This window comes from Sipha flava, unplaced genomic scaffold (assembly GCF_003268045.1).
Source record: "Sipha flava isolate LNK unplaced genomic scaffold, YSA_version1 360_pilon_pilon, whole genome shotgun sequence".
Lineage (NCBI taxonomy): Eukaryota > Metazoa > Arthropoda > Insecta > Hemiptera > Aphididae > Sipha > Sipha flava.
The window spans coordinates 15,257-159,435 of record NW_020273059.1 but is presented as its reverse complement, the minus strand read 5'-3'; the positions used below and the strand labels follow the sequence as shown (position 1 = coordinate 159,435).

At 28.5% G+C, this 144,179-nt stretch overlaps 7 protein-coding genes across 9 annotated transcripts; 2 read left to right on the top strand and 5 right to left on the bottom strand.

Annotated features, from left to right (window-relative positions):
• Positions 1-3,001: 3,001 nt before the first annotated feature.
• LOC112687777 lies at positions 3,002-15,344 on the bottom strand. Of its 2 annotated transcripts, none has more exons than XM_025560698.1 (4): positions 15,109-15,344; positions 7,524-7,573; positions 4,643-4,965; positions 3,002-3,528 (listed from the first exon to the last, which is right to left on the bottom strand). In XM_025560698.1, the coding sequence occupies exons 1-4, from the start codon at positions 15,191-15,193 to the stop codon at positions 3,237-3,239; spliced, it is 750 nt and encodes a 249-aa protein (XP_025416483.1). In that variant the 5' UTR covers positions 15,194-15,344; the 3' UTR covers positions 3,002-3,236. The 2 variants fall into 2 exon arrangements, with proteins under 2 accessions (XP_025416483.1, XP_025416484.1); XM_025560699.1 differs by having other exon boundaries at positions 4,676-4,965; positions 15,109-15,343.
• Positions 15,345-28,378: 13,034 nt separating this feature from the next.
• LOC112687771 lies at positions 28,379-42,393 on the bottom strand. Its single transcript, XM_025560691.1, has 5 exons — positions 42,299-42,393; positions 34,733-34,809; positions 34,310-34,632; positions 31,897-32,153; positions 28,379-29,051 (listed from the first exon to the last, which is right to left on the bottom strand). The coding sequence occupies exons 2-5, from the start codon at positions 34,791-34,793 to the stop codon at positions 28,484-28,486; spliced, it is 1,209 nt and encodes a 402-aa protein (XP_025416476.1). The 5' UTR covers positions 34,794-34,809; positions 42,299-42,393; the 3' UTR covers positions 28,379-28,483.
• Positions 38,086-45,870, top strand: LOC112687770 (transcriptional regulator ATRX homolog). 2 transcript variants are annotated; one of them, XM_025560690.1, is made up of 4 exons: positions 38,086-39,444; positions 39,531-39,659; positions 43,362-44,044; positions 45,087-45,870. In XM_025560690.1, the coding sequence occupies exons 2-4, from the start codon at positions 39,557-39,559 to the stop codon at positions 45,825-45,827; spliced, it is 1,527 nt and encodes a 508-aa protein (XP_025416475.1). In that variant the 5' UTR covers positions 38,086-39,444; positions 39,531-39,556; the 3' UTR covers positions 45,828-45,870. The 2 variants fall into 2 exon arrangements, with proteins under 2 accessions (XP_025416475.1, XP_025416474.1); XM_025560689.1 differs by having other exon boundaries at positions 38,087-39,459; positions 45,087-45,869.
• A 48-nt stretch (positions 45,871-45,918) lies between these two features.
• Positions 45,919-46,503, bottom strand: LOC112687775 (DNL-type zinc finger protein-like). The gene has a single exon (XM_025560695.1). It carries the CDS (start codon positions 46,439-46,441, stop codon positions 45,983-45,985), a length of 459 nt encoding a protein of 152 aa, XP_025416480.1. The 5' UTR covers positions 46,442-46,503; the 3' UTR covers positions 45,919-45,982.
• A 110-nt stretch (positions 46,504-46,613) lies between these two features.
• On the top strand, positions 46,614-63,889 carry LOC112687774 (85/88 kDa calcium-independent phospholipase A2). The gene is made up of 14 exons (XM_025560694.1): positions 46,614-47,099; positions 47,157-47,247; positions 47,309-47,433; positions 47,504-47,681; positions 47,742-47,972; positions 50,306-50,431; positions 59,051-59,214; positions 59,279-59,480; positions 59,628-59,859; positions 59,935-60,085; positions 60,162-60,347; positions 63,030-63,201; positions 63,324-63,493; positions 63,559-63,889. The coding sequence occupies exons 1-14, from the start codon at positions 46,897-46,899 to the stop codon at positions 63,695-63,697; spliced, it is 2,370 nt and encodes a 789-aa protein (XP_025416479.1). The 5' UTR covers positions 46,614-46,896; the 3' UTR covers positions 63,698-63,889.
• Positions 63,890-64,137: 248 nt separating this feature from the next.
• LOC112687773 lies at positions 64,138-87,473 on the bottom strand. Its single transcript, XM_025560693.1, has 4 exons — positions 87,031-87,473; positions 83,526-83,822; positions 78,475-78,608; positions 64,138-67,562 (listed from the first exon to the last, which is right to left on the bottom strand). Exons 2-4 carry the CDS (start codon positions 83,716-83,718, stop codon positions 64,917-64,919), a joined length of 2,973 nt encoding a protein of 990 aa, XP_025416478.1. The 5' UTR covers positions 83,719-83,822; positions 87,031-87,473; the 3' UTR covers positions 64,138-64,916.
• A 14,952-nt stretch (positions 87,474-102,425) lies between these two features.
• LOC112687772 (transcription factor Sox-9-B-like) lies at positions 102,426-114,408 on the bottom strand. The gene is made up of 5 exons (XM_025560692.1): positions 114,050-114,408; positions 107,292-107,438; positions 103,916-104,134; positions 103,273-103,448; positions 102,426-103,177 (listed from the first exon to the last, which is right to left on the bottom strand). Exons 1-5 carry the CDS (start codon positions 114,280-114,282, stop codon positions 102,909-102,911), a joined length of 1,044 nt encoding a protein of 347 aa, XP_025416477.1. The 5' UTR covers positions 114,283-114,408; the 3' UTR covers positions 102,426-102,908.
• Positions 114,409-144,179: the final 29,771 nt, after the last annotated feature.

Sequence of the window (144,179 nt, the reverse complement as noted above, 5' to 3'; positions counted from 1 at the left end):
TCAGGAAAATGTATTTCAAGACGTGATACGTTAAGCGCTTGTAAACGTTTATTAAAAAAAAAATTATCAACAAAAGATGTTAATTAGTACAGAAATCATTTAAGATTGAATGAAGATCAATTTGGAGTACTTCTATATTGAGTTTTACTATAGTTTTATTAAGAACTGAAATTAAAATATATTCAAATATAATAATAATAATAATAATAATAATATAAGGTTTAAATCAGGGACCAGAACCGTAACCGAAAAGAAACGGTACTGGAACCGGTTAACCTTTAAAATTTAGGAACCGTAACTGAAACCGGAACCTTTATTTCCAAAAATGAAAAATCGTAACCGTAACCTTAAATAAAAAAGGGTTAATTTAGGTAATTTATTTAAACTAGTAAAACTATGGTAATGACTTTTGTTTGTTCATTTGTCGATTCAAAAAAATAAAAGTTAAATCTTTTTATGTTTTTATTATTTTGTGATGTAAACTGTAATAGTTTAACGCATATAATTAGTGAATTTGTAATATTAATATTATTATTATTTTTATATGTTTATTAATATATTACAATTTACAATGAGTATATCATCTATGTTATCTATTAAGTATTGAATATAATTCATGTTTATAAAAAGTTTATAGCTATAACAGTAGCCAGTATTAACTTTGATTTCTAATTAAAATTAAATTTTAAATTAAAGATATTCATTTCATCAAATCATAATGTTTCACAATATTACAAAATATTTTACAAATTCTTACTATGAGTTGGAATAAATTAACTCAAGGAAATATAATAGGCTTAGAGTAACCTGGGGTAAGATGACGCATGAGGTAAGATAAACTATTATCAATAAATTATTAAGATTTTTAATTATGGACATACTGTTTAGTGTTTATCAATGTACCAGCTATGTTTATCAGTAACACAAAAAAAAACGAGATTTACTTGAACAACAGCTCGAAATGAGATAAGTTTTAATTTTTTACTTTTTGATGTAATATTTAGATAGAATAAAATTAGTTATTCACACTGGAAAAGTTATTTATATAGGAATCTTTTTTTTTTCACCATTTCAATACTATATTGGCTATTATTTATCATGTATTATGTTCTGATAACACGAATGCTTATTTGTATACAATTTTTTCAACAATGAAAAGTATACTGGGGTAAGATGGCATATTCGATTTGGGGTAAAAGTGCGCATTTCAGCATATGATGTTGACACCTACATATTTATATGTTTGAAATTATAATTATATGTATTAGTACCTACATAGTTATTATAAAATTCATATTATTTACAATTTGAGCATCTAAATATTCTAAATACTTGTGTATATTTTTAGAAACTACGTAAGTTATTACCTATATTTATTTTATTTTATTTAGTTTTAAAATGCACGAACTGAAATATTAATAATTTTTGTTTGGTTAGATCTACTACTGTAGTACCTATCTACTTGTTAAATTTGTTTATTTTGTTGTTTTTGTTTTACTATGATTAAACAAAGTTCAATAAATTGTTCAATAGTTTTTATTTGTGTTGTTATGTTTTAACATGTTATAATTTTTAATATAAATATAACTATATAATATGTCTTAAAAAGTCTTTATTATTATTAATTTTATAAGCAAATATAATTAAAATAGACATTTATATTAAATTATAGTGATTACAATTGGTAAAATATATATTTAAGAATTTATTTTCCGTAACAAGATTAATTTAAAATAAAGACTTTTGCTTGCGCCCTTTTACCTCACCATGTGCGCAATCTTACCCCAGTGTTGGGGTGAGATTGCGCGTATGACTTATGTTAAGTTTTCTATGTTTTAAAACTAATCTATTCAAAATATTAAAGCTTTGATTGAAAAAATGAAATGAAATGAATATTTGCTATACAAAAATAACTTTTTTTTGTACCTAACCTTCTATATTCATGAAATGGAACAATTACAATTTAGACAAGAATAAATGAATAATTTCATATTATTTTTTAATAAATCTCTAATAATCAGAATTAACAGAAACTAACCGGTTCTAGAACCCATACTCTTTTAAAAAATCGAAACCTAAACCGGAATCCTTAAAAAATTAAATGAACAACCAAAATCGAAACCGGAACCGAAAAAAACCTATAGGTTCCTGTCCCTGGTTTAAATATATAAATTAATATTAAAAATAATCAATAATTATAATTTATATTATTTATTTATAATATTTAATATCAAGTTCAAACGTTTTAGTTGCCTTTCATGACGCGATACTGATAATAAGAAATCATGAAAAACAGAAATAGTTTCTAAATGACTGATAATCAATTTTATTGAATCAGTCATACTAAAAAAAGTGTTCACACGTTAATAACTTGTTCAATTTTAATGAATCAGTCATAATGATCATCTTAACTGACACGTATGAACCCACCTTAAAGTATTATATTCTATATTCAGTATTTAGTACAATTGTTTAATTTTTATTTTTTTTATTATTTTAACTATATGACAAATATTATACACAATGTAAATTATTATAAAACAAACAAATTTTGATTTCGTAAATCGCTCAGAATTTCGGAAACATTATTTTAAACCAATACCGCAAATGGAGCACTTAACATTTAAAAGGGCGAGAGATAATTATTCAACGGTCTTTATTTGACAATATACTTACTAATCTCAAAGTTTGTTCGTTTTATTAATTTTTAGTACATTATAATAACTTCAGATTTTTTTATTCTATCACAATAAGTTAAACATACATTTTCAAACAATATTAACATTTATTTAAAATAATATAAATATTTACAATTAATTATACACTAGTTTAAACAACATAAAATTAGGTTTGTAGTTCAATGCATTTGGTGTTTTTATACATATAATAAAATAATAGATATAATTAAAAAAGATAGAAAAAAAAATTGTTTAATGAAATGACTGAAAAGTGTACATCGTACAAAATAATACCGTTGATTATAAATAGTAATCAATGATAATATTTATTACTCAGAATCTAGTATATTTTGGGAAAACAAATATTTTAATGATAAAATATACCTTGTTAACATGCCAAAACTAAGTTTATAGTTAGAGAGAAAACTCACCAACTTTTCTGGTTAGAATGTTGATATATTTTTACCATAACATATATATAAGTATATATATATATATATATACAGTCAACAGAAAAGAGTTTCTCAAAATTTGTACATTGAAATAAATTGATCTTCATTATCGACTGAGTGCAATCATCGGTTCGTATAACTCTTTTTCGCCCATATGCATTTTTCTTTTAGCTTTTATTGTTTTATCCTTCTCGTTTTCTAAATGTTTATTCAACTTTCTCTTCGTTTTTGACTTGACCTTCTCTTCGCTGGCAGGTAAATCATCTATTGGAGCGTATACCATATGGTATTGTGAGAAAGACGACTTGGTTGGAGCTGTGATATCCGCAAAGTCTCGGAATCCAGCAAAAAAGTCATCCGGATCACGGAATGCCGATGGTCTTGGATTTCCAGAAAACCTATAGAATATACGTAGAAGTTTATTAAGATTTATAATAGTTGACGTCAAGGAAAATCAATCTAAACAACTGCGTGCGAAGGCATCATACATTTATAAAGAGTATTGTGAAACAATTAGTGTATATAATGATTTATAAATTATCATTAGATTCTTAATAATGTACCAAAATTAATTACAATAAATTTATATATAGGTACTTATTACATATGATATACGTATATGTACCTACTTACCTACCTACTTAGAATACATCATTATGGTTATCTGTAAACAATTATATGTAACTAACAATTATTCTGTATTCTTTAGTGCCTATCTTAAGTCTATAATAATTAGATAATCATTATAAGTTGTAAATTATAACAATGTTATAATTGTATGTAAATTGTATTTATATATGTATTTGCACTACAACTATATGTCATATAGTTGTAGTGCAAATACATAAGGTGCGTAACACATAAATTATTTAAATCAGATGTACTAAAAAACATAAGATAAGCATTTTCAAAAAAAATGTATGCTTGTTTTTAATTTTCTTCAGAATTATATAAGTTGTTGGTGCTTCTTCTTAATTGTTTAAGTAATAATTATAAACGGTGTTGTTTAATGTCGTCAGAATTCGTTTACGTAACAGAAAATAGTTATACACATACCGTGTTCAAATTTCATCTATTCCAAATGTCGTTGTATTAAAAAAAGGAGGGTTTACTGGTCCCTCTCCTCGATAATATTATGGTTACTCATCTATTCAATTTTATCATATTTTCTTACCGTGCATGTATGTGCACAAATCGTATATATCTTTCTTTCAGAAAAAAAAATTAAAAAAAAAGGAATAACACATTGTTAATTCCAACACGATTATTTTCAAATCAACCAGTAAAAGCTTACAAGTAGTATTTGATGCGTTGAAATTAGTTTAGTAAACCGATCAACCGGTTAAGTTTAGAAGTTATGATTGACGAGTTCTCGCACAGTATACGTATAAGGTACACATACAATATTGCGATCGAGTTCATAGTATTAAAATGTGTGCGTAAGAGCATTAGCATGTTCAAGCTATAACTCGTGTTCGATGCTGTAGGTATTTCGCAAAAAAGATAGGTTACCTATTAGCATTTATTCGCTGTCCCTGAACATACCGGTGCGGTCGGCCGTGGCTGTTGCCGTCGTACAGGAACGGGTCGGACACGGACGCGGCGGACTCGCCGGCCGAGTAGTACGTGCCGCCGGGTATGACGCCGAAGTTGCCGGAGCCCAACATGGCGCTTTCTTGGTTGGACGCGGCCATGGTCAGATACGGCGGCGTCAGCTCGGGCAGGTAATCTGACTCCTGGTACAGCCTGGGCGGACGAGAATGACCGATTTGGCTGAACAGCGGTCCGAACGCGGGCAAGAAATGTTGACTGTCCGCGGACGTGTCCCGTCGGTCCTGCGCGAACAAACAACGTGTGTTTACCATACGTCCGTAGAGCCAATGGGGAATATTGATTGACAATGCAATGGCGTAGCAAGTTTATAGCGAACTGTGCCTACGCTAGGGGCGCAAATTGCAAAGGGGCGCAAAATTGTGCAAAAGTCGTATTTTTATCCTACAATTAAATCGACATTTTTCCATTATACTTTTTGAAATACGTAGATGTTGTCTATTTGTACACACTACATGTGAATTTAATGATGAAATTATGAAAATAGGATATTTAAAAAAAAAATTTCATATGAAGAAATCGATGAATTTGCCATTCATAAAGCGAGAAAAGCAAATTTTCAAAGTTTAAAATTAACACTGTAATAATAACTTGTATATAATTTAATATATAAATTGTATATTTAAAAATATTAGTAAAATTAAAGGTTAAAAAAAATTTCATGACATCAAATTTTAATTGGTTAGAAAGGTAATGTTTTCCAAGTTTGCCAGGGGCGCTAGCCAGTCTTCTTACGCCACTGTGGCAATGTACTGGGAGTTGCCAAATTCGCATCACCGAAATAAGCGTGCATGTGTCATATTGGCCGTCACGCGGATAGTCGAAAACAATGTTTGCAATTTGCACCGAAATCTGTATGTATTATCTGTTATTCAATTATTTCATCAACCCCCTCGTTAATGGCTAATACACGGACTCAATAACTCGACGGATTCTAATAACATTATTATACAATTTTTCGGGATTTCAACCACCCATCCGCCTACTACTTTGTATTATTATTTAATGGACAAAAAAAAAACCCATAATCTTATCTGTCGATGCATTTATAATATTTCGTAATATTTTATAACTTCCAAGTCATTATGGAATATCACAAAATAGCGTGATTACAAATTAGAGAAATAACCAATCTAAAATGGAAAAATGTAATCAAAAATAAAAATAAAATTTAAAATTTGATCAAAAATGGAATATTCTGTATTATTAGTTTCTTGTATCTCAATATCTTATGCTGTGCAGTCCACTATCGAAACACACACGTACTATCAATATAACAATCGATTTTAACTTTTTACATATTATTATTTTATCATTATTGATGGTGCTAATTACAAATGCATTTCAGAATTTTGATGAAAATTTCACATGTTGTTTATATTTTGAATCAATTTTGGTGCAAATTAAATTGACTAGAATACACTTGTAAAACATATACCCAAGTAATATATATTCGACGCCCGCAATAAAAAATATTATATCGTTCATAAGGTATATTTCTCACAATAAAAGTACTTGAAAAATATATAAAACAATTTGTACCACTTATCACAAACACTCTTGGTATTATTGTTTTAAATATGAATACTAAAATAAGAATACAAGAGTATGAATTTCAATAACAGTTTTGACTATTCTGAAATGTTTGAAACGAGTACAATGACTTTCTTCGTTATGGTTATTAAGACAATATTTTATTTATATCATAACGCCTAGGTGGTGCTTATTGATTTTAGTGGTCATTTTTGTTTGTTTAGTGTACAGTATTTAAATTATAGATCTTATGTTTATATAATGTACATAGTTTTCAAATTAAATATTTAAAAAGTTCTATTAAATTCCATGTCACTAAGTTAAAATAAAAACAAAATTTGAAAATAAGAGGTTTTCTCATAACGATTACATCATTTAAAATTAACATAGTACTTTTAATACTTAGATTTAAATTGAGTTCACATAAGCAGTTATTATTTTATCGGAAACATACAATCTCTTCGTTAACTTTCGTTTTCGAACTATTAATTTTTATACAACATAACTGAGTTAACATACAACTTTTTTTTTTTTTAACTTATAATTTTTGTTTTTAAAATTTTAAATTAAAATTTTTTCAAACAGTAAAATGTACATACATTTAATTTAATTCGATGGGTTAAGAAAAATGATTCGATATCTAGGAATGGCGTTAATACTTTCGATATGTTGATGCATTACCGTCACTACAGTTCATCTTAATTTTAGATTATCATAAATATTCTGTATGGGAGAATCGAAATTCAAAATTTGACTCCTACTGTTAAAAAGAAATCTTAAAACCATAAAAATAAGAAATAATATTGCGTATTATTTTGAACACTATATAAACATATTAACATTATATAAATACATAGGTATTATAAAATGGAAGATCTCATTATATTTAAAATACTAATTAAATATAATTAACCTAGTCAAAAAGTGGTTCGCATACAACCATTATTATATGACTTCATATTATAGTATTTGTATGTAAGTATAATATAGTAATAATATGTTTAAAGACAATACACACAAAATTATGAGAACATTAAATTTAATTTTCAAGTATTGTTACATCAACAATTCAATTTTATAATAAGCATAATAGCTTATGGCAAATAAAATATTTTTTAAATGTAAACAATTTATATTTAAAGTAATTGTTTTATTTAATGTATTTTACACTAAAGTAACTGCAGACACGTTAGTAGGACGAGTAACCGATTGAAATTGTCTTAATAAATAAAATTGAAATTATACTTACAGCTGTATCTTCCGGGCTCACTCTCTTCTGACGGTTAATCATATGAGATTCTGTAATATAATTATATTATTTATTAGTATACACACACACACATACACATATACGTATATATATACTCGTATATACATTTGTAAATGTTACAGATATTTTTTTTCAGTTTTTAAAATAATGAAATTTTTGTTAGAATATATTTAATATTTTGTTTAAGAAATTTGTAAATCATTCACTTGTTAATAACTATTTGTGATGTACTCGTAATAATATTTCAAACAATTAATTTAACAAATTATTTGTACAAACATCTTCCTAAATTATTGAACAATTTTATAATGATTATAAAATAACAAGTTCCCTTCAATTTGGAGAAAAGTACTATCAAATATGAAATCAAAAAATTATATTTATTAAGTACTTTTCATTTAAACACAATTCGTTGTAGAAAAATGATACATTTTATTTTTTCTAATTCACATTCTGTTGTTAATTTGTAATTCATTATTAACTTATATTGTATCATAGTGTTATTACTTTTTATTATATTTTAATTCAAAGTCAACAAGTATGTAGTTAATTAACCAAATTAATTCAAATTAATTAATCACTTAAACGTAATATATATATGTATATGTATATGTTTTTTTAGAAACTGGGGCTAAGTTATTTTCGATGAAGAAAATGCATGTATTAGATAACAATTAAATGCTTCTTCTTTCTTTAGTATTCAATATAATCTCAGTAATCAATTAAATGCTAATATTATAAAAATAACATATCCATTTTAGCGACCAACACAAAATTCGAATTATTCTCATTTAAATGATCACTCTCACCAAAATTCTGTCCTAGGAGCAAAGCAAACATGAGTTCAATCATTCGGTTTCTTCGGTTTCTTAATAAATTTTTTTCTATTTAACAATTCATCTATATAATATAATACACTTCAACAAAAATGACACTCATTAAAAATTGATTATGATGACTCTGTCTTGTCCCAACAAAATGTCACAAAATCAAACATTTAAATCAAAATCTAATTAATAAATATTATAATTTATATACACAATATAATATGTAATATAATATTTAAAAACATTAGATTATATAATTAATGAACTAATTAACATACACACAAAAGTGTTCATATTTTGACATAATAAACGTGAAAGCAAGCAATTTTGATTTTCAGAACAATTTTTCACGCATTTTATACACCATTAACGTGTACAAATATGTTATAGTTTTCCTACTTTTTTTATTGTTTTTTCTTTCTTTACAATTACCTAACTGATGGTTTTATTATAATAAATAGTTTATGGATAGACTAAGCACAATTTACAAAAATAGCTCAAAGGCCACGGCTATAGTATAATAATATAGTACCTAGATGTCTTGTTTGTTGTGTTAACTATATCCTTGTCTATAATATAAGTCAATTTTTCGGTTTTGTGCTTCATCGGCAAAATTTATAAACAGTTGTATATCACTATTACATTCTCATCCTGGCTTATGGTTATGATATAGTTTAGATTAGTACAATGACATTTTAAACACTATCAGTATTATGAAAATGTGATCAAGTAGAGTACGTTGGTTTGGTTGCGATCTGCAGCAATAACCATGTATTTTTTAATAAATAATATTATTAAATAGTTATGCAATAAACATCGCACGCTTACAATAGGCGATGTGGTTTATGCAATTTGTTTATTTGGACGTGGGGTAATGTCGAAAATCATCAAGTCGTAAAAGGTTACTGTTCGGCGGCTGTGTTTGGAAATACACATAGTACAATATATTAGTGTATACGATTATACGCTAAGGATTCGCTGTATGAATTAACAATCCATAGTTCCTCAGTGTTCCTTGCCTGGAAGCGGTATATCGAAACAGAAGCGGAACACATTAACTTTCACTATTCCGATGATAAAAATATGGTCTACTAAAATATTGAAATCTTATTGCGATTGGATGATTTACATTTGCAAGGTCACTATCCGACTATATCCTCCACCACTATGGTATTATACGAAATATAATACTCATTATACATAGAACACCAAACGAAATAATTTATGGACAAGTACCTATTATCGTAGCAAAGAGCACACGTATGTAAGTACACGTTATTTCGGCAACAATAACAATGTTGTCATCGTCGTCAGAGCCGAACATTCCAATTTTCGAGTCCACATAACCGTATACTCACACATATTATAAAAATGATGACATTACATTGTTGTTGAAATGCGTGCATGTGTTTTTGGTTTGATATCATTTTTTATTTTAATGATGGAGCTATTCTCGCGTGAAATCAACTACGAGTTTCTTAATCACATATTATTATTAAACTTAACACACATTTGTGTATATATACATGTAATATACAATTCGAGAGCGAGTTACAAATCGAAAATGGGTATATAATTACAAGCATGTGATAGTACCAAACATTAAATAATAATACGAGTATATTCAGTAAACATTTAACGATTTTGTAGTCAACGGTACGACGTTTTTTATCGTTTCTGTTAACTAAAGACACTTTGGGAACAGCTTGGGGAGACGTTTCAATGACTAAAAATAATAAAAAATTACAAATATTTTGGGGAGTACAGATTTCTCTATTGCACACAAGCCAATGCTAATTGTTATATTTTCTGAAAGTCGTGGTGCACAAATGGTGTCTGATTTGAATAAGGTTATGTTGATGTTATTGATATGATAAGATTAAAATGTACTTATTTATTGATATAAAATAACAAAATCGGTCATCGAATAATAGTAGGTATAGTAGTCGAAAAATGTAACAAAAATGTGTACATATATTTACGAATAAAAACATACCATACATCGCAAAGCCGTCAATTATATAAGATATAGGTGATATAATTTTACTTGTATGTTTTAAGATAGTATTATAATAATAACAATAATAATAATAATATATGTGACCACATATACCGGTTGACCTAGACTCGTGTAATTTTTATGACAATCAAAACATTCACGTTCTGCAGGTATGTACCTATATATATAGCCAATGATGTAGTCAATATAAAGTATATATTGTATACTTATTTATATATTATGTTATCAAACACAATAATTTTCTATCACATTAAATATAGTATACCACAGCAGCAACGACTAATGTTAGGCAACTGTCGCGGGTTTTGATCCGGTGCGACTATAACAATAATAATGCAACCGAACCGATATCGGCTGTGTCGCAACGCTAAATTGAACACTGTACGGTTTAGAGCGTTTAAAAATTCTATACAAACGTTTTGAAATGTAAGCAGTTTCGTTTGAGTACCTATTGACGTTGGTAAAGGCGGATCGTATCGATTGTGCCTGTAGTTTAAAATAATATAAAGACGAAGGTCAACGGTCGGAAAAAGTCCAAAACACAAAAAAAAAAGTCAAAATAATTATATACGTAGTGTAGCCGAGAAATATTGTATTATCTCATGATATAAGTACAATAGGTGGTAAACTATAGGTATATTATTATTATTGTATTATGTTTGTTAACTTACCTACAGTCAGGATTTGTTACGCTATTTAAAATTTAACAAATCCTTAAATGATTTATTATTTATTTTTATCACAGTTTTTATTACCTATATATGGTGAAAAATAATACTATAAAAACAAGCATTCAATGATTACTTTTTGACCCCGTTTTTTAACTATTAATTTAAATAATATTAAATATTTTTATCATTATCTGGAATAAAATTTGAGTTTATTATTTTTATGATTATTAATATTATTAATCAGTTATAAATTAATTACTTAGAAATAATTCATATAACCCCATTTCATCAAACCTATTCGATCGTGATAACTATTATTCAATTTTACCAATGAAAAATACAGTCATACGAGTAGTTAGAAATTTATTAAAAAAAATAATGATTTTCTAATTTTTAAAGTCAAATGCAGAAGCCACTATAAAAAATGTCTACAGAAGTATCAACCTGAAGAAAAACAAAGTACTGAGAAAGTCTAAATTTCAAAAGCCGTTACTCATCAACCTCAATAAACAATCCGAAAAAACTCAAAGTATCCTTTTGAAAATTTAGCCATACTCTTTAATAGCCTGTCAAATTTCTTACGGCTTTCGGATGACAGGTTTCTTCGTTTACCGACTGTTATATTTTCCTATGTTACTAGCAGCTGTACTTTTATATCAGTTTTACAAAAATCTTATTTACGACATAACATGTATCTACTAAATCAATGTTTTTAATTATTTAATTTTTTTTTCTAGTGTTTATGTAAATCGTTTTAGATTCATTGTGTATATTCATTACATAATCATTTATAAAAACGATGGTTATTTAGACTTGTTAAAAAAAAAAAAAAATGAATGTACTGTTAACAAAGTGTGACAATTGGCCCAATAACCTAGGTTGTCGAATGAAAATGTGTCGGCCGATGTTTAATATCCATGAAATTTTGCACTGTAACAATACTGAATGTATTATATGTATAAATAAACACCTTAACTCCAACCACCATTATTTAGCAACTATTGAAAATTAAATACAATATTTTAAATTAAATTACATTATAGGAATAAAAAAGTATACCGAAGAAGGTACAAGTAATAGTAATAAACAATGCTTCTTTAGAGTAATTAAATTAAGTAAATGAAAGTTCGCGAACTGGTTTTTATTTGGAAACACAAGCAAATGAAATGCATTGATATACATGTTTAATTACTAATTAGTGAAATTATCCTAAATTTTTATAGAATATCAAACTTAATAAGTATGTTAAAAAAAAAAAAAATGTGTAGATTCTGTAGACACTGTAAAAATACATTGAATATATTAATTATGCAGTATAATGCAGTATCTTGGTCATTATTTTTTCAATTACATTCACAATTTTTTTTCTAGTGATTAATTCACAAAAACTATTAACACATGAATTATTTTAAACTAACAATATCCATCTAGGTACAGTTAAATTGGATAATTTTCGAAAACAAGGAGTTAGATTGTGATATTCGAATATCAACCTTTATTTAATTTCATTATTTATATGATATACCATTATTTAATTTATTAAAGGTAAGTTTTAATTTTTTTTTTTTGTTTTTTCAATACCACACAGAACGATTGTCAAAGAAAGTACCTGTGTGTTTATTAATAAAAAAAAAGTATTCATAAAATGAATGGACGATGAAGGACATTTTGATTGTTAAGACTCTTCAAAGAAAGAAGATTTAGTAGTCGTATGATTTTGAAAACAACTTAAATATAGAACAAGGCTAATTCAACGGTTACTTTATAAAGATAACATATATGTATTGTTAACATAAAATCTTCAAAATAGAGTTAAATGAATTAATTTTTTTTATTGTGTAGTTAAATATGAATAACATTAAATTGTAATAGATATCAATAAAAGCGAAATGTTTATATCATACCAATATGAATATTTATTAATATTTTTTACTTAACATTTATTTTCATACTTAATTTATCCACCAAATTAAAGTCAAAAATATAATAAAAGTAATAAAAAAAGTAATTTATTAAATTACACTTAATAGATTGTACAATTACAGTGAACTATAATAATATGTATTACGTTTTTGTTTTGCTCTAAAAATATTTTATACAATTTCAGTGCCGGATCTTTTATTCATACCGTTTTCATTTATTTTTGCATTTATTTCTAATACAATTTCAAATATGATCAGTATTTTCAAAAGTCACCTATACAAAACCTTTGACCGTAGAGATGCTAGAGTGGAATAATCGTAACCTTGATTTACGTATACTTTCACTATATATACCAAATATCGAGTGCTTATACCTACTATCTCAAAATTCTTAAGCTTTCTCTTCCAACACGTTTGGTATTTATAACTATTTTTTTTCACTTAGAAACAAACAGTTCGACAAGTTACATGAGTACAGGTCAAAGCAGATGTGCCCAGCTTTCACCGTCAACTGGTTGCTTGCGTAATGCACCCAATACCGGAAACGGCTCCATATCCCTTAGTCGTTTAGGCGTGCGTTCAATAACAATAGATCGTTGCCAAGTTCAATTATGTCGGAATATTCGGCAATTCCATCAGAGTAATATATTGTTTTAGCTTTGCTAATCATGACTTATGCTGAATGTTAGATCAATAAAATAGTTCCCATAACTATTGTACTATATTAGCTATTGAAGATAAAACAATAACATTATCATTATCTGCAATTTATGATCTCGATAAAACTATTACTAATTTAGAAAGTTTAAAAAAAAAAAAGAAAGATTAACTTATAATACTTATTATACTACTTACATACTTATTTTTTGCTATCTCAAACATAATACATCAATAATGTCAAGTATCAAGATTTATTACCCGCAAGTCCCTATGTCAAATATATTATTCGAATGTTATAAATTATTAACAATAATACGCTAAAATATATACAATACTCAGTTAAAAATATATAATACACTTATTCAAAAAAAAAAAAAAAAATTACATAAGGCAATGATTCAAGTAAATGGGTAATGAAAATGTTTTCATTAATGGTACATCAGTATTCAGAACCACGTATTTATGTATACCTATAAGATATTATTAATGAATATTTAGTGTTCGCGAAATAATATTGTAAACATAATTTTTCCACCTCGTTTTTTTTTATTTATTTGTGAAAAAATACAATATTTAAGAGATTTTTAATATCAATAATAAATTATGGTTACATTTTTTTTTTTGTGGAATACACGTAACTTTAAAAGTATTAAACGTTCCTTGCTTCGTTAAAAATCTAAAACTGTACCTATGTATTTAAAAACATGAATTATATTTTTCACCTAGAATGTTTTAAAATTTTTTAAAATTAAAATAGTTTTTTTAATATTACATATTTATTACCTACATAAATATATATATCATTACAAATTATACATATATTGCCTATATTGTACAATTATATCATACGTAGTATTCTAAGTGATTTGATTATTTGAATGTATCTATAAAATTTATAAAATCAATAATTTTAATATGATTACATTATAATCGATTACTTACAAAATTGTTTAAACAATAATTTAATTTCATGTTTTTACTGTGTAATAGTATTCAAATGATTATGTGACAATATAAAACATAAGTACGTATTATTATAATACTGTTAATTATTTTCTCTATTTTTGATCAACAATTTAAATAAGTGTATTGTACTGCATACATTTTATTACATACAACACATTTAATTCATATAGTTATTTAAAATTCTAAAAAATGTATGTTTTAAATTTATGCGAATTGTTATTTTTGAAAATATAATTAACCGTGCAAACTGTATTAAGGAACATTAAACGATAAAAATAGCTCATACTTAATTCATATGGTTTAAAAGTTTATAATTAATATTTTTTTTTGATTTTTAGCACACAATTAATGTCTAATGACTAAAATAACTAATAATGTAAAGTCTGTTTATCAATATATCATCCATGTATATATATATACTTATAAGTATATATAAGTATACATGCATATATATAAATATATTGTAATAAATATTCGTATATTAAATTAAAATCTTACCTTTTATCATTCTGGTGGCTGCCAACGACATACCATTTAAAGCAGAGCACGCGATTATAAGAGATAAAAGGTTTCGACAAATCATGGTAAATTTCTTTTATCAAATTCAATGCATTTCATCCGAAGTAACCGCTACGTGCGTGAATGCATCACAGTGCAATGGTTTGTATTGTACTAAATAACACGCTAGTATGCTCGTTGACGGTTCGTTTTTTACTGCGACTGATCGAGGAACCGGCTCATGCTACCTACACCACCAGAATCCATCTCCTGCTATTACTATATATTTATCTCAATCACTGTAATATCATACCCTTACAAATGTTTTAAAAAAATTTAACATCTCTATCAATATCACCTTCGTTGTTTTTTATTTTCACAAGTATTTATATATATATATGTATACAAAATATATGGTATTTGTTATCTTTATTGCTACTTGTATACACGGTATATATATCGTATCATTGTAAATCATCAACATAAGCAGTAGGTATAATATAATAGTTTATTATACTTTTTTTTACAATAACATACGCGTACCTATACTCAAGTATCTATACTAGGGATGATGAACCTTTTTAGGTTCAATGCTAAATTTTTTCAATCAAGGTTTTGAAAATCGTTCACATGCCCAAAAAAAAATGAATATTTCTATGAATAAAAATAAAATTACACATTTATTATATTATTTTTATTAAATTTTAGTCTTTCTTAGTGATATATAAGCAGTAATTGTTTCATCGGTCAAAACATTTATTTTCTTCGATTTAATTAAATTCGTTGTAGTGAATAAGCTTTCACAAACATAAATTGAGGAAAAATATAAAAATATAAGGAATATTTTAATTTTTAAATTATATACAATTTGTTTCTCTGAATCTCTCATAACTAACATTTTATAAAAGGTATACTTTTTTTATTACAATTTTTAATAATTTCAATGTTATTCGTGCGCTATTGAAATTTGGAAAAAGAAAGATATAAAAAATAAGTGTAAAATATATGTAATATATGTATTATATGGCTCTCTATGTAACAGAAAAACAACTTTTTGAAAGAATAATAATAACGAAGTACAAGAGCTCTACGGAAGACCCAATATTCTTTCATATACGAGAAGCGAAAGACTTGAATGGTCAAGTATGCATGGAAGACAGATGACTAAATTATTTAACTGGTGGTAGAAATGAGAGGTAAAAGACCTCTAGACAGACCCAGAACAAGATGGAGGGACTCTGTCATGAAGGACCTATAAATACTTCAAGAAAGGGCTCAGATAGACATGGTGTACAATAGACAACAATAAGTTTGTGATGGCAGCGTTGGGCCTTAATGGTCTCTAAAGCTTTATATGATAATGAATCTATAAATTAGTATAATAAACATACAGCTTTAGAAATAAGAAGTAGGTCTATCGATTCTACAGAAATAACAAGGATTTTCTGGGAACATATTATTATTTTGGTTATTCTATGATTTTAATAGCACTGAAGTTTAATTTTTATTAACTTTTTCATAAAATGATACAAATAGTATAGTAATAATAGAGTATAGTATAGTATTTATAATATTATAAATATTAATGGTGTGGCATATTGTAGTCATATTACAATATAGATATACTATATATTAAGCCTTGGGAAGTTAATAATAATTTTTAACTAAGTTAAGTTGATGAAAAATATTTTAAAAAGTTTAAAGTTAACAGTTAACTTAATTTTTTTTTAACTTAGTTAAGTTAAAAGTTATATGATCATTTTCAGTTAACTTATTAACTCAAGTTAAGTTATTTTTTATTTTTTAATATAAATATATAAATACCCAGTAATATAGTTTAAAATAATAAAAATCATATTATTGAACGCAAGAAATAGACAATAGCTTTTCTATACATATAATTAAATTATTAGATACTGATGAATATAATTATGTAGTAGGTACTAAAAAAATACAAAATTCCGAAATAAATACAATATTTTGATTCATTAATACAGATAGGTAGGTATTATACATTTTTTTTAAAATTATTAAATAAAAATAAAATGGTTAGAATGTGAATTATGAATTTTAAGAATGTACTTAATTATAAACTCTAAATAAATTTTTAAGGAACTAAAAGTGAACCCATGTGGGCTATGACTATTTTATCTACTGACATTATTAACTGTTTATAAATATAAATATATATAAGCGTAATCCAATTGGTTTTAATTTAAAAATAACTTATCTTTGGCGAAAATATTTTACAATATGTTTTTGAAAATTTTACATTTTTGATTTGTATCCATACAAATTGTATGTAATATGATATTATATTATTGTATGATACAATAATATAATATCATGTTACTTATTAGTAATTAGTATTTATTAATTATTATTACTGTTTTTATTATAATATACCCGTATGCCGCAGAATGGTATGGTATGGTATATATACAATACACCTATATATTATAATATATACCTATTGGCTTTATGGCTATTGCTAAATGTATTTAATTAAGTTATTTTTATTGAAGAATTCTGATTAATTTTAACTATATTTCTAATTTCCTATTCTAGTAAATGGTTATGCATCATCAACTATAATTTTATAATATTTAATTTAATAAACAGTAACTCGTTATTTATTACGTTTATATCAATTAAAATAAGTGAAGTTAAAAAGTTAAAATTAACATAACTTTTAACTTAACTTTAACTTTTTAATTCGTTTATACCTTGCTATATAAAACTATCTTCTTAAGATACTTAAAATTTTTTTAGATATTTATTTAAAATCTAGAAATCAGATTTTCGGAAAATTAGAACTATAGAAGTTAAGTTAATAAATTTGATTTAACTATTATTAATTATTTAATATTTATAATTAATTATAATATTAATAATTATTTATTGCATAGTATACTTTTTTACAGATAACATTAGAGCAAGGAAAACACTATAGGTGATGTAGCTATAGATATAATTAGAGAACGGATTTATATGTAATAAAAATACAAAAATATGTACATATATATGTAAGTATAATTTATAAAATATGTGCTAAAAACATCCAAATATGTGGGGGAAAAAAAATTTAAAAAAAAAGTGATTATTATTATTAAATTACCAAAAAGATTTGTTGCATTGAATTATTACAATATTTTGTAAATTACCAAATGTTAAATGTCGCCTATTAGGTATCAAAATATTTTTAAACGGCTAAATTATCGTTTCACATCAACCGATGTATTAAAACCATATTTCAAGTGCATACTATCAGAAGGCGATAATTCCAAATTTTTAAAAGGTTGTCTGCCATTCATTATGTCATTGATTGTTTTAAAATCAATATTGCCTGGAATTTTTTTCTGTAACAGCATGAATTTTCTTTTTTTCGACATCTATTGGTCCGCTTACGAGTTTTAATCGCTGATTCAACAATTTGCATACTATCATTTGGGGACATATTTTTTATTAATAATTTTGTTAAATTATTTTTAATTAAAATTAAATTATTTTCAATGTTTCATTTTGCATAATATTTTGAGCTTTTCCAATAGCAATAAAAGTTTCTGGATCTAATTTTGAAATAATTTCTTGTATTTTCGTACAAAGAAGACGTATGAATGATGAAATGATAAAAATATGTTTAAAAATATTTAAAAATTAGTGAAATATGTAAAAATATGTAAAATAAAAGTATCATCATTTTAATATGAATGATTTAAATCATAAACATTTCTTATCGAATCTTAAATATCTCGTTTTAATAAAAATATGCATTTACATATAAATCCGTTCCCTAGATATAATATACAATGTAAATTAAATTATATTAAATTATATCATTTTAAATATGTTCAATTAATATGTAATTAACATTATTTTTCAATAGTGACCAATTTAATGAAATTAATAAAATCGCTTCATAATCACATTTCCATTATTAATATAACCTCAAAATATTTTATCTAATACTCGATTTGATTTTGAAAAATCGTGTAAATAAAATGTAGCTCGATTAGAAGTCTTGTTTGCCTCTCGATTTATATTGAAGTATCGTTACATCTAAATGTACACAGCCGACCTCGGTTTAACAACTAAAAATTAAGTACGAAGACCATAACTTCCTTTTCATGTCTCCTAATCGGTCACACCTTGCTTCCATAATTCACATATCTCCTTTAAACTATCCTTGAATAATAATTCTTTACTTTGTACTTCTCGCAATAGTTTAATTATTGTCGTTAGACAATAGACGTCTATAGAATCAACAAAGATCCTGTCTGCAGTCCGCCTACTTAAATAACCTCCAATAAAGACTTTTATAACTCAATATAATCTATTCATTTAAATCCCAATTAATATCATTTGATTTTTCGATACTCTTTCTTCCGTTATTCTTAAATTTCCACTCTCGCATATAAATACTATTGAAGCAATTAAATTAAATTTTAATGAGGTAGCTAGACAAGTTTCTGCAAAAAAAAACGTGCTATTTACAAATGGATGTTACTAACAAAAAATATTTAAACATTTTTCTGGAACTTTAAGCTATGCAATTAAATGTTTTCCCCATCAATAAAATTATTATCATAATGGATTGTAAACTATATTAATCAAATATCAATAAAAAATCCAAATCTAAAAAAAGACATGCCCTGGTAAAAATATATTATATCGTACCTGAAAGATAACATAGTATATTTATTTTATTCGTTGGTTTGCACCTGGTAGTATTTCATAAATAATGATGCAGTTAATGTTTAATATTAATGAGTGATTGGCACTAGTCTGAAAAATGATAATGACCTAAGAAATGATAAGGCCCGAAATTTGAAAAAGCAGTACCAACTGACTAAATCGAAAATTATCAAATCCAATTATATAATTTCTATTGATAAAAGTTATACAATATCCCTCAATTTTCAAAGCGGGAAAAATATTAATAGGTTATACTGTTTTCAACAAAAATTTGAATTCTTTTCATTTTTTTGTTTGAATTTTTTCAACAAAACTTTTTATTCTTTTTTTACCTTTTTGTTAGCATATTTTCAATAAAAATAAATCAAATTTTAAACAACTATGATAACATATAATTATATAGGTATAATATTAAATCATAGATATGTTTTCGAGTTAAAACTATTAAAATATTATTTTAGTAACCAATGCAATTAGAGTAGGGTAATGCTTTTCTGTTCTTGTAATTCTTCTTAATATTCAACTAAAAAACATATCCATGTTATAAATCTATGTAATATATCATGTATGTTTATAAATGTCTAGCTTAATATTTAATTGTAAGTGAACCTTTTGAAAAATATATATGTTTTTCATCATTTTTTTTTTTTTTTAATATTTTATGTACTAGTATGTAAATAGTATAAAATATTACATGTTTTAGTTTTCAGTATGTAGTAAAAAATAAATATTCAAAAATGTATAATTATTTCATATAATTGATACCTATGTTTATTTTATAAGTAACTAATTATGTTATTATTATCAAAAAATATAATTATCATTCAAATGAAACAGTATAACATCTTAAATAAAAAAATAATTTTATAATATAATTTGTAGAAATTTTATGTTGGCAACACATTTTATGCCGCCGTGTTTTGATTCTGGTCCTTATCATTTTTCGGACAACTGCCCCCAACTCAATATTAATATATATATGTAGTAACGACTAAACCGGCGCATTATTATTGATAGCAGCCATTTTTATGATAATATTCGTCTATTAAGTAATAGGTCTTATCGCCTGTGATTTATTTACATGTTATTAGTCAAGTTTTCTGAAGTGTTTTCAGCCATCTAAATTTTAATTTCCATACTTTCTTGAGTATATTAATGAGAACATTAAACTTCCCTAATTTATGATTTGTTTAACTATGCTAAGGAGCTAATTTTTATTTTTTATTAAATTAGATTAATTTAATTACATTATGTTTATTGTCTTTTATACATATATATTTATTTTATTTATTATTTGTGAATAAATACAATTCAATATTGTACTCAAATATTGAATTGTAATTTTCATCTTTCTTTAAAAACATTTCCAGATGCTGGTATAATATTGTGCGTTTCACAATATTCACAATAAATTTTATTATTATGTGCTTATCTTTTAAACTCACTAGATATCGATATATTTTTTTGATGAGAAACTTCTGAAATAATGTGATAGCTGATGAGTAATGGGACAACTGGCAACTTATTTATAAATTAATCTATAATTTGTAAAATTTCTTCAGGTGTTTCAATGATTATTGGTCTTTTACCTCTTAAATCAATATTTATAAATTATAATAACTATAAGCTAATATGGTGTTAATTGTTAATTTATATAAATTAGTTTTTATTTCTATTCAGTACAATTAATAATACAAAATGTATTCAATAAAAAATAAAACATATAGCATTATAGTTTTACAAAATTTTTATTTTTCACTCGAATTATATATTTCATGACATTTTACAACCCTATTTATATATATATATAAATCTGAATAAAATTGTAACTTATTCATTAATACAGAAGTACTCTATGTAAGTTCATGAATTTAATGCATTTTAATAACTGAGCACTAATTTTTGCCAAAATGTATTGGTCAATAAATATAATTTAACTGTACCATTTCTAAACCTACTGAAATTTTATGATGGAGATAGGGACGTTAAAGTTTCCGACCATGGAGGTAAACAATTTCCAACAATATCCGGTACGCTGTTTTTATCGGCACCGTCAGTGAATAATGACCATTTCTTACCGCTATAGCGCGCTGATTCTCCTACATCGGTTTATTTAGACACTTAATCTTTTCACTGTCCTTCATTTATTTATGCAAGATAATAGCTTGCTTGTACATTCTACCATTATTTGTTACTTACGTAATGTATATTAATGTTAAAATACATATATTCAAATATAGTACATACATTATAAAAGTTTTCATCTCAAACTATTTTACAGTATAATTATTTTATAGAACAAAATAATACATAATATAATAATACATAATAAAATAATATATATATATATATATATATATATATATATATCATACATTTACGAACGCATAACTGGCATTATCTAACGTTTACAGTAAAAATAATTCAACAACACTCTACGTTTAATTCAGTGTTAAAATAAAACGTGATGTGACAGATTCAAATCGCTGCAGTGCGCTATAAAATGTCCACATATATATATATTTTTTTTTATAATATATAAAATATTAAAACAAACAAATAAATAAAATATGTAACTACTTCATACTAGATATTGTTAGAAAATAATTTATTAATTTAAATTACTAATCTTATAACAAAGAGAAATGTTGTTTATTTTTTTTATAAGGTAAATCGATCAAGTTTTGGCCTCATGCGTGTCACTGAAGACATGTAAATAGTGTTATCTAAATACTAATCGATGCGTAGTATTGCATAAAATAAAAACACATACATGTATTCGTAAATTTTTTTATGTACCAAAGATTGTGTAGGTGAAGAAACGGTTTTCACTTAATAATTTCCAATATTAGTACAAAAAACCATTTCAATTTTGTAACATAAAAATTCACAAAATGACAGTATAAATTGTAACAACCCAAAAATACAAAGAATAAAATAGGAGAAGTAAGGATGAGATGTAAGATGGGAGAGATGGTATGTATGTGAAGCGGTGAGGTATTAATGTATTAAAGGGTTGTTACCTTCCTCCTTGTTTAAGGGAAGGCTCTCAGGGTTGAGAAGGTTTGAGAGCCGATCAGCGCAATTGTACAATCTGCCAAGCTAAATAAAACAGCACATATTTATTTTGCCGTAGACCTTCAGATATCGATGCGAGGTTGAAAGAAAAAGGACAAATGCAGAATTTAATTGCACTGGATCCGGATACTCTTCAATACTCGTATGAAAAACACAAGTCGAACAGATTAAAATTATAAATCAAAATAAATCGCATATATAAACTCTTCGTTGATCTTACGATCGGTGCGCATGCACTGACGACCTAAGATCAAGAGCTCTGGGAAGGGTGGTGTGTGTCCCTGTTATATAGGAACACGCGGCGGCATGGATCTTGGGCGGTCCTTTGAATGTAGGGATGTCAATAGTATTTATTGTTCGACCTGTGTTGTTCGTGCGGGTATCAAAGATACCGTTATTTATTTATTTGAAATGGTTTTAAAAATCACGTACATATAAATAGTATACATAATAAAATATTTGTGCCGTCTTTTAAAATCGAATGATGCACATCATTACAAATTATTACCTATATTTGTATCATTAATTACTTTATAATATATATATATTTCAAATATAATATTTCATTTAATAAGTAAACATTTATTTCTCTTTACATAAAATTAATTAATCAACATAATTACATACATGTAAATGTAAATGCTAAATAAATAATATTTTTATAATATACTAGACATAGATCTTACCTACATAATAAGCACGTTAATCAATTATCCAATTAGTAAAAAATGTAGTGATTACCATGATAACTGTAGTACCATTAATGTCTACTTTTCGATTTATTTTTAAGAAAAAAGTGTGTAACATTATTTTAATATAATAATTACTTATGCTCGAAAAATAATTTTAATATTTATTTTTGATCATTACACCCAAGAGTGGATTTAGGGGAAGAATTTAGGTCAAATGATCCACAGTTAATATTTGTTGACAAAATTGACTTTTAGAAAACTTATTATTTTTTTTTTAACTGTGACTGAAGTTGAAGTTATTACTAAACTGGGAAAAATACTCCAATTGCCACCCTTCAAATGACTTGACTCGTTCAATTGTATAGTATAGTAAAACATATCTATGCCGAACCTTATGTAAGACCGAATTCTCCATAAAATAAAATAAATGTTAATGTTTTCAATAATAACTATAAAGTAACTTAAAAACACATGTTACATTATCATACGAGTACTGTGTTTTTTTTTGTTACAAGGTATATATTTATAATCCAGTTTCAACTATAATAAATGGTCTCTTGAAATAGACTGATCCAGAGTTAGAGAACTGTATATTTGACCATAAACCATTAAAATTATCTTCTTTTTAAGTGAAAATGTAAATAACCACAACAATAAATTTTAGACCTATATAATTATTCACGCATGTTCGCAAACAGAGTTCGTATGTAACAAATCGGCGAACTTGTAACATTCTAACGAATAGACTAGCGATCCGCTTGCTGCCGGTATTTCGACGTAATATCTTAGGATGTTACACGAACATGTGACGATCTACAAACATTTTCATGAACACACAAAAATAAAATATCAGTTTTTATTTTTATAGTTATTATTTAATGTTTTACGAAAAACACGCAAACATATATTTTTGTTGTAGGGTGAACAGTTTGTCAAACAGTTCGTCGAACATGTAGGTGAACAATTTGCCGTTTCGTTACGCTAGTATTGACCTGGCTTTACAAAGAATAAATTACATAGAAATGTGACATAAGCTAGTTGTTGCACATTTTTGAAGATAGATTGTGAAATGAAATGGTTAATTATAAAAAATACACATCAAAATATTATCTTCTGTAATTCATTACATAAACAAATTCTTGGCGTGAAAAAATTAGACAACTTTAGGATATGCATGGCGAATATTGTATGTTTCACTAACTCACAATGTCGGACCAAGAGTGATAAATATTGATACAATCAAGGTAACATACTGAAGTGTAAACAAATATCAATTTTATTATTTTGTTGAAAAATATATCAATCAAAAATTGTATTTTTCGTTTTCCAAATGTGTGTATAATTGTATAGTAATTTTTCTGCAAATTAATTGTTTTTAAATCATCGACTCTTTTGACTCCATGGCCGTATGATCAGTTAATTTATTCTTTAACTTCATTAAAATCAGTATAGGTACTATAATCTTACATCGTGTATTGATTTGAAAAATACTAGAAGTATAACTTCTTAATTAATTGTATATATATTGTAAGTATATCTAACCAGTACATTGTCTCGCATAGTATTTGATATCTCGAATAAGCGATGAAAAATACCTCTAGAAGTCATGTCACGAAATGCGTGTACCAAGTAACTATAATATAATTATAAGCTATTAAATTTACATTTGTAAATTATCATTACACTTACGTGCATTGAACACTGTACGGCTTATACTTTTTATATTTATTGCCAAATTGATTGATCACAGTTGTTTACAAACATTTTTGAATTCAAATGGTAGCTGAAGAATTGTTTTAGCTGCCGATATAGTGAACACGTTACATTTTCAATTTTTTCTAATAATAAAAAAGGTCAGAACTGTAAACTGTACAAGCGTCATGCTAGTGTGAACTGATTTCCTGTGCGAATTCGTGAACCAGAAACCGTCACTCAGTGGTCCGGCGCGAACAGCACTTATTTCTAAATAGGTAACTGGCAAATTCAAGATCACAATCTGGGTTACGCGATCAGCGTTACTCGCAGCTTATCGTATAAATCTAAGATAAAAACCCATTTCAATTGATTAAAATGCAAGCATAAAGTAAGCACGTTCAAAGCATTACTTCGGGAGAGGGCTGATAAAAAACATATACTATTAAATTCTCTATTACCTATAAACCTATATACTCGTATTATTATGAATAAATGTAATCAATCATTTAAAAACCCTATCGAATTCAATTTCTGAATAATTTATAATATACATAGTATAGAGATTAGAAAATTAATGTTAATAGCAAAAATGACCCGGGTCTCTTTAAATCAAAACGAGACTCAATCTCAGATAAAAAATAAAATATATTTTCAATGAAATTATAAAGTCCAATAAGTATAAATTATCGATTAAATTAAAAGGAGCAGTGGTAACTTTCGGTCTATCTGTAAACTAATTAACTAGTTCAATATACTTATGATATTTATTTTTTATTGATTACAATTTAAAAGTGTTAAAGGTTTGTGTATATTTTAGTCGATGTAGACCAAAAAACCTAACACAATCACATTTAGGTAAACATATAATTCGAACCGAAAGCAAAATTAGGTGATCTGCGGCTTTATCTAACGTCCTGGTTTAAATCAATACAATAATTAAATGAAATTCATAATTTACCATTCGTAGTATGAATATTTGTTCAGTGCTACAACAGTAATGTTACGACACTAATTTTTATGACTAAGCGTACTGCTTGTTAATTGTTGGATACGGACAAAAAAAAAAATTAACTCGAGTGATTAACTACTTAATTTAATAAAATTATATAATTTTTTTATTTACGAAAATGTAACCTGACGATGTTGACAATACAGTAGATTACTCTCATTAAAGTCTATACGGATGAATACAATAGTATACACAAAAAAAAAAAAAAAAAAAAATTTACTAAAAATTAATTTGTGACCACCGTGTGAAACCCATACGATTAGTGTTTTAACCTTTTCTGTAGCAACACACAAAGTGGCTCGTATGAAATGGATCTTTGGAGATAAAACTACAATGGAGAGATTGATGGTTGAATATGATTAAAAGATTCAGTATTATGTAGATAACATATATTAGCGTAGGCGTACGTTATGTGACGTATTATTGAAAATCCTTTGTCAAGTATAGGCTAACAAAAGTGGTACTACTGATAATAATAATTAATGACAAATATATAAAATATAATTTAATAAACAGCGAATATTGAATATATAAAAACAATAATACTGTTAATTTGCATATAATTTATTAATACCATAGTGAACCATCATAAGAAAAAAACTAAACGTTTTGACGACCACTTAAATTATAAAAAACATATCTTTAATTGTAATATTCTTAAAAAAGGATAAAATTCGTGTTATAACGATCCAAACATTCTAAATTCCGTTGTACAAAAACATATATGTGTAGTAATTATGCCAAACGTTTATCTGTTTTAAAGTTGAGGTATTTGGTATTGATTGTAATTATAATTTGAATATTATTAATTTCAACTGAGAATTAGAAAAAGTTAACTAAATGCATAAACTATAATTATTGGAATGCTATAGGTATAAATAGTATACATTATAATTATCATTTAAGTTTGATTTTATATTTTATATAGTTTGATATTCTTTTGATAAAAAATCGTATAACAAATAACTTTTATTAGTTGTTTTAACTATAGGTATATTACAAAAAATTCTAATTAGAAAATAATATTTTTAAATTAATTTATCTATATTCAATATTGGCTGCTATAGTAACAACATACCGAAACGAATAGAAACTTTGTCGTACTACATCATCAGATCAAAAAGCTTAATCTCACCAACCTTAATCGTACTTAGCATAGTTTCACTAGTAAATTTCAAACTTAGTCAAGTCACAACGTGATAAATTAATTTAAGCCTGAAATTAATGTAGAATAAAAATATTTAGTACCTACATTAATTAGTTTTCGAACATTTATTTAATTGTTTATAATGTTCTATTTTAATAAATTTTTCATTACGTTTCCAGTAATAGAAGTAGGTATATTGTGTTAATGTAAATAACTTTGATACAATTGATTATCTATGAATAAATAAATCATTAATTATTTTTAATGAACTTATTTACTATTTTTTTAGTACTTAACGATGTTAAGGACTCATGATGTACCTGACTAAAAATTAATTTATTCTCTCAAATCTAATGGTAAATATGGTCATATTTTATTGTATTAAAGTATTAAAACAAGAATTAGACGTAAAAAGTGTAATAATAATGAGCCTTAAATCATTATTAAGATAAATTTAATCTTCAGTCAGTCACATTAGTTGACTGATCGATCTTATATTGTTATGATTTTTAGCATTTTAGTTATTACGCAACAACTTATATACGTTCTCTGGTAGAATTTCAAATTTAATTTCTTTCCAAAACACTGCTTAATATTCACTTATCGAAATCACTGAATAACATCTTGAAAGTTTATAGTGTTTTGTGTGTCATAGTCAGTATAAACCCTTAACAACCAATACAAGTTACTTATATACGCATATATCATTTTTTAAAACCAAATTTACTATTCATAATCAAAAAAAGAAAAATATACATGTTTTTTTGCTAATTTCAATAATTAGCCTATAGTCTTACGTAACTTAAAAAAATAACGATCTTGTCAGTCAACTATTGTAAGACATGAATATATAACTGAAATTAATACCATAGGTTATAGATATAAGTAATATGAATTAAGATATATTCATCCAATTACAATTTCATTACAATTTAAAAAAATTTAACAATCCAATAAAATGAAAATTCTTGAAAGTAAAATATTTAATTTAATAAGACAAATATATAGTATATTTGTATAGTAGATACAGTGAATATAATACTTGGATATCTACTATGTTTATTTAGTAGTCTGGCCGAAAGTTTTGCAGATTTTAGTATTCAATTGAGCTGTAATATTGTCAAAAAATGCTTTGGTTAAAACCTTTTCATTGTCACCCGTAAGTTTTGCATCGTATTTCATATTTGACTGGTTGATTGTCACCTCAGACTTGCATTCGGTAGTTTTGAGCATGTTGAAAGATATGTTGGCATCGATTCGGCCGACAGTAAATGTTGCTTTTCCTATGGTAGGTTTACTCTCTTCAAGCTTAAAATCAGTTTTACCATTTAAACTATGGATCGTCACCCGTAAATCAGTGGTCAACGTGTTAACAGCAATTTTCGCAGTGATCTTCTTCAATTTAATTTCAGTATTACTAAGGCCACTAATAATCGTGTTACTGAAACTATATCCTGTGGTGCCGGTAGGTAGTTTTCCGTTGACACCCGGGAAATTAAAAACCGTATCGTTTTGGAAGATGACATACTTCGAGACGGACTGACGTATAGCCGAAGTGATGTTTTTGTGGGTGTCCTTGAGAATACGGTCGGCAACATTTTGGAATATTATGTCTTCCACAAAGTGCCTACGATAAAAATAAAATATTATTGTGTTAAATGTATTTGCTATAAACTTGTTTTTTCAATGCAGTTCAATAACTTCAATAGATATATAATTACAAAATTATATTGGATATAATATATGTATATATACATATGAAATATACATGTGAAATAATTAAATAATATTATTGATATAATAGAGAAATTCTAAAAGAAAAGTTTCATTTACTACGATCAGAAATACTGTTATGATAGTATTTACGTAAAAATTAGTATACCAAGATGGTGATGATTATATAAAAAAGATTCAGGCCCGCATGTTACATCAGTATACATACAATCATCAATATACATCGAATCACCTGTAAAATTTGAAGATTTTATTACTCTAGAGTCTATTAGGATGGACAAATTACATTGTATTCAGTAGTTTTTATAATTATTATGTAAATTTTTAGTAGAGAAAATATTTTACATTTTAAATGACGAAATATATAGCTATTTATAAATTGCATATTGTTATTTCAATGAAAAAATAAATCATGATATTATATAATAATATGGTATCACTAATATATATATATATACTTAATATTTTTATACTTTCGATTTTACTTATTTTAAAATAATGAAAACAAATTTATTCTAAAATTATTGCTATGTAATACCTTTTATTTACTAAACAATATATTTTACAAATCTTATATATATATAAAAATAAGTGTACATTTTGAATAAATTTTATAACTCAAGATCTACCAAACCGATTCAATAAACCAAATTCGATAAAAATTTCAAGGAATATTAAGATTGATATGTAAGTGGTTTCTGTGAAGTTTTTATGCTGTGCGATAAGTGGTTCCGGAGTTATGGGCTCTTAAGTGCACACCTGGCGACATGGCCAAAAACAACAACAAAATGTATGAAAAATGAAAAAACGTCTATATCTCGAAAACGGCTGCTCCAATTGCAAATTCCCCCCCACCCCCCCCCCCTACAACGCGTTTTTTTTTTAGAAAATCCTGCGTTATTTAAAATTTATTTGATAAAGGTAAATTTTTGGTCCATACTAATAGAAAAAATCGATCCAACCTAATGTACAAACTCATACATACGCAAACCATATCATATTATAAAAAAATGTGTATGATACCATCATGCAAGCTAAACAAAATGAAGCCGGCAAATTTTACTTTTTGGATGCGCCCGGTGGTACGGGTAAAACCTTGTAATATCACTATTTTGGCAATTATTCGACCGCAAGGGAAAATTGCATTAGCACTTGCTTTGTCTGGAATAGCTGCTACTCTGTTGGATAGCGAACGAACAGCACACTTTGCATTAAAATTGCCGTTAAATGTGTAAATTTGTTTGTATTTATTGATCGATTGGCTTGAAATACATTTGCATTAATTAAGATGTAATTATTTTTAATGTACTACAGGTGATTGAGAATCGTGCAGTATATTAAGAAATTCTGCGATGACGAAAGTTTTGCAGCAAACAGCAATTATTTTATTGGATGAATGTATGATGACGCATAAAAAATCACTTAAAATATTGCAATACACCGCACGATGCAAGATCTACGTGTCAATCAAAACACTTTTGGTGGTGCATTGATATTATTGTCAGGTGATTTTAGGCAAACACTGCCCGTAATTCCACGCTCAACACCGGCAGATGAGATCAATGAGTGCCTAAAGTCTTCTTTCCTGTGAAGATATGAGTGAAAAATGACGCTAAACATAAACATGTGTATTCAGTTGCACAATGATCAATCTGCAGATCGTTTTTCGAAGCAATTGATGTAAATCGGAAATGGCAAAGTTCAAATTGATAACACAAACGATTTAATTAGTTTGCCAAATAATTTTTGTACAATTCTCCAATCAAAAGAAGATTTGATTGAAAGAGTGTTTCCGAATATTGTCCAGAATCACAGGAATCACAATTGGTTGAATGAACGCGCAATTCTGGCACCCAAAAAATATGCATGTCAATACTATCAATTATCTCATCCAAAAAAAAAATTGCCTGGTGCAATGACATCATACAAATCTGTTGATAGCGCATTGAATAAAGATGATGCAGTCAACTATCCAGCTGAGTTTTTGAATTCGTTGGAACTGCCCGGTATGTAACCACATTGCTTGAATTTAAAGGTCAGCTTATCAATTATTTTACTACGGAATTTGAATGCACCAAAAATGTGCAACGGCACAAAATTAGCTGTAAAAAGATTGATGCCGAAGCCACAATATTAACTGGCTCAGCGAAAGGGGAAGTTGTACTCATCCCACGTATTCCTCTAATACCAACAGACATGCCATTTGAATTCAAACGATTGCAATTCCCCGTGCCCCTATCATTCGCCATGTCCATCAATAAGACAGCACAAGGATAAACGCTCCAAGTATGCGGTTTGAATTTTGAGGAACCGTGTTTTTCACACGGGCAACTATACGTGGCCTGTTCAAGAGTTGACACTCCAAATTGTTTTTGTGTATGTCCCAAATAGACAAACAAAGAATATTGTTTACTCAAATGTATTGGATTGATAATAAAGAATTTGAAAAAAAATAAATGATATTTTAGGAAAAACTATATGATTTTTATTGCATTTTTGTTTTGGTGCTGTTTTTATTATAAAACTAACTCAAACTGTACAACCTACGTGCTATAATTTTCGTTTGAAAATTCACTTCGTTTATTTAAGGAATGTTGCTAGGGGACGGAAAAAATAAAGAAGGTAAATAATAAATATCTAATTTAAGAATTTCAATTAGCGAAAGCAATAACTATACACGAGCGAAGCCGGATTATTTAGCTAGTATTGTTGGTCTAAATAATTGTTTATATTATTACTTGACATTTGTAGAATCACTTGTCTTGGATAATTGTGGTAAGCCACCAGTAAATGACACTAGTATGTTCTTGTATGAAATACTAGACTTTGGTACCGTCGACGGATATGCTCCGGAATTTTCTGAAAGTGTGGTGCTAGCAAGATACGTCATATCTTTTAGTTGGATATGATATCTTCCTTGATCCAAATAGGTAGAGTTTATAAAGGTGTATCTTCCTCTAACACTTAATTCCTTCCATCCTATTTCTGTAACCACCTACATGAAACGATAAAAACAATAAAGATTAAAATATTAGAGTGAACATAATATAAGTTATTTTCATTTCAAAGATACTTTTCATTACTTTTCTTAAATTTTAATGAAAATATTAAAAATTCATTAATATGACAGATTTTATAAATCAAAGTTAATATAAAATATTATTTTAGTAAAAACAAATTATTATTTCAAAATGCATTATAAGAAATTTTGTTTTATTCGTGTTTATTTTTTGTTAACTATTCATATACAAATATTTTAATGAAAACAATTTGATTTAAAATACTTTTTCTAAAATGTATTACAAGTATATGTATTGATTTTATTTATGATCAAAAAAATGTATTCCAAAAGGTATACAAGAACAAGCAATGGCATAGCCAGAAAAATATTTTCAATTTTCTATTCTCTGATACATAAGTACCAATGTTTTAATTTTAATAAGTCGATTAAACATAAGTTATAATATAAAATGTGTAATTGTTTAGTTTATTGAAACTGAGTTTACAATCTTTGAAAAAATACACATAAATACAAACATATGCATAAAAGCAACTTATATTTAAAAATTAATATTTAATCTTCTTAAATGATTAGGAAGTTCTTTTAACAGGTCATCAGTTTTGATAATAATATCACAATGGTTGTATTATAATGCCAAACTATATCTATGTCTTTAAGTGATTGTATATTTTACAAAATAAAAGAGACATTTCGTGGAGGAATTTATAACCCGTTAAACCCCTCTGACTATGCCATTGAGAACAAGATCATATTTACCATTAGCCAGGATAGGCAATTTCCTAACCCTTACTTTATTAGAGGACCTCGGATTTTATGAACATTTTTATATTTTGTATACAAATATTTAACATTGTAATATTTTTTGTAAAAATTTAGAAGTAAATTTTAGTTATTAATTTGTTTTAAACAACCCATATTTAGAGAAGTGCGCTACTGTTGACAAAGGGCCACATGATTTATTTTACCTGAGGCTTTAAAATGCATCAATCAGGTCCTATTTAAGAATTAAAAAAGCGACTAAAACCGAGATTTAAGTGTTTTTCTTTCGAAGATAAGTTAAAAAAAACATATAGGTAGAAAAACAAATTACATTAAAGTCCTGTTGTATATAGATATGTACACCAAACTATAACTGCTTAAAACATGGGAAAAATCATAAATTTCAAGTGCTAACAAATATATCAAATTTCATTAAACTATTCTAAAATAATGAAATTTCTTTATAATTCAAATTTAATTATTATAATAATTAATATAATAACTAAAAATATCGCAAATTTTCGTGATTTTTCACAAGTTTTAAGAAAATTTAATTTTCAAATGTTCATATCTTATATTTTTTTTATTAAGCTCAATATTTTTTTTTAAATTATTTTGCAGAAACTATACATGAGGAACTTTGAATCAAATTTTCAAGACTTTTTTTTTAAAAGAAAATTATCTAATCGATATCTTACAAAAAAAAAAAAAAAAAATAGCTAAAAAAAAGTTAAAATAATTGAAAATTTTGCTATTGGCGATAAAAGTATTTGGTGAAAATTTCTAGTCTCTACGGTTATTTTTTTTCAGTTTCAATGAAAACAAAATTTTGATTTTGAAGAATACCGGTATGCTATATATTTTGCAGTTTCTTGAAATTTTTGGTCAGTTTTTCATAATTATTGGAAAAACTATAAGAAATTTTTTAAGATGAACCTTTTTTAAGGAGCAAAAATACATCGAGGTCTATCTTTTTATTTTATGATTATGATAATTAGAGAACTACAACTTGACGATATCGAATACACAGATACAAAAGGAAAAAACCTAGATCACATGGTAAAACCAATCTTTTTTTGTTTCACTCAGAATCTAAAAAAAAATTGTTAGTGTAGTGATGTGTAAAATAAAACGAGGTTTAACAATTCGGTTTTGATTTCAAATTATATTACTGAAAAATTAAAATTTTAATTAACATTTTTTAAGTCTACTTTGCATAAGTTACAAAAGACTCGAAAGTTAGATAGGTATCTAAAAAATAATCAAGAAAAATAATACATTTATGGAGTATAAAGAATGAAAGAAATCAGTGAGGTACCTACCCTTTTTATATTTATACACAATTATATTGAAAACAAATCAATAGCTACCTGATCTGGAACCCATTTGATGATTATGATGTTCTTATTATATCCAATAAATCCTCTAATGGCATTGTTGTAAAATACAACATCAGATTGAGGATTAGAAGTTCTTGTATTAGGAATAGGCATTTCATCCTTAAAGTACGCATAAGGAGATTCTGAATCCAACAAATTTCCATTGTACTCAGAAATCACTTTAAGTTGATTTTCATATCCTTGAAACACAGCCTTTTGAATTTCATCATCAGTTTTACCCATTAATTTTTTTGGTAATTTTTCTGGCAATGTGTCATCATCAGACGACCAATTTGCTTGTATAGAAACATTATCTGTTAACGTTTAAGAATTTGTAAGGAAATACTTGCGATTGATTGGTTTAAACAAATTATATTATTAAATATTATACAATGTTCAATATAATAAATTTACCTGCAGTAAATGCAGATGAAATACTGAATACCAGAGCCAATATTGCAATAGTTCTTTTCATTTTGATATTTTTACTTCTACAAAATTCGTAATAAACACTTGTTTAGTCTTTTAAATTTTTATATTGTAATATACATAATTTATAGATAACATTTATTTCTCAAATAGATAAAACTCAACAATCAGCATTCATATACATATCATCATTAAACTAATGATGTGTTTTTAATTCAACGTTTCAATATATTTATAATTATACGTAACTAATTAAATAAAGAGTAACAATTTTAAATTAATTTCAAAATAATATACGAAAATTTTTCGATTAGGTTACACTTACGATAGCGACAAACTTTTATAATTAATTAAAAAATAACAAATTATGGTGAAATCGATAAATACCGAGCGTCTTATCGGAAATCAGAATAACATATAATTTTTAATTAAAATTACGTAATAAATGTTAAATACTATAAATCATTTTATCTAAAGAATATAATACTTTTTTCACAAGTCACGGTTTGATTTTAGACGGTTTTCTTTAATAATTAACTTCAATATTTAACATAAACTTTTGCCATTATAAAGTGTTTGTTATTTAATACTGAAATAATTTACCTATATAATTCTAATAGAAATTACAAATGGAAATATTTTAATTAAAAAATCTGCCTCATAAAACAGGTTAGGCTGCTCATTGCCACTGAAGTCTATTCATACATAAAAGTGATAATTTATATCAACAAATGTTTCATAAATAGTATTCACTCTTAGTAAATATTATAATTCATGTTTAGTAGATATTTAAATATATTTAGAATTATTGTGTGCTTGAATATATGACGTGTATATTTAAGAACAACAATTAATTTCATTCTTATTCGTAATTATTATAGAATTATAACATTTATTGACATTTTTAATTCAAATTAAATATTTATTGAATATAATAACAATTCTATAGGAGTGAAAAAGTAAATTAATAGATCATTTTGATGTATCTGATAATAAATAATAACTAAAACGATAATACATGCCATTAATATACATTGGAATGACTAATGACCTATCAAAATATACCTATGTAAATGATAATCTTAATTTAGTTAATCTTAAAACCACTAGTCATAATATGCATATTATAGTAATATTATTACATAAATGTAGTTTACCTTAAAAACAAATTGGGAAGGAAATCAAATTATATAGAAAGATAAACGTTTATATATAATATTATTCATTACTATATATATAATACATTTAATAATCAATCTTATAATTTAATTAAATACAAATGAATTGTAAGTAGTTGTAATAAAATATTCGTAGCACCCGACCTTCAAAGACGTACTGAACAAAATACAAGATATATATATATATATTTTTATTTTTTTTTTACAATAAGTAATATAACATATTTACGAGTCATGGTGCAATGAAAGAAGTGGGTACCCCGTGACACAACTCCAATTGGAAATACTTACTTTATATAATTTGAAATTATATAATTTTTGTAATTTTTTTTATGTATTTAATAGGTCTCGTGGACAGATTCGTTTTATACAACGGGGTGTGTTATTAGAAAGTATGAGTATTAAGAAATAACAACTGAATATTTTTTTTCAGTATTTCTTTTATATTAAAAAAAAATTAAAACAATTGAAAATGACCTGTCTAAAATACTACCTGTGTTTGAACTAAAGCTATGCAAAGAAAGATATTAATAACTATAAATGGAAAATTATGGACATTTTAGGTGTAGATTAACTACTTGAAAGTGTTAATAAAATGTATTAAAATTAAAAAATGTAATGTTTATGGTTTCTTTTTATGGATTGTTAATTTTTAATCTTTTATTTGTCGCATAAAATGCAATCTTTATTTAATTAATGCATGGATTGGAATTCGAAGGAAATAAAAATAAAAAATGTAGGATATATGTAACGTTCACAGTCATCAACTATAAAACGTATCTAAGCAGTGGTGATCAGTTGGTTTACTATTTTATTTTAATAACAATTTAAGAAATGTTTATTTAATATTTCAATTGAATACAGACTTACAATAAACTCTGATGTTAAATAATCTCGCAACTAAACTATGTTATACAATTGTAAATTTTTTATTGATATCCTGTTAAAATCAATTTTAAGAAAATCATTAGTATAATTAACAGTAGATAGGTCGATCATATGGTATTGCTTTCATTATATTTGAATTTTAAGTATTAAAAAGCTTTGTTTAAACGAGATATCTACCAACATACAGTATATGGTACGTGCCGAATATTATTGTAACAACTGGATATCCATTAGCAGTTTGATTTTCGAATGATGAATATGATTATATATAATCGAATATGATTATACATAAATTTCTACCAATTGTGTAGGTAACTACTTCAAGATATAAATGATGAAAATCCATGGGTTAGATATTGCTCATAATTGATCTAAACATCACATATTGAAAAAAGTACTTCGACGTTTAATTGATAATATATTAAGTAGGTAGGTACACTATTTCCCATAACATTATTTGGTTGAAAATAAGTTTTTACGACCAAAAACGAGAAAACTCTGGTAACATTTTTCAAAAGATTAAATCGAAGTCAGCCATTGATGATGTCGTTTAGATAATATTTTAAAAGAACTAAGTCACTAAGAGATAAAATATTTAATAATAGTTCGGGAAAAATGAGCAAACAAATTAATTAATAGATGTTCACCGCTATATTAATAATATAATGTATATTATATTATAATAATACCGATTTATGCGGACTATTTTCAATTTTTATTTATACAAAAGTAATATTTTATCAAACCACATTCTTACATACACGTTTTGGAAAATATCACTTAATCGGTGTACATACACGGGGAGTAGAACCGCAGATACGTACACAATATACTCGTACATTATTATTGTACGCGGACAACGAATATCATAATATAAAAACTAAATGTTAGCTAAACATAAATAACTACCTATACTAGCAAGACGAAATTATGTTCAAGAAGTATAAAAAAGGTCATTTTAGAACGACACTTTGGAATCCTATTTGGACACTATTGCGGCACCGTGCACATAGTTGTTAAACAGTAAGGAGTGGATTTGTAAAAAAAAAAAAATTAATAATATTTTTTTTTCGTTACGCCCACGATTTCGTTTAAACTCTAAAATTACCTATTTATTGACAAGGAATGACAACGAGTAATTTGTCCGTTTGACTGTGTGATGTGGGAAATCCGTACACGTTCTGTCTTAGTCTATAACAGGACTAAAGTCTAAAAAATGAGTTTAAATTGCAAAAAAAAAAATAAAATAATTTAAAAAAATTATTCTTCGGTGACTATGATCCCTATACCATTTTCAGGGTTTCATACATCTATCTATATCCTATTCATTCGATTACTAATTAGTAATATACGTACTTCTGTAATAATATATGATGTAAAAATAAGTCGTAAGTAATTTATAAGTAATAATAAGCAGTCTCAAAGTATTCCCTGACGAGTCACCCTTGCCCCCTCCTATAAATTTTAACCCTACATCCGAGATCAGAGTGAGTTCGCGGCAATCGGTATAATGACCACGTAAAGATGTGTCGTTTGCGAGCAAACAGATCTTATTGAACGGGTCACACTTTTGAACGAACCTTGTGATCGTAAAAATATAAAGTCGTTAATTCATTTAATTTCGTTTTGTTCGCATATAGACTGTTGTTACAGCGTAGTTATCATTTCAATAACATTTTACAAATCGCGTAATTCAGTTATGATTTTATCACGAAATAGATTGAATGCGTTTCATTTGCATTCCAAAATCAAAATAAAATTAATTCTGTTCGTTTAAGCGTACGAAATTTTACGGAACGAATGAAAACGATTGATCCAATAGATCTTTGTCCGGTTCTATGTAGTAGTTATTATGTTTTAGTTCCATGAAAATAACGATATGAACCAAACATGTTTTGAATGACCGTTCCGAACAAATCCAAACGAACGGAATCGATCAAATGACTCGTTTTGTCCCAACATACCGCGCTTAGCGAACGGCGTGCGTACGAGCAGACAAAAACGTCGACAAGCGGACAGAAGGGAACGAGGGGACGCTCGCGGCCATCGATGCGTTCTATTTATATCGGGGGAAACGGTTAACCGACGACTCGTCGGTCCAGTCGTGCCGGATGGCGCGCGATAATTATACCGGCGGAGGAAGAGATAGTAAATGCGTCCATCCCGAGAACCGGACGTACGCGAATCCGTGAACTCCCCCGGACGACGGGAACGCGTCTCTAACGTCTGGACGACCGACGGCAAGAAATAATACGAAATCCCGACAGTGACGGTACACGCGCGCGAGAGTGGCACCTCTGTAAGGTGTACGGATTTCCGCGGCGATTCGCTCCATTTTCGGCCGTCCACCCGCCTCCGGCCTACCGCGCTCGTTTCCGCTACGGGGGCCCACCAGTCATTTTGCGCCTCGTCGTTCCGACATCGCACCGTGTACCAAGTCGAATCCAAAATGGCTACTATTGCCCAATAGTGTGAAACGTTATTAACCGTTAAAAGTTATAATAATATATCGTCGCTTCTCCGAGAACTCGCAAACGTACAATTACACAAGCAAAAGCTCACACGCGTACGTAAGCTCACGAACTGCACTAAGAGACCGCGGCCCTGTGCCACCATTTCCCAGCCTTACAGGTTTATCGTCACTTGGTGAATATCATTTCTCTATCCGCGCGCCCACATCGCGTGTTCTAACACTGTTGCTCTTGTAACTGTTCTAGTTTCCTTTTATTTATCCGCCGTTGGAATGGCTCCGAAAAGAAAAGCAGCACCGAAGACCAAAGTTGCTGCCGAGCCCGAAACGCTACCGGACCTGTCCGGCATCACGATCAGGCGAACCTTGAAGAACGGTAAGAATCGTATCCGTCGCACCTTCGAATTTTTTCTACCATTTGTGCCGATTTCCCCCACTCCCCAGTTCTCCCGTTTCTCAACGTTATTCGCCCATATATGGCGCGACCGTCTTGAGCAGTTTTTTACCGATTGTTTGTCGCAATGAAAGTTGAGTTCACGGTCATATTAGAGTCCCTATATTATCATTGAGCACAGTTTGAGAATCGTGTTAATATATGTGTGTTTTCTTATTATTGGTCAAATCTTATTACTATTCTTAATATTAACTGCTGCACTTGTTGAGATGTACACATTGATGGTACAAATTTATGATATCTATTATGGGCCATAATATACCTAAATGCCAAAAAAATTTTCATTAAAATATTTTGGTACTATCATTGAAGTTTTACCCATTAATTTATATACATATCTTATATTAAAAGAAAAATATTCTATGTCCAATCTAGGTATACTTTTTATTTTTTGTGAGGTTTCAGCATTGATGCTATTATAATATCTCAACAAGGCTAGTAAGGCTCTATTACAATTTTTAAACACCCCTTTGTGTTTATCATGTGATAAGGTTTCTGTGATTTTTCTCTCGAGGTGGTCACTCCATTCAGAATGTAAAACCGTTCGTGGCCAGGATTTAACCGGCACCTATTCTTTAATAGACAATTACTATATACTTGTGCTTTGTTTCCCAACCATAATGCTAAGATGGCCTATAAATTTCCTTTGTTTGGGTGGACAACCTTAAAAAAAAAAATGTATGTTAAGTAAGTATTCTTTAATGTAATAACATTACAATTTTTTTATAATAATTTTGTTTTTAGAAATTTTATCATATACTTAAATGCAATACTGCAAAAACTGAATTCTGAGATACTCACATATATATATATATATATATATATATATTGATAACATTGATGACAATTTTCTTGTCATAAGTTTTTGAACAGTGATCCATCAAAAAAATTTTGCGACCTAATGTTGGGAAACACTGTACTAGTCGGCCATAACTTCCCCATGTACTTATATTACATTTTATGAGTTGAATTAATTTAATTTATCAACGTATTTATTAAATTCAGTATTGGTATTATTTAATGTGTTTTAAATTTACAAAAGATTAACATTTTCTCAAAATTGTAATCATCATCATAATAAAACCTTTAGTTTCTTAATATAATTATTAAAGTTAAATACTTGTATAAATTTATAATTAACAATTATAATTTTATAACTTAAATATTTGAAAAAAAAAATAAACATTTATCAAACTACTCCCGCAGTTTAGTTTTATCTAGTTTTGTAAATAAAATTTATCTTGGTCGATTACGTATTTCATGACACATTTAATCATAATATTTAATTAAATTATATTATTTAATTTAAATAAGTAAATTTAATGTTTTTTATATCTATAACAAAATTTAATTGTTATCGTAGTTTGGTAATCTAATTAATTGTGATGATGCACCGTTAAAACAAAATTGATGATTCAAGCCTTTATAAAATTCTTACATTTTGTATTCTATTAATGTCAATTCTTAGTAAATGTTATCATGACTTTAAATAGGAGTATTTTAACTTAAATTTTTATTTTTTATGTACATAATTAATATTATATATTATTTATGTAGCTATAAATCACAAAATAATGTATAAAGTAATTCTTCTTATTTCCTAAATAATAATTTATAATTGTGACATAAGTTCATAAATTTTGATCAATTTTAAGTTAATAAATTATCTTCTCTGTATCCAACAATCTAATTTGATTTTATTCTCATTTCTTTGAATACGATTTTTCCCAATATTCGCTAATTCTCATAACCAAAATTCACTGTTTATTTATTTCTAAATACATTTGTACATAAGAATTGTTTTAACTAAAAACTTAAATAAATTAAAATTAGATTAAATTTATTAATTTAAAATGCATTACTTTTTGGTTATTAAAGAACTGAATGCAATACATTGAATATTCTTAAAATTTCAACTTAAGCATTATAATCTATTGACTAAAACATGCACAATATGAATTAATTAAATATTATTACTGTAAATTATAAATATTTTAAGTATTTCTATTTTTTCTTGGCTGTATGTAGAAAGATTTTATTTCTGTATGTATTTTGCCTGTTTAGAATCTTTGGTAAATTTAATAAGTTTTTGGGCCTAATAACATATTTAATTTTTAAAAAATTAAACAATATTTGCATGAAAATTTGTTGGACTGAAATAATTACAAATAGGACATGTGTCAGAATTGATATTACAAAACTTGAAATTTCTGCCTTAAAAAGTTGTTAAATTAAAGTTATACCTTTAATTAATAACTTTTAGCTTAGCTATTTATTTTGTTTAATAGATATATATATTAAACTGTAATGTGATTTAATTTTATGAAATACAATTGATTTTAAAAATGATGTGTTTTATTAGCTATTATAAGTACATAAAGAAAATAAATTATGTTAAACTATTAATTTTCAGATTATGAGATGAATTGACAGTATAATTTTTATATTAAATTTTTTTAAATTTGATTTATTATCAAAATTAAAGTTCTTTGCTGTTTATTTATTTATTTTGCTATTATTTATTATTGTATTTTTAAAAAATTAAATTAATATTTACTTACCTGTTATTTGTGTCAAATTAAGTTTAAGAAAATATATTGAAATTGGTTGTTTATCAAAAAATAACTTGAATGAAGATAGATAGTTTTAATTTCATTTTTTAAATATCTGTAGCCTGGAGAATCTATTATAAATACCAGTTATCTACTTCATTTATTGTAATTATTGCTAATGCTTGTTTAATAATATGAAGTATATTGACTATAAAATATTTAAGAGGGGATTAAGACCTTGTTCTCATTTTGTTTATTTCAAGGAATACAATTTTGAATAATATATACTATATTCATTTTAATTTAAATGTAAAATAATTTATGAATATAAGTAAATAAAAAAATTTAAAAAAATAAGATTTTATGTAACAAAAATATTTAAAATAAAGTAGTTACTAGTAGCACAATTAGAAAATGACCAAAGTTATTTTGTATATATATCTGTTATATGTAATATTGAATTATAACTTCAAAATAATATAAAATTAAAAAAATTATATTATTTATATCTACAATATTCTTTAACAAAACTGTTTTGTATAATTGTGGTATAAATTATTAAATAATATTAAAATAAACAAAATGCAGTTTTATTAATATTCTGTTATTAAAGTAATAGTTACATTTTTGAAAAATTTGAATGAATTTTGAACTTGATTTATATTTAAAATGCCAAAAAAAGACATTAACATCGATCATTGCAATGTAAAAATATTGATATAAATAATTAACATTGATTAAATGTTTGATTCTTTATTTTTAAAATTTTTTATTTTTAGTCCTTAACTTATTATTCGAATAAGTATTTTAAAATATCTAAAAAGATTATTACTAAATTTCAATTTTCTTAGTTTCTAATAAATATATTTTATATTTCAATAAAGAAACATTGGTGTCAAAATAACTTTCCTTAATATTTATTTAAAATTTCTTTGTATTCATTTCTTAGTACTTAATTAGAGTAAAATATAAATAACAATTTTCATATAATCACTTGTTGAATCAAAAATATATAAGTAATATATCTAGTTATGATACAATAATTAATTAATAATTCTATTTATAATTTTAGATGATACAAAGAAAGATGAAGAATCAGAATTATCTATTGAAAATTTGAATTCTACTGTATTAATTGAAAAAATGAAAGATTTTTCAAATCCTGCTGAAATAATTGAATCAGATAATTCTGGTAATCAATTGATGGAAGAGGAGCCTAAAAAAATATCAGTAAAAAAGACAGCTATCAAAGGAAAATCCAAGCTCTCTAAAGATGTAAAGGAAGATGTGAGGATTTTAAGAGGCCGAACTAGAGCATCTAGTGTTGATAGACAACCTATTTTTACAGCTTTAGAAAAAAAAACTGTGGGTAAAAGTAGAAAAAGACGTGTTGATAAAGATATATCTCCGGATGCATCTGATATGTCAAAACCTATAGTATCCAATAAAGTAACTAAAAGAAACCGTAGAGCAGCTAGTGTTGACATATTGTCAACAGAAATTTCAAAAACATCTGAAGATACTATTGTAACTAAAGATAGACAACAGACAAACAAAAAAAATGTTGTTAAAGAAATTGAATCGAAATCGCCAGACACTTCAGAGCATAAAGAATTTGATAACAAATCTAAAAAAAAAATTAAAAAAAATGATGAAAAAAAACAGTTATTAACTCAAGAAAATAATGCTAATTCACACGATGCGTTACCACAGGAAACTAAACCCAAACGAAATGCTAAAAAAGATCAAATTGACGTAAGAAAATAATTAAATTGTAACATTTTTAATCCTAACTGATTAATATAGTGTTTAGAATACATAAATTTCTTAACTGAAACATTTTAAAGTATTACTGAATTCTGTATATGAAGTTGTGTTCATGCTAAAAAGTACCACTAAATATTTCAGTTTGATGACCTTGTATTTAAATGAGGTTTTCGTGGAATGAAAGGGAGTTACGATATACACACTTTAAGCCAAATTTCAAATTTTTGACCCGGATGGTATATCAATTTTAATTTTCATGTATTAAATTGAACAAAATTAAAATTTTATCTATACCATATATATTGTTCGTAAATATAAAACTTAACATACTACCATTTTGCCAATTTTATAATTTGAAAAATAATTTTTTTACGAAAATTGTTTTAAAAAAAATACACTACTTGAATATGTAGAAAAAATATGGTGTTCTTATCCCATTTCAATACAAGGTCATCAAACTGAAATATTTAGTGGTACCTCTTAGCATGAATACACTATATATATAAAATATATTTTGATAGCAAAATTTTTTTCATAAACTTAATTTATTATATATATTCATATTAATATTAGTATAGTTTGAAAGTAAATCTTAAACTTTATTCTTAAAGTTGAAATATACATTCAGGTTTCTTAATTTTTTTCTAATGTTAGTGAGAAACATTTTCCAGTTTTTCAATTTTATTTAAATATAGCTTTGAACCTATTTTTTTAAATTTTTGATTATTTAAAATAGATTTATATTTGGTTCTAAAGGAAACTCATATTAAGAGCAGTTTGCAATTATTTTTTCTCAAATAAAAATTCTATAAAAAATGTTTACTTTTAAATGTTATTATATTTTATATTCAAGTTACGCTTTTGTGTAAATACACAATATAATTTTTATTCAAATTCAATCAACTAATATACTAAATTATTTTATAAATTTTTTTTTATGAATTATTTTCTTTAAAACTATTATGTCATGAAAAAATATGTTTTGAGTAAGTAAAATTTGTTTTTTTTTAATATTAATTCCATTTTACAGAAACAAGAGCAAAATAATAAAGAACTGACTACAAAAAAAACTGGTAGAAACCGTAAAGCTCCGAAGGTCAAACAGATTGATGATTTAGAAAAAGAACTTATCTTACAAAAACAAAATTCACCAACTGAAGAAGCGATTAGAAATAATAATTCAGATGATAGTGAAATATTACTTGATTCTCCAGAACAAAATTGTTTAGAGCCAATTACCAAGAAATCAAGTAAAACCCAAAAAGCTTCAAAAGTAAAACAGATTGATGAAGTAAATAGAGAATTAATCATAAAAAAACAAAAGTCTCCACCTAAAGAGGAATTGATCTTAAAAAAACAAAAATCACCACCCAAGGAGGAATTAATCATAAAAAAACAAAAGTCACCACCCAAAGAGGAATTAATCTTAAAAAAACCAAACTCATCACCTAATGAGGAATCCATTAAAAATATTAATTCAGGTGATTCTGATGTTATACTTGAAACACCTGAAATCAAGCCGAAAAAAGGGGTAAAAAAAGTAAAAACTAATGGTGAACAAAAAGATGCTTTAGATAAACCGAAAATATCAAAACGGGGTCGAAAAAATAAAAATGAAATTTCGGAAGAACCACTTAATTGCACTCCACCTAATGACAATGATGTGGAAGATAAAACTGATATTATACTTCCCGACACTCCCGAGTCAGATAAAACTGACATCAAGCCTATGGTGAAGCGCAAAACTAAAGCTAAGCTTGCTAAAAAGTAAATATTAAATTAAAAAATAAGATCATTTTTTAAATGTTAATTAATTCAAGTTTATTATATTTATTTTTTTTTTTTTTTTTTTTGTTAATATTTAAGATTTTACATAAGGTATTTTACATTTGAATATAAAATTCATTAAACATGTTGATATATATTTTATTTCAATGGGATTTTTGATGCTATTTCCCAGCACCCATCTATCCGTTTAACCTTTTCACCTTTAGCAGCCAATATTTCTTCAATGTTTTTGCATCCTGTGTCTGGAAACCATCCCAAGTTATCAGCAATCAAATGGTTGTTCTTGCATCCATCGCATTCTACTATCACAATACCTTTTTCATATGAAACTTTAGAAAACCTTCGACTATTTCTAGTATTGCACACCTTGCAAGTAAATGTTATTTGCATTTTACCACTAGTTTCATTTTTTGGTTGTTTCTCGCCTTGAGTGGATGGTAAGCTACTATAATATCGGGTGATACTGCTACTGACCAATGAAGCCGATGTACTAGGGTTAATTCTTGATGGATAACGTAACGTAATGCATCTGTGAAGTCTAAAAGTATTTGTATTTTTAATCACATTAGTAAAACGAATTAATTTAAAACAAATCATGGTTACAACAATAAACTATAAAGTCCTATACGGAGACCGTTAACTGAAACTTATTGATAATGTATAATCACAGAATATTCCGTGATAAGAACATGATGTAGATAATACGGTGTAGACACTCCAATATAATCCATAGCTGTGATAGTGTGTCCAATTTTCCGGCACATTGTTCAGATTTTGTCCACCAGGTAAGGCTAAGAAGGGTGATTTTATATGCTGTTTATAGAATATATTTATGTTGGTGTAAAATCAATACATTATTTATGATAACAAAATACAAAGTTCATTTGGTATTGGTTAAAAATGTATATGCGAAGCTTTCAATCTATATACTTGTGCGTTTTCATTGTATACAATACCTATTGCTAACAGCAGGTAGTCAAGTTCCAAACACCATAAAAAACTGATTTATATTACATTGTAGACTATTTATTACATTAAACAATTTATTAAAAATGTCTTGGCTAAATTCAATTAGAGGGTTTTTTACTCCTGATAATAATCCTAGTAGAGTCATTGAAGTAAAATCAGAAAAGTATTCTGACCGCAATGTCCACTGTCGATATGATCCTATTATGTTGTACCAAGCAGATAATAATAATACCAGTGAAATTGTCTTGCATTTATCACGTGCTGAGAGTTTAACTACATCTTACAGGTACATTATTTTATTATTTATTTGAAATAATTTGCAAATTAACCATTGGTTGAACAGTTTGTTCAGGAGTCCTGATATTTATGAATGTGAAATAAGATTTTTCATTCTCAAAGAAAAATTACCAGAAATACTTCGTATATCTAAAGATGTAAGTAATCTTTCATAAAATGTCGTAAATATTAATTATAATAATTATATTGGCATTATAGGGTTATAGTGTAACTATGATACAACAGTTATGTGATACTCTTGTTGAAAATCCATCATGGAATGAAGCTCATGTAGTTGTACGATTGGTAATGATTGATATTTTGTCCCATCCAAGCATTTTGAAGTATGTTTGCTATGACGTATACGAGTTAACAGCTTTATTTAATAGTACATACTTTGTGTTCTATTTTCAGGTTCTTAAATGTACCTGATGAATGTTATGGTATATCACCATTGCAGTTAGCTATTTATGACAATTCTTTTAATGTAGTTAAAGCTTTAATTGGCTTGGATGTTTCTTTGGAGCATTTAGATAATGAAGCAAACTCAGTTTTTCACTATGCCGCTAAATCTAGTAGTGACATAATTTTGGTAAAATTATAAGATAATTTAACATTAATTTACTCGTTTAATAATGTGAATATATTATAGGTCTTGTCTAAAGTGAGCACCAAATGTTTGAATTATCGTAATATAAATGGATTTACACCACTTCATTTAGCATGCCAAGCAGATAAACCGGATTGTGTCAAAGAGTTGTTGGTTTGTGGAGCAGATGTAAATATACCAGCAGGAATTCCTGAAAAAAATGTATCTGAAAACAAATTGCCTGGAATTGTAAAAGATTATCTTCAAGATAACCATAAAAAACTCTTTGTAGAAGTAAGGATAAAGTATTACATGCAATTATTTTAAAAGTATAATTTGGTATTTATACTACACTGCGATTTATTGGTAAATTAATTAAAAGGTGTATGTAATATAAATATTTATTTAAATACATTTTTTTTAACTTAAGAGTCAATGCGTAAGCTTTGATATTTAAAGTTTAAATTTAACCATTGAAGTCACAGACTCATTCAAATTGAATATTATATACTTACTATATATTTACATCAGATAGGTACTAACTACTATAGCCTATAGATACCATCTGCTAAGTGCTATCCTACAGTTTACGAATTAGGTATTATATATAGTTGTTATATGTATATATATAATAAATATAATAATTTTGAATATAGACCAATAATCAACTGTTATTGTTACATATTTTATTAGAATTTTTTTTTTTTTTTTAATTTTTTAATAAATATACTACATTACTTCTATGAAGAACTAGACATGATATGTGATACAACATTTAATCATTGTGTTAAAATAGTTCTTGGGGACTTCAGTGCGAATGTAGGAAAAGAGGAGGTATATATACCAATAATTGCTAATTAAGTATTATATGACAAATGGTATGGTCCTAAGTAGTAAATATTTCCCTAGAAAGGATAAGTAAACATGGGTTGCTTCAAACCAAGTGGTAAAAAATCAAATAGATCATATAATAATAAAAAATAGACACAAAAGGTGTATACAAAACATTAGAACCTTTAGGGGTACTGATGCAAATTCTGATCATTACTTAGTCATTGCAAAATTTATAATAAGACTATTGGTGCATTGGAGAGAAAATAAAGGAAAATTGTTGGAAAAATGTTGTACTGAAAAGTTTGCGGAAGAATGTGTCTTGAAATACCAAGGTTAAATAATGATGAAAATGTAGAAAATATATGAAAAAAGATAAAGACCACAGTGAAAAATAGTGCAAAGAACTGTCTAGGAATGAGAAAAAATAGTAAAAATAAAAACTGAAAAAATAAACTTATAGAAATAGTGTTAAAAAGTCTGGCAGATGAAAATTTAGAACGATAGAAAGCTAGCAAAATAGAAACTAACAAAATACTCAGGAAAGAAAAAAGACAAGAAGAATAGAGGAAGATTGAAGAAATTGAAAATATCAGATTTAACTCCAAAAAAATCTTTAGCAATAGCAGAAATATCAAACAAGGATATAAACAACAAACTAGGATGGTTAGAAATCAGACAGGAGACTTATTAACAAATGAAAAGGAATTAGCTGAAGAGTTTAAAAATGACTATACAATGTTACTTAATAAAACAGCTTTTGTCTGATGCGATCTATTTGTAATATAGTATGGCTGAGTCATGTATTAGTTATCCTTCATGAATTAAAGTCAATAGGAGTATAAGTAAACTTAAGAATAAAAGGCTCCAAGAGAAAGCAAGAATTAGTAGCAAAATTATTGAAAAATAATAGAAAAGCATTGAAAAACGAAATGTGGAAAATGATCAATCTTATTTGGGAAAAAGAAATAATTCCAGAAGAGTGTACTTATGGATATTATTTCCGGTGTTTAAAAAAGGAGACATATTGGATACAAAAAAAAACTATAGAAGAATTTCTTTATTATATACTCGTACATGCTATAAAGTATTATCAACAATTCTCTTAGAGCAGTTAACTCTATACGCTGAAGAGATTATAAAACGGTACAAATGTGCTTTAGAATAGGAAGATCAACTACAGATCCGGTATTAATCCTGAGACAAGTGATGAAGAAACATTACGAATTAGACAAAGACCTGGTACTGGTCGACTATAAACAGGCGTATGATAGTATAAATAGGGAAGAATTATGGAACACCTTGATCTGCTTTGGGATATCAAAAAAATATGTTATTATGGTAAAACTCTGCAATAATAAAACAAAATGTAAAGTGAAATTTCTGGGAGAATTGTCATCAGCCTATGAAGTAAACTCAGATTTATGGCGGCGAGATGTTTTATCTCCAACCCTATTATTTTAGGGCTTTAAAAGGTAGTATGATAATTAAATCATAATCATCAAGTGGAGGTGGTAAATAAAGATATAATATTGGCATATACAGATGATATTGTCATTTTAGGAAATTCCAGATAATGTTTAACCATTTGTTAGCCAATAAAAGGATGGAACTTTGTATAAACAAAGATATAACGTAATTTCTATTTTAAAGTATTAAAAAATCTTTTCCGTTCAAAAAAAAATTTTTCCTTATCCGTTTTAATGGTTACCCATGTCTCACACGTGTACAATTCTATGAGTCTAATTAAAACTTATTGTAATATTTATAAAAATGTATGTTTTTGCTATTTTTAGGATATGAAATTTGGAGGTACTCCTTTACATTGGTCGAGTTCTCGTGAAGTTATTGATAGCTTGATTGCTAATAATTGTGATATTAATGCATTAAATTTTGACAAGCGCACAGCTCTTCACATAATGGTAATAATAATAGTATTAAAAACATTTACAGTACAATAGATTTTTGTTATATGAAAATCAGTATCCACAATGTTTTGATACTTTTTTTTTTTTAATATATTTGAAATTATTATGAAGGATTACGATCTATGCATTGAGTACAATAAGTAATATAAATATTTTAAAAATAATTTACAGGTTTTATTATACACATGAGGAGGAAATCACACATTTGTGACATCCCTGAATATTATTTAGTACTTAATATTTTAGTAAGTCGCGGCACTAGTTCCTTTTGAGACGTCAATTTGGGTTAACAGGTAGTGTAAACTAATTCGTTGATCAGTTGGTTAGGATTATTTCACAACTTGAAGTGGAAGCGCTTGTAGAAGATAGCAGCAGTTTCATTGATGGATGGTAATTTGCGGTCAGAATTTTGTGACTCATTTGAGATAAACCCGAGTGCACCAGTGTTTACGCGTTGAAAGATGTTTTGAAAAGCTTGAATAGTTCTTTTATTTGAGTTATTTGCAGAGCCCCAGATTGTGATGCCATACATCCAGATTGGTTGAAGGAGAGTTTTATATAAGATGATTTTGTTGGATATAGTTAAGTTAGAACGAAGGAGTGGCCTTAAAATATGGAGTCTGGAATTTAGCTTTTTACGCTTATCCTTTAGATCAGAGGTTCTCAAATTGTGGGGCGCGATCCTCCGGAGGACCGCGAAAGCTTTATTTGGGGGGTGGAAGGGGGGCACAAGAAAATTTAAAAAATCAACATTGCATTGGTTGGACAGAAAAAGATTTGTGAAATTTCTGTAATTATAATCGCGTCCTGTATTGTATACAATTTGGTATATTTATACATCACATTCAGGCAGCAATAACCAACAAGAGCTATTATCTATAAAAGGTTAGTTGTTTTATGGATAAACTACTATTGGTCGTTATTCTATTTTTAAACATACACAGTTCTACGCGTTTAACTATGTGACAAGGTTGTGGTGGTATAACGTTGACAGTTTGATATTGTGTATGCTACCTTGTACGTGTAAGTACATCTTTGTAAATAAGTTTTGTTTATTTCGATTATTCTGGTATTAAACCTACTTGTTATTCCTAGTACATTTAATAATGAAAATATTTTTGATAAGTGATCAAACTAGTGCTTCAACATCAAGCAGCAGTAATAAAATTAAAAGGGATAACGTCAGTAGTGTAAACAGCGAGTTAGCCACCGGTACTTTAAGCCCAGTGTCGAACTCAAAATCTACAAAATTAAGAAGGTATGACGAAAACTATTTGTCTCTTGGATTTACTAAAACTAATATAAATAGTGAAAAACGGCCTCAGTGTGTAGTAAGTTTAATTATATTATCATCTGATAGCATGAAACCTAATAAATTAAAGAGGCATTTAGAAACAACACATGCTGAACTAGTTAATAAACCTAAAGAATTTTTTGCTCGGAAGCTTATCAGCTTTCAATCTACTCAACAGACATTTAAAAAAATTACAACTGTGCCTTCCAAAGCTTTTTTAGCGTCCTATAAAGTTGCTCATAGAATTGCCAAATGAAAAAACCTCACACATTAGGTGAAACTTTTATATTACTAGCAGCTGTTGATATTGTTTCTATAATGTTTGAAGACAATTTGGCTTAACAACTTAAATCCATACCTCTTTTCAATGACACTGTGTCACGGGGAATATCAAATATTTCGAAAGATCTCGATAAACAATTATTTGAAAAAATAAAAAATAACGTTTTTGTCCTTCAAGTTGATGAAGCGACTGATAAACATAGGCAATCTTATTTATTGGCTTATGTTAGATTTATTGATGATAAGGATATAAGAGAAGAAATACTTTTTTTGAGAGTCTTTAACCACCAATGCTACATAATAGTGTATTTTTGATATTATTGACAATTTTTTTTTAACAACATGATGCAATGGAAGAATTGCGTTGGTTTGTGCACGGATGGAACTAGGGATATGGCAGGCCAGTACAATGGACTTAAGGTTTAGTTAAAGCTGTTACCCCAAACCTCAAATGGACTCATTGCATCATTCATAGAGAAGTTCTAGCCTCAAAAGATTTGAGCCCCAACCTAAATGAAATTCTTTAAACTGTCGTTAAACAGTGATTTTAATAAAAGCACAGCCACTACAATCAAGGTTGTTTGAAGTTTTATGTGAAGAAATGAGCTTGAAGCATATAGCAGTGCCATTTCACACCGAAGCATGGTGGCTATCTCGGGGAAATGTTTTAAATAGAATATTTGAACTCAGAAATTAAGTATTTATGTTTTTTGAGAGATTGCAAAAAACCTTCAGCAGAGTTGTTCTGCGATACACAGTTCCTTTTGAAGCTAGCTTACCTTACAGATATTTTTTTCGAAAATAAATGTGTTGAATAAATCTCTACAAAAAGAAAAAACAAATATTCTTATTTGGGAAGAAAAGATACAAGGCTTTTTAAAAATTTATCACTGTGGGAGGAATTTTGAAAACACCGGACTTCATCGTTTTTCCGACGTTATTGAACATGGTGCAAGAAGACTGTGAGGAGATTCCTCAAGAACTAACAACATGTTTTGTAAATCATTTGTCAACTTAAAAAGAAAAATTAAAAGAATACTTTTATGAAAACCTGTAACCCATTTCTTTAGGTAAAACAACCATTTCAAATGCTGAAGGAAAATTGTTCGTTGAATTTGGCAAAACAAGAACAAGCTATTGATCTTCAATATGACGAGTTTTTGAAAGCTACATTTGAACAAGACAACTCATTTTCAAGATTCTGGGTAAGTGTAAAAGAAGAGTGCCCGATATTGTTTGAAAAAAGCCATGAGAATACTAGTCCCATTTGCAACTACGTATTTATGTGAAACAGGATTTTCTGCCCTAGCATCAACGAAGTCTAAATACCGTGGAAGACTAGATGTCAACAAAGAATTGATAATTGTTTTATCAAATATCTCTCCTCGTTTCACCAAACATTGTGATAAAAAATAAGCCCACCCATCACATTAAATTTGACCGATTGAGTAAAACCTTTTATAGAAAATACATAATATATAATAAATTTGTAATATGAATATCAATATTAGCCTATATTTGTTGTTAGTTTTAACTTTTTGTTAGTTTAAACATGACTATTAAAATTATTTTTATGAGAAGGGCTCACATCTGGGGTTGACCAAAAAGGGGGGCCTGGCCTGAAAAGTTTGAGAACCTCTGCTTTAGATGAATAGACCAAATCAAGCGCCTGTCAAGTATAAGACCAAGGTATTTAACTTCGGTTCAATTTGAGAATGTTAATATTGTTTATTGATACAGCTGGGAAGCTATGAGGTCGAAGTGCAAAAGTAACAAAGGAAAATTTGGATTCGTTAATTTATGTCTTCCAATTATTGAACCATTGTGAAAGAGTATTTAGGTGAGTTAGTAGTTGTTGAGATCCAACGATATGGTCTGAAGAAACTGATAATAAGGCGGTGTTATCAGCATATGTTCCAATTATAGTATCTTCATATATGAGCAGATCCTTCGTGTAAATGGTATGTAAGAATGGAGCGATATCACTGCTCTGAGGGACACCAGCAGGAATAGGAAATTGATTAAAATGTTTTAAGTTGTGACGTTCATTAAATGAGCGGTTTTCTAGATGATTTAAGTATTAGGTATAAAGGGGGGAGGAAATATTTTTTTAGTTAAAAAAGAAGACCGTCATACCAGACGGTATCAAATGCTTTGGCAAAATCTAAAAAGACTCCAGCACAGTATTTTTTGGTTTTGAGTGCTGATGAGTTGGTGTCCACAGGCGTGGATCTAGAACTAAAAATTGGGGGGGGGGGGGTCGTTTTTTTGAAAGGACAAAAAGATAATACGCAATTAAAACATAAAAATAAAAAGTAAATTATTAAGTAAAATTATATCTTTATTATTTATGGTTAATTTTTAAAATTAAATGACAAAGTTTAACCTTCTTTGTTTTTCTTTTCCAAATTTTGATATAATTTCATCAACATTCCCATGTTTGAGCGAAGCCACGTCTTAAGGCGCCTGAGAGTAGAGAAAGATCGCTCCGCTGTAGCTGCACTTAGAGGAAGTGTAGCGAGTATTTATAATAGAACATGAATATTTGGCTATAAATCTGTGTCATATTGTCTATTACCTGAGGTAGGGACTCAGGTAATTTATTACCATTTTGTAACCCAAAGCTGAAATTCCGACAATACCATGGATATATGAGGACCATGAAGAAGTTCATTGCATATTTTAACTGCTTCCCGTACGGCTACCAAATCAACTTCTAAGTACTCAGTTTTTGGTAAAAACACACCCAATTGAAATAATGACAGCACCTCTAGAGAAAGTCGTTATTTTTAATCTGTTATTATTGAATCTATGAGAAAAAGATATATATACTTCTGTGGAAAAATTTTTATGCAGATTGACCTGGCTGATTATTTTCTCTGTGTCTTCGTCTATGAACAATTCTTGGTACTCTTATCTCCACGTCTAACAGCTCGGAAATTTCTTCCGATTCCAAAAATAATTGCTAGAAAACAGAATCACTGTTCACTTTTGGTTCAGAACAAAAATAGTGTCTTTCATTGCATCGGTTGCCCTTTTTGAATCAATAGGCAAGGTCTGAAGAAAACGGCTAAGTGATACAGTTGTACCTAAAATGTACAATATTTAAATATTTGTAAATTAAATGAAGAAGTCATCACATTATTTACACAAATCTATAAATCATCACTTACCTAAGATATCGTTCAAGCATACAGAAGCAATAATGAATTCAGAACTACATAGAGCATGTAAGAGATATTGAGCAGCACTCGCAGTTTTGCTATCCTCCCAAGTTTTAATTCTGTGTAGGGCATTACACATTTTGACCAAGGTATCGCTTTAAAATTGTAAGTTTCCATCGTGCCTTTCAACCCAATGAGTTTCGCATATTCCTTGTACATTTATCCCTTGAAGCTCCTCTTCAAAGACTTTGTGTCCACTACACGGTGAAATTGATGAATTGTGGCATGAAGAAAACGGAAACTAAACGAAGCTTGGAATACTGTTATTCAATTGTGCAATAGTAGTAATGCGCTTGAGGATAACTTTTTCTAGAATTTTACCAAGAACCGGTAGAAGGCTAATGGGTCGGTACGAGGAGGGCTTTTCTGGAGGCTTACTAGGTTTGAGTGCAGTGACAATGGCTGATGATATCCAAGTAATTGAGAAGTAAGATAGGTGGAGGGCTGCATTATAAATATGTGATAGATGAACAATCATTCTCGTAGTGATATTTTTAACAACTTTGTTGGAAATCAGATCGTGACCCTGAGATTTGTTATTTGAAAGTTTTTTTTTTTTTATAATGCCTTCTATCTCCGCTGGGGAGGTTGGTTTTGCAGTAAGGGCCATTAGTAAAGTTGATTAATAAAGAGAATTCATAACTTTCGACATACGTAGTATTGGTATGAAAATAAGATGTTGTTTGAATACTCCTGATAATTCTTCGGCGAGAATATCAGCTTTTTCTTTATCTGAGAAAGCAAGCGAGTTATCTGGCCGGTGAATAGGAGGAGGGGAGACCTCAATCCGCAGTATTGACTTTGTTTTACGCCAGGGAGATCCGTTAAAAAATGAATAGTTTTGTATATGAATTTTGTTCAAGTTGGTTTTATGAGTTTTAAGTAGTGACTTTAGTTTATTGGAAAGAGAGTTGTACTTTATCTTATCTGTCGGGTAGTGAGTATGTTTCCATTTAGATCTGGCTCTGCTTTTTTCAATAATAAGTTGTCTTAATTCTGGTAATAGATTGAGTGTTTGAGAATAGGGTAGATTCTGGGTCAATGAGTCTATGGCTGCTTTTTGAATGTCATCAGAAAGTTGGAGAATTGCTTAGTCTACATCAGAAGTTGATTTTAATTTTATATTAAGGGTAGTTTAGTTTGAGATGATATCTTTGAATTTTTTCCAGTTTGTAGTGCCCGGAGTAATGGTTGGTCTATTTTTCTTCAAAGAGGGATAAGCTCCGATTAGTAGCAAGACAGGTGTATGATCAGAAACTGGGTCATTTAGCCTTATAACTTCAGTGGAAAAGCGATTTGGAAGATAGGTGATAAAGAAGTCAAGAGTGTCGAGATGACGGTTGCTATGTGATGGCCAATAGGTTGAAAAAAGGGACGCTATTACCTTAAGATGATAAAGCGAGATGAAATTTTGAAGGCGAGGCCTCTGGTGTTTGTTGACCGGCTCCAAGTTTGATATTTAGCATTAAAGTCAGCGCCAATAGTATGGATAAAGCTTAGAGATTGAGAAAGATTACTGAGTTTTGCTGGAGGGAAAGATTTTCCTGGGAGAAAATAGCACGAAGAGACGGAAATAGTTACGGAGTTTATTGTTATTGAAGTGCATGATCAATTTTATTGGAGACGAGGAGAGCAGCGCATTAGTATACAGTACCATTTGGAATATCAGTTCTGATAATATCAAATGCAAATATCTTGAATAAAGAGTTAGATGAGTTTCTGAAATAAGAGTTATTGCAACTTTTTTTTTTTTCGTTAAGAACTACTTGTAGTTTATTTAAATGTTGTAGGTTGCCGTTAGCATTCCATAAAAATATGGAGAGTGGTTTCAAGTTATTTGTTGGCATTATTTATGAGTTTAACGACGAATGTTGTGAGAAGTGATATAAGGGGGTTTATTAAAGCTTTGAATTAATTAATAAATAAGGAAAGTTGTGCAGTGATATTTTGGTTTTGGCTTGTGTCTTGAGTGTGAGAAGATGAGTCTTGATTTAATTAAGGGAAATGTTGTGTGTAAGCTCGATGCAAGGGTTCCTACGAACCTAAACATTCACTCCAAATGGTTAACGAGGAGGGAAACTTTTATTCAAGATATTTTTTGAAGAGTTCGGTAGTAATCTTTTTTTAAGATCCAGTTGAGATTTATAACTCCTAAAGTTATCCGGGTGATTTCCACCATATAGAGCGCATTTAGTCGGGGAGCTGTGATCCTTGGTACCTGTTGTTAACATAACAAGTACTTTTTTTTTTGAATATAATACATTGATTTATTTAAAAAAAAATGTAATATATAAATAATTAAGAATAAAAAATTACTAGTCTATCATTATAATATGTTATCATTATAACAGAAACATGAGCTGTAAATTATTTTTAAGTTTGTATTGAAGAAAAATTAGTTCCCCCCTCTCATGGTATCAACACAAATACGTCCTCGTGTTGGAGATAATAAGCGGTGGTGGAATAGTTTTAATAGTTGTGTTACGGGCAAAAGTCGAAATCGGGCAAACCTCAGAAATGCCCGGACAAAACGCGAACTGCCCACAATCCTTGGGCAAAATATCATATTTCGGCTTTTGATCGGGCAAACCTAGTTAACTAACTTCATTTGAGCAAAACCGCCAAAACCGTTTATTGACTTTTATCGTAAGGACAAAACCATAGAGTCTTAAATATGTATAAGGGAATTTTGTCATCACTTTATGCCAGAAACCAAATATTTCAATGCAAGGAACAATTTATTAGCAGCAATGATGAACCGAATATCGAAATACCACTGAGGACTGCTAGTATTCAAAATTCATTAACTGGAGGATAAGGGTTTACTTTTTATTCTTGCAAAACTAAGTGCACTACGAGACGATGTAAATGTAAAAAAAACAAAATATTTTGTGTGGTTCTAAATGCCATGGTTCTAATATGTGTAGCTACAAATAAACAAAAATATTATTTTTTTATTATTATTGAAGTGTATTCAATTACCTATATCTCTACAATATTTTATGATTATTATTTTTTTGTATTTAATATTAGTGAAGTTATTTAAAACGCTACAGTTTGGCTCATTTGAGGTTTAAATATATTAATTAAGTTTATTCAATTATATTTCTACAATAATATTTATTTTATAATTATTTGTACTTAATATTAGCGAACGTATTTAAGGCTCTACGGTTTTGCCCTAAACGATAAAAGTCAGTATACGGTTTTGACGATTTTGCTCAAATGAGATTGGTCATAACTAATTGTGCCCGGTCAAAGGCCGAAATATGACATTTTGCCCAAGGATTGTGGGCAGTTCGCGTTTTGCCCAGGCATTTCTGAGGTTCGCCCGATTTCGGCTTTTGCCCGTAACAGTTGCATTTTTTATATATTGGTGATTTGAAAATTTTGGTAATAGGCGTTGGTAGGCAATCAGAGTTCATAATTATTTAGATAAGCTAATTTATAGGTTTGCCTTGTGGAATGTTAAAATAATTTATTCATTACCGACCATACGAGTACCGCGACGAGCGCTGGACACGATATCGATACACACGCTATCGATAGCTGATTAAAGCGGAGCGTGTGACAACGTGTGAACCTTACGACGTCTAAACACGAACTAGTTTTGATACTTAGCTATAAATTATAATCTTCTTGAAATTATCCAAAAAAAATATCATTTGTACATCATTATGTCTTAAGCATATTTTATAAAATTTGAATTATTCAATTTTTTAAACAATAATTTGTTTTTCTTAAGATTCAACTATACTACCGTCGTCTGTATTTATGGTCTGTTCACTATCCTATAACCATGTTTTCTTTTAGGTTATAAGAAATAGATTTGATTGTGTAATGGGACTATTATGTAATGGAGCTAATGTAAACATAGCTGATGTAGATGGTAACACTCCAATGCATTTTGCAGTCAAAAATAATTTGATACCAATAATTCATGCTCTTATTGCATTTGAAGCCGACATTGATTATGTGTATGTACATTTTAGATTAAGAAATTAGCATGTTTTATGTTATATAATTTTTATTAATTTTTAGTAACAATAAAGGCATATCTCCAAGACATATTGCTGCTACAAATAATGGACCTGATAAAATTTCTGAAAAAATTATTTATATTTTGCATGCAGTTGGTGCCAAACGATGTCAAAATGTTTTATTGGAAACAGAATGTACTAATGGATGTGCTTGGAACAAAGAGTACAATGGTTTACCTCCTCAAAAACCTATATCAATGCCAGTATGTATCATACTGATCAAGTCATGTTTGTTTTTAAATAATTTTATCTTACTTTTGAAAAAGTTCACCATTAAAATATATTATACGAGTATATATAGTTCATTATATATAAATAATTCAAATTTTAAATCAAATTTATATCTATAGGTTAGATGTATTGTGACAGCTATGGAAGAACTTATGGAAGAGAGAATAGATGTCAATAAAAATTATCGAGGAGGCAGAGTCTTATCTCTTGATGGTGGTGGAATCAGAGGACTAGTGTTGATATCTGTCTTACTTCATATAGAAAATGCCACTAAAGTACCTATTATTCATTGTTTTGATTGGATATCAGGAACAAGTACCGGAGGGATTTTAGCTTTGGGACTTGCATGTGGTAATGCTTTTTTCTTTATAGGCATTGCAAAATATATTATAAGTTAAATGGTCTAATTTTTAAACAACATTTTAGGTAAATCATTGCACGAATGTTTGTGTTTATACTTCAGACTTAAACAGCTCGTATTTCAAGGAAGTAAACCTTATGCTAGTGAAGTATTGGAAAATATGTTGCAAGAAACATTGGGTGCAAATACTTATATGAGTGATATAAAGCATCCAAAGTAAGTTCTTTTGTTAAATAATTAATTGTAATCATTAATTTATTGAGTTGAGGAAAAAAAATCATAATTTTTATAGACTTTTAGTTACGGGTTTGTTAGCTGACAGAAAACCTGTAGATTTACATTTTTTTCGTAACTATACATCACCGAGTGACATGCTTAACTTAGATCATCCATGTGACTACCCACCTCCGCCACCTCCTAATGAGCAATTGGCATGGAAAGCAGCAAGAGCAAGTGGTGCTGCACCTTCATACTTCAGGTAATACTTGTTTTAACCATTTTACCAATTATTTTGTAATATTTATAATTACTTAATTTGTTCAGTTATTTCACTAATATAATTAATATTTAAAATATAGACTACGTCCAAATATACTTTTTTTCCTGATTTTTTTTTAAAAAATCGGTTTTATGTTTTTAAATAAAATATTAATCTTTGGTTTAGATTTAATTATTAAGTCAACTACGTACGATGTAATGAAAATTTAAATGTATTTTTATTTCCTCGGTATGACAATTTTTTTTGGCTGAAGCTAACAAATTTTTACAATTTCGGAATTTGATATTACCATTTGGAGTCCTTTGTAACCTTGAAGATAGCAAAATCACGTTTTCGCAGCTTTTTTAATTATCTACAGACATAAAATCGTCAACAGTGTGTTTTGTAATATTTTAAATTTGGACAACATTATTGATTGGGTAAGCGCAAGTGGCTATACACAAAATAAAATTACTGATTTTTTAAAATAATAAATATGTATACATAATTAAATAATGACTCATGTATGTATATATTAATTTTTACTAAATACATATATCTAACATATATGTTTGTAGGATAGTGTGAAATATAATAATAATTAAGAACACGGATCCGAGTAATATATTTTCCCTTTATTAATATTAACACGAACAACACAGCACAACACAACTCACGGCACGATCAAACACTGTGGCCATGGTTTTGATGAACAAAACAAATTATATTTATACTAATAATAAAACAAGAGGGTGGGGAAATCTTGCAGTCTTGGGAGAAACCCCACATGTATATAAATTCAGATGCATATGTAGTGTGTTGATTTACATTTTGAATTTTATTTTAAATCTTAATAAATTTTGTTTATTTAAATTTGTATTCACATTGGTTGGTTTTATGCTCTTGTTATAATTAAATTTCGATGTAACGAACTTTTGATGAACCAAAATTTTTCCTCGGTCCTTTGAAATTAATTATATCACGAATTGACTGTACATTGATATTTTCTCTTAATAATAAATACTTACTACAAAAGAAAATATGTAAATTAATATTATTATATTAAAGAAATTCAATTTTGACACCTTTCACTTTATATAATAGAAAACATAATCTTTGTTCTAAGTACTGAAATGTAATTAATATTATTTAAATAATTTATTTTGAATTGTTTGAAACGGTTTTATCTTTGAATATTGTTTAATTTTAATTACTTTTACTTTTTTTAATTTAATTTTAATTTTTTTTGTTTAGTTTGTTATGAGAAATTATTTTCAGAAACCAGATTATTGAAATGAAAACAAAGATATTTAGTTAATTTGTTAAATTATAACTTTTATGGTCTTTTTAAATTTGAATAAATGGTTTTATTTTTTTAAAATCAGTATTTAAATATTTTCAATATGTTTCTTTATAGGCATGTAACATAGAAAGAAAGAGATAGAATAGAATGAGAGAAAAATTATAATGTATCATTTCATGTTTTATTCTATTTTATTTTTTTTGTCTTACTTTAATTTTATAATATTAAGTCAATACTATTATATTATTTACACAAGATTTTTATACTGGTTTAAATTTTATATTCATCATATTTTATCATGATTTGAAGTAATTATTATTATTAGAGGTCTGGGTTTTATGATTTTACATATTTATTTCTAGTCTATGCAGTCAAATGGGAATGAGATATTTTTATGATTTGTGAAACACAGAATTAACAGAAAAAAATGTATTTTGCATAAAGAAGCATATTTTAGGGGTCAGGTAATATTCAATAGGTTGGAGAATATTTGAGAATATTTTATAAACATTTTGATTTTTGTAAATATTTTTTTTTTTAAGAAAATAATTTATCATTATATTATCTATTATTTTTCTGCGAATCCATGTACTTCTTGCATACACCAGAATTGTAATAATATTGATTAACAAATACATTATTTTATATCCTTCTAGGTTTTTATAAAAATGAATCGTTAGATATTTAGAGTAATCCACATACAGTTAAAATTGGCTTTACAATCAATTTTTTTTCAAAAAAATGTTATTGTAAATCAAATTAATAATATTTAGTAATTGATGAATTTAATCCAAGTAATTACGAGTATAATAATTATTTTTTTTTACAGAATATTGAAAAAAACATTTATATTTTTAAAGACATGAAACATCATGTATTTGTTATTTTTAAAGAATATTTAGAAAATTTAATGCCTTTTTTAAACAACACAAAAACATCATATTTTAAGGATTTTAAGAGACTATAAATCTGACCTCTAATTATTATTAATTTTATAACTTGTTATATATTGTAAAGTCAATAGGTATAGTAAAATAAATATTAACAGACTACCATAAATAATAAAATTGTAAATATATTTACTGCTATATTTGATTATATCAATGTGAAGTTGTTATGATTGTTATAAGCATACTTGTTATGTGTCTCACTAAACCATATTTACTTTAAGTGTTAAAAAAATCTTTACAACCTATGTTGTAACTTTGGTACAGTTTTTTACTAAATATATTGATTTATGCTTTTGATTTAAATTAACAAATGAATCTTACCACTTTTTCTCGAAAGTCTTATATTTTGAGATGTGTAGAATATTATAAATTGTTACTGTTGAATATTTTATTATTATTACTATAGCTATAGCATTTTTTATGTCTTAGAATGTTTGGTCGTTTTTTGGATGGAGGATTGATCTCAAATAATCCTACTTTGGATACATTAACTGAAATTGAAGAATACAATTTGGCATTATATAAGACAAACAGAACTCATGAAATGATTGATCCAACTGTTGTAGTATCTGTTGGAACTGGATGTATTCCTGTGACTGAAGTAAAAGTTGTATTATAGCATACAGAGAATATAAACTATTTTACCTATAAAATAAAAGGCTATATAATTATCTTCTCAATTTTTCATTGCATAATAATAATTGGTTATGATCTTTATTTTAGATGAAAAACTTGGACATTTTTAAACCAAGTAGCGTGAGCGATGGTTTTCGCTTAGTATTTGGGTTTTCAGCTTTAGGCTTATTGCTTATTGACCAAGCAACTCAGTCAGATGGCCGTGTTGTAGATAGAGCGAGATCATGGTGTTACAAAACAAAAACAGCATTTTTTAGGTAATTTTTTTTATTAGCTTTTTATTCCAAAAGTATTGGTCGTAAATCTATTATTGCCATTTTAGGTTTTGCCCACAAATGTCAGAAGATGTAGCTATGGACGAAAAAGATGATGTCAAACTAGTCAAAATTCTATGGGAAACTAAAGTCGATATGGTGAGAAATAATGGGAAAGTGAGCAAGCTGGCACAACTACTGAAATGATCTGTAGAAAAAAATGCATAACTTTAGTTGATCATGAATGTAATAATATCATATTGTTTATTATTACATATTTTTTAAATTTCTGTTAGTTACATTATGTAGTACACTATTATACCCATCTTCTTCTTCAGCTTATTGGTCTTTAAAAGACATTATACACATACAAATAAATATAATATATATTGCTTTATATTCATAGAAATATAATTATACATCTATCTATAACTAAAATTTGTTATACATTATAATTTATACCAGTGCAAATTATTATTTACTAAAGGATTACATTATTACACTTGTGCTTTGTCTTAAAATCTATGGTAACACTAATATACATTGTTTAATGACAGTATAATATATATATATGCTTATAAATATATATATATATATGTATAAGATTTAGGATTGTTTTTAAAATAAATATTGACACTTGATACAAATTCAGTAGAAACTATTATATATTGTTAATAATGATAACAGTAAAATATTATGTAATAATAAAATCGTTAAGGCAGTATCGCATCAATTTTTGGCGCAAAATGTAATAATAATTCTTTGTTTATTCACTAAATGGTGTGCTGAAATTCCTATTGGATATTATAATATAATATTTTATAACATAAACTTTGGTCTAAATTCAATAGGACGATTCGCTGAAAATCACCTAAAAATATTATACTATATACGTGTAAATATATTGTTTTGGACTTGAATTACATTATATAGAAATCCAAAAAAACCAATCGGTTAGTTAAGTAGATTAAGTGATTCGAGAAAAGAGTTTTTAATCCGATCAGCCTGTGCACACCACATATACCTACATGCATCATTCGGATTCATTCCTTTGTCGCTGTAACACCGTAATCGTCTCAACATGATGTTAGTTAACACATGCCTTGAAAAACGACGACATGTGCGCGTTTGATCCCAAGACGAAAATGAATGTGGTTCAATGCACAACGCGAAAAACGGCTACTCGGACGCGTTCAATAACGACCGATCAATGGTAAGTATATCATAATAACACGGAATGTTTACGATTTGTATAAGGCACCTACGTTTGGACAGAATGTCGTGTAACGGACGTGTACACGTTTAAAAATAGAAAATGAACTAAAACTGTGTAATACAAGAGAACTTGAGCAAGAGAGGGCTTCTCATCGTTTCAAACGCACGTCTCTCGGTCGACCACGTCAACAGTGTCGACCGAGGATTGTTGTCAGGACGAGGCGATGGTGGAACACGACCGGGTGTTCTCGGCGGCCGGCTCGGTCTCAGGGTCGTACTGTTTGTAGTCGGGATCTCTGCGGCAGTAGATGCACGCGAGCACCGCGAACACGACGCCGGCCAGCCCGAGGCCGACCACCGGCAGCCCGTACGACCTGAGCACCTTGAACGACGGCCACTTGGCGTGGCAGTTGAGGTCGGCCTCGTCAACGCCGGACGGGCAGTTGCGGTGGCCGTCGCACCACAGCGTGGCGCTAATGCACGCGTTCAGCTCCGGGCAGCCGTATGCGCACCCGAACCGGCTGGACTGGTTGTGAAACGATTGCGACGGTGGCGCGGGTGACGCATAATGTGCCTTGGTCGACGGTTTGGACACTTCCAGCCATTTGAAGGCCATCGAGCCGGGCTCCTGGGCCACGAACTCCACCAGAAAACTGGGGTTCTGGCGGTCCGCGGGCACGTAACTGGCCCACTCGTCCGAGAACATGTGTATGTTGCGCCGATTGTCGCGCGTGCCCGTCGGACAGATGTGCCGGATCAGCCGGACGGCCCGCGGCCGTAGCGCGTATAGCAGTATGCGGTTCCGCGTCTTGCACGAGGCCACGGACGTGTTGAGCGGCAGGAAGTGGCCCCACGTCTGCACGAACATGCTGTGGTCCGGTTGCGCCTCGAGCAGCCACGGGTGTCCGTGGCAGTACAGGTCGTCGCGGGCCTGCGGCGGGTACGCGAGTTCGATCTCGCCGCCGGACCCGCGGACCCACTGTTTGCGCGGGCACGGCGGCGACCGGAGCACGCGCACGTGCGCGTTAAAGTACGCGTTGGTGAAGTCCTCGGCGATGCCGAGCGCTGGCACACGGAACCGAATCTCCACGCGGTCGGACGACGGGTCGAACGTCACATGGTGCGAGCCGAGCGCGGCCTCCGTGAAGTTCTGGCAGAAGCAGCCGCGCTCCATGCGCACGCCGCGCCAGTACACCTCGGTCACCGTCAACCTGGGACCGTCGCCAGCATCATCACCGCCGCTGCCGCCGCCGTCGTCCACGTTACTGTCGTCCGGCGGGCACGCGTACCTGCCCGTCACCGTCTTGGCCATCATAGGCGTGCACTCCCGCGACCCGAACGAAGCGTTCCGCATGACGATCTGCATCCGGTACCCGGGCTCGGCTTGCAGCCGGTACACGCAGTCCAGGTTCTTGGCACCGCCCCGGCCGTACAGGAACACGTTCCGTGGCTCCGTGATGTCCATCGACTGGCGCACCGTGTACTCGATCACGCACGACCCGTCGTCATTTTCGTGGTCGTACACGCCGCTGTCCACAAACTCGTAATGAAGCCTGAAGCTGTACGGTTCCAGTACGGTGCCAAGCACCGAGTGCACCTGCAGTATAACGCTGGCCGACTTGGACAAATAGCTTTCGTCCAACGTGCACGGTCGTTTGGGTGCTGCCACTGTCGTGGTGGTGTTGGACGTAGCCGCAGCGACGGCCGTCGACGATGCGCCCGTCGCGATGTGCTCGCACAGCCTGGGCGTGTCGCAGTGGTCGCCGAGCAGCGTGCCCGCCCCGTCCCATATGCGCAACCGGGTCGGGCACGGTTTGAACGTCAGGAAGTGGCCGGTACTGCGGTGCCCGTAGCTCTCGAAGTACATCCACACCCGGTCGTCCGGCTGCCCCTGGAACTTGTACGTGCACGTGCTGTTCGGCGGCACAGTGTGTTGCGGGTTCACCAGCACGCCGCGCCTAGACTTTGCCACGGCGACCGCGGGCGAGCCAATGATGAACTCGCACGCGGCCGTCCTCTTGACGTAGTCCAGCGAGTCCGAGTCGACGAACGCTATCTGCAGGTCGAGCTCGAAGCTGCGCAGCCGCGACACGGGCGTGGGCGACGAAAACGTGGCCGGCGAGTTGTGCTCCCACGACTTGAACACCACCAGCATGGACGGTCCGCTGGCCACGACGCGCGGCAGAGCGGGTCCGCCGCAGAACCGCAACAGTACCGGATCGCTCTCGTCCGGCCCGTCGTGGAACACCAGCCGGTCCTCGTTCTCGCTGCACATGTCGTTCACGCGTATGATGGCCGTGCCGTTGGACCTGCTACCCGCCGTCTTGCCGCCCGGGCCGCCCGCCTTGGCCGACGACGGCCGCACGCCGTTGCCCGGTCGCTGGCTCAGCGCCACCATCGCGTGCTTGCACTTGGGCACCACCTTCTGCCGCACCGTGTATCGACACGTCACGTTCCTCGGGTATATTCCCGGGTAGTTGGGCGACTGCAGCGAGCACCGTTTCCGGTAGCACTCGTAGAAGTTCCGGCTGCAGTGCGTGCCCGGCACCAGTTCACCGCGATCCTTGGGCTCCGCCGCCGTGCCCAGCCGCACGGACGCGTGCCGGTTGTCCATGAACCGGAACCGCAGGTCGAATGTGAACGGCAACGTGGTGTACAGCCCGCTGTACGGTATCCGCAGCGTCAGCGTCACCGTGCCCGTCTCGCTGTAGTACACGGCGGGCGCGCTGCCGTCCACCGGTCCCGCGCCGCACCACGAGCCGCCCACGTACGGTCGACCAAGTTCGAGTATTTGCATTTCACCGCCGATGCACTCGCCCAAGTACAGTGTGCCCACACGGAACTCCTCAAAAATGAGCTGAAAAAAAAAAACAAAAATAATTTTTAAATTCAATTCGTCGGGCGGTCCGCGTACTATTATCCTGGTACGTGCACGTGATCGGTCTACCTGTAACGTCTAAGGTTGGAAACATTTTGTGATTTGAGACAAATTATCGGTCCCGTCGCATCTTAGTACGACTCACGGGTCGTTCAAACGCAACACATGTTGGCAAAAACCCTTGCTATAGACCCAACAAAATGGTTTACTACGATCAATACTTTTTAATGATATTTTATCAAAAGGAAAGGGGCTGAAGCTCCTCGAAATTTCAGGAAAAGTTGATATATATCTTAATTTGGAAAATATTAATTGCGTAGGCACTCAATATGCTGTAGATAATACGTTTTGTGATAAAGTTTGGTTATAATTCATAATCAAATCTTACAAAAAAACGTAATCTATTATTTTATTACTTTTTTTTCATTTTAATAATTTTACCATTTCATCGTGTTTTTCGTAATGTGATATTATGTAATCAATCAGCCCTCTTCTACCAAAAAAAAAAAAAAATAAATAAATAAATAAAAAATTCCTAGGTACACTACTATTGTGCTACGATGCTAGTACAGCTGGAGTTATGATATTTTATAACATGTGCAATACGATAAAAACGACAAGCTGCGATTACATTTTACGAGATTTTTATTCAAATTTACCCGTACAGACAGAAACCTATACGCGGACTGAGCCTCGAGATAGACTGTCCGCAATAAACATTTATTCTCGGTAACGATTACGTATTTTAATGGTTAACCTTTTTTCCCCTACGTTGTAAAATCCATCTCCCATTGGATCATTCCGTGCAGCGGTATAAGCCGTATGTCATAACGATCTAAAATCTTGCAAGAATATAATTATTTGTTTAAAATAACAAAAAAGAGAAATCATTAAAAGTGTGCGTTTATTTTTTATTTTTTCATAAATAATTGTTTACAAAGTCTCGGAATTTGAGTCGTATTATATTACTCGTATATAACTACTGCTATACAAAATTCGAACCGAGGCGGTAATAAAAGCCGTTTAGATTAATTATTTACGACGTTTATTTGAGTAAATAAGGACCAAAATAATAACGGGACCTGATAAATAATAAATTCAGGAATATTATACTGTAGGACCGTTTGCTCCCGACTTGGCTAGAACATTAAATCGTTAAAATTTAAAACGACATAAAGTTGGTCAGAGTCAAGTATATAGGTTAAATATTTCAGTCTTTTTCAAGTTGTTCAGTCATCCGATGCCGTAGAATAACAATTCAGATCATAAAAAAATCGGATCAATAAATTATTTCTCTCCGTCTTAAGTAATAATTATGCGTATCGATGATACGCAGTTTTGTGAAATATGAATTTTGGAACTATCTGGTGCATGTGTTTTATGAACTTTTTGACTATGACGGACAATATTTTATCTTTGGAAAATGCCGAACGGTCAATTATTGCGAACATAACATCTCTAGGAAGTTGGAAAATGAAAACCTATTGTTGAGTGTAGAGTGTATAACTATTAAACTGCTACTGTTATCGTGTTACGTTTTGAAACGATAATTTTATTGTTGCATTCAAAAGACCACTTGGAACGGAGCTCGGCTTACACGACATTAATTTCGTTTTCCAAACCAATAAATAAAATGCGCGCATTAATGTAAAATGAACTCCGAGTTCAATTTTAATAACAAAACGTTCAAATGAGGTAGGTTGGTGTTTATTTTATTTTATTTTTTCACTGGCTGCTTTTGTTTTATTAATTTTTTTTCATTCGATTTAATCGCCGCACGTTTTGGTGAACTCGTTGATTGAGAATGTGTTCGAAACGAAAAATTCATTCCAAAAATCCGTAAAAGTTTGCACGCGCGTAATCCGCACAAGTGAGACGATCATGAGCGTGGAATATTTTCATCCGTACAATGTACCTACGTAACTTATGTCACATTTTAAACTTTATGATGAACGTCGGCGGACTACGGTGTTCAAGAGTATTGTTTGAAAAATATCTCTTATCCGATCTCAACCGCCCATAGTGTATAGAAAGCGTAATTACAACGCGAAACTTTTGCCGGACTGCTGAGAAGTGAAAAATAAACGCCCAGATTGAGGCGGTACGGGCGAGCGTGACTACTCGGTTTACGGTATCCATTCGGCGAAAATTCAGATTGCGACTGAAATTATACATGTTTAATACAATACTCGTTTGTGTAACTGAAGCACCCGTTGTTATAATTCACGTGTTGTACACACAAAACAGATTCGTTTGGTTAATGAAAAATGCTTTATCGAATGTGAATTTATTTTCGGTATTAACAATCATGCGAATTGCAACGTAATCGTTTTTACTGTAAATATTTGGTGTGTAAACTTCCGTTCGTACCTAATTATTAAAGTGTTCTTGGCACTTATTGAGAATTAAAAACAAAAAAAATTTCTTAATTTAAAAAAAAAAATGCAGATGTGTAGTACTTTTATATAAAATGTTCCAAACTCCAAAATGTTTCTCAAATAATAAATTAAATGTTTACAAGAAATATGTAAAACTTTTTCCTAACATCTAATAGCATTGATTAAATATGTATATTTAATCGATGCTAATAGGTACCGTGCGCTCTACCGCTTATTATACGCTATTTTACCGTTAATTAAAACGAACAGTAATTTTAATTCTAATTACGGTTGTAATATATAATTTTGCTTTTCATTAAATACGGTTTTAATAAAGCAAAAATTTTTGTTAGATTAAAGTAACTAAATATTTATGACATTTTCAATTAGTTTTATCTAACGTGACCGTTTTCCAATGTAAATAAAAAGTTAGAAAATAAACTTTACCGAAACATTACCAAATTATATTATTCGGTGTCAAGCATTATGTTATTAAATGTTTTTAATACATCACTAAATTATTATACAAAAAGTAACAATAATTTTTTAAGTATAATTTTCCAGTTTTAGTTTGGGTTTAATATTCACTGAGCAATCAAAATTAACTAAAGAATACGTATAAATACTTAAAATATATAAGCGTTAAGATGAACATTACTCAGTGATCGAATGAAACATAATACGCCTACTCACTTCTAATAATAATTAAAAATTAATTAAAGTAAATGTATTTTAACTAATAGTTTTAAATTGTCTTATAAATCTAGCTATAAAGTTGATTCAATATTTATACTAGACACATTAAATAAGAGAAAATACATCACACTTTCGTACTGAAAACTAAAATCTGTTTATAATTAGGGAGAAATTTAAAACTTAATGAAGACTACGACATTGATCATTCTTAGGAGTACTTAACTTAATTTTAAGATGGTAAATGTAGGTACTGATACATCTGGATTTAAATTTAAAATATGATTTTTTTATTATTTTTACTAACAACGTTTTTTTCCATTCAAAGTATATGCTCAATTATTCTTTCTACTCAATGGAATCTATATGCTTTGTTTATAAATATATAATTGTTTAACTGTCTATATGGTTAGTATATTTAATGTGTATTATGCAAATGTATATTTATTATCAATTCACTCATAATTTAGAAGGTATTAACATTTTTTCGAGTAATAAAATGCATTTACATTTTATGTTTATTATAAATAGACTACAGTTAGTTTTAAAACTTTGGGTGAAACGATTCAAATAAAGTGATTCACCCATGAATAATTATTAAATCTGTAAGTACTTATTTCATATTTTTATATATTATTATATTACATAATGATTCTAATTTTTATTACGATAATTTGTTTATAACTTGATTTAATTTTGAAAGAACTCTGAGAAAAAATTGATTAAAAATATTAGGTACTTTAAATTCTGGCAGATATTTTTTTATAATTCAAAGTAAGTTATCGTTATTACTTTGGAAATTTTAAATTATTTATTCGAACACTACTAGTCTTTTAAATTATGATGAGATATTAAAGAAGTTTCGTTTTCAACTTCACCATACTTACATAAGTAAATTACATTTATTCTCTACTATTGAAGTAATTGTATTTTACGTTTATAATGGGTTTTAAAATAAAACGTGCTTTCAATCAAGTTTTTCGAATAATAAATGTTTAAGACAAAATTGATTAACATTGAACAACTATCATTCTGTATATTATCTGATGATTTCTTTCTTTATTTTGTTATCAATATTTTTACTACACAATCTATAATATTTATTTTATAATAAGCATAAGTGAGGTAGAGATGATGCAATCGTTGAAAATTGTTGAGTGAAGGAGCCATCCATTAATGGTACATCGATGTGTTAAGATGGTTTTAATCACTCAGCTAGTAGTTTACGATACCATTTACATTTAAGTCGCCTTCTAGGGTCATCGGGAATGGTAGGAGTTAATTGGTCGGTAATGAGAGGGTTTGGCTGATTTTGTAAACGGGAGTGAAATCTTTTTTAGGAAGTTTCAGCGACTTTTTGAATAAAAGGGATAGAGATCTTGGTGGATTGAGTGATTAAAGACATAAAAGGCACTATGAAGATTTGGTGAAAACATATAAATTAAACATTTTGAATACGATTTAGATTTGAAGGTTCGGCTGAGCCCTAAAGTTGGATACCGTAGGTCCATAGATATGGGTTTGAATAATAATTTGTATAGCAGGATTTTGTTGTTTAATTTGAGGTGCTTTGAGGTTAGTAGAAGTCTAAGTTTTCGGAATCTGTTGTTCAGGGTTGTGCATTTCTAATATGGGTTGCTTAAGTAAGTCGGTGGTCAAGGTACAAGCCAAGGTAACGAACATTATGAATATATGGAAGTGGGATGTTGTTTAAGTATATAGGGGGGGCAGTCTTTATGTCTGAGTGTAAATGTACAGTTTTGTGATTTAGATTGATTGATTTTGATCTCCCAGTATTTGTACCAGGTTTCTAAGAGATGTAGATGCTGTTAGATTAGATCGGAGGCCATGACGGGATCTGATTGAAGATCTATGATCGCTTTATCGTCGGCAAAGTCAGCCATAATAATGAAAGGGGTGATAGATTGATCAGAGGTAGATAAATTAAAGAGTAGGGGTGCAGCTACTGCACTTTGGAGAACTCTAGCTCTGATTAGGATAATTTTTAATATTTCTAGAATTAATTTTACTGCAAAGTATCCATCAGCTAGATATAATTTAAAAAATTAGATAATAGTATGGGGGAGGAGAGTTTCAATTTAAAATAAAAGACCAGTGTGCTAAACTCTGTCAAAGGCTTGGGGCATGTTAAGAAATGAACCAGGACATATTTGTTATTTTTTCTAGTGTATAAGAAATTTTGTCAAGAAGTCGATGAATTTGTTGGACTGTGAAATACTTGTTCCAAAAACCAAATTGGTGGTGAAGTAGTTTTGATTCAATAAGTGGTATTATGCGTTTAAGTATAAGTTTTATAAAAAATTTGGAGAAAGTGATAGAACACTGATGAGCCTGTATGAGCCTAGAGAATCTGGAGGTTTTCCTGATTTAGGAATCATATTGATGATAGAGAATTTCCCCAAGACTGGGATGTATGTTAGTCCAAATATAAAGATGAAATATGTTAAGATGAGAAGAGCTTTTTTTTAGTAGCTGGAAAGCAACTTCAGCAGTGATAAGATCATAGCCTGGAGTTTTATGCCTGAGAGATTTTTTCATAAGATACTCCACATACATCACTTGAGTTGCTCATTTCATCAGATTCACTTATTTCGAGTCTAAGAAAAATTAACAATAAAAAATCAACCACATTATGTGATGAAACAAAACTGCTTGTATGTATTGAAAGAGATAATAAAGAGGATGTTTACATTAACGAGAAAAATAGTGAAGATGAATTTATGGAGTACGAATAATTAAATTGAAAACAACTAGCATATTATGAACATTTGTATATTAAAGCGTTAGATTACTGTATAAAAGAACTAAATCATAATTAATTTACTGTATAACAATTAAATAAAATATTTAATACTTTTTTTTTTTGTTTGCCTAAGTCACAAGATAGTAAAAATTACCATGAAAATATTTTTTTCAATTTTTTTTTTTTTTTGGACCATTGTGCACTCGGATGGAAGAATTATGGATAGTGCAAGTTTTAAGAAGTTTTCTATTTTATGAATTTTGGTAGAGAGAAAAATATAATGCGGTTGGAAGGTTTGTGAGAGATGTTGGAAGAATATGTTAACTTTTTCTGAGTCTTTATTAGCCTATTAACCGTCTAATTTTTTCAGATGAGAAACTGGAGATTGAGTGCGAAGAACTTTTCTAGTGTTTTTCTAAAGAGAGTTATCGCTAGCATATAGTGCTGTTAAGTCGTGTGCGCATTTTTTCCAATCTGATTGATGCAAGAGCTTTTTAAGTTTATTGAATTAGTTGCTAAAGGTATTAGCGTTTATGAGATGGGTATTTCGACATTAGCCAAATAGCTCGAGCACGCCGATTTTTAGTAATTAGAGATAAAACGTGCAAAAGAAGATTTGTTTGGAAGATTTTTTGGGGGGGCAGGCGAAGGAAAGGACCAAGCTTTTTCTTATATTGATATTGTAAGAGTGTTTACTGGTTCATCTATATTATTAGGAGATTTAAGGCTGATCTTCAAATTAATTTGATAACTTAAGGATGGTTTGAATATTTTCCAGTCAATTCGACCTCGGATAAGACTGGGTTTGTTTGGTTTATAAAGAGACGTCGAATAAATTATAAGAAGTATTTGAGAATTATCAACATCATGGGCAGTACCATCCGGGTGTTGTGTTTTGTTGATTTTTAAAAATTATGATTTTAAAAAATTAATTTAATTTTGTCGTAATAGTAATATGAGTTTCAGAAATTAAAGCAATGCTATTATTTTGATTTGTAATATTTCTTAATCATTCATTTCTGTGATTGTTAAGGCCGTTAGAATACCAAGTTAGAATAAAGAGAGAATAAGTGGTTAGATTATTATTTATAATTTTTTTGTGTTGATTATGGCTGTGAAAAACAATGGTGAGAAGAGATTAGAGAGGATTTATGATGACTTTAAATTCGTCAAGAAAATTAAGGTTTAGAAGATCATTGGTGTTAGTGGAAGTTGGATCTGAGTTAGGATGGTGACCCTTAATAGCTTTAACATACGTACGTTGAAATGTGTGACACCCACTTGATTGTTGGTTGTGATGGGTAGCGTTGTCGTTAAAGATTTGATTCGATGAGTGGATTTCTTGAGGTGCTCTGCTTTGATACTTGTGCTGCTTTTGGATGAGTTTCTTGTGTATGGTACATCCTTTATAATTAGCCTCCTTCGCATAGGGCACATTTTTACGGGAGAACAGAAGGTTTATTACATGTTGAGGTTGGATGATTTTCACCACATTCGACACATTTTAGAGAATGGGCACATTAGGATCTAATATCACCATACTTGGATTTTTTGTAGGGTTTTTCTATTTTGACTATTGTATGTAGCAATAAGGTTACAGAGACGATTTTTGCATTGTTAGAGTCAGGCTCAAGGTCCACAAATAATAGAGGCAAAGCCTTTTTGGTTTGAAAGTGTAATATATTTGTTATATTTTTAACAGTATGTTCTATTTAATCAATCGCATAGGATATACTCGTATCTTCCACCAGAGTAGACGAATGAATATTTTTAATGACTATTCTGAAAGGCTTATCCGGATTTAAATAGCTGTGATATTGTGACTTAATATTTTTCAGATAAGTTATTAGTACTCTAGTGGTATTCGAAATTGACTAAGCCTCTAAATGTGAGTATTATGTCGACTGCCGAAAACGTCATTGTCTCAAGTTATCTGTTCATTATCTTCAAAGACATAGCGATCGGGAGTGATAAATTGTATAGATTTATTTAAGTTAATTGTTAATGGTGTATACGGTGGAGAGGAGGAAGTCGATGATAGTGCTGATAGTGTTTTTTTTTTTTTAGATTGCGTGTTTATATTGTTGACGATTTTATTATTTATGATTTTAATTGGCAAAACAGTTTTATCGGGTGGCATTGCGCCGTTTTATTATTAAAGTCTAAAGATCATCGTAATTTTTAGAGCCTAGGAGTTGGTTTGGTTTAAATTGGTTATAATAGTTATAATTTTAATTGATATGGATATATTTACTATTCGTTGTTTCTTAGATTTTTTCTGGGATGGTTGATCCAGTACAGTCGATTGGAGAAATAAGTCACTAAAAATTAAGAGCCGTGTCGATTGTTATCAAAAATATCTAATTCCGTTAAGAATTAAAAACATTAGATTGTTAATAAAACCGGAGCGACACATTTAGGTGTGCCATAAGCAACGTTGCGATGGCGAGTGATGATTTCTACGAACGATTTAAAAATATTTCTGTTTGTACATTCTACTTTAAGACGTTTATGCTGATGTATTTTACTATTGGAATATCTTATTTTCACTCCTATTTTGTTAAAACCGTTTTTATGAAAATAAAACTACGACCCAACATTTTCATATAATATATAAATATAATAATAAATAATATATATATATATTATAAATATAATTTATTAAAAATATCCAAATTATTATTTGTAGATTTTTCAGTTTTTTTATAACAATATTAAACTTATAACAGTTGTAAAATTTATTTCAAATATTAAGACAGAAACGAAATTATGTACGATAAATCCAATATTTTTAATTTAATATATAGAAAAAGATTTATTTCACAATTTAGTGGTTATATTTTTTTTAAAAAGTACACGTTAACAATTTATATATTTAGCAAAATGTTGTGCTCCGTACCAAATAAATCGATTTTTTAATACATTTATTTAGTTTTTTTTCTAATTATAATAAGAAATTACTTCACCATAGCTTACTAAACAATTACCATCCCTACATCCACTAGCTCGTATTTAAGATTTTGTTCAAGGATAACAATAATTATAGTAATTGTAATAAGTTTTGTCAAGTCATTATAATTTATAAATGCTATAATTTTTAATAAATTTGGTTTTATAAGCTTCAAATCTTTCAAGATACAAATCTATGTCATAATCATAAATAGTATTCTTTGCATTTTACATTTTGAAACACAACTTTCTAGAGCCTTCTATATTTTATGTACTAAACATACATATGCCTGTGTAGATAGTGTGTAAATAAGATTACATTAAAAAATATGCTTTAATTAATGGAAAATGAACTATTATATAAATTTTTAGCGAATTAGAAATAATTAATTTAAACCCGTAAATCCTATTAGGCTTTTTTAAGTGCTCAAATACATTAACGAATTTTCGCACATAAATACAACAACGTCTAGAGCAATGGTTTTGAGATGACATAATTTACACACACACACATATATTTATAATGCTGACCTGTTTATGGATAACAAACGGATATACATTGTCGAGGCAGTAGAACTTTATTCTTTTCAGACAATGAAAGTTATGCCACAAAAAGAATTCTCATGAATAATTTATTGTATGTATAAACGAAAGTAAGAACTTAAAACCTTTGTATGGAAAATTTTAGGCTACTTACACTTAAACCTTTTATATTTGTATATTATTATTTCAATTTTAACTTATTACACTTATGTATTAAACATCAGATGATTAACATTTAACAAATGACTTATTGCAAAGAAAAAAAATTATTCAAACTCTGAGAAAAATTACCATAAAAAAATAAATATTTTCTTCATACCTTAATGTTATACATCTACGGTTTTGCTCATTTTGTTTACTGAATTGGTTTACATTACATTGAACTATATTCAAAACTGTACCAATAACACCTATTAGTTATACACAAAACCGTTTTGACTATGCAGGGGCCCTTTTAGATGCAAGTCCGATTATTATTACACATTACCTGATAATTTCCAAATTATAACAAATGTTTACAATTCGAAACGATATTTTTAGATTTACTTCTTTGTTCAAAAATATATCAATAATATTATTTTATCATCGAAATATAATAATAAATATCCTTATAACCGTCTGTTACTGTACCTACGTCGATAATTTGTTAATCAAATTTATCGCTAAAAAAGTAATCGTCTTATTTATAGCATTTGAAATTTGAGTTAAATATTATTTTTTATTTTAAATTACAACTTATTATTTAGGTCTGACAGTAAAATATTTAGTTAAGATAGGTTGCACTAATATTTTAAAACGTTAATATGTAAATTATACTTCTCAGAGTCTCCGTCAATCAAGGTTCCTCGGCTCATGCCCTACATGCTCTTAGGGTAAAGACGGCATTTACTACACGTAGATATTTTTAAAAAGTAAAATATTTTTATTTTTTTTTATATCAAACGGTCTATCTTAAATAATAATTTTTTTTTTTTAGTATTTAATTATCAAAATAATTTATAAAGATACACAATTTAAATTTAATAAAAACATTATTTCTTGTAAAAGAAATGATTTATCTTCATACAACATAGTGATTCACTTTAGTAGACAATAAAGCTTAGAATTATTCAACGAACACAAATTTATACAATAAAATATACTTACACAATCACATTTAATTTAAATGTGTTGTACAATACTATACCAGATTAAGTTTAATCATAATAATGTTTTGTAAAAATAACAGAATATCGATCTATTTTAGAGCGAAAAAATGGTGGCATAGACATGTGTTTTTTTTCTACCCCTGAGTTTAATTAAATTAAAATCTCGTGTATGTACGAAAATAGTATATTTTGTCTAGTTACATTATTTTTTATATATATTAAATATATATATATGTAATTTTGAACTAAAACTCAAAACACGTTATTTGTAACGAAAAAAAAAAAAGTGTTTAATGAATGAGCAAATAATAGAAACCACAGAACGAAGTACTTTTTTTTTCTCGAATAATTTATACGAAATGTAATATATAGTATAACACATAATAATAGTGTGTGCACAATACTATAATACTTACTTCAACAAAGTCTCCATGTTCTTGTCCGCTTGCGGTAAAACTCAAGTGACACAAAAACGGTCTTTCTTTTTGTAATTTCTTCACGCTCAGTCTATACGAATTTCCCACTTCGCCGTAATATGTTCTATTGCACGCTGCAATATAATATTTCACATGTATATAATGTTTCAATGGTTAGGTTAACTATATATATATAACTATTGAACAGACACTTAGACGTAGAGGTACGTTATATATAATACATTTTAGGTAGGAGGATTGGAAGTTGCATGCGGGTGATACGTACCTAAAATGAGTATTATACGATATGCATCAACAGAGCTCGCAAGTGCCACGGACGCATGTATTCAATTTTTTACTCTCATCCCCTCATAATAATTATCACTAATTAGGCGAGAAACGAAAAACTTATGTGTGTAAATTAATTATACCAAGGTTGTCGGAATTCGTGGTTTAAGCTAAAATTTCAATTCTAAATAGCGTGTTTGTTGTACTAAAAAACATAAAAGAAATAAAAATGTGATATATATATATATATGTATCATATATACACATAAATAATTTATATGTATACATACACGAAAGGGATTACGGGTGTGTTTTTAAGACTAGGGTGAGTCAAAAATACTAATTAGAGTGAAAGAGTGGTAGGCGCCAGTCGCATAAGAGTACTTCTGCTTGTGTTCATTCTATACCATATACATATGAATGTATTATATATATATATTATACTGTGAATAGTAGTGAGAAAAAAATGTAGACACAGAAATAAGATTGATGGGTGTTTACACTCGGCAAAGCTTTATAGTAATCTCAAGAGCACTTTTTATCAAAAACAGAGCCTTTTTCTTCTTTTCGGCTTATATAGGTAAGTTAGGTTTTTCTTTTCATTTTTTATAAAAATCTCCCTTGTTATGTAGGTATTTCCATAATACTAAGTGTCATATACTAAACACTTGTAGAGCCGTGATATTTTACCCACATTATTCTGTATAGCGTATAAACATGCATCTTTACTCGTTGGCTGGTAATACCACAATGTCAACGTATCATGTAATAACTGTTTTTAGTTAAGTAATTACTTTAAAACAAGATTTTATTAACCAATGACCGTTTTAATAAAAATTCATTACTAATTAAGGATTTTTTTTTATTGCTAGATGTTAGTTATTCACAATAGACAATTCGTCTATTTATTTTATTTATTTCTGTTTTAATTCAACCAATACTTTATGTTTCATTAAGATTTAAAAGAAAACCCGAGTGAAACTATCAGGGGTGTATTTAGACTTACTTCTGGGGGGGGACTCAAATTTTTTCTTTAATTCAGGCTTGAAATTTACAAGTAAAATTTTTGGTAATATTTATATTAGGTGAATCCTTAATATTTCTGTTTTTTTTTTTTTAATCTAATGCCGGATCCACTTAAAATGGTCTTTTAAGTAGTTCTTTTTTAACACCTATCTGTGTATCGAAAGTTTCCCTTGTATTTTATTTAATTTTTCACTAAATATGGACTGGGTCTTCAATCAAAATAATATATATTATTTATCGTTATGGGACACATAAACGTTATAAGCAATCGAGCGTTTAAACGTTATATAAATATAAACGTTTAAAAAAATTTCCGTTTACCGTTATTGACAATTAAAACGTTATGAAAAATTTAGCGTTTTACGTTATTTAAATAAGTGTAAAATTTGAAATGTTTTTAAATGTAGTAATACTATAAAAAAAATCATAATTTTTGTTTCTTAATAAAATACACATTACTTATATAAAAATTGTCTTGGTCTAAAAATTCTCGGGGGGGGGGGGGGGGGTTACCCCCGTCCCCCCCTTAAATACGCCACTAGAAACTATGAACTATATTATAACAACAATTTTTTTCAAACGCACACCTCTTTGTAGAAGGAAAATTGCGTCGCCCGACGTTTATAAGAAAAGTAATAAACAATTTATACATTTTTACAGCTCTCCTTTCGTACAATTAAATGCATAAGGAATAAAATATAACGGACCGGACCGCATCGTAAATCTTGAATTTTCCAACTTGATCAATTTTATAGTGATATCTATTGCAAATGGTTATTAGTCTCGTTAATTCAGTAGATATCACGGAACTTTAATCCCGCGCAATGCACGTCGTTTTTAAAACTTTAATATTATTTGAAGTATTTGCTAAGAATTTTTTTTTTTTCAATCGAAACCGCGTTTGAATAGTACGCTTAAAAGTATGACAATTGTCATTTAAAATACAGTTTGCACGCACAATCGTCAATCGTACTACAACGCCTATACAAGTATTTACGTTTGGAAATCAAATCATGCTGCGCAAGGGGAAAAAACAAAAAATAAAATTATTTAAACGCACGTGATATCGACACCCGGATCGTAGGAGTATGTATTTTTTTATTCGAAAATCGCTTTATATCACTCAGTCATCGTATATGAGTAAATGTGTGAGTAGACAATGTACAAGTATTCGGTATATACATTTATTATACGATATACGTACGTATATACACGCACATTGACATTGGCAAAGAGGTACTTCAAATGCTAAATCGTTTCTGAGTTTTCCAAGACGAGGGTTGGGTTATGGTGGTGAGTCATGATACGGATTGTCGTAAAAGAATATATATCCCGTTTTTCACGGTTTTTTTGGCGAAGACAGGGTGACAATTTGTTTAAATGCTATAACTTTTTAGTCTTGCTTCTTGGATGCGCCTGCTGATTTGTACGTCTATCACGCCATTGCGGTTGTATGTACGCAGACACGCAAAATCAGCGATTGGAAAAATAATATATATGATACTGTTTTATTAAAAATTGTTGATGTAATGATTGTCGGATGTTTTAGTATTCTGTAGAACTTAATAAAGTCAGCAATCACACGGCCATACAAATCATGCATTATATAACATAACCTCTATATTGCATACAAATTGATTGTTCAGGTAGACTCACTAACTTTCTTTGATTTTCAATATTCTGATCCTATCAGTGGCGTATCCAGGATTCAATTAACGAAGGTGTTGTAAAATTGAATAGACTAGTACTCGTGTAGGGCAAATTATATTGTAAGTTTGCAATTTGTTGAAATACCATAAAATACGGTCGATTGGGTTGTATTCTAACACCCATATCACTCCTCTCCCTAAATACGCCCCTGGATCCTATTGAACTGCGAGCATATATTTTGTACAGGGTTACGTTTACGTGCAGTTTTATCTGTAATGGCAGTTCTCAGACGAATAATCACGGTATACGTAAATGTTAGATTTCAATATAAATGCGCAAATTTTTATTCTTATCCGATAAAGCAATGACCGTGCAACAAACAATCGCATGCACTGTCCCGATCGAACAGGTGATGAATTCTCGAATAGTTTAACGTATACCGACTACAATGCATGACGGTTACTTGAACACGGAACAAAAACGAGTTATCTACTCTCTGTATTTATTTCGAGAAATATAAAAAACATTTATTTCCGATGAGGTTTTCCGACTTTTCGTCCGTATCGTTGTTTGCGATCTCTCGGCGTATAAATGAGATGATTTTAATCAATATTCTTCAATCGACGTGAATTCCCGATGGTCTCCGGAAGACGCGTCTCTGTGAATATTGCTGGTTAAAATATCCTACTACAAACGTTTTGACGACGAATCGATGTAATCGAATTTCACGCATAGCAATGAAAAAATAATTGATGCGTTGTAAGCACAGTACAATAAAATGGAGAGCTCATACGAAATGCTTTATAGAGTACACAAACACAACTATATTCCATACGTGTACATTGTATGCAGGGACGTGATCCGGCATTTATATCGGAGTTGTCGGTCGCTGCAGCAGTTATTCAAATCTCACGGGCGAGCAGTAGAGTTATTATAATGCGTTTCGATTTAATTCAATATTTGTTAAACGAAAATTATGTGCGCGTCGTGTTGTATATGTCGTAGACATATAGTCAAATCATACTGTCTATAGGGTATATAGTATACTCATACTATCATTTACGTCAGAGGCGGCCAAACTTTTTTTCGGCCACGATATACTAAAAATATACTTCACCTTTGAAGATCGACTTTCTTGGAAAATTTTTTTTTATAAACCAGAATTAAAGATAAAAACTATACGGATAAAATTTATCGAAAATTTGTTCATAACCACCACGATTAATTTTCGAGCACGTAGCCTAAGAATAAATTCTAACATGATCGACTCTGAAATCGTCCGCGATCGACCGTTTGGCCGCTCCTGATCTACGTCTATCACATCTAATTAGTTATTACCTGTATATATTTATGATTTTATTTTTAAAACATTAGTAATAATGAACATGAAATTAAACATATTATTTCATATATCAACGTGTTTTACATAATACATTGCTTATTTATTTATAAAATATCAATAAATAACTGATAGAAAATATATTTAAATTTTTAAAATAATACACAATGTTTTTTTATTATTTGCCTGACATGAAATAGGCATTTAATCATATTCTTAGTAATTTAATTAAATTACTAGGCATTAAACTTTATTTGATTTGACTATATGCCTATGACATATATACTACGTCGAAAAATTGAATTTCGGGACAGCGGGGATCGCGAGACTTTGCGGAACCCCCGTAGCACTGTTACGAAGCGTCTGTACGTCATGTGTTAATTCGCATCGACGAAAAGTGGTTTTTCTCCAATGCCCTCCGCCTCTCTTTCCTTTGCGTTATATTTTGCGTCAAATTCGATTACGATGGATCGAACGAAATGACTACAACAATAATTGAAACAACATCTCGCCGCCACCCTCGAGCAGTACATACATAATATAATAACAATAGTAATAAAATATCGTAAAAAAAAAAAAAATGGAAAGTTCACGTACACGTAGCGAGGGTTGAAGTAAGAGAGAAGAGGTGGAAGGGGGTTAACAGTGCCCGGACCAATAAAACAAAAATATTAGTCTTTTCACGTTAAAAACTGCGTGCACGGGGTACAATGAGGCGCGCACACATCCGCTTCATCGTTATGCGTACCTGTGCAGTACAGTGGCTCGTCGGACCTGTCGGGACAGTCGTACTTGCCGTCACAGTACTCGTCCAGCCGCACGCATCCGCCGTTCGACTTGCACATGAACTCGGATATGCGACAGCACAGCGTCAGCCTGGCGGTGCAGATCAATAGTGCGGCCGCCAATCCGCCTATCGCCGCGGTGCTACTGGCCGCCATGCCTGCGGCTACCGGTGCTCCGTAGCCGCGCTCTTACGTCGGCGCTACTGTTGATGCTGCTGATGCTGCTGCCGACGCCGACGGTGATCGAACACGCTGTATACCTGCATCCGACAAAACAAACAAACGTGTTCGGGATCAAGTGAGACGCGGTGTAACGCCCGATCAAGGGCGGCTCCAGGGGGGGGGCTAGGGGCCGCACCCCAAAGCCCGTGCCGTATTTATAAAAAAAATTTGTATTGTTAACAAAAAATGCATATTATAATATGGACTATTATACGACACGCACAAGTATGTAGATAGAGCCATAGATATTCTAGATCAAATAGATCGTATTATTGATATTTTTGCCAATTTTAAAAATGAACGACTTGAATTTATGCTGTAAAAATTGTTGTTTTCTTTTTGTTATAAAATTTTGTAAGATTATAACTTACCCCCTTCACCCTCTAACCAAGGCTCTGGAGCCGCCCCTGCGCCCGATCTCCTTTCGAGTTTGTATGATATGCGAGTAGAGACAGAGTGCAAAGTGCACGGACGTGAAAAACTTCGTCTAAACTAGTATAACATTACTTATACCATTGTTGTTGTAACACTGATGGTCACGACATGTATTATTTTTTCAACCCGATGTTGGCAAACCGTGTGTTCGTCACTCGAAACGACAACTGTGTTGTTATCTGCTCATCGTGCGCCAATATACAATAGGATTCGTTCGAAACGGGTTAAAAACGTAATACGTTACACGTTTACTCCTACGCGTTCAAAACCGACAAGATAAAAACCACATTTTCTTCCCCGTTTCTAATACCATAATGTCTAACCTAACCGGTAAGATACATTGCAATGTAATGTATTGCTCAGTGTAGTTGCGAAATGCTTCTGGATCCACGTGCACCAACGTTGTTGAATGATGTTCGAAAAGTGTTTTTTACTTTATTTCTTTCGTATTATACGTGCACAACATCCATACAATACGTCGTACGTGTTACGATTAAGACCCCGATCAGGTACATCTGACTCGTCTACACGAACGTAATAACCACCGCATACGCTCGTAACCTAGCGTATATTAATTGAACTCGTCCGTTCGGCTAACACCATGTATTCCGATCGGAAGTGTTACAATAACAACGGTACAACAATACTGATTTCAGCGAAGGGTATACTTGATACACTCTCCGCGTATACCAGCGACCCGGCTTTTACACGACACATGTGCGAGTACAGAATGCGTGGATACCGTGATGGGACGAACGTTGCACAGGTGTCAAAACGCGCGTTTGTCATCGCGATAAAGGGATTGTTATTATTAATGGCACCGCGGGAAATTCGGGATACCACTCGCAACTATATGCGTGCGCGCCTCCCTGCCGCGAGATACAATACACGCACAATATGTACGTACACACACACATATATATGTATATATACGTTCACTGTATATATGTATATATATTATACTCCGTAATAGCGTTTTATGTATACAATATGTACGTATTATGTGTCGAAGGACAGTGCGGCGCCGGAGCCGAACCGATGATGGGGGAGAAGCGCGGCGACGGAGGTGATGAAAAAAAACGATTGTAAATTGGCTGTTCCACCCCCGTCGCCAACCGCCAAAAGACGATTTCGGAGTCTTGGAAAGACGAGAACACGACACATGTTCTCGTGCGTTAGTGTGTGTATGTGTGTGTGTGTAAAATTGTCGTAGCGCAAAGTAGCGTGCGAGTGCGGTGTGCTCATTCGAGAGAAACCCTCGTCGCCATACACAGCGTTTGACCCATATATTCCGGGCACGCGCTCGACTCGGCGTTAGGCTCCACACACATACACATGCTACAAGCACACACACGTACATAACAACCCTTATTCTTCACCCCACCACAGTACCGCACCTGGACCCACTGGTGTTTTGTGTATATACGACTACAACGTGGGCGGAAGGAACACGAAAATCTGCTGACTGTTCGTGTCATCCTTTCATATTTTTTATTTTCACTAAACGCCCCCTCACTCGCGGTTGTAAAAATAATATATATATTTGTGCGTGTGTACGCGCGCGTAAGGGACGGTGACGTGTTATATCGCTGTTTATGACGACGTCCCCGCCGCGATCGTTATCACGTTCTAGGGAAACACGCGCTCGGATGTACGCGTCACGTATTTAAGGGATCTCGTCCTCGCGCTGATTACGCAGAACACGTTATACCCCTACTGAAGTTACGCACAATTTTACCACGATACATATCTAGGTATCCAGCAACTAGATTTTTTTTTACACGCTTTGCACGAATAAATTATGTCATTGTAATACTAGCTCCCACTCATCTTCACCGTCTATTTTTTATTTTTTATTTATTTTTTCTCCTATTCTTTCTGTCCCTCATTTTCTCGCCAATTAGACGTAACGATTTACTGTTGTCGTCATCAGCCACAATAATTGATCCGATTCGACAACGATATCTGCGGAAATTAGGACCTCGCGTAAAAACCCAAGTACATATATGATACATAGCACGCGTGACCGACAATACGTTCGCATTGAAACTTTATAAGTATCGCACAAAATATGACACTCTATTGTTGCGAGAAAGCGCCAATTTCCCGACGGAATAATCGAAAACGCGGTCGTATTGTTGTTATCACCATCACCGCACCCGTTAAACGCGTCTATATGAATACACATTCACACAATCGTCGATTTGATACACCCAATAATGTTAATAATAATAATATTATGTGTGATCGGATAGATCATGTAACGTATTATTGTGTAGTTATAAACGTTATAATTTTTATACGTGTAATACGCGTACTGGTAGCTGCAGTTTTTCGGATCTGAATGCCGAAGAAAAAATGAGGTCACCTTTGTCGATTGTAATATTAGTGCGCACTGATCAGCTGCACGTACGCGTGTAAAAGTCCGAAATAAATAAAAATCGAAAACAATAAAAATAATTGTGGTTATATCTTACACCACTTATTATCATATTTTGTATCATCTAAAACAGCGATTCTCAAATCGAGGGTCGCCAATTTATAAAACAACTGGTAAGTTGTTTTTTAAATATCTTCAGGATTATCATTGTTGAAAATTACAATTAATAAAACTTAAATATAATCAATAAAAACGTTATATTAATCATACTAATCATTTTAATTTATCACTGCTTCTTATTATTGTCATAATAAAAAGGGTCGCTCAAAATCTTGGTTACATTATAGGGGATCCCGGCTTCGGCAAAATCGAGAATCGCTGGTCTAGATACGAAACCGTTACAATACGGTATAATACTGCGGTATACGTACCCGTGGATAGTAAATATGATGATGTTGATGTGACCGTAGACACGCATACAACATGTGTACGACGGAATCGCGTGTTCTCATCCCTTAATGATTATACTCATCGGTGATGGCGTACTCGTTACCAATTCTAGATGCGTAGGGACAAGAGGAGGAAGAGGAGGAGGAGGAGGAGGAGGAGGCGGCGGCCGCCAGATCAACAAGGTCTATGTGTCCCGGTTGCGAACGACGAGCGGAAAAACGACCGTAGTGACGGTGACGAAGCGATGACGGCGCTGCTGCAAGTGCCGACGAACGCGGCCGCGGTCTAGGGCAGTGATTTCGAACATGACGGCGACACACGTGTAACGGTCACGGGTCGAATGGCACTGCTGCTGCCGGCGGCAGTGGCTGCGGCGGCGGCGGCGTCGGCGGTCGAATTGTGGGGATTTTCCGCGGCGCGACCTGGGAAAATGACGACCGTTTGTGCGCGCCCACCGCGCCGCTGCCGCCGACGTATTTTCGATCCCGTCCGCCGAAGCGGCCGCCACCGCCTATGCCACCGCGCCAACGGCACAGCCTCGAAATGTTTCCGAAAAATCCGTCTACTCGTCCTCTTACCCCCGCCGCAGCCGGTATACAATCCATCCCGTTCGTATGGCGTTATTATGCGCTTACAAGTGAACGGTTATTCCACATGACTGTAAATCATGTCGTCTCTAAACTGTGTGCGATTTATAAAATTATACACCACACCTATCGCGTTGGATATTGTATTTATTTATTTTTCTTTTCATCCCCGTATAACGTATAATGATATGATCCGATTACTGCGGCTGGTGTGCGCGTAACGATAATCCACGTATAAGCGTGTTGAGTTGCCGTATTCGCATGACGTTTAAAAAACTTGCTAAAAATATTCAATACATATATCAATACATATTATGTTTAGCGCGTGACAATTTATTATCAAATATCATTGGAAACGGTACGTGGATTGTATCGCACTAGAATAATGTTTCCATAATATTTTGTAGAACCAAGAGTACCGGTATAATATTATTATATTATAGGCGTGACGCGCAGCCATGTGTGCGCGAGATTCGAAAAATGTAAAAATGTTGTTATGACAGTATTCGTTTAACTTGTAATGTTTTTCCTTCTACTATGTGTTACAATATCAACGGCTTTACAATATTTCGAGTTATACGAATAGGTGGCAATGCCTGAGCGAGCAAGTAAGAGCATCGACCGTTCTAGGAAGTCGGTGGCGGTCGATAAAAAAGTAGGTAATATCTATTTCTCCATTGTTCCATAACGAGATCCAGGTTTTTGGAAGATTACGACTTTTGAATGTTAAATAATGTTAAAAATATGTGTAAATCCGTATTTGAGCACTTGCAATAATAATTCAGAATTTCCGAATGTAATCAAAGGAATCATAAATCGCTTTCCAAAAATCAAATATACTTCGTCAATTGAACATTGGCCTGGTGCAGTATTAATAAATGGGCCGGCAGGGTTCTAGAAATATCGTTTTAATTATACCTACTACGGTTAATTCACAAAATATATACAACAGCTTTTTCTCTTTCTAACTATTTGTTTATACAACTTAATCAATCACAAACGATTAAAACTCTTTCATTATTGTCTGGGAATAAAATATATAATAGACAATCGTAACATTTAATCTCAAAAAAAATTTAAATCAGAGCTTATAAATGTAAATAGTGCATAAGATTAGTTGCACATTATACGTAAATTTTACATATAATATATATATATGATTGTATATTATACATTCTTAAAAACAACTAAAGTATCATATTCGTGAGATCGTTTTTTGTTGGCAAGCACAAAGTATATTACAAACTGTAGTATTAGTGCGTGTGTATACGTAATTGCACAGCATACATGCGTGTACGTATGATGTATTATTGTAACAAAAATATGTAAATAATAGTAATAAAAAAAAATGTTTCAAAAGTTCTACCAGTTTTTGAATTTACAAGTTTCGTTATACCCCTTTCCTATGCTCTACCGACATCACCCCATCTCGGTTTTCTTTTCATCTTCAAACTTCCGCTACTGCACGTTTTATCAAAATTTCGAAAATGATTACTTTATTCGCTCCGTCGCCATCGGTATTTCTGTAAATTGTATTCGTACCGAAATTGTTCGAGGAGAAACTGTCATTAAGATCTCGGCGTATTTGCTCATTGTATTATATAGATGGACAGGCCTTTCGATTTTTCTTTTTCTTTTTTTTTGGTATATAGTATTTATTTTCATATAATACCCATGAGTATCGATCTGGACTGATAAAAGTTTAATCCCATTAACGAAACAATAATAATTAAAGCTCTTGTATTATACTGTACGGTTAACGTTAATAGTAATAATAATATGTAAGATTTTCTTCAATATTCTATACGACTGCGTAATCCTGAACACATATTGCTCTTCAATCCGCTATTCGCGTCCGTCATGTTTATATATATCGTGTGCGCGTTTACACATAACAGTTCAAACACATCGAGCGTTATGTTGTTGAGAGTTTACATTTTGCTTTATACGCGAATAAGCTTCTATATTTGTACGCTTCACGTACTATACACAAATCTATCTACCTAAAGTCTCCATGTATACTAATATACACACGCGTAAGAAAATGTAGTGAGTGTGTAGGCGTGTACTTATAAATTAGTGAAAATAATTTTTCGTTAGTTTTGTAATTAAAAAATCCTACTGTTTTTAGTGTATCATTTCGAGAAAGAGAGAAGTAACCAGGAGGAAGAAAACAATTTAAAGTTGAAGTTGAGATACCAGGATGAAAGATGTAACGAAGTTAAAAAATAGATACCATCCATTAATTGTATGTATTACCACCCACTCTCTATTTTTATCTATTGAAATAATTTAGTATTAAATATTAAAATATTATTAAATCATTTGAAAGGTATTTTATTTCTACTGAATTCTTCTTATTAATAATTTGAAAGAAACTAAATTTATTAATAAGCTACGGAAACTATAAGAACTGAAGCACAAAATTAAATATAAAAAATGTTTGAAGCCAACGTTATATTTTACGAACAGTTTTATTAATATTGATTTATAATAACAATAATGCAGGACAAATAATTTTAAGAAAATCATTTAAACTATCATCGATGATTTCCACAATACAGTAAATTTTGTTTATATATCACATTTTATAGAAGTATTTCATTGGTGTTCATTATTTTGTATTATATGCATCTACACATATTTTATACCCCATATTTATTTATATATATATATATAATTGTATATGTTATATTTATTCAGGAAAATATGAATATTTTATAATTTCATTCACGTTTTAAAACAAATACTCAACTATTTTTTAAGTTTCCTACTTCACTTTATAGTCAACTTTATGAAATCTATAAATCAAATTAACAACTAATTTTTTTACCGCTTCATATAATTCACTAATTATACAGAATACGAATAAAATAAATGTTTAGAAGACTTCTTCCATTTTCATAAATAACAAAGTTAGGAAATTGTGTGACACTTCAAAATAAAAGAAGAAAAACATTACTGACAAAATAATATCATACTAGATCAGTTATGTAAGCATTTTTGGTTATTATATTTACGAAAGTACTTATATATATAACTTTTATTTAAGTACAGTATACTCTCAGTAATGCAACCATTTGATAACCTGTCCGTCCAGTAATCCGGTAGTATTTTATTTTAAAATGTTTTTTTAAAAGCATAATTTGAAAAAAAAAACAAAAACAAATTGATAATTTTGTTTTTAAACCTATACCATTCAAATATTAATTCACATTATATCCTATATTATTATGTATGTATGTATATATTATTATTATACATTTTAAGAAAATAAATTAAAGTTTTTCAATAAGTAAAAATTCGTTTTTATATAAAACTTCATTAATCCAGCAGTTTTCTGATCTAATATCTGTCCGATTATCAAGAATCTACTGTACATTTTATTTAAATTAATATAATTATTATTTCTGGTTTGCTATTTATGCATATTATATAGGATATACTATTTATTACATTATAATTTTAAATGATAAATAGAAATATTAATTAAAATAAAAAATTATAATATTTTAAATTTCAAAGTATATTGATTTTTATAAAATTATAGAATATTCTGTAACTAGATAAAAACACAAATTAAACACAAGAGTGGAAATTATTTAAATATCTACTACATAAACTATGCATGTCAACATTTTATTATTTAATATGAGGTTAATATTTGATTTTTATCACTCCAAGCTTTGAAGTATTCAAAATTAAATTAAGTTTTTTAATTTTTGAACTCTTTCTTACTATAGATAGTGTTTTACTTTATAAATGGCAGAAATATATTTCTTCGAACAAGCGAGGATATTATTTATCGAACTTGTATACCCTATAGCAAGAATGGGCAACTCAAAGTTACTGGAGGACCAATTTTTATAAAATTAAAATCCAGCGGGCCAAAGCATAGGAAAAAAAGGTCATTCAAAATATGAATTTTAATTAGCATTTATATACACCGAAATAATAAATAAAACACACACACAACACACAAGTTTCTGAAGAAACTGATATACTTAGTTAAATAGTTCGGTATTAACAGTTATACAGCCCGCGGGCCCTTAGTTGCCCACTCCTGCTCTATAGCATATACCATTGTTTATTTATGAATATGCATTTTCACAGTTATTTATTTTTAAATAAACTGCAAAACATAATATAAGTTATTAGTGATTATTAGTAGTTATTAGACTAGGGCACAGATGTCGTAGTAGGAAAAAATTAGTAAAGTTGAATGCAGTATTGCACTAAAAAAATAACGTTTCGTTATAATTCATAAAATTACGTTAATTTTATCTGTCATTAACTTATTGTAATTTATATATTATATATCACTGACTCATAAGTTGCAATTTATAAACATGTATAAATTAAATATAAAAAAATATATACTTAAAAATATTGTTGCATTGAACTATAAGTAATTTTTTTAAATTTTCAAAATCCAATGTTCTTCGGTTTGGGATCAGAAATTTCTTATAATTCAAAAAACATCGTTCTACGTAGGTTGGTATGAACGGAGAGTAATTAAAATAAACTAAATCACTTACCGTCAAGTTTTCGGGTAAACCATCTAACAGTTTTCTTTCTCCAGTCAGTAAACCATTTATTATACTTATGGTTTCAAATTCGGTATTTTTTTTAATAACTTCAATGAACTTTTCAATATTTTTTGTGTTAAATATATAATTTTATGTGTACGCATTGTAAATACGATGAATCCGATAATCATAGTATGACGAAACCGATACGATTTTAAAAATAATCAAACTTTTGTTTTGACTATATATATAATAATATTAATAGACAATAAGATACATAAACAATATACATTATTCTATTGAAATTTTATAAAACCATTTAAAGATTATTAAAAAAGTGAAATTATATGGAAAAAATTGAAAAAATGTCGAAAATTGCGAAAAATATAATTTTAAATTTTTAGTTTTTTATTCGTACCTACACGAAACGCTTTAAAACTTATTTAACAATAAATTGGAGCAGTAGAAGAAAAGTTGCAAATAAAACAACAACCATGCCCTAGTTATGACTAATAAATGTATACAAAATTTCAAAGATATGAAACTAAAATTATTACCATTCATACAAAAGTAGTAACAATCATCGTGTATATTAAAATTCATAAAAATAAATTCTAGTTACATGTGGATGTAATTAAAAAAAAACCTAATTATTAAAAACGAAATATTATTTTATTTTAATTTAGTTTTAATTATTATATCTATACTACCTCATAATACAAAAAATAATAAATGTTGATTCATTATAAATATTAATAATACTGATAAGCTAACGTTACCGCAATAGCATGTTATTAACGTTAACGTTATTTTCTACTTTCAAATGTCTGTCAACTTAAGTATCCTATACGACGCCAAACAACGATAATCCCTTTTGGTCGTTCTAAGAATGTTAAGCCTTTATTCTTGCCACGTAGGAATTCTTCCAAAATGTATTTTATTGAACTACGTCTGAAATTCATTTCAACAATAACTATAGTCACCTAGCGCCTCATACACTGAAATCGGCTAGCACATTTTTTCCATTAACTTATTACAAAACTATTTCTTTTTATTTTAGTTCAACTCATATTACTCAGCAATAAATATTTCGAAAATTGTTTTACTTTTTTTTTATACCGTAATAAGTAATATAAAAAATATGTATAAATTAATATATTTATTATTATTTATTTGTATGTATATTGATTCCAAAACATTACTGTTTCGTATATATACCTTTGCAAAATAAATACAAAAATTAGATACACTTTTGAATTCGTACATCGCATTAATTTACTAACTAAATACAACAACATACATTATTGCACTTTCTAAGACGGTATTAGTAAATAGACATAATATTTTAGGCGTGTCCTATAGGAGATAATGTCCAATAGGACTTCATTAGGACACATATCAACAAACAAAATATATTGTACTGGCCTGTGCGAAACGATACGCGTGTTATTTTCTTTATCGATATAATGAATATTACTATTGAACGGTAAGTAGGTAGTTCATTGACAATACATAAGTAAATTATTGACAAACGATCGTTTGGTGGTTGAAAAGATAATTTGAGTGTTTCAATATGTTTCCATATAAACGTCGAAAAATGAATTTAATTTTGGATCATATTATATATAATAGTAGGTTATATTAATTTATAGAGTATATATAGTTATAGTAGTTATATTGAAGGTACGCGTATATGAAATAAAATTCTAAACTTTTTATTTTACGTATTACATACGGTTTTGATAGTATTGCCTATTAGTAATTTGTTCTTTTTCTTATCCATCAAATATTGTTCTGAGCAAAGAAAAGAAAGCAAGAAAATTGACTGAAGTGTTATCATCATATGATATTTGACTCCATAATCTTATTAGTGCATAATTATTGTTACCAAATTTTTAGTTATATATCCAGAAAATCATTTAGGAATAAAAATGATCTGAATAGCGAAATCGCATTAAGAACAAGAATACGCATATATGTTTCATCGTCAACAATATATTAATGTATATAAATATATAAATAATAAAATACATAAGTCGCTTGTATGTAAGAATATCTAATAGTTTTACACAAAATCTGCATATTCTTAAAAAATACGCAATCGTTTCATTCATTTAAAAATAGTAACGAAATAAAATTACACGTCAATGATTTAATATGATTACATATGTTTAGTTTTTTGTTGCATTAATAATCAAATTATGTTTTATGTAATAGTAGGTATCATTCTTAATCTGAACTGAAAAATATGATGAAAAAGCAATTAATAATGATATATACAATATTGATTAATTAATAAATGACCAATGACAAATAAGCCTTTAATTTTAATCTAAAGATGTAAAAGTGTTTTAAGATTAATTATGGAAAAAGTAACTATCTAATAGGGGAAATATTTCTATAATGAGTTTTTAAATTGTATATTAAAATTATTATATAAATTAAATATAATTCATAACGAAATAATAAATAATGATAATTTATTTAACTCAAGCTGTAATTATGAAAGTGTATTATTAGCTTATTGACTAAAACGTTAACCAATATATGTATTTTTGTAATCCATTTCATGGATCATTATTGCTACATGAATTTAATCCTTTTCAGTTCAAGTATTAAATCCTTGTTGTTTAGTTAATTTGTCACCGAACGTAATCGATGATACACTTCACTAATATTAAGATCTAAATAGTTTTTAAAGTAGTGTTCACTCTCGTTTTATCTATCGAATACTCATAGTCTATTAAAATATGTATGTTTATTATTAATCACCGTTTTATAGACATTAGCACTTTTACGGCTTCTCAGTCTTGAACAATAATTATCGAAATCTGATTTTTATAAAACACATCTTCCCTAAAATGTGCTTTATCACCAAATTGTAACTCTTATACATAAAATATCACGCTATTGTTATTAACCATTAGTCTCATTTTGTTTTAAGTTAGTCGAAAGATCTACCCAAGATTGAACATTTACAAAGACGATAAAAGATTATGGGCCATCTGATACGAGTTGACTTCGACTTAGACCTTAGCATTTAGTATATCAAAATGTCAATCAACTCTAATAAGAGTAAATTATTATCATACATTGAAATTATTTTTTGAAATTATTTATTTCTTACATTTTCAATAGTAAAATATTAAAAAATTAAAATAATAATATATATTTTAACCACTTATGCTAATTTTTTTCGTTTTCATATCACATAGTAAACGAGCGGTAGTTACGACTTGGCTAAATTTAAAATTAAGGTTGGCACAACTTAAATGTTGTTACACTATAATTTAAATAATAATTTTATGGTCAGTCATGATTAAAAATTGTATTAGTTTAAATTAAGTTTTATTTGGTGATTGTGTATGTTTAAAGTTTGCTATTATATAAACCAAGTCATTAATAGCCTAATTTGAATTCCAATTACAGGTAACTATATATATTGTATATACATAGTGTATATCCAAACGTTATTTTGCCAGGTTTTTTGGCCTTAATGAAATTCAAATTAAAATAAGACCTACTTATAAGTCCTTTTTAAATTATATCCAATAAAAATACGTACAATAATTAAGTGTGATGGACAGAAAATAAATTTATGATTTTCTTTTAAATTACATCAATACATTTTTTATGTTTTAGTATTTATACTTTTCTAATTTCACCATTATCTCACCATTAAATAAAGACCGATGACGGTAGGTAATTTAAAATTCTTGGTGAGGAAGTCATACCCTTCAAAAATCGAAGACGATTTCAGCTGACACTACAGCATAGTTAATATAAATATAACCACCGACCATTAAAGATAAAATAAAACCCCATTAATTATATATTTTATTTATTAATAATCAGATTTTTGTATTTCTTAAAATTGAACGCGTTATTTTTCAACTTTTTCAATTCCAATCCATCATACTTCTAAGGGTTATAATTAATCCACTCATCACATTGCCCAAGAATTCAACGAGCTTAATAATTTTGATTTATTTTGATATTAGAACTTCACATTCTTCAAGCCAATGTTTTTTAAACACTTAATATACATTTTGTTTGATTGTGTTAATCTTATTTTGTTAATCAATTTGTTATCTTACTTTTCGTTATAAATAATGAATATTATTTAAACTATATTTTGTACTGTATTATTTTATAATTTTTGTTGTAGGTTAATTGTAATTACTTATTTTTAATCATTATAAACTATTTTATCATTCATTATGTCTATTTTGTATTGTATTTAGCTTAAGATGATAAAAATTAATTATATATTGTACTTGAGTCTCCATAGACGTAAACATAATAAACAAATAAATAATACGATTTCGAACCTTATTATTTATTTATTATTTTAATTAAACGATTATGGTTTTATCAAGTATAATTATTTTATTCTAAATAATGATTAAGCCTTTGTGTTTTAATAATAATCGATGAAAAATACATATTATTTTATCAAGTAAAATATTTTTAACATATATATATATATATAAACAATGGACTGCTTTTCATGTGTTTGTTTTATTTCTTACTACTGAATAAAATAAAATAAAATAAAAAAGCATAAAAAATAATTTCAAAAGTCAAAAAAAAAAAAAAAGCCACGTATTAAAATTATTATTTTAATACGGCTATTATTATTTTTAATCATTAATACAATTTAAATTACTGACTGGTATAGTTAATCACTTGTAATATAAATAATTGTAATTCATCAATTTAAATTTTAAATACTACAAATTTTCAAAATATACAATGGCATAATCGTGTTCAAACTGTTTTATAGTTACATGTAAGGTACATGTTAGGTAGTTTTTGTTGGGCTTGATAATTATTAATTTATATTTTAATTAATTATATTTTAAATTATGTTCGGAAATTCCGTACCGTTCATTTACTTGCTGGCATTATTTAGTGTTTGCAGAATTCAAAAATGCTCACCTTGCAGTATTTAAATAATGATTTTTTTTTTTAATATGGGGTCGTAGAACCTTACAAATTTCTTTTAGCATGTCATTTATTTTTAAATAATTTTAAAATTACATTATTTTCAAATACCGTAAGAAATATTTTTGAAATCCAGTCAAAATTATACCTTTTTAGTTTTTAATTATTAGTTTAAGTTGGTCGGTTATCGTTCAGTCTTGAGTAGTACCTATTCAATAGAACATTGTTGAGAATTTTCGTGTAAGCCAAATCCGAAGACTATAATATATAAAGTATTGATTATAATAAAGACCATTAATAAAAGCACGTTTTACACAATAGCTATAATGCAAACTAAAGCAATTGTGAAAGCTAATCCTGTTTCGTACATTGTTGTATTTAATATTATTTGTAAATGTTCATATTTAATATTTTTCGCTTTTCAGAGAAAATAATGATTCAACATATTATTGTCGTGATTGAATTGCAACTGAAAAGTAATTTACTCTCGTCTCGTCATAGGTATTTCGTTTTTTTTTTTTTTTTTTTGAAATAAATAATAAAATAGTCAATATTTGATAATATTAAATCTCAATCATAGTATATTGTCTAATATTACTAACGTCAGAAAAAAACGTGTCAGAAAATTATTGGTTTTATTATGATTATAAATTGCAAAACCGCGAACAATACAGTCCCCATTATATGTTTTAGTATGGTCACGTTGAAAATTACACCAATTAGTTAATCGGAAGGGTTGGTCCGGCAAAGAATTTTAGGACTAACATGATCGCAGCAAGACGATATAAGTTCTGCTTGCTATTTCTGTTCTCGTATGTCAAAACATTAACATTTTGTACACAACTCGACACCGTGTATGATACCTACGGCTTACACAGTATAGGTATTCATAAACACCGTAACAACCTACGTTTGAAATGCGCTCGGAAAATAATTCGAGTCGATTGGTATTACAATATTTCACGACGACGTACCTTTCAAGCGAAGGATTGCTTTTATGTTGTACACATCAGACAAACGCAGCCGTATGTCGTGTTTTCAGCAATAAGTGTTAAAAACCGATTGCCAACCATCGACCTACGTCAATATAATATACGTATAGTACCCAAAAGGTTACTGGTACTGGCCGTAAGAATGAGAATTCCGAACTAGAATCGTCATTACGTTCTATTATTTAATAATAATTCAATGACTACATAACAAATAATGCATATTACCGTAAGTTAGCTAACAACAGTAACGTATTTAACGTACCTATGTACCTACATGTGCGCATCGAGTAGTTAATAATATGTCTCGTTATGTTGCACGTTATATAATTTAGTTATTTCTTCGGTAATCGGCTAAAGAAAATAGAAAAAAATTCATTTCGGCCTAGCATTTTTGTGTCGAGTTAACCTTTTTTTTTTCTTCTTCTCTTTTCTCCTACACCCGTTCCCGGCGTGCGCACAAGCGCAATCGAAAACACGGAGTGCGTCGACTGTAACTACTACACGAATACGCCCGGAGAGGACGACGATAAATTTTAACAAAACAATTTTTTTAAAATATGTTTCCTTCCCCTATACAAATTCTAACGTAATAAAAAATTAAATTCGTACGACATCGGTGATTGATTAAAAAATAAATGTTGATTATAATTGTTATAAATCATATACGATTACAAAGTACAATTTATATCGGATGCTGTTTCTTTCCAATTTACATATTTTCACATTACATTTACATACTGAACGCAGAGAGTTGTTCCCCAATTTAAAATTTTAGTAATTTCAATTATTTCTATAATATTAATATCCATATTACATATTTTTCTCATGCGTGTTATCGGGTTGAAAGTTAAAATTTTAATTTATTATAAATAAAAATGAAAAAGGATACATTTTCGTGTGATATTATAAACGCTATGCAAGCTTATGAAATTTGTAATCGATAAACATTCGCATCCGATGATAATTTATATACTCTAACAATATAATGACTAATTGTAATTAACTTATAATCAAATTATATGAAATGTACATTTTGCAAATATATACATAACCATTTGTAATATAAACTACTAACCCATCGTACTATGGTATATCCTTTAAGCATACTATTGAACTGGGAAAACGTAATTTTTAAAGGATCAATGTTCAGTAATATACATGCGCATAAACTTGGCTGTTATGCTGATTGAACTTGCAGCGTTTTCAAATAATCGTACTAATTATATTTATTTTAAATGAAAAAATACATAAAAATATAATTATAAATATATACGAGTAAATCTATACGAATTTAAATGGATATGGGTCTTTACTTAAAGGCGAAAAAAAAGTGTTTTTTTTTTTTTTATGCAGGATTCCTCCCCAATTTAGTAAGGGTTATAAGAAAATAATTTATGGTGAATTTGGTCATGATAGCTTATCTCCTTCCCATGTCAATCATATATGATTATTACAATTTAATTCAAAAACTATTGATCTTATCATTAAAACCATAAAAAATTACCTTCTTTGACAAATGTTAATCCCTCTTGTGGCACGCAAAGGAGATAAGTTACCATGACCAAATTCACTAGAAATTATTTTCTCATAATAATTAAAAAAATGGGAGGATCCGGCATCAAAAATTTTAAATTTTAAATTCAAGGACCACCCTAATATATATCTAACACCTTAAGGAAGAGAATATCCTCTCTTTTTATAATTATTTAGCGTACCTTTTCCATTATTTCTAAATAAGACGCTAAAAATGGTACAATTATTAGGACTTGAAAAATGTTTTTTTTTATTTTTTTTTTTGTATAGCTTAATTGATTTTTTCTAAATATTAATGAAATAATAAACGAATGAATCATCAAGATATAATTCCAATACAAATACAGATTTAAATTTAATATTTTTTGATTTAAAATGTCAAGATACGATATATTATTCCATAACAAAATACAAAAACCGCCATAATTTAAACACAAGATATATACATATACACAATTGTAAGTATAGTAGTTATGTACAGTATAGGATTTAGCTATAGAGTACATTTAAATTATTAATCATTTATTGTTTGAGATTTATAAAAATGTATAAAAATACTATAGTTCACCTAATTACAAAAATTTGTATTTTATCTATTTTTTGATTTAATAACAAAAACACAAATATAAAGTTTTATTAACATACAGTTAGTTAAGCTATTACCAAAACTGCTTAAAAACATTATATTTAAATATTTGATGTAATAATAATATATTATAACAACTTAGCAACATATTTTATGTTTAAATTATATTATTTGAAAACATACAAAAGTAATATTATAAAATAATTTATATAATAAAATAATATTGTAAAGTATTATAAATATTTATTACGTATTAATTTAAAAGAAGTACTCCGTATCACATTTTTATTTTAATACAAAAAGCCAAACTTTTAATTTACTATTAACCTAATGCACATTTTTTTTTTTTTTAATAAATAAATCCAAATAAATATATAACTTATTTTTCCTATCAATATATATATATATATATATATATATATATATTTATAAATATCTACAATCCTGTAATATATGTAAATATTGTTCAAGTTCTTTAATCATTATCAATACTTTATCAAATTTACGTCATGTTATTTCAAAAAAAATCTCTGAAACCTCCCTCTCCATTTAATGTGATATTTATCTATAAAAAATGTTATAATTAAAATTTAAAATTAAATTTATTTTAATTTAATTTCAGAATTTAAAAAAAAACTTTTTTAATTTACTATTTCCGAAAAATGAAATTTCTTAGCAAAAATACTATTCTCTATAATAGTAAAACTATATTAGTTAAAATAGAATAAAACATTTTTTCGAATAGGTGGTACCTTTAAATGTAATTATTTAAGTTTTTAGCCTTATTTTGTAAATAAGGATTATAATACGTGGTATGTATAAATAATTAGTATAAGTCAATACAGAAAAAATCAAATCTATTTTTCATTCAAAATTTCTCAAAAACATTTGTTAATATCAATGTGTACACTTAAATAATAATATTACAACAATTATGGGCATTGTAATACTCTTCCAAAACAAATGTTAAATTAATACATATAAATTTAATCCAATAATTATATTACAAAATACTAAACAAATTACCTTTGAATATATTTATATACATTGAAACATAATTAATGACCATTCCTGGTTTCTTAAATTTTCCCAAAATTAAGTTTAATATTAATAAAATATTTTGATTAATCTGTATCTATGTATGGGGTGAAAAGAGAAAAAACAATAAGTTGAATTTTCAATAGTAAGTTAATATAAAATACTTTGTATTCAATATTTAATGCATTGGAGTAAATTATTTATATACAGTTAGTGAGCTTTGAAACCAGATATAAATGTAAATTAGTCGGTTTCATTAATTAATTATAAGTTCATTTCTCTCAACTCAAATATAATACTCGTAATTGTTATATTTGTCGTGAAAAGGGTTGCACATTTCAATGAACTTAAAAGTAAAGTAAGTGAGACATCTTAAGATGCACCACTTTGCATATGTATTTAGATTCAATTTTAAAAAAAAAGCGTACTAAAAATTATTAAGTTACATACACCATTACAAATATTATTGAAGTATTTTTAGTTAGACTACATTATAAACATCACTTTTTACTGCTCTATACTTATAAAATTAATATTTTAAGTAATTCATTCGTGTTGTTGTATGACATAAAACATTTATAAATGATTAATTGGGTTAGATTGTTATAAATTTATACACTTAATTTGTATAGATTGGAAAAATAAATTTTATAATTAGAATTGTTTTCTCACGAAACCAAAACTAAATTCTTTATAAAAGAATAAACCTTTTCATCAAATTAGAAAATAAAAAAATTCAAATTTCAAGTTTTTTATATTAATAATAAAAATTACGTTCATATATATACATATATATATATATATATATATATATATATATTTATGTATTATGTTATTAGACAACAGTGCGACTCATGTGTGTATTTAATGATCATTGTTTTAATTTTTTTTTTTTCACAAACACTAAAACTCCCACCGTCCTCTGAATTACTTCCTAACTTTTTCCTTATCTAAATATTTAATGCGTAGGGACATTGAAGCTAAAGATTATTGGAATTTTTTTCGTGAGAAAGTCTGTGATATTTATGATTAATGATAAAATTATAATACAAAAATAATTAAACTCGATACAAGTATTTTAATTTACATTTTACGTTCAAATTATGTGAAAATTTTTATTGAATATTATAATTATTATTAATAAATCAGGTTTCATTAAAATTGTTGTTAATATTTTTTTTTTTTTTTTAATAAACAAAAATATGAACTGTAACACATAATTATCGAGTATATAGTTAAAATAATATTATATGTACTTAAATATTAGATAAAATTAATGATTTCTTTTTTTTTAATTCTTATAAAAAAAAAAAATAGTTCTCATTATTGAAATTCAGTCATGCCAATATTTAGTTATTATGGTTACAGGAATACGGTATGCATTTTCCGTGGCAAAAAATGCATACAATGTCATCGATCAACATCTCAATTTATACACTTTGAAGCTTTTAACATGAAAATAATATTAATAAGAAAAAATTAAAATAACATTAAAAAAACATAAATAATTTATACCATCCACATAACATACTTTAATATATAGCTCCAAAATTTGAATTATTATGTAAACGGATAACATACATTTTGAAGCTATGTATAAATTATGGTATGAAGATGGTATTCGTTAAAATTAATTAAAGTTGTTGATCAGTACTGCAAATAAGATGGCTGATACGTTGACTGGCAAACCGAAATATTCATCATGGCTGCATTCGATTGTAGCTCATGGTATTGGGCATTGTGATAATACGGTTCCTGTTCAACACAAGTGCTAGACATGGAAGGGTATCTACATATATATGGATCCCAGTCATCCAATTCAGGATTGTCCACTAGATCGGCAGCTGTGATGCAGTCCACTGACGGTAGATCACCTATGCGACCAATGTCTGAATTGAAGTTGTTCGAGGTATCGCCTTCAGTATAGAAATATCGTTCATTATTATACTTATGACTTAATCATCAATTGATTAGAATCGTTATATAAACGTGAACGAATTCCAATACTTACCGTAACCGTTACTATATGTTAAAGTGTTACAACAGTTGTTTTTGGGCTTGTTTGGATAATAATTAGGAGTACAAGGAGGAGTCAACGGTGCTTGCGGCGAACCGGATGGACCACTAGTGGATGACGATGAAGTGGTAGTAATTACATTTTCTTGTTTAATTGAATTCGAGTTGTATCTAAAATTAAATGATTACATGTGAGTTTGATGGACATTTTTCTGTAATTTTGTTTCAATCGAATAAAAATAGTTAATATTATTACATTTCAAAACATTTTTTTCATCTGTTTAAATTAATATTCTTAAAAGTAAATAATGGTATAAAATCGGCTGTTCATTAGTTGTAAAAATTAAACTAATAATTTAATTTTATGCAAATTATTTATTTATTACATTTTGTAAAACAATCATTTTAAATGGATAAACGCTACTATGATAATAATGATGGATTTTTAATTATTAGAATAAATAAAATCAAAAAAACTATATATATGATGATAAGTTAAACTATTCACATAGATTGAATAGTTAATTTGAGACTAATTTTGGTAAAAATTACCTTTTTTTTACTCAATACTAATTAAAAGATAGTGCGTAAATAATATCTTTCCTGCAAATATTAGTATCGAATGTAATATTTATTACCTGTTACAAATAGTAGGTATATTGTGATTTAAATTCTGCTGATACTGATCATTTTTTTCCAATTTAACAGTTTGTGATTTTTCTTGCATTTTTGATGATAATTTGATCACCCTACGCCTACGAGGTTGATACTTATATCCTGGATAATTCTGTTTATGGATTAATCGTAATTGTTCGGCTTCGTTTATAAATGGCAGTTTATCTTTTCCGCTCAACTTTCTGAAACATTTAGTAACATTTTTGATTAGCTGTATAATAATAAAATCTAATCCCAATTTAAATTTAATTTAATTATTATTTTTTCGTTTTTAAATCAATAATATACATTTAATAATACAATATTTAGCATTTATCATTCATTGCCTTTTAAATATATTTTCTAAAGGCCATATTTACGATAATAGAGACCTTTACAATTTTATAATTTATTATACTTTTTAATAAATTACAATTAATATTGAATCTATTGTAATTATAAACAAGATATTTTTCATTTTAGACAATTGTATACATATACATACAAAGTTGACTTTCATCTACATATAATATGATACATTAAATCATGTATTATAGTTCCGGAACTGCTAGCTTTTTATTGTTATTTCTTTATATTATAATATCGGGCACTTGTTGACAAGCCACCAAGGAGCAAAAAATGAATTCCTCATGTTTTATTTTTTTTTTTACTATTTGTCATACTCAGAGGGTTAACATGCTTGGGGTTGAAAATATACGGATAATTAAACGTACGTCCGATTTATCCCAGATGCTCAGAGCCTGCATATCCGTCCCTAAACACTCCCAGTATTATGTCATATTACCATATTCTAGCTTCTGAGAGACTAATTAAACACGGGAGTGTCTGTCTATGGAGTATGACCTTTCCCATTTTAATATGAATGTTTTACGCTTCACTACAGTATAGTGAAGTAAAAAAATAATAATCATGACCGTACATAGTATTTAATTAAAAATTAATACACAAACATTAAAATAAAAAAAATTCTCCAACAATTCTTGACTGGTCGCAAATCATTGTGCATTACGCATAATACAATCAGTTGTAGTAGGATGGAATATGTAGTACATAAAATATCTGCCAGCTACTACATCTTATACGTAATAGTATGCTAGTATTATTTATGGAAAAACCACCCTGATTTTTTAATAAGTATTTACTGCTAAAATGAAAAACAAAGTCATGAAAAATTCGTACTCTTTAATAAAATAGCTGTACCGAATGTAGTTGCAAGTACTTCAGTGCCATTAATATATAAGATTTTTTTTTCTTGGTAAACCTAAGGGAACTGTTTTTTGGCACCTGTATTATATCATCCGTTAATTTTACTAGCTACCATAAACTTAACACATTGCTTTAAGCAACTAACACAGTGTAAATACATTCAAATTTCATATTATAGAAAACATGCACGAATAAACGAATACATAACTACTTATATTATGTAAATTTACTCATGAAAATAATGATGCTATGTATCAAGTTATTTATTAAAACTTACGTTTTCGTATATTTATATTTTATATTATATGCTACAGTTTTAAATATTTTCATGTTATAAAAAATGGTTTATAAATTAAACTTGTAGTTTTTGTAAACATTTTTTTTTTTTTTTAATATAGAATCGCTAGTAAAGATAATTATATTAATTAAATGTATTTGTTCTATTTTTTTTTCAATAAAATATTATCTTATTATACTAATAATTAGTATCTTATTTACAAAAAATATTGTACCACTTAATTTGTTTACAAAACTACTTTGATTTAAAATTATAATATTATAAATACATAGACAAATTTAATAAATGTTTTTAATTATTTTATAAAACAAAAATAATTAAAATACTATGAACAGTCGTAGAATCTTCAATTAATTGTGTTATTTTTTAACCAATTTGTGATAGTAATATTAATTGTTTACTCAATGGTTTTCTATTATTAATTTCAAATATGGAATTTAATAACTACACGAAATACACACTCCTTAGCGTACACTGTAACAATAACTAATGTTAATTTAACTGGTAAACATGTATGTATTTCATTCAATTATTATAGATACAAAATATTTTTAAAAATGTATAAAGTCTTATAATAATTCTTCGAAGATAATAATTTTCCATCGTAACTAATTTTACAGAAAAAAAATCATATTATATTAAACAGCAAAACAAGAAAAAAATATTTTTAATATTTATTTTTCTTCGAATTAAAATTCACCGTTGCATTTTATTGGTTAAAAATATCACTTTTAGAAGTGTACTATAATTAAGGTGAATATTATTCGTCAGCTCCATAATTTTTTAATGTGTCAACCATTTTTATGATGAATTTCGATCTAACCGTTGATTTTTTCAACATTGCTTTAAACATATACTGCTCAAGAAAAAAAGTAATAATAATAATAATTCGAAATTAAAATTGATTGCATATTGTAAATTCAAATCCATGCATATTTATTATTATTTCTGAATTCAAACAAAATAATTGAATTATACATTATATTAAACTCATGTAAGTTAGATTTATTTAACCAAATACAAATGTTAATTACTTAAAATGACAAATTATTAGAATCATTATAAAAATATCACAGTAAAAAGTATACAATCAGTTAACATAAAATGTACAAAAATCATAGTTATAATAAAATTTTTTTAACTTTTAGGAAGATATTTAGCATATTTAATTTTGTACTTAATAGTGTATCATTACACTATTACATTGTAATAAGAGTACATTGATGTTGATGCACTTGCATTTTATTTAAATTATTATAAAAATTATAAATCTATTGGACTAAATTAAAAATGATAATGATATTTTTCAAATACAAGAGAAATAATATAAGATTTATGTATTCCACACTGGACTAAATTGACATTTTTGAAGATTCATAACACTTAACTATGTTTGATAGTAATTTAAATTTTCAGTAAAAAATGAAATGTGACCTTTAGTTAAACTGTATAACAAACTAAAATTTATTTTTAACAATAAATCGACTTTAGGCCCACGAGTATAAATGTCTATAATGAAATAAATTTATATACAGAACATGTATAGAAATTCGAAATAACTATAGATAAATGTTGATAATTTAAATAATGCAGATAAAATATTTAACTAGGCATAATATAAATTAGAGTATATTTTTAATAAATTAATTTTCTTGTCATAATTAATTTAAAAACCGTTTTTAATTACATGTAATCTAACTTATATTTAACTTATTATTTTTCAGAATAACAAAAAATTGACTTTTATCAAAATTAACATTTTTAACATATCACAATATGCTATCCCAACACTTTATAGGTAATAATATACTGTATTGAAAAACTGTTATATTTACCTCCATATTTGTCCAAGCGTTTTACTGAGCTCAGCGTTATGAAGCTGTGGATGTTCATTGGCAAGAATACGGCGAGCAGCTTGGGCCCATACCATAAAGGCATTCATTGGTCTTTTAATATGAGTGACTTTTTCCTTGTTAGACGGTCTAAAAAATTAAAAAAATATACGAATTAGTAAACACATGCGTAACGAAAAAGGGTCTGTTGGTATAAATTAATATTCAAAATCAAATTCTCTATTATAAAAGGGTTTCTCTAAGCTTATAACCCTAACATTTGAACAATACGCATGTTTCACTTTTATTATAAATCATTATCAATTCTAGTATAATCTAATAAAAATACACATCTTAATTTTGGTCATTATTTAATATGATACTATTTATATAAAAAAGTACACTTTTTATTTCCAAATTTGAAACAAAGAATTCTACAAGATTATATAATACATTATCATTCCATATCTTCATAAAATACAAGTAACTACATAGTAAAAGTACTGAGAAACTCTTAGGGCAACTATCTGCATGCAGCGATATGCACTTATGCTACATTGTATCTATTAATATTGCAAATATAGTACTCAGAAAATTGATTCAATGCAGTGAGATAGGAACATACTTTTTTGATTTATAGTTAAAAAATATCTAATAAATGTACATAATATAAGTATACATACTTCCATAATTAATTTAAAATCTTAATAATAAATAGTAGTTTGTATCAATAAGCTACTTCTAAATACGTCATATAATTAAAACTTTATTCTCAAATTACAAGTTTCCAACTTAAAAAAAAAGAAGACATTTCCTATTTTTATCAACATTTTAAATTCTGTATAAAAAACCTCCGATTTGGCTATAACGACAGTTCAGTTAAATTAAATGTGAGGACGCATGCAACCGATAGGATCTTCCCTAGCGAGTTTCGACCGAAAATACATTGGTAGATGTCCAAAACGCATATGTTTTCGAAAAGATATGACAAGATGCGTATAAACACACACGTAATTTGTATAAACATTACAATAATTAACTATACCTACGCGATGGCCATGGTTCGTAGACGAATAGGAATTACCAACATTAAATCTAAGTGTCATCGGTTAAATTAATTATATAAGAGTAGCAAAACGGTCGGCTTTGTGTTTTGTTTTGATATTATTAAAAATTGTTTAACCTATTGAAATTTAATTTGTACACGTTTGAACTTCGTTTCGATTTCCACATAAATCGAACATTTTTAATAAAAAGAAAAAAAACAAAACAGTCAAATCGATATACAACTATTTATAATATAATATATAAAACTCAAGTTATAAGTAATAAATATGTATAAATAGATATGTCAAAGAACAAAGATTATTTATTATAGTAAGCATAATAAATTTCTCCTTATATCGTTATTCTCCTGATCGTTTAATCCACCGTGTTTATTTATATAAAATTGACTAATTTTAATAATATGACGATATTGATAAAAGTAACGAATATAAATTATAACTGATTACCAAAACACCATTTCTATAATCAGTTATGTTTAAGCACAAATCTTTTCTAATTTTCTCTTTTACTAGGCACCTATTTGAGGTATAAAACTGTAATTTCATTAAGTTAAACAATTTATCAGCTTTTTATTTTTATAAAAATATAAGAAAATATAAAATTCATAATATTTATAATATTTATATTTTCAATATATTATATGTACTAAAAATATAATATTTTTCGTTTTATTCTTATTGTTGAATTTCTTAGACACGATATAATTATAATAAATTATTTCAATATTTCTTTACGAAATACCGCATACATTTATTTTCGTGGAATCATCTAAAAATTATTTTTATTGACCTTCACAATAAATTACGATTTGTTTATTCAACGTAATTATTTATCGATTTAAAATAAAACAGTGAACAAAAAAATACTGTATATCCTTTTTACTCAATGGTAACCACGTGTGTGGTTTAAAATTTGAATGAAAGCGCACTTCATCCTTTTCACAGCAGGGTTCTTACACGATTTATCATGGCTATGTTTGATGTCTAAACAAAAAATAGCTGATTCGTTCAACTGACCCATTGAAAATATTGATCATGATGACTAGGCGACAGATAAAATGTACAAATATTTTTTAATTTTTTTTTTTCGATTAAGATTTGTGTTCGGGACCATGCATAAGCCAGTAGGCGTTGATCATAAAGACCGCTATCAGGAATTATGCTGAATATTTTTATTATAACATATACACATAGATATACAACTAAAAACATATCGAATTAAATTCCATCCACGTTGTACTTCTTTTACTAAGGAGCTTCCGGCCGTTCCTTATCATCCGGTTAAAAAAAAACGCAGGCAATGTTGACGATAGAAACTGTTAACATTCCTTAATCATTTCATCTAGTTTAGCATATAATACATATTAGATAATATGCAAGTTGATCTTTATATCGCAAATATGCATATCAAATTATATATATATATATAAAAACGGATATTTAAAAAAAATGTATACATACATATTTTATTCCGACTCAAAAACAGAACGATACTTTCATAATTTGTACATTTTTTAATATTTCCTAACTTTCCAGTAAAATTATATAATTCCAAAATCAAATTAAAATATTACAAAATTAATTTTTTATCAAGCTGGTTAAGTATTATTAAAACTTTTTTCATCATTTTTTAGTGTATTCAAAAGTTTGAAGTTACTTTTACATATATATTTACTTCTAAGCAGGGGCGTAAATAAGGGGGAAGTTTGTGGCGTTTCAAACACCCCCCCCCCATTCAAAACTCTCAATCAGTAAATAATTAATAATCGTAATCAGAAAAAAATTGTGTGTACGAGTATATTAATTAATTATTAATTATTGAGTACATTAATTATTAATGTTATTAAGAGGAAATGTATAAAAAAATTAATTTAATGTTAAACATTTGTACTAAAACACAAATTATGTTAATAATACATAGTAAATTATTATAATTTCTCGTAAAAACAATCAATTTTATTGTAAATATAACTTTAAATGTTTATAAAAAAGAAATTAATCAACCCAAAATTTTTTGAGTATTACTAACGACAAAAATGACTTTTTAGTTAGAACGTTCACTGCCAATGAAAATATATTTGTTTTTTCACGTCAGCCCATTACTAATTCTTAAAAGTTGAAAACCCCTCTATTAATAATCTATACCAGCGTCCCTGCTTCTAAGGTATTATATCAATGTGATACAACTGCTAATTGCTAGACTAATTATGTAAATAAAATATCAGTTATATTTAGTACCAACATTAAAGTGATTACACATAGTAAAGTGAATTTATTTATCCATCTGTAGAAAAATAACACTTCTAATATTAAAATTTTAAAATCCTACTAATGAGATATTTTATAAAAGTTAAAATAATAAAATGTAAGAACTAAGAGTACCTACTTAATTTTACTTGTTACTTCACAACCAGTACTAATCTGTATATAAATAAATCATAGATGCATAGTCTAAGTGAAATATTTGTTATCATAAGTAAATTACATAGTACAGTTGAATGATTATTACCAGGGTTCGGAAGTTCTAGCAAATGCATATTTTTCTTGGTTGATCCTAGAGCATCCAAAGTAAGATACAAATATGTTTCACACTAATCGTATATCAAACACAAAATTTAATTTTGCTATTTTTTGCATAATTACGGGTTTTATTGCTAATTTGCTAATTTAGGGTTTATAGTGCTATTTTCAGATATATTTTCACTCATCACAGGAAATCATCATATTTTGTTGATAATAATTGTATTTACTTGATTATATTTTTAAAAATATTTGAATTATTGGAAATAAATAGAACTCATCGAGTATTATTTTATATTTTCATCGAAAATTTGATGTATCAATAGTAAGTGACGTCGTTGTTATTCCCTCATTATATCATTGCATTAGATTATCAAACATTTTAATAATTCAGGATAATTTCCAAGGTAAATATATTAAATAATTTAATAATTTGTACATTTTTACAAATGTATTTAAATAATTTAACATTTTTGTTAACAGTTTATAATTCAATCAGTCCAGACTGTGTCTATGAAGTCAACAATTTGTAATTTTTTCATATTAAATGTATTTTTTTTATTTCTCATGCTATTTATAGCACATATTTAAGAGTTTTTATTTGCATATTTAAAAGCTAAAAAGTAACATGTTTAATGCTACAACTTCCGAGCCTTGATTATTACTGATATACATAGAATAATTTGTTTGACATTTTCATTCATTCTGAACTTATTAAAATGTTTTAATTATATTTTATTAAAAAAAAAATATATACCTCTAAAAAAGTTTATTTAATTTCAGCTTTCTTCGAATCATAAGTGAAAACTTTTATATAGGATTAAATTTAGATTTTAAAAATTCCATCTTCAGTGAGATAATTTGAAATATGAACTTTCGATGATCCCTAGATTGTTTGATAATAGAGTATAACTATTACTTAAAGTTAATGAAATTCTTAAGAGACACTTCCAAAGCGTCACTGATATATTAAAATAGCTTTTTATACAGCTTTAAATACCTATTATAACTTATTGTAAGTTATTATTACTTACGTATACACATGATATTATAAGCTATATAAATCAAAACAGTAAATTTAAATAAATAATTTAAATCGATTAATTTTTTATACTAATCAATTTAGTAGTAGTAATATATTTGAAATACTTAATACGTGATCGATAAATTATATTACATCAAGGAAAATATATTTGTGAACACAATAGTTCTTTAATAATTAAGAATTAAAAATAAATTTTAAAATAAATATTATTTATTGGATCAAAAGAAAGAAAATTGAAAACAAGTACTCAAAAAGAGATTGATTTAATATGCATGTATCCTTTTCCGCCTTTTTTAGGTAATTTGACATGAACAACTCTTCTAATCACGTGGCACTATCTTACAACTTTCAAAAGTCGAATCTGAATTATTATAATATTTATTTTTTCCAACCGATCTTTCGGTGATTTATCATTTATAAAATATCCAGATATATTCTAAAAAAAACCTACTTTAATATTAATACAGAATTTTTAATCAGTATATTATATAATATGATTACTATGAAAAAATAAACCAAGTAATTGATTCGTTGAAATATTAAACTGTAAAATTAATGTCCTTTGATAAGTTATGATAAAAATAATTAATAACAAGATATTTTATTAACAATAATTGAAAAACATAGATTTTTTTAAGATCAAATATTTTATATATAAATATATTTGGTAAATATGTAAACAAATAAAATTACACTAAGAACAAATTATATGAAACACTGTACAATTAACACAATTGTTCAAAAATAAAAAGCTTTTCAAATAAAATATTATCTGTTCGCCTATATATTCAGATTATTAATGAATTAAAATGTATAATGAAGTTCATTGAGTTTATACAATTTCTACATACACAATAGCTGAAAAGTTCAAATTATTTCTATAGAGATTGGATGTTAACTCATGTTAACTCATTAACTCATTTCTATCCTTATTTTGTTCGAAGATTTCAGCAAACCTTCAATGTTTTATCTTTATTTTACGTTTATAAATCATGTATACGTTCAAAGAGTATTTTATAATATTTTTATTTTTATAAATAATATTATATTATTTATAATAAATTATATTTTAATATTTATTATAAATATTTTATAATATTTTTAGTAAATATTTTACGCTGTTAAGTACGTTTGCAAAATGTTAAAAAGCTCAATACCATTCACGGCCTGATCACGATCAAAAATAAACAAAATAAAACATTTATGAAAATAATATATGAAATTAAAAAAAAAAAACAATCAACGCAGCTCATTATATATTATTATAAACCTAAATTCCAATTCGAAAACGAGTCAGTTTTGAAATAAAAATGTACGGTTTATAAAACTGCAATACCGAACCCTTAAATCATATATGATCAAAGACTGGAAGCCACGTTATGTGTTATACATCACATTATATTGTAGTGACGTGTTTTGCAAAAATAATAATATAATAATATAAATAAAATATAATATAAAATTATAAAGTAAATTATTTTTTCGGAACTCGTTTATACGCGCAATCACTGTTTTTATCTGTGAACTGATCATTGATAACAAGTAACACAGCGGCGGACTGCGTGCTAGTCAGTTCATAATTGAACAACTACAACTTTACACTATATTTCGGCAACATGCACGCGATTGCGCGTAGTGTCCGCCGACAATTGATTTCGTGAGAGTTCGTGACTGTGCGTTTTCGATACGCAAAACAAATAAAATCACAGTCGGATTAAAGATTTTTTCCGCTCATCTTAACACGTTCAAATATACGACCCGACCAGGTTTTCTTGGTACACACACACACACACAACCTTTATAATGATATTTAATTACCTTTTTAACAATGAATTGAGAATTAATATTGATTTCAATATTATAATTTTTAATTCGTTTTTAATCTCAACCCCTCGGATATAATTATTATTATAACTAGATCGTCTCTTCATATTTGATAATTTTAAATCGAAATAATACCGTCTAAGATAATGTCGTATCAATATTTTACTGTCGCTATCCAAGAGTTATGAACTCTAGGGTCTAAACTGATGTTTTTTCACGATTATACCTGTCGCTTCCAGGTGATAAGCACACAATATAGTAATAAGCCAAATGTTTTCGGGGTAGAATAAAAATACGAAACATACCTAGTCTGAGGCGGTACAACGTTCCAACTGTACCCCTGTAACACTTCTTTTACGGTCTCGTTCAATAACGGATTTTTTATCAATGCCTGATTCATCGCTGCCCTGGAAGCCGTTATGCTTCCTGCAGCACTTGCCATGATCGTGATCTTGGGTTTCGAATTCACGATCTTTAATGCAGCGGCCGTGTTCGAATCACCTGAGCAAAATTCTGCAGCAGTAGAGTTGTTATTCATGTCGTCAATATTGAATCAAACCGATAGCAATATGTAGCAGTAATGTGTACGAAATGACATAAGTAAACGCAGTCTTAATTTAAATATAAAACACGAAGGGCTAATTGAACCAACGCGAACCAGACGAGAAAATGTACTGTGGTATGGAGATCTCGTCCGTCCGTCTCGCATATAGATCTTATCGTCGATCCTTCTTACTCCCACCGTATTCTAGAGCAGGCGGAGCGTAACAAAAACCCCGAACCCCTCTTAATTACATGGGATTTTATACGGAGCATTAAGTTTGATATTTTTTTTTTCAATTCTCAAAAAATCAAAATAAATTTTTTTAAAAATAAACATTAAAATAGAATCAACAAATTTAGTGAGCTCGCATAGTAAATATTTATCTCGAACAATAAGACAAACTTAATACATTTTTAAATTAATCAATCGACTAAGAAAAAATAAAATAAAATTATTGAAAGAATTGTGTATACTTATCATATATTGATCTGTCGTAGTGTAAAATGAAACTTAAAATACGATAGAAGTATATCGCATAAATTAGCTATTCACAAATTGTACGCCCTAAGAGTAATAAGAAATTTTAAAATAAAATAAAATAAAATACAGAACAAATGGAAACTTGAACTGTTATTATATTTGTTACGCACTTTAATATTTTCAAAATTATTCAATCAAAATAATTCAAGAAAATTAAATATTGTAAATAAAATGTATTATACTCGTATTTGTTGGTATACAAATAAAATTATTTTATTTCAATGTCATTGGTGCCGAATAATACGCATGAAACATTACATTCAACGTCTAAACTTAGAAAATCGTTTTTACCATTTTGTCAAAAATCTATAATAAAACACCGCAAATATATAGACTAATAAAATAAGATTACATTATGGGATAAAAATTAAAAATTTCAAAACTCAAAACTACTAAAGCCAAAAATGTACAAGGTGAAAGATTTAAATTTACAAGTTGCGATTTCTACAGTGTTAAACAAGTCAAATCCTGTTGTTTTTAAATCGCTCGTATTGATTAAAAAATACATTTATTTCGATTTTTAATTAAATTGAATTGTTTTTATTAATACTAAAAAAAATCACATATAATAAATCCTTGCACAGTTTTGAAGTAAATAAAAATATTGTAAAAAAAAAAATTTAAAAAAAACATTTTTCGTTTGATACTTTTGCACAATTTATAGATTTTCAAGGTTTATTTTTATGAAATTTTTAACAGTTCGACTTTTTCATTTAATACAATTCATGAGGTTTTATAATGTTTTTTAAGCTAACAGGAAAATTGTTATTAAGAGGAAATGTATAGAAAAATTAATTTAATGAAAAACATTTGTACTTAAACATAAATTATGTTAATAATACATAATAATTTGTTGTAATTTCACGTTAAAACAATCAATTATATCGTAAATAAAACTTTAAATGTTTATAAAAAAGGAAATTAATGAACCCAAATTTTTTGATTTATAGTGTTATATATAATATCATGTAGTGAATCATACATTAAATTTTCGAATCAAATTGAATTGTTTTACTAATAAAAATGAATTCAAGCTTTTTTTAGTATTTTCTTTGGTATTATTGTTTTGAAAACAATAAGAATCTAAAATTAAAATTTTTTGTTCTATACTCTCCAAATGTTGATCCAATTGATGATCGAATAAAATGCTTCTAAATTTGTTGGTGTAGTTTTATTACAAAAAAAATAAACCACAAGAAGAACTTGTTCAACAAATACATTATAACATTTTTCGTTTTGCTCAAAATTTAGAAAATTGCATTCTTTAACAGAATCAAACGTCACAGAAGTGTGAAAAATATTTACTATCTATATAATAAAATTGTATGAATGATTGTTTCTCAAAAACTAATAAGGTTTTTAATAAATACATTATAAATTGCATTATTAAAATTCATATTTTAATGTTTTTCTGGTGATGGGATAATGTATTTGTTTTTAACTAAAAATATTCATTGGTGAGACGAAGCATTTTGACGAACTTATTAAAAATTGAAGTTATATGTTTATAATCATATATACCTGCACGAATCATAGTGATTGATGTATATTGTAGAATGTTAAATAAACTTATATATATTTATATATATATATATATATATACTAAAAAGTGTTATATCATATTATATTGAATGTATTAAAGTTGTTCCAAAAATGTATTTTATAAAATGATGTATCTTAAATTGTATTTATTAAAACGTATAACATATGGTTAACTCATTTATGTAATAATTATAAATTGTTTATGGTTTATAATATAACAATAGATATACACTATATGCAAATTGTACATTTCGTAATTACTTCAACATTTGGATAGGCCATTGTTTATATTGGTAGTGAATACCAAAAATTTATTATATGAGTAACTATCAAGAATAATTAATACATAAACATTTTTTGGTCAACCATTTACTTACTAAATTTAATGAATATTAGATAAAAAAATTTCCAAATTCTTGGATATTACTTAAATTTAGTTTAAATCATAGTTTTATAATCAAATATTAACAATATTATTATAGTATTTTTAACATTTTTATATATACATATTTTTTCATATACAGTATTTTTATTCAGTTATTAATTTATTACTAACCAAACTTTCCAGCAGTTACAGTTAACGTCTCAATTAGTGTAATAATCAGTTTTATTTTAGTAATAATAAAAAATATAACTTAAATTGTATATATCTTTCAGACGAAAAACAAATTCACGTCAAAATATATATAAATTATATAAAAAAAATGTTTTGCACTTGACACTAGTTAAAACAAATTAACAAATTAATTAGTTAAATTCTTTTAACTAGTTAAAACAAATTGAAGATTATATTAGAGCCATTAATATACTATTATACTTCTTATAGATATTTAATTAATATTAATAGAATATTAGTGTAAAAGGCATACTTAAAATAAAAAGGATGTAAAATTATTTGTGTAAAGAAATTATAAAATGAGTAGAACATCCCTGTGAATATTATTTTTGATAAATAAATAAATTAAGATATCTATTCTAATCATCTTATATTAACTTATTAAATACATTAAAAACATTTTTATAACAGAAACATTAAAACTCTTTATTAATATCTGATCAGTAATGTATTCAATAGCTTATAATTTTGTATATGCTATTATAATAAGTAGGAAGTGTAATAAAATATGTTAGTCTTTCACATACCTTTTTAATATTTATTGTTTATCATATTAAGACCCAAATATAAATATTAAAAACATTATTATTCTTTTACCTAAGATTTCAGAAAAAGTATTATTATTTATTTTTAAAACAAAACATTAGAAATAAATATTACGTAATATAGCGTACAATGGGCTCCGCCGAGCACGTATAAGTACCTAAATAATTTTTATTATTTAAACATTTATAATAAAGGTAAATATTTTTAACTTGAAGTTTGCTTAATTTTATTCTATTCAAAAATATTAATATAAACCTCATGTGTATATTTTAACTTTCAACTGTTACAAAGTTAATCAAAAGAAATCGGCCAAAAATGGAATCGCTAGAGACCAAAAAACTATCTGGTTTTGACTGATTTTCGGCATACTTAAAAGGTTTAGAAACCTTAAATGTCAGTCAGTACCATGAAAACTTTCTTCCCAGACATATTTTCCTTTTATTTAGGGACAATCATAAGCAGTTTTCTCTATATTACGAGTCAATACACAAACGATGAATACATCTAACGTATATCCAGATTAAATTTTATATTTAATCTTCTCAAACAGAAAATTGATGTCACACAGAATATTCTACTTTTATTATAATCGATTATAAACGTTAAGATACCAAACTTGATTGTTTGCTACGCTCTGTTCAATGAATATATGTCCAATAATTTAATACTATTATATAATAACAAGTTTAAAAAAAAAAACATATTATCCTATAAATAAGTACACAAATTATCATATGTTTTAAAATTTTACAAAACTGTTAAGGAATGTGTTATACTAACATAAATATTTATTTATTTAAAATCGTCAATTTCTTTTTCAAAACTATTTGAAACGCAACTTATATAATAATTCAATATTAAAATACCCACTATTGCATAAATATTTAGGTAATGTCTGCAAAAGTGCATATTATAACAAATGTGTATTTATTTACAATACATAGCATATATGTGTAGTAAAAAAGAAAAAACATTTGAAAATAAATACGGTTCTCATGATCAATAAATACTATTATGAATTTGTTGTTCAATTATTTTATATGAATGTTATGAACTATAACTAAATGAAACAGTATCGATAAAACTACATAAACGTTTTCTTATAATATATTAGTAATTCATTTAAGTATCAAATCTAAAATAATTTTATCATTAGTCAATGAGTCACAAAACAAAACGTCGGTAAGCCTTACAAATCATGATAATAAACTATTGCACATTTGGTTCTACAATTATTATACACATTGGAATGACTAAATAAACAATTACAGATATAAAAATGAAAAAATAAGATTTTATTCTTAAATCTAAAAAAATATTATCGGTTTTTATATCTATTAGTGATGTAAATAATATTTTATGAATTATTTTCTATTTGTAATGATTCAATTTATCAATTTGATAAAATATCATATGATGTACACAACTAATTTTTATTAAAAATAATTATTAATTATAAATATTGTAATTTTAAAAAACATACATATTAAGTAACAGATGTCACTGGGCTATCAGCTGTTGTTGCACTGAATGGATTTTTACGATCCGGTCTCGTCTAGAGGTATATCAATTTGAACTGAGAGTAACAATTTACCCTTGAACATAACTCGGGAAGATTTGTAATCAGTTACTTTTATAAATGGAAATAACTAAAATAATAAATAATTAAAATATTTAGTAAAAATATGTGCATTAAATAGGTAATACGAGTATTATATATTTAGATTAGCAATAAAACTTAATAACTATGGATATTTTATACCAAGTCAATATAAAAATAGTAACTTTCAGGCCTCTATCTAAAGCACAGTTGAACACATTTACCGTATATGAAAAAGAAAAATTGTAGTTGAGCGTACTGGAAATCAATATCTATGATGTTCATTAATATTCTATATTTCTGAAACAAGCATTCATAGTTTTCAATTTTTTCATTAATTTGAAAATATTATAATTTAATAAATTAAAAATAATGGAATATCACATCAATATCAAAAAAAGCTAAATATATAACTTTCAAAATAATATATTATTGTTTCTTATTGTTATATGGTATTTAAAAAATATTTAAACTTTAATAACTATGGTAGTGATAAAGATTCAGTCGAAAAATAACTTAGAACAAACCCTGCGGATTTTTAACCTAGTTTTTATTAAAAGAGTTATTTGGTTTCAAACTAATATATTTTTAAAAAAAAATTTTAATATTTATTCAAATCAATAATAGTTATACTCAAATATGAGTATATAAAATATACATAAAACATAAGTATAATAGAAAAAAAAAAGTGTACATTTTTATTAAATAATATTATTTGATGACATATTTATAAACCAATGTCTACTGCAAGAACACGCTTCTATGTATGTTGGACTTATTAAAATAAATAACTCAAAAGCGATTTAATAAATACTAACGGTATGCATTTTTTTTGTTTATAAAGTAATTAACCATGAACAAAACTTAACCAATTTTATATTTAACATTAAATCATTTTTCTCAAGCGAAAAATGTAGTGCATTACGCATCCGGGGAGAAAAAAAACTGCTTAATAACACCATATTTCATGAACAAAACGCTGCGCATTACAATGCGAGCACATTAGTATCTTAAAGGTTGTACAAAAATAAGACTCAACATTTGGTTGAGTTCGTTACAGATCCGTCTACAAGATCGGTCCAGACTGTATGACGTATTAATATGTTAAGCCTCATCTTACCTGTCGTATACTTCAAGCACTACTACCTCTTTTGAACTGTACATTATACATTTTGAATTACTCGTATTTATCCTTCAGAAACTTATTTTTAGCTATACCGATGATATTTACATACAACATATAATTTTTTTATTTCTACTTCACAATTATACAAAATGCAATTTTAATATATTTTCCGGGTGATACAATATTAAATTGTATAATAATTATTAATTTTCTATCACCGGATTGAATACTAACCCACATTTTGATATAATTTAGTTTTCAATTATAATTCGGAAAAAAAATGTAACTAATACCGTCACGATTCGAACTATGGAAATTAATACAAAAATAAATATAAATCAAAGCAATTATGAACTTAATTATAGCAGTCGTACACTCTTTTTCAGTATCAACAACAGTATTAAAAATTACGTATGCTAAAAAACTGAAAATCTTCTGTAAATAAGATATAACAGTTTTGATTTTTCAAAACATGATTAAAATATGATTTATCAATATATTTTACATCTATGTTTAAGTGTCGTCAAAGCGGCATAATGTTTATATCAAAGCGTTAAAAAACAAAAAAATGCTATACCGACACAAATCTTCGACAACGAACGTAAGTGGATATAATTTATGTTTATTACAGTATTTACATTTTTCTACTGAAATAACTTGATGCATTAGCTGTTTTAAAATATTTTCAGACATAAGATCTATCCTTTGTTTAATAGTGTTATCCAAAAACAGAATAAATTCTAACTTATTTGCAACATCGCCTCAACAGACATTTCTAACCATTGAAATAACTGTTGATTTAATAAGTCCATCTCCAATGTTATGATCGTTTTTGAGTGTGTGATTTTCCAAGTCACGTCAAATAATGTCTTCGTATTTTTTAATAAAGAAACAGCAAATGTATTGGATGGACGATCAAGCCACATATATTTTATTTTATTTTGATACTTTTTCTAAAAACATAATAGTTTACTTATCAATATGGGATAAATATTGTTAAGGTGTCTTTTGAGTTTATTAACTTTCATAGATTCGTTTAATAGAACTTGCAAACAGTACATACATTAAGGACGCACTAAACCCAAACGATCTATTATATCCATAAGACCAAACTTCAAAAATTCGTCTTTATACGTTAAAGCATTCTCAGCTAATTTTAAAATTAATGTTTTGTATTTAAATCACGTAAGTGTATGAATAAAACAGGAGTACAAAAAATACACGTATAACGTTCTATTCAAACACGAAAAATTACTGTACATTATTATTTAATTACAATTAATAATACATTCATCTTTATTTGTTGTAAGTTCGTGACACTCCAGGAAAAATATGAACAAAAATAGAAATTATGTTTTATATATGAACCTTTCATTATATTTTCTCTTTCTTATAACTGAATTATAATTTTATATACATAATTTAATATATTTCATATAATGTAAAGTACTATGATTTTTACTGTACAGAAATTGTTAAAGAAAAAAAGTCATAATAAAATGAAAGTTTTTTCTTTGTGTGCGGGTGGTGGGGTGGCAAAATATGTATTGCTCCTATTCTAAAATTCCTAAATACGCCACTGATCATACCTATACAACGACCATCTTGATAAAAATTCATTAAGCATTTTTTTATATATATAATATAATGCTCGCCGTACATTATATGTCACTAGCTTTTTCCGTTCGAGTATAATTCAATTTTACTCATATTATATGCATGTACTAGCAAGACTGATGGTTTTAAATTTGACGTTTACCAAATATAAAGAGATAATGATCAATATCTGCTATTTTTACGTTAATTTGCTTTACGATAAAATCCATCGAACTTTTGAAAATATTTTACAAATAATTATTAAGACGATGAAATAGACTTATACGTATACTACTTCCTCGTCTTACATGTTATGTATACAAATATATAATATCGAATAAGTAAATAAATATATCTCATGCAATATGTATCAATACCCCGTGCTGCCATGACAGATAAAAGAAGAATATATTATACGCACGCCTGATTTTGCAGTATTTTCTTTCATTTTTCAGTGGGGAAGGGGGAGCACATTTTTTTCCCGCGTGATCACGACAAAATGCCAAGAACCGTTTTCACGACATATTTAAACGGTTGAAGTAGAAAATAAATTGATGTTCTCCTGTGAATACGCGCTGTGTATCCATACCGACACGATGAAATGACTAGTAAATCTATATCTCAGTATACATACGAAAAAATAATTCGTAAATAAAATAAACTATTTATCGATTAAATGATAAATTAGATAAACAACTTATTGTATAAAATTATAATATTCAGTTCATTTGTACAAAATACAATCCAATTTTTATATAACGAACTTGCTGATTCTATGAAAAAAAAAATATAAAATAAGAAATTTCAACAAAAAGAAATAGACATTTTTTCATTTAAAAACTAGTTTTTACTGAACGAAATTTATACAAATAATAATAGTAATAATAATATTATTTTACAGTTTGAATACAATTATTTGAGATTGTGTAAATCTTGTGTGTCCATTTGTATTCTGGTGATCACGATTTCTCATGTTGTGTGAATTTGATGGGTGGTTCTAGCTATTTTTTGATTGATGGTTTTTTTGCTTAAATTGGTTTATTTTCCCCATTGATCTTGAAAAAAAAATATTTAATCATATGCTCGAGTTTAAATTTATATTATAACGGTAGGATCTTAGAATTATTTGAATATCTACTACATTAATACACACGCATTCTAGAACCGAAAACCTTCGCAAACATGTCATATCTACAAATATTGGACTTAACGATTGTTACTGCATGACGTGTACTAAGACGACAAAAAAAAAGTGATAAGAGAACTGCCTGATACTGGAATGCGTCATTTCAGCGGAAAAACAGACGATTTATAATGCGTCGGAACAATCGCGCCGTCCGCAAATATCTCTTCATCACAAGGTGATTATAAAAAGATACATATATTATATGGCCGTCTATGCCTGTTTTATGAATAACTTGTCAGCGTCGCGAGATTTAGCTTCGTGGTTAGTTTTATTTGGAACTGGACATGTGAAACTCGTGTAGGTGATTTGAGTTCAAGTAGCGAACGCGATTTTCTTGTAAGTCTCTGCAACGTGTACGTACACCATAAGCTGTTAAATCTACATAGATATACAATTATACACAATTACCGGATTTACGGATTACGGATTAAGTATAAAAACTGCTTATAAAACGATTAGCTGATTTAAAGTTTGTGTTGGATTACAAGTAACATTGTTCCAAATTATGCTTAGATTTGGACAACATTATAAAAACGAACTTTTTTCTCAAAAGTGCACAAAACAGCGAGTCAACCAAAGTTCAACCTCACTCAGGACCGGCTCAAGGTATAGGCGAGCTAGGCACCTGCCTAGAGCGGCACTTTAGTAGAGGCGGCATTTTCAAAATTGACTCGTACATTATTTTTAATTCTGTCGGTGTTTTATAAGAAAAATATTTAAATTAATTCATTCGTGAATCACTTTCCTATATAATAAAATAATACTGTCTAAAGTTATTATATTACTTTATATTACAGCCTACGCAGGGCGTTCAATTATTCCAAAAATATTAATAACCACACAATCATTTCCGCGATTTCTGACAGTCACGATAGTGATGGGTTTCGAGTAATAATTATAAAAATAATTTTTAAGTTTTTTTAAGTATAATTTTATACATAAAATAAAAAATTAAAATTTTTTTTGTGTAGATATATCACATAAAAAAATTGGGGGAGGGGCTAAGTTAAAATAAGAGCTCATTTTTTTTTTTTTTAGAGACGGTTAAATTTGATTTTGCCTAGTGCACTATTTTTGCTTGGGCCGACCCTAACCACACTTGCAACCGTAAACCTGTCGAACAGCTTTTAAAGTTAAACGTGACAGATGCCCGCTAATCTCATCAGTTTAGGAAATATGTAGTTTTTTTACATTTCAATGAGTTGTTTACTATGAACGATGACTAAAAACATCACGATTAAGGAACTATCAAAAATAAATTACATAGTGAAATAATATACGTCGTAAATTAATATCATTTACAATGATATTGAATATTTTTATGTTAAACCAAAATTTAATAAAAACTACACAATATGCATAAATTGATATATATTTTTGATCACAAACGTTTGATTTTTTAATTAAGCCCTAATCCAGTATTTATGAGTGTACCAATAAATACCATATTATATATTTTTTAAATTTTTTAGAAGCGCGTATTATTATTGAAGAAAGGTCACTGATTATTGATTTTATTCACTTTTTTTTACGTCGTGTTTTGACTCGATGAAAATTCGACAATGGTAGAATTCAATAATCGCAGCGTTCAATACCTGCGCCTCTTCCACCTCCACGACGTTTCTAGGGTTTCAATATTAGTTTATGACATTACAAAAATCATTCACAAAGTGTTCAGGAATAAATTGGTGCGATTATTAGTTTTTTAATTTAAATGTTCATTATATTTTTGGTAATCTATTGTCTACCTAAAAAACTAAAACTGAATAGTACTTAAAGTCTGTATTATTTAAGTATATATGTATTTAGTGTGATACTTATGTATGAACTTAATGGTATTATAAATCATGGATTATTGACCATTGTACGCATAATTCATAAATACTGTTATTGTAATGATATGATATAAAATATTTCCATTAGTTTTTTAGTTTGTAATTATAATAGGTCATATATTCTGTATTAACAGGGACTACTAATTAATATTAATTCACTAGATATTATATAAAGACATTTGAATTTAGATACGAATAAATATATGTTTAAATACTGTGAAATAATCTGTAACACATATCGCTTTAGTACGTATACTATTCGCATACGTACTATAAACAGTGTTACACGCACGACACCGTCATTGCACTCGTCGAGACAAGCGACGGTGGCGGTGGCGGTTGGGCGTTTTGACAGCTCTGCGTGGCCACACCTTGATGGCCTTCCATTGGTTTGATGTTCAGACTCAACCGTGCTCGCACATAGATGTATTATTATGCTGTACGATAACTAATACAATATAATTATACAAGGTGTTTTAGATTTCATGTGATGGCTAATTTCTTTATAAAATATACACCTGACAAAATAAACAACGTAAAAATATAGTTTATGAATTCATCAAAATACAATTTTTTTTTGTTATTTTTTTATTAAAAAGTGAAATTCGTATATTATAACTTGACAATTTCAAATAAAAACTGTAATTTTTCCAAAAACTACCATATCTATTGCATAGGAGTTCCATTAGTGAGGGTGGAGAGTGCTCTCACACATAAAAATATGTAATGAATAAATAAATGTTAAGTAGGTTTTATGTTAAAAAAATAATGTTACCTAAAAGTAAAAATAAATTAAATGTTGTACAATTATATAATTTAAGATGATTGTTTTCACATATTCATAACGAATTGTATATTTTTATTATAAATTTTATCGATAGGTTTATAAATTTGATTTTGGGCGTCATCGTTTAATAATTTTTTTTTGTCCCTGAAAGTTTGTAAAATGAAATATTATTGTTGTATAAATTCACGTCAGACTAAACTGCAACATCGCAGCTTAACATTTATTAAAACATTGATTTAAAAACAATAAATTGGTTAGCAAATGTTGGTAGTTTATTGATACATATATACATATATAATATAATAACAATCTAATATTGTGAAGAAAATAAGGTGTCTCAAGAATAACTTGTAGTCAAATCATGCCCAAATCAAGCCTTTGAAGGCGTAGCGAGCTGTGCTGTGGCACAGAGCCCCGCAAACTGTCCGAAAAAATAAATCATTGATCATTAATTTAATAAGTCACAAACAGTTTGTCCATGATATGCATCAAAACTCAAAAACACATATGTTTTAGTTAGTCTATAAACGTCAAATTGAAAATTGTAAAAGTCAATTTGTCTGATAATAAACGGAATGCATTGCCCGATTTAATGACCAGTGGCGGATCTACGGGGGTGGATATGGGGGATAGATCCCCCCCCCGTGGGCCGAGAGTTAAACAATTTTTTTTGCAACCAATTCAATTTTTGCATGCACAATTTAAATAAAAACTATTTTTTTATTATTTTGTTTTCATTATTTCATAATCAAGAAGGTTACACTAGTAAACATTAGTATCTAACTTTATATCAGATTACGGATATACACCTCGTACTTATATCATGGCCCGGGATACAGCCATAGAGTAATGGCACAGTCATCAAGAAAATTAAATTTTATTTTGTAAATTTAGTAGAATAAAGCTTATCATACCTACACATATTATGTACGAAAATATTTTATATCCCCCCATGATAAAATCCTAGATCCAATCCTGTTAATGACATATAAATTAAGATAAAGATAAGAATATATAAGGGATACATGTACACTGCATTAACCAGTAAAGTATATGCTATACCGAAGTATTTAAGAATATATTTATATATATTAATTTGATTGATATATACATAATACATTTATATAAATGTACCTATCTAATTTAATATTTTTGATATGATTTTCGTAAGAAATCACGTCTTTGTAACTTTGAAGATTTTATTATTTTGGATGTTAAGTATTTTCCTGACGCTCATCATCCCGTATGTATTATTATATTTAAATCTGATAAACGGACGAAAGAAAATTCTCAAGGTAATATATATATATTTAATATATTAATAATATATAATATTTAATTTATAATAATTTTAGAAAAAAAAAATCAATAGAAAAAGTAAAGTAGAACTATTATGTTTATGACTTAAATACGTATTACGGGGTGAAATGACACATTCAAGACGGACGTTCCAAATCTACAAATTAGGTACATCAGAGTTGAATCACGCGTCAGGCGTATTAGTGTATTTCAAAATTTAATGTATATTTTTAGAATTTCAAATATTAATATGAAATCACTTATTTTCAATATGAATCTCATAATATAACTATCAATCGATAGGAATAATTATGATAGTGGCGTCATGTGCCCCCCCACCCGGCAAATCATGAATTTTCCACAGTCTAAAGTTTCGCTATTCCAAATTAGGCACGTCATTAACATGTTAATTTTGTTTAATTAACGAGTACTTGTAAAAGTAAAAATAATTACATTTTTGACTGGTTTGACATCCCTCTCCTCCATGTTAATCGGTGTATTGGTAAAATGAACCCCTGAGTCAGAAATTTAAAGAGAGATTACCGAATGTTCTACCTTAGAAAAAACTGAAATTAAATCACTGAAAAAATGATTTGCTTCGCATAGAACAATATGGGCTAATCGAAAATGAATATTTCGTATTTTAAAGATAAAACAATATATAATTCATAGTATTTGGTTATTTATATTATATATACAGATTCCTAATAAATATGTAATGATCATTTTATCTCATTATTATTTCAGAAGTATAAAACTATTTTAAACGTATTTTAAAGATTCAATATATTTACTTATTATTTAAGTAATTTTTAATTAATTTATATTGTGAACTTAGATCATAATAAAATGGCTAGTCGAAATCGTGATCGACTTAGAAAAAAATTTAAGTAATAGTGAAATAGCATAAAAGTAAAAAAAAAGAGAATCAACAAAATGAAATGAACAAGTTTTTGAAAACAGAAATTAATGGAACACTATTTCACAACATAAAAGTATGTTAATTTAACGTATAAAATAATAATCTAACGGCAAAATATAATTGATAGGTTAAACATTAGACCATTTCTGATGCCTCAAAAACCTTAACACCTAGTAAATAGGCCCCGCAAAATATTTTCGCACATAACTCTAATATTCACCAAGCCGACCCTAAGTCAAATAATAGTAAAATATATTCAAAATATGTTATCATACCGAATAGTCATAAAATCATTGAAAATATCAAGTGAGAACAAAAATAACAATTCGTTTGATTAACACCTTTGAAAATTGAATTAATTTTTTCTTGCAAGTACTTTACTATTTGATCCTCTGTATGCACAGATTTTTTAACATTTAGTTTTTGAAATTATACCATGATAAAGCTTCAGACATTTTTTTTTTTTTAATTTTATCAATTTATAATCAGAAATGTTGAAAATATTATAGAAATGTTTGTAGATTAAACAAACTTATACTTCTTTTTAGAATTATTATTTGAATAATTTTCTCACGCCAAAACAAAAAAATGAAATGGCGCCACTACTACTAAAATAATCTGAAAAATACTGCTTACATATAATATACATATATATATATATATATATGATTAATAACGCACACACGGACACAATTGACGGTGACAGTCAAACCGGACGCACAAATATTGTTTTCTTTCTTCTTCAACAGAACAATATTTATACTATTCTCTTTTCGTGGTTGCCGCCGCCGCCGCCATTGTTTGCATCAGCAACAAGCTACTCCGAATAAGTCTAATATATATTATTATAAACAAAACGTGAATATTATTGTTATTAATATTATATATTAAACGATTACCGCCAAAGGCCAATAATTCATAGAACGGGACGTGTATGTATTATAATATATATATATATATATATATATGAGCGGTAGTGTTGATACAATGCACATCTCTAAAAACGTCAACAACCACGAAATCGAATTGAAGTCGATAAAAATAACGTTATAAACATATTTGTGTGTTCAAAAAGTCAAACTATACGTCTATGAATTATGCAGTATGCACTGTATTACACAATACAATATAATAATATTATATACAACGGCCACAGTGAACTATATCCTCCCTACACGCATTCATAAAATCTGAAACTGTAATGCATGCGTGATCATGTGGAATCGTTTCGAAGGGTAAGGATAAGCGACGTTACATAAACATTGCATAAATTATGTATACATAGAATAATACGTGTTGATAATGTTGAAATCAAACCGTAATTTATAAAACTCGATGTCTGCGTAAATTTTTTTTTCTTTACACTACATAACTATGCTTATATATGGTTTGTGTGTGTAGTAATAGTTATTGAAATATTGTATTTAGAATTTAACTACCTATCGTACAACTTATGGTACTTATATTTTGGTATCATAACCATCCATGAGGTATTTACCACAATAAAAAACTAGAACTTGATTTGGTTAAAACATAAAACAGTTTTAATAATACTATATACCTCTTATGCATACCTTAATGATATTTAAAACAATTTATAAAAACCCCATGGTCTTATCAAAATGAATCCACATGAATCCAATTTACCTACATTTTAATTTACATTTTTCTTTTTTGAAAATTAAAATAAAAGAAATTATAATTTAAATATTATGACCTAAATTATTACCAAGATTCTCTCAAAACAACAACGCTAAAGTGATCCTTTAGCTGCAGTAATTACGTAAACTATAATAACGTTAAGCATACATATATGCATTACATACATCACCTATTAAATTAATTTAACTCTTATCACGTTTTTTATTGTAAAAAATGTATAAAATCAATAAATTCATTAACTTAATGCATAATAAAACGATATAATTTGGCATTTGTCGAATGAACACAAATGTACCTATGTATATATTATATTATAGCTATATATTTTTATATGTAACACTTAATATAATTTAAAGTATATTGCCTCTATACTTTCAACACTCATTATTCTATTTCGATAACGTTTCGTATAATACGTTACAACACACATAACAGCTTAATTCTTCTCCGGTTGTTTTTTTTTTTACTGAAAACAATCTTAAACAAAGTATCTAGGAGGTATGCGTTATCTGACAGCTAAAACTACGTAACAAATATTTGGCAAAAATTCAAAATATAAAATAAAAGTATATTATTACTACGTTTAATATATTTATAAGTTTTAAGTATTTTGTAAAAACTGTCGCTGAAAATAATTGAAATTCGAAAAATAAATTGTTTCTTAAACTTAAGATATTTTAATATTCATATCAAAAGTTTTTCTAATTTTTCTATATTAAAAAAAATACTAAATCATTTTTATTTATCATAGATATATTATACCTAAACTGTTGACAAATTAAACTATATATTGTATATATTATATATTACATGCAACCAGGCTTATTGGACCATTTGTCCCCATTCAACGATTTCAAAATGTATTATTTAGGTATTGCCATACCTAAAGATTACTCCAGTATTTAAAACAGAAAATCACTGAAATATGCATACAACTTACAAATAAAAAGATTACGCTAGCTACTCAAGAAAAAGTACGACCTTTAGAAGCATTTTTACAACACAACTGACAAAACTTCAAACAATTCATAATATGTCGATGAGTATTTTGGGTAATAAATTGTTAAAAAATAATATAAAAATTTAACTTTAATTGAATTTAAATAACCTTTGCAAATCTTTCTTTCATGTTTTAAATCATAAATAATTTTGTAAAGACAAAACACAGACATTTTATAATTTGTAAAAATTGAGCTAATATGTTTTTGTTTCATTTTTTACTCGCTGTAAATCAGCCAATTTTTTTGATAGGAAAATAGTTTATTTATTAAAAATAATTAAAAAAAATTTGGTCCATCTAAATCTGTACGAACAAATATATAATATCTACTACTAAATAATCTTGTAGACCATCAATTATAACATACGAATATACAATGACATGACGTTTCTAATCCACACCGTAGGTACTTCTAAATAAGTATTTACATATACATTTATGAGATATTATCAAACATATAAAATATTTTTAATATTTAATTTTTAGGGATTAATTGATGAGTCAATGATAGAAGCAGATAATTTTCATATTTTTTCGACATTATGGAATAAGAAATAACAGACTTCATTAGCAATAGTGTTCGTTTTTACATTTGAAAAAAGAAAATTAACTACAACAAAAATGTGAATTTGATAATGATTCATGTGAGATCCTAACCTAACAGCTATACCATTACCGACACACTATTAAACAATATTATAACAACCGAAGTTGACTGATTGAAACGCAAGTGTATATTTATAGTAATGCTAATGTAATAATACCATACACCAATAGTTTAAACTTTTTTAGATATTTTATAGATACCCATATATTATAATAACTACAATGTTTCGATTTGATTTCGAGTCATGGACATAAACTGGAATAGGTAAATAATGATGAATTTTCGCACATCCATAATACTCGTATTATAATATTGTAATTCTGAACACCATGGGTAAAGTAACGCAAGTCACTAGTATGGAACTTTTTAGGAATAGCAAAGAAAAATTATGTAACTTTCCAATTTTCTTTTTAGTTTTTTTTTTTTTTTTTTTTTTTTTTATTAAATCAGTTTTCCCAAGGAACCCGAGAAACATTACTGGGAGCACGGGAGGGTTTAAGAGGGTGACTAAAAGGGCATTAGCCCCCCCCCCTTTGGGGCGAAGCTATCTATTTTATAAAGCAAAGTATTATTATATATTAATAATTATAATAAAATACAGTTAATGGTCATTGATGAATATAGTACCTATTTTATACATTTTTTTTATAAATAAATAGCTCACTTTTATTGTTAATAATATGTATTTACCTATATTTTAAAATAGTTTCAGATTAAAACTGATACCAATAATGTAACTATTTAAACTTTGTCATTATTAAGAAAAAAATGACTTACTTATGAGAGACTCAAAAACATATTCTGTAATTTAAAATTTTTTATAGATTTAAAAAACCAACTAACTAAATTCTTAAACATCCATTAGTCCCTCCCTCGATTAGTAATAAAACCCGCCCCTGACTAGGGGAAACAAAAAAATCATCACGGAGTATATAAATTATTATTATCGATGTTAAAAATAAAACCCGTCATTACAAATATTTTCTGGTTCATTTGCAAAATATACAATAACAAAAAAAATAATCAATTTATTCTATTTATTATAAAGAACCTACAAGAGGGGCGTAGTTATACCTTTTGTGATATATATATATATATATCGTGAAATAAACATTTTTTTAGTTACAATATTTTACCACTACGTTTATTAGATTTATCAAAGATTACAAAAATGGGCCAGAATCATATTTTGAAAAATATGGATTTGCTTGGACTTTACTCTTGGTGTACCTGCATATATACGTGTACGCGTAAACGGCAATAACAACTAGGATGATGTACAACAACAACAAAACAACGACGACAAGTAATAAAAATAATAATAACACAACGGAACGCGTTGCGCGTCGCGTCGCGCGCCCGACTGCCTATTAAAGTAATCGTGTCGACGTGATACTCGGCACACATACACGTACAATATTAACACACACACACACACACACACACACAAACACACGTGCGCGCGTTTACATGCGTAGTATTTCGGTGCGCGGCGGCGGCGGCGGTGACGGCGGTGACGGTAATAATAATATTGTAATAACGTAAAGGCGCTAATAAGAGGTTAAATAGGGTTAAGCGCGAATACAAAGAGGTCTCGTTGTGATGTATCGCGACGGCGGCAGCGGTGACTGCGGCTGCGTGGTCCGTGCCAACGGGATAACCAAGTGGCGGCGGCGGCGGCGGTGACGCTTGTATACGGTACACGTAGCATTGCGCTCGACGTTGCTGAGAATTATTATTGTAGTGCACTGTTCCCAAGTCCGCGAGCGGAGACGCACCGGGTTCTGCGGTGTGCAGTGGCACCGCAAGACACGTCAAGACGGGCACGGACGTCGATCATGTATAGCGGGCGGCGCGACGGAGGAAGCGCTCGCGCCCGCGTTGACGGACCGCGTCCCTTACGTCATTAAAAAAACGCTTCGCCGTCACCGCGCGCCGTACGCCGTAGCGGATGATGTAAATGAGCCACCGTCGTCATCGTCGTTCGCTCGCTCGGCACGCCAGTAAATCGCCCGTAACCGACTTAATTGGACGTTATAATGATTAATACTGCGTACGCGCATATTATATCGCTACATGCCGCGGACCAGCCCTACCTCCGTTCCGATCTTCGGCTATTTTCAAACCAATGCTTGTGATGCCGTTATTGTCGTAACCGAATCGTGTCACAAACGCTGCTCTCGCTTCCTCCCGGCGTATACCGTTTGAACTTCCTACCCTAAATTAAACGCAAACACAACGCCAACAGAGCTTTGGTGCAATGGCGTCATTTTTGGGGTGGCTACTCATATATTTGCTACAGTCTAGAATTTAGCTATTCCAAAGTCGGCACATCATCAAAATATAAATTCGTATTTTTTAAAGCCATTGACATTTTGCAAATCAGAAAAATGAAACTTGTACTAAAAATGAGTAGGTACTTGTAAAAGTAAAAATCGTTATATTTTTGACTGGTTTGACACTCCCTTCCCCCATGTTAATCGGCACTTTCGTCAAATGAACTCTTGAGTCAGAAATTTAATAAGAACATGCCGAATGTCTTACTCTAGAAAACACTGATATTACGCCACTGCTTTGGTGACTTGGCACACAGACACCCTTCCCGTAAATAAATAAAAACCATTATAACATATTTTTAGGAAATTGAAAAAAAAATAAAATTAAAAACAATTTAGTCTTATTGATATATGCTAGAAGTTTAGTGGATAATACTTCATACTTCAATACTGTGGATACCAAAACAACACTGAAATATCATTAATGACGCCCATTACGTTGGCTAAGTACAACTATTTTGAAGCCACTAATATTTAACAGAATCGCTTTATTCCCCTTAGTAATATTACACTCATACTCAGTGACGTGACGAACATGGATTCAGAACGGGCGACTGGCCGTATCAAATATTGAAGGGGTGGTGAGTACCCCTAGATCCAATATTTGTAACACAACATTCCAGTATTTTTTGTGCTATAAATAATTATTAGATAGAATATACTAATCCTATTAAATATAAATAGACATTATCAATTTTTAAATAGTAGGTGAGGACAGTGGTAGATTTATCTTTTTTAAGGCTATAGGCACCAACAATTTACTACTCCTAAAATAGGTGAAGAAGTTATATTATCCCTTACAAAATACCTATAAATATATAGACATATGTACCTACATCCATTTGAATTTTGGACACTTTTTCGCTTTTATTAATTAGTCTATTTTTAAAAAATGTCAATGGGTGTTAAATAAAAACAGATTTTCATAACAACAGCATAGGATCATTTATGTACTCGTATATACAGTCGAATTAGTAATATAGTGAGGCAGTGTGGGTATTTATTTCTCCCCGAAGTTCCGACAACAATGATATCCGATAAAAATAATATTAATAACTAGGGCTCGTAAGTTCATATCAATGTAATGCATATATGCATATCGATCTTGCAAAGTTATATCTAATGCTGAAAAACATAGAAATCCATTTCAAGGTACAACAGTTAAATATGTGAAATCTTATTTTCAGTGGCGGCTCTAGCCATCGCGAGGCCTTGTGCGGCACATGATTTGCGAGACCCTTTTTACCGTATTGGGAGTATTCATTTTTTTTTTTAATTAGGTGTAATATTATGCATTTTTAATGCTTTTTTAAGCAAATTTTCATTATTACCGCTGTTTAACAACTATATATTGCACATACAACCTATAATACATCACAGTTTTTTTTTTATTCAAAGAGTGGTTTTTTTTTCGTGTATATAATTAATTAATTTAAATAAAATACCTGTTGAGAATGAACAATCTATAAATAAAACAAAAAGTTAAATAGATTATGAATAAAGGGCGATTGTAAATTCCGCCCGGGAAAAATATCCAAGTAAAAAAGGTACCTGTATTTTCCGCCCGAAAAAATATACAGGTATAAAAAAAAATTTATAAATTTCGCCCGGAAAAACAAATATTTTTAAACTAAGGGTTTTGTAACTGTAATATTCGAACGAACACAACAATCGTATCTCAGACGACAATCGTCAACATGTCATATTTTATCAGCTTTGGCACACATTGTAGATCTAATAATTGGAAATATCAGATTGGAAATATTATAAACTGTGTTCCATTAATATGGAAGTGATATTTTGACCCGTCTTTATTGTTATAATTATTACTGTTTTTACGATTTTTAACAATTTTATATGATATACACTATACATGACTTATAATATGTATGTGCTAATTATTGACGTAATATGTGAATAATATATTTATTTAAATACCTACTTATAAATTATAATGATTAATCTATGTTATGTCAGTAATAATATGATTAATAAGATACATTCAGAAATTTGTTAGTTAACAGTAAGTAATAAATTTATTCTTTATAAACCTATTATTGGCTATTATGCCTATACGGTTTTGATCGAAAAATACAAATAAAAGTAACTTTAAACTTTTAAACTTCATTAAATAATAAGAACTTCTTACTTATAACTTATAAGTTATATGTAGTAAGTGTATATTAACTATCAATTTTTTTCGGGCGGAATTTACATGCGCCCAGAATAAAATATAATATTAGCACAAAATATAGTATGAATCTGTACTGAAATCTGAAACTCTTCTTATTTTCTGACTGAAGTCTTCAATTAAAGGCTCAAAAGATGTAACAAAATCGTTATCACCTTATAATACAAATAAAAATTACCATTTTCTTTATTTTCTTATCAATAAAAATGATTGGTTTAAGAATTATTTAGAAAACTATTTGATATATATATATATATATATATATATATATATATAACTAAGTGTTCTTAAGAAGTAAAAATTCATTATAAAATTATTTTAAATTCTGAGTGAAGCGAAGAATCTTATGGTTTTACAATGATGTTAATTATTTATTTTATATTTTTTTCTGTAAACAATTCACTACACGCTATCGACGTAATGTTTAATCGTTATCCACCATGTCCAAGATTACGACCAGGGGCGGATTGGCAATTATTTTCGACCCAGGAAATATGAAACAAACCGGCCCATGAACCGCAAATTATACTATTTTACCCCTCCCCCTCCCAAAAAAATGCTTTATTTTGCATCAATTTCAAAATTTGTTTAGTTTCTAAATTAGTAAAATCTACAATAACTTTACTATAATTATAGCTATAATAGTTTTGGGTAAGTCACATGATTAATCAGTTCCAACTTGAACTTGAAGTTTGATCTTAATGCATCTTTAATTATATATTTATTTTTTTAATAATTTTTATTTATTCTACAAATTAAAACTTTTTTTTGGTGATTATATAATAATATAGAGCGGCCCAAATAAAGACCGGCCCATTGGGAAGATTCCCGATTTCCCGATAGGCCAATCCACTCCTGATTACGACTACTTCATAGTAAAATTTAATTTTAAGTATTTGATAATAATAAACAGTGTTCGGGTTTATACTTGTAAATTTTACTCCGGGACCCCGATTTTTCATAGTAAATCGTGAATTAACTACAGACTTTTGCTCGACTTTTGCTAACTGCGGAGCTCCAGAAAGCGCGAGACCTTGTGCGACCGCACAGCTCTCACACCCCTAGCGCCGCCACTGCTTATTTTGCATGTTTTTGCATATTTCTATTTTATCGGGCATATTATACAACATTCTATTAGAATCTATCAAAAATCTAAATGAAAAATATATATAAAATTAAAAATATAAATTGTATTATCTTTTCTTTTCTTATCTTCTTGATAACTCGTAAATTTAATGAATACATTTTTTTCAAAAGTTTCAGATTTAAAATGAATTACTGACAAAGACGTACGTTCATGAAGGCTCAAGAATAGTATTAAATAGTATTTAAATTTTTTTTTTTTTATTTGTTACATAAAAAAATAAAATACAGCTATAAAAAAAAAATGAATGGATAGTTCATGTTATTTCAAAAATTATTTATGATTTTTTTAAGTAAGCATTTTTAAGTGCATAATTTTAGATATTTAGTGCATATAAATGCATATTGATATGCATTATAATAATAATATTGCATTATATAATATATTTTTTAAGGCACATTTCAAAGTATATTTTGCCAATTTGCATTTGCAAGTGTATAAATGCATGCTTATTTAGGCATTTTTTAAGGCATGAACTTACGAACCCTGTTGATAACCATTGTTACTTGATATAGTATGAGTATATGACCCATAGTCGACCGTACGTATTTTTAACGTAGCAACGCGGGCTCTGGGCGGACTATACCAACGCGTTAAATATAGTACTATCAAAAACTGTTTTCTGTACAGTTTTTTTTTATTTATAATGAATCAAAATAGATATAAACATAATATAAAAATATTAACAAAATGCACACATAATTATCTAAATATTTATTAATTCATTTTCTAATTTTTTTTCACACGTTTTATGTTTTTTAATATAACCCTACAGAATTTGCCGCCCCCAAATTTTACCGCCTTAGGCAGCTGCCTACAGTACCTAATGAGAAATCCGCCCCTGGCTGGGGACCTAAATAGCATGTTTGCCTCTTGCAAATAATTTTATCACCACAACATTGCTGATACTGGCGTAAATAAGTTATTATCAGCGGAGGTAGTGTTATTATTAATAACACTACTTGCGCTGATCGTCTCGCGCGCACGCGCACAAACGAAACGTGAGGTCAATAGGTAAACATTAGATTTTCAGACCCGAAGGGCGAACTTTTTGTTGTCACCAACATGGCAAATTTCCGTTAAAATATTCGATTAAGAAAACAATTTGTGTTTTTTCCAACTAGACAAACAACCCTAATTGATATTAATCGGTTAGAAGTTATATATGCATGATACACAGTGTATATAACTTACTTTATAATATGGATCCAGGATAATAATACAAAAACCCGCTGTCTTATATGAAAATATAATTTAGTCCCTACAGCCTAAATGCATTTCTTAAATTTAATGACATTATAATGGGTGTATAACCTAGGTACGAATTAGAGACAAAAAATATATTTTAATACTGAAACTATAAAACATAAAAATCAGTGAATCTGAAATTTAATTTTGGCCGTATTTTTATCGCGACAGGTAGCACTGATAATTCCAAAAAATTCAAATAATACTCAATGACCTTTTATCTACAGTTATATGCGATTCGACTATCGAAAATCAACTTTACTTTAAGTGTTTATATATTTTTTTTTTTATTCATATGACAAGTGTTTATATAGCAAGTAAGAAATAGTATAAGTATCAGTATTATTTGAAATAACGTCGAAGTTTTTTAGAATAATTAATAAAGTAATTTAACGAATTCATTTATATTCATAGTATTAAATACATTTTATTATTAGTTAATATGTTATAGGAAAAGAAGCACACGAGAAGAACTTGATCAATGAGTCTACGTTTTTTAATATCTGTTATTTGTCAATTAGTGACGAAGAAAACTTATCTCATACAAAATAACATACAAAAACATGTAAATGTTTAAAATTCTAAAAATGATTTTAAGTATTAATATTTTGATAAATTTAAAATAAACTTAATGTAACACGATCAAATAAACAACAGATTACTATTAGTTTCACACATGTAGAAAACATAAAAATACATGTTCTGTACTTATACCTGAGATTAGTTCAAACAATAAGCATATAAAAAGGTAAATATGACAGTATTACCTAAATTATGAATAATATTTTTAAATATATTTTTGATATATTTACAATGAGCAAAATAGTATTTACCATGAGAATACAACAAATGGTAATTTTAATATTGTTACTTATTACGTATTATTCGTACTACATGTTATGATACTATTGAAAATTCTTATACATTTAACACTATATAAATTAAATAAGAATATATAATATATGCAGTATGGGACGATAAGAAAAAGTCAGTAAATACTGAATAATATACAATAATCATACTCAGTGGAGGTGTGAAGTTACATTAATAAAACAGTTACGTGTATCGAGTACTCAGGTTTGGACTGGCCCACCGGGCTACAAGGCAAGGCCCGGTGGGCCGATCTTATAAATTGGTAATGGGACCGGTTTCATAAATAGATTTTTAATACCTTAATTTTTTGGAAAATTTGAAAAATTGTATTAGAACAAAAGTTCTAAAATTATTTCAATAATAAAAAAAACCATAGATTTGAAAATTCAATATTTTGATGAAAATATATGTTGTACGCGTATGTGTGGTTTGCAATATTTGTAAACTATTGTATCATGACATTATCTATATTCTATAGTTACCCACTGTACAATTCCGATTTTAGATTTCTAATAAGCAGGACTCGGAAGTTCTATCAAATGCATATTTTTCTTGGTTGATCCTAAAACATCCAAAGTAAGATACAAATATGTTTCTCACTACTCGGATATCATACACAAAATTTAATTTCGCTATTTTTTGCATATTTACGGGTTTTATTACTATTTTGCTTATTTAGGGTTTATAGTGCTATTTTCTGGTATATTTTCACATAATGTAGGAAATAATCAAATTTTGTTGATAATAATTGTATTTACTTGGTTATGTTTTTAAAAATATTTTAATTATTGGAAATAGACTTCATCAAATATTATTTTATGTTTTCATTGAAAATTTGATGTATTAATAGTTAGTGACGTCATTGTTATTCCCTTATTATATCTGCATTAGATTATCAAACATTTTAACAATCTAGGATAATTTCTAAGGTAAATATATAAAATAATTTAATGATAAGTACATTCTTACAAATATATTTAAGTAATTTAACATTTTTGTTGACATTTTATAATTCAATCAGTCCAGACTGTGTCTAATGAGCCTAACAATTTGTAAAATTACATTTTTTTTCAAGTTAAATGTATATTTTTTATTTTTTCGAGCTATTATAGCGCATATATTAAAGTTTTTAAGTGCATATTTAAGAGCTAAAAAGTAACATTTTTAGTGCTACAACTTCCAAGCCCTGCTAATAAGTGACTTCTTTGTTTCTATAACGTGAAATTATTTTAGTCTGTATTTTACTATTTATTTTATTGGCCACGGTGTAGTAGTGCGGATCTGCGGACAGTGCGAGTGCGTATATTACACTTAAGTATCAAATCTGTTTTGTATTGTTAAATGAAACTGATTACGAAATTTTGCCATGAAGCCGATTGCGATTAGGTTGCATTTCTAGATTTTTTATTATATCATAATTAAGATAACTGCAATTGAAGCATTACATGTAATCCCAATATTTATCCAAATGTACATTTTATTTTAAAAATACTATGCACACTTCCAGTTTCTACAAGTACACCTGAAAGAACGTTTTCCAGTCTTAAAAGGATAAAAACATATCTTCGAAACAGTATGTCCGAGATTAGTAATTATAATAGCTGCTTACCTGTGTTTAATAAAATACATTTTCATGATATCTAATAAGAAAAATGTTTTAATTTTGTTTGTAGAAAAGACTTAATGGTCTGGCAATGTTGGCAATTCATAATGATATTACATTTTAAAATGAAGAGGTCATTGATGAACTTGCCAAAAAGCCTAGGAATCTGGATATAATATTTTAAAATATTAAAACAATTTATAACATATTTGTAAATTTATATTATATTATTTAATATAAAATGATTATATTGACATGTGTCGAGTTATTAAATTATACAAAATATAGATAGGGGGAAAGCCCCCTCAATTTGCCATACAAATTTATTTTGATCCCCCCAATTTAATATTCTCAATTACGTCACTGAAACCATAACGTGCAAAAATGCACCGATAAGAGTAAAAAAATTAGTAAAAAAAACAAAATAGCAAAGAACGAGGCAATCTTGTAAGTTTTTTGTCGAAAACAACTGCCAATGTAATAATTGAAGGAATAACTAAACTAATGAAATAGAAAATATCTGAGGAAACTAAATAAGCCAATTTTTTTACAATACAAATTGATACCATGCAGTATATCAATGTGGTCGACCAGTGTTTCATTGGAGTCAGATGCGTAAATAACCAAGTTCATAAACGAGTTGTAAGCATTGTTAATTGTAAATAGGGTAAGTTAAAGATATGCACGAACTTGTTTCAAACGAGTTAAAAAAATTAAATTAAAAATTAAAAAATGTATTAGGAACTCAACTAATGGTGCAGCTAACATGCAAGGCCAATATAAAGGATTCACTGAGTGTTTAACTGATAATTCATCCAAACAACTTCATGTATGGCGCTTTACATACGTACTAAATTTAGTTGTATCGGATATAACGATGTAACTCAAAAAACTAATAAGTATAATTCACTCTTTAGTTTTTTGAAAAAAGATGCGGGATTCTTTCGTTAATCATATTTACGAATTAATTTTTGGAAAAATACGACAGAAGATAAAAATATTAGTTTTATAAATTCGTTAGGTGAGACAAGCTGGTCCAAAGAAAAATCGTTAAGGAAAGTTTTTGGATCTTTAAATGACTCTCAAAATTCAATCTTTGTTCAAATATGTCAAACGTTGTTTAATATTTCGACATCAGAAAGTATGAACTCAGATACACGATTTAATGTTAACGTGTACTTACAAATGTTATTAAAATTTAACACAATAATAACTGCACAATTATTTATTTTTATTTTTATAAATACCACTCCATTATCAAATTATTCACAAACATCAAGAATTGATTTGCTACAATCATACAAAATGGTAGGAAATACAATAAAAACGTTAAAAGATGCAAGTAGACAATTTATTGATACGTACAAAAAAGCTAAATATTTTTTGTCTGCTATGAACGTGATTTTTGAAAATTAAGATACAACATTCAGAGTTAAGCTTTTGATAGAATCTAGCACTCAAAACACTACAAATGAAAACTTCTCTTTTCTAGCCACTACTATTTAATCATCAAATCCTATCTCGAAGACCGGTTCTTTTCCGTACGCGAAGGTTCTACTTTTTCTTCTCCTACTGAAATAAAAGTAGACGTACCACAAGGCGCAGTAAATGCTCCAATGCTTTCCAGTCTTTACGTCTCAAACTGTCCTACCTCACCCCATACTCTAGTCGGTGACTTTGCTGACAACAAAGCTTTATTAACAACCATCTCAGATCCTGTCGTAGCTTCCTCTTACAAACAAGGCCATCTCAACACCCTTGAATCGTGGTACAAAACATGGGAAGTAAATATGAATGAAACCAAATCTACGGTACCTTTGCACTTCGCCACGGTATATGTCCAACACTTTTCCTCAATAATCATCCACTCCCTCCTGCCCAGTATGTATGATAACTCGGCATCCTTGTTGGCCGCCGCCTCACCTGGAGACCTCACATAATTAGTAAAACCCGTACACTTAACGACCGCTTCCGTCTCCTTTGACCACTTCTAAGATCAAAGCATATGAAGCTCTCCAATAAGCTACTACCTACTCTATAAACTCCTACTCAGCTCCATTTGGATTTATGGGATCCAATTATGGGGAGCTACCGACATTTCCAATATCAACCGCATCCACAGATTCCAATCAGAAACTCTAGGTACAATTCTAAAAACGCCATTCTTTGTCTTTAATCACACCCTCCCTCCGACCTCAAAATTCCATATGTCTCTGAACTATCCAAAACTCACTACAAACGTTTCAATAGGAGATTAGCACACCAAACAAACCCCTAATCTCTGATCTATCATCTGCTTCTATATCAGGTAACCCAATTAAAAGACAAAAAAAACAATGATGTCGTGACCTGCTAACCTAAATAAATTATTTAGAATTGAAGATAATTTTAAAAAAATTAGAATTAAAAGAAAACAAAATTTCACGTCGATATTATCAATGATACCCCACAATTGTCCTGAAAAAAATTATGAAATTAATGTTTATAGCATAATCTTGGATGCTGTTATTGAGAGTTTAGAAAATATATTTTCAAAGAAAAAGAAATGTACGTAGACCTTGAATGGCTACATCCTAATAATTTTAAATTAATATTAAATTTACCTGAAAATGCGTTGAATAAAATAACTTAGCTTTTGACAGACTTTTCACCAAATATCGATAAAAAAAATTTTACAAGAACAATTAATAGATTTTAAAGGAAAAATGGGACTCACTTTCAAAAACATTAATTAAAGAATATAATTGTATGGTATTGGAACTAAAAAAGAACGAGAAAAAAGTAAAATCTGAGTTAGCCAAAGAATACCTTGTACATAAAAAGACGTGTAAAAATTGTATATTTTGCTGTTATCAAATTTGATGTAAGTATAACTTGTATGCTACAGCATATACAGAATTGTTTTTAGTATACAAGTTTTTATTAAGGTTATTCATAACTCAACTTCAATGTGAAAGAAAATTTTTGAAATTAAAATATATTTTGAACAGATTAAGTAGTAATTTAAGTCAAGACCGTATGGATAATTTATTATAATATCGTGTGAGAAATATATATTATATTCTTTACAAAATGTAAATATAATTGAATATGACGTGCAAAGCAGTAACTTAATGAAAAAATTACCAATTGTATAAATAAATTGATAATTAATATAATTTAATACATAATATAGCCTATAGGTACTTTGTAGGTAACTATGTTTTTTATTTTGTTTACAATTAGTAATTAATAAGTACCTATAATAAGTATTGTATTTTAAAATAAAAAATAACTATAGAACTATATGTCTATATATTTATGTGTATACATATGTATAATAATTATTAGACGTTTAATATTTTATTTTAAATAAATGGTTGACAATTCTATATATGTATTTAACTAAGCTTGTAAATTTTAATTAATCAATTTATGTTCAATTTAGTAATAAAAATGGAGATTTGGTGTCCTCCAGACCCATTTTCTCTATTGTACTCGTAATATAAATTTAAAATAATTTCACTTTGGTATGGCCGGTCAAATTGTTCAGCCCGGACTGGGTTTGAAGGGTCAGTCCAAACCTGCGATTACCCACCCCATTAAAATTATTAAATTGTATTAAAATAAAGGGACCTAATCAAAATAATATG

Excerpts from the sequence above, each read along its gene's own strand:
- LOC112687777 (XM_025560698.1), bottom strand. The coding sequence starts at position 15,193 with ATGATTTGTCGAAACCTTTTATCTCTTATAATCGCGTGCTCTGCTTTA. Across the intron at positions 4,966-7,523 it reads TGAGCCCGGAAGATACAGCT|GACCGACGGGACACGTCCGC; the intron begins GTAAGTATAATT and ends TTGTTCGCGCAG. Across the intron at positions 3,529-4,642 it reads CAGCGAATAAATGCTAATAG|GTTTTCTGGAAATCCAAGAC; the intron begins GTAACCTATCTT and ends TATATTCTATAG.
- LOC112687771 (XM_025560691.1), bottom strand. The coding sequence starts at position 34,793 with ATGAAAAGAACTATTGCAATATTGGCTCTGGTATTCAGTATTTCATCT. Across the intron at positions 32,154-34,309 it reads TCAAATGGGTTCCAGATCAG|GTGGTTACAGAAATAGGATG; the intron begins GTAGCTATTGAT and ends CGTTTCATGTAG. Across the intron at positions 29,052-31,896 it reads AGTGATTCTACAAATGTCAA|GCACTTTGTGGAAGACATAA; the intron begins GTAATAATATAA and ends TTTTTATCGTAG.
- LOC112687770 (XM_025560690.1), top strand. The coding sequence starts at position 39,557 with ATGGCTCCGAAAAGAAAAGCAGCACCGAAGACCAAAGTTGCTGCCGAG. Across the intron at positions 39,660-43,361 it reads CAGGCGAACCTTGAAGAACG|ATGATACAAAGAAAGATGAA; the intron begins GTAAGAATCGTA and ends TTATAATTTTAG. Across the intron at positions 44,045-45,086 it reads CTAAAAAAGATCAAATTGAC|AAACAAGAGCAAAATAATAA; the intron begins GTAAGAAAATAA and ends TCCATTTTACAG.
- LOC112687775 (XM_025560695.1), bottom strand. The coding sequence starts at position 46,441 with ATGATTTGTTTTAAATTAATTCGTTTTACTAATGTGATTAAAAATACA.
- LOC112687774 (XM_025560694.1), top strand. The coding sequence starts at position 46,897 with ATGTCTTGGCTAAATTCAATTAGAGGGTTTTTTACTCCTGATAATAAT. Across the intron at positions 47,248-47,308 it reads TACTTCGTATATCTAAAGAT|GGTTATAGTGTAACTATGAT; the intron begins GTAAGTAATCTT and ends TTGGCATTATAG. Across the intron at positions 59,215-59,278 it reads GAAGCCGACATTGATTATGT|TAACAATAAAGGCATATCTC; the intron begins GTATGTACATTT and ends ATTAATTTTTAG.
- LOC112687773 (XM_025560693.1), bottom strand. The coding sequence starts at position 83,718 with ATGGCGGCCAGTAGCACCGCGGCGATAGGCGGATTGGCGGCCGCACTA. Across the intron at positions 78,609-83,525 it reads CGAGCCACTGTACTGCACAG|CGTGCAATAGAACATATTAC; the intron begins GTACGCATAACG and ends ATTATATTGCAG. Across the intron at positions 67,563-78,474 it reads AACATGGAGACTTTGTTGAA|CTCATTTTTGAGGAGTTCCG; the intron begins GTAAGTATTATA and ends TTTTTTTTTCAG.
- LOC112687772 (XM_025560692.1), bottom strand. The coding sequence starts at position 114,282 with ATGAATAACAACTCTACTGCTGCAGAATTTTGCTCAGGTGATTCGAAC. Across the intron at positions 104,135-107,291 it reads ACGCTTGGACAAATATGGAG|AAAGTTGAGCGGAAAAGATA; the intron begins GTAAATATAACA and ends TAAATGTTTCAG. Across the intron at positions 103,178-103,272 it reads AACATATAGTAACGGTTACG|GCGATACCTCGAACAACTTC; the intron begins GTAAGTATTGGA and ends TCTATACTGAAG.